This window comes from Pan paniscus, chromosome 1, assembly GCF_029289425.2.
Source record: "Pan paniscus chromosome 1, NHGRI_mPanPan1-v2.0_pri, whole genome shotgun sequence".
Lineage (NCBI taxonomy): Eukaryota > Metazoa > Chordata > Mammalia > Primates > Hominidae > Pan > Pan paniscus.
Genome location: NC_073249.2, coordinates 140,374,726 through 140,501,305, shown reverse-complemented (window position 1 = coordinate 140,501,305; position 126,580 = coordinate 140,374,726). Strand labels below are relative to the sequence as shown.

The 126,580-nt window shown below is 39.1% G+C and overlaps 2 protein-coding genes and 1 pseudogene across 4 annotated transcripts; 2 read left to right on the top strand and 1 right to left on the bottom strand.

Annotated features, from left to right (window-relative positions):
• The first annotated feature begins 10,163 nt into the window (after positions 1-10,163).
• Positions 10,164-41,852, top strand: CLCA1 (chloride channel accessory 1). Its single transcript, XM_003805301.6, has 14 exons — positions 10,164-10,370; positions 14,644-14,784; positions 14,956-15,103; positions 17,675-17,780; positions 23,461-23,638; positions 26,600-26,818; positions 27,777-28,004; positions 30,251-30,425; positions 32,521-32,627; positions 34,643-34,858; positions 35,446-35,707; positions 36,771-36,941; positions 39,812-40,051; positions 40,894-41,852. Exons 1-14 carry the CDS (start codon positions 10,209-10,211, stop codon positions 41,283-41,285), a joined length of 2,745 nt encoding a protein of 914 aa, XP_003805349.4. The 5' UTR covers positions 10,164-10,208; the 3' UTR covers positions 41,286-41,852.
• A 12,873-nt stretch (positions 41,853-54,725) lies between these two features.
• Positions 54,726-121,527, top strand: CLCA4 (chloride channel accessory 4). 3 transcript variants are annotated; one of them, XM_055116521.2, is made up of 15 exons: positions 64,905-64,983; positions 87,908-88,032; positions 100,694-100,834; positions 100,973-101,120; positions 104,423-104,531; positions 106,029-106,206; positions 106,558-106,776; positions 108,177-108,404; positions 111,849-112,026; positions 113,386-113,492; positions 115,325-115,540; positions 116,112-116,379; positions 118,680-118,850; positions 120,133-120,366; positions 120,721-121,516. In XM_055116521.2, exons 3-15 carry the CDS (start codon positions 100,697-100,699, stop codon positions 121,116-121,118), a joined length of 2,592 nt encoding a protein of 863 aa, XP_054972496.2. In that variant the 5' UTR covers positions 64,905-64,983; positions 87,908-88,032; positions 100,694-100,696; the 3' UTR covers positions 121,119-121,516. The 3 variants fall into 3 exon arrangements, with proteins under 3 accessions (XP_054972493.2, XP_054972496.2, XP_003805350.4); XM_055116518.2 differs by lacking the exons at positions 64,905-64,983; positions 87,908-88,032 and adding an exon at positions 54,726-55,124; XM_003805302.6 differs by lacking the exon at positions 64,905-64,983 and having other exon boundaries at positions 87,822-88,032; positions 120,721-121,527.
• Positions 93,282-94,326, bottom strand: LOC112440051 (cell division cycle-associated protein 4-like; annotated as a pseudogene).
• Positions 121,528-126,580: the final 5,053 nt, after the last annotated feature.

Here is a 126,580-nt window from a genome sequence, read left to right as displayed (position 1 = left end):
GTAGATAAGTAGAAGCTAATTTTTGCCAGCAAGAAATACCAAAGAAATTTCTTTAGGCTGAAGGAAAATGATGCCTGATGGAAATATAGATCTATAGCATTGAAGGGTTTTTAGAAATTATACGCTGGGCACGGTGGCTCATGCCTATAATCCTGGCACTTTGGGAGGCCTAGGTGGGTGGATCACCTGAGGTCAGGAGTTCGAGACCAGGCTGGCCAACATGGTGAAAACCTGTTTCTACTAAAAATACAAAAATAGCTGGGCATGGTGGCGGGTGCCTGTAATCCCAGCTACTCAGAAGGCTGAGGTAGAAGAATCACTTGAACCTGGGAGGCGGAGGTTGCAGTGAGCTGAGATAGCACCACTGCACTCTAGCCTGGGAGACAGAGTGAGATTCCATCTCAAAAAAAAAAAAAAAGAAAATAAAGAAATTATAAATAGGTACGTAAGTATCTATGCTGTTGGTTTGCTTTACCCAATTCCTTTAAAAAACAATTAACTATAGCAGAAATAAAAACAATATGTTGTAGTATTAATAACAAGAAGTAAGATATAAGACAATAAGCGCAGAATGAACATAAAGGTGACAAATGGAATTATAATATCGAAGGGTACTCTAATTATACATAAAGTGGTATAATATTAATTCAGAGTAGAGTGGGATAAATTAAGAACACATATTGTAACTCTTTTAGCACCCATTAAAAATAGAGAATTGAGGCCAGGTATGGTGGCTCACACCTATAATCCTAGCACTTTGGGAGGCCTAGGTGGGAGGATTGCTTGAGCCCAGGAATTAGAGGCTTGCTAGGGCAACAAAATGCGATCCCATCTCTACAAAAAATCAAAAAACTTAGACAGGTGTTGTGGCACATGCCTGTAGTCCCAACTACATGGCATGCTGAGGCAGGAGAATCACTTGAGCCTAGCAGGTCAAAGCTGCAGTGAGCTATGCTCGTGCTACTGTACTCAGCCGGCATGACAGAGTGAGACCCTGTCTCAAAAATAATACATAAAATAAAAATATCTAAAATAAAAATACGCTAAACATCCTACAATGCACAGGACAGCCCCTGTTAGCAGCGGTTAATCCACATGGGTCTGCGGCAACTCAATTCTTGCCCCCTTGAAGGAAAGAATTTGACCGAGGGGCATAAGGCAGAGTGAGAGACTGAGGCAAGTTTTTGAGCAGGAGTAAGATTTTATTAAAAAGCTTTAGAGTAGGAACAAAAAGAGGGCCAAGTGGGCAACTTGAGAGATCCAAGTGCCCTGTTTGACCTTCGACTTAGGGTTTTATACATTGGCATGGTTCCGGGGTTTGCATCTCTCCTCCCTTGATTTTTTTTCTTGGGACAGGCTGTCTGCATTCGCAGTGGCCTGCCAGCACTTGGGAGGCGAGCATGCACAGTATGTTTACTAAAGTTGTGTGCATGTTCATTTTAGGCATTTTTTTCCTTACCAGTCGAGTGTTCCTAGAGGAAGGTCATATACCAGTTAAACTCCACCATTTTGCCTCTTAGTGCACATGCTTGAGCCCACCTGACCAATTCCTGAGATCTTACTGGGAAGCTGCTAATCACCAGCTTCAGGTATTTTCCATCTGTTGGGAAACTACCTTCTCCTGTGCTGGCTGCAACCAATTATTATTTTAGAGAGACAGTTTAACAACTGCCTGACCATCACCTGATGGCTGCCTGACATTCCTGGTGGAGGGTGGGGGGTCTGTCTCCACTCCTACTCATGTCTGCCTAGCTACCTACTCTAATACCCCTACAACAAAGAATTATTCAGCCAAAAATGTCAATAATGTTGAGGGTGAGAAACCTTGCTTTCTAAGGAGGAAGAGAAAGAGGCAAGGATATTTGATACATAAAGAAAAGAAAAAGTGGCCTTACTGAAGGGAAAAACGGGACAAGAGTGTGAACCAGATCTAAATAAAGCTGATAAGATGAAAGAGAAGAAAGAATACATTTAAAACAAAATTAAGATGATCTATAATGGAGGATTGGATGTGTAAGACTGGTAGAAAATCCAACTCATGAAAAATAAAGATGGAATGTATATAAAGTTGGGTGGATGCTGCATTATGTGTTAAGATCTGCAAATGCAAAATGCAGGGAAACAGGAAGTAGAGGCAGAGGGAAGTCAGATGAGTAGCAGGCTCTGAAAGAAAGAAAAATCCAATTTCTTGTGTATATCTTATAGGAAGTTTAATGCACAGACCTGGCACAAAAAAGAGAGGTGAAATAAGGTATGAAAGGGACACATCACAGAGTACACAGTGATAGAGAAACACACAAAGACATAGACACACAGGCATGGAGGTGATTAGAGCTTGCTCCCAAAGATCAAAAGCCATGCCTTGGTCCAAACATCCCTCCTGCCCTTAGAATGAGTAGCTCTTATCAGCAAGATAGTTCCTGAAATGGGTGGAGAGTGACCCAGATGGTGGCCACTTTATTTCCCAGTCCCTCTCAGCTACAACCTGCTGAGTCTTATCAAAAAGCTGCTTTCTGACAACTGTTGCCTCAAGGACCCAGGAAGGAGGAAGCTATCCAGTACAGTGGCCAATTACTTTCTATGTCCCTAGCTCTGTGTAGCAAAAGCAATATAAAAGAACAAACATCTAAAAGGAGTGTGTTTTAAATTGGCATGATCTTACTTCACACCAACATAGGAAAGAAGAAGCAAGAAAATGAAGAAGATAAAAGGTGGAGAGGGGACCGTGGAGAGGGACCCCAGAAGAAGATTGCCATTGTTGAAAGCACAGGCTTTTATAAGAAACCAATGAGGGCTGGGTGTCTCATTTGCATAAGGCATGAATTTCTGGTAGCTCCGCTCTGTCCTCCTAGTGTGCATGTGGGCCCTTAGCTTGAGTTACTCCATATTGCTTTGTTCCTCTTACTGCACATGTGTTAGTGGACAGAATTTTCCATTGCAGGCATGTCTGGGTAAGTTACCTGTGTAGTCTTTTTTATCTGTGCGGTTGTGGGCATGTCTTAGACAAGCCCCTCTGTGCAAGCTCCCTTATCTATGTCTGCCGGTTGTTCTTTTGTTTGAAAGGATTCAACCAAAGACCCACTCTAACTGCCTGCTTGACTGGTGTCTTCCTTCTCTCTCAAAACATCCCCATTGCCCTCTGAAGCTTGGCTGAAAAATCAACTCACAAAAGGCAGATTAGTTGGAGAAATGGCATACAAATTTATAATGTGCACATGGAGAGAATCACAGAGTGATTGCCCACCCTCTAACAGAGTTCAGAAGCTTGTCTACCATCCTGGCAAAACAGATTATGAGACAGGGGAAAGAGGAATATAATATATTAGTGTATATATATATATATAATATTTATATTAGTACATATTAATACTACAGGGAAATTAAATTAGAAATCAAAAATAAATCAACTAGAGAATCCCCAAATGTCTGGAAATTAAGCAACATATTTCCACATAACTCATATGTGAAGAAAGAACTCACAATGAAAATTAGAAAACAGTTTGTAATCCCACCACTTTGGGAGGCTGAGGCAGGCAAATCACTTGAGGCAGGTAGTTCAAGACCAGCCTGGCCAACATGGCAAAACCCCATCTCTCCAAAAAATCAAAAATGTATCAGGCGTGGAGGCGTGGGCCTGTAATCTCAGCTACTCAGTAGGTTGAGGCACAAGAATCACTTGAAACCCGGAGGTGGAGGTTGAAGTGAGCAGAGATTGTGTCAGCACACTTCAGCCTGGGTGACAAAGCAAGACACTGTCTCAAAAAAAAAAAAAAAAAGCATATTTATATTCTGTCTGTATACACTCTGAAACTGTTTTTATAAGACTATTTCTTAGTTTCTTAAATTTCCTCCTGACTATTGCTTTAGCTTTGTCATATAAATTTTGATATGCCATATTTTAATTATCATTTAGTTCCAAATATTTTCTAATGTGTGTGTGTGTGTGTGTGTGTGTATTTTGAGACAAGGTCTCACTCTGTCACCCATGCTAGAGTGCAGGTGGTGTGATCTCGGCTCACTGCAACATCCACCTCCCAGTTTCAAGCAATTCTTCTGCCTCAGCCTCCTGAGTAGCTGGGACTACAGGTCTGCACCACCATGTCCAGCTAATTTTAGTATTTTTTTGTAGAGATAGGGTTTCACCATGTTGGCCCGGCAGGTCTTAAACTCTTGACCCCAAGTCATCTGCCTGCCTCAGCCTCCCAAAGTACTGACATTACAGGTGAGAGTCACCACGCCCAGCCTCAGAATATCCTTGATACTGATACTTGGCAAGGACACTACAGGAATGGAAAAGTACACACCAGTCTTATGAACAAATATGCAAAAATCCTAAGCAACATATTAGCAAACTGAAAAGGACACTACATCATGATCAACTAAGACTTACTCTAGGAATGTAAGAGTGATTTAACATTGAAGAATCAATCATTGTAACTCATTACATTATCAGAACAAAGAAGAAAAATTATATACTCATCTTAATAGATATATAAAGAGCATTTGATAAGATTCAACACCTATTCATGATTTAACAACAACAAAAAAACACCTCTCAAAAAACTAGGAATAGAAAAAGACTTTTTTTTGTTGTTTTTTTAAAGACAGGGTCTCACGGTCTCACTCTGTTCAAAGTGAGAGTGAGAGGCAGGATTGCAGGAGTACAGTGGCTCTCCTGGGCTTAAGCAATCCTCCCACCTCAGCCTCCCAAGTAGCTGGGACTACAGGGACATGGCACCACACCTGGCTAATTTTTGTATTTTTTGCAAAGGTGGGATTTCACCATGTTGCCCAGTCTGGTCTCAAACTCAAGCAGTCCTCCTGCCTTGGCCTCTCAAAGTTCTGGGATTGCAGGTGTGAGCTACTGCACCTGGCCCAAAGACACTTTCTTAATCTGATAAAGGTATCTACAAAATATCTCTAGGTAACAGCATACTTAATGGTAAAATATAGAATTCTTTAGAATGTTTTTCTCCCTGAGATTGGGAACAAGAAAAAAGATATCCATTCTTTTCACTATTCAATATTGTACTCAAGGTCCTAGCTAGTCCAATAAGAGAAGGAAACAAAAATATTGGAAAGGAAGAATCAATATGTAATTACTCACAAATGACATAATTATATACATATAAAATCCAGAAGAATCTACAAATACTAGAAATAAGTGAATTAAACAAGTTCACTAAATGTAAGGTCCATACATAAAAATTTATTATATTTTTATATACCAGCAATAAGCAATTAGAAAATGGAATTTTATAAAAATACCATTTACAATAGCACCAAGAAAAACCCCTAAGAATAAATCTAATGAAAGATGCACAAGATCTCTATCCTGAAAACTATAAGCCACAGTTGAGAAAAATTAAATAAAACTTAAAATGAAGAGCCATACCATCTCCATGGTTTGAAATACACAATATAATAAAGATGTCAATTTTTCCAAAATTGATCTATAAACTTAATGCACTCCTATAAAACCCAGATATTTGTATGTGAAATTGACAAGCTGCTTTTAAATTTTATATTGAAATGCACCTAATGTAGCCAAAATAGTCTTGAATAAAAACAAATCTGGACTGTTTACACTACCAGATAATCAAGGTAAGGATAGTCACACAGACCAATGGAACAAGGAACAGAACAGAGAGTTCAGAAGCAGACCTGCACATCTGTAGTCACCTCATGCACAACAAAAGCACAACTGTAATTCAGTAGGGGAAATTATGGTCTTTTCAATAAATACTCTCAACTTACTGGCTATCACAGAGGAAAACAAAACAAAACAAAAACCTTGAACCTTTCCTCACACCATACACAAAAATATTTTGAGATCAATCAGTATACCTAAATGTTAAAGGTCAAGCAGCAAGGCTTCTAGAATAATATATTGTATAATATCTTCATGAATTTGGGAAAGCTGTCTTAAATATGACACAAAAACATTATACATAAAAGATTAAATTGGACTGTATTAAAATTAAAAATCTCTATTCATCTAATGATACTATTAAGGCAAGCTACAAACTAGGAGAAAATATTTTCAATATATCTTTCAATACAAAAGACTCAGTATCCAGAACATATAAAGAACTCCCATAAATCAATAAGAAAAGACAATTTAATTAAAAATTGTGCAAAAAAAAACTTGAAGAGATACTTCACAAAAGACCAATATGTATATAAAAAGGTCTTTAACAACATTAGTCATTAGGGAAAATGCAAATCAAAACCACAGAACAATATGACTACACTCCCAAGAAAATGGATAGTTAGAAAGACTGACAGTACAATGTACTGGTGGAAATGTGGAATAACTTGTACAACCACTTGAAAAGTATTTGGGAGATCAACATAATCTAGTATCAAAGAAAAACTTCATGCAAACACTTGTTAAAGATGGTAAGGGGTGGGAGGCATGGTGATAGGTACAAGGACCATTGCAAGGAGGTCTTGCAGTTGGGGAGAGAAAGTAGATTAACTCCAACTCCAATAAGGACAAGTAGGAATTTATAACCAAGGAGAAGGGTGGGGTCAGTGGATGAAAAATGCCTATGAGGAAACGTCAAGGATAAGGAATGTCTGGCTAAACTGACTTGATAGGGTTATTGCTGAAGGCAGGCCATGGTGGAAAGATGCTGAGAATGGTCAGATACCAAACGTGGGGATTTTCCCTAAACTGACTTAGCAGGATTCTTGCTCAAACTGGATTCTGCAAGGACAGAGAGGGAAGCCCAAGGTCAGACCTAGTCAGAGAAGACTCAGGATCCTGACTTAAGTTTTGATCAAAGGAGGGAGGCTTTGTCACTAGATAGATGTATACCCTGTCACCCAGCAATGTCACTCTTTGTATATTTGCAACTGAAATCAATGCTTACATCTATGGCATCTTCATTCATAATAGTCCCAAACTGGAAATAGTCCAAATGTTCATCAAGAGCAGGTGGTAAGTAAATTGCAGTATTTTTTACAGTGGAATGGAATGGAAAAAGAACATATTACTGCTACATTCAACAACTTGGCTGAATCTCATATAGAAAATGTTATGTCACAATAGCGAAATGCAAGAGTACATACAGCATATTTCTGTTTATATGAAGTTCAAAAACAGGCAAAATTAACCTATGTGGCATAGAAGTCAGAATAGCAATTATCTTTTGGGGGGATTGACTGGAAGGGAATGCAAAGGAAACTTCTAGAATGCTGGAAATATTCTTTGGTGAAAGGTTGTCCCTTAGGGTGCTAACTCCCTGCATCTCTGGTTTCTGTTATTTGGCCCATTTGGGCTGCCTCTGACAAAGCCAGATCCCAGTACCATGGTGCAGTGATTTATCTGAGCCAAAAGCCTCCACACATCCATTCAATCCAGACTTGGGAACGGGAGAGAATGGAGGAGCTGCCCACACAATCTGCAGAGTGAAGGCCATGCTAAACTAGGCCCTCTTCCTGGGGAAAGCTAAGAAGAAACACTGGTATTAGGAGATGTGTGAATTTTAGCAGCAGCCAGGACTCTCCACTGAGCAAGCAGCCAAGACCCAGCTTGCAGGGAATGCCAAGCAAATTTGGAGAGCACTTAAACTGAGTCTGTCACACCAGATGACCTCTGTCATAGGGAAATGCAGCAGCTGCAGCCAACAAGGGCAGGACAACTAAAGACCCCACTCAGGGATGAAGGGTGGGATTACCCCAACAAGAGAACAAACAATACAGATCAGCCAAAATGCTGAGTAAAAGTGAGGGAAATAGGTGATAAAGGAGGGAGATTATAAAAGCCTTGAGACCAGCTGTAACAGCAGGCATTGCAATTTATTTCAATAACCCTCTTGCCTTATGCACTTGAGCAGATTGCAATTGACCACCACTTTGAAGGAGATTCTGTAAATGATTAAACTTGTACCTTCTCTCAGGGGAAAAGTGAGACAGCTAGTGCTTACACACACAGAAACACAAATCCTACATTATAATATTGGAGCTTGATATGATGAAAGTACTAGAGTGAATCTGAGCAGCTCAGAGTGAACTGTATCAGACTCTTCTTATTGAACCTCCTCAGATTTGCTTGGTTCCATCTGTCTACCGGGCACTCAGTCATTTGCTCCACCTCAGTCACTATCCACTCCTTGCAGGTCCAAGCAGTTCCACTGCCTGAGGTCAAGCTGCCACCTCTTGTAACCCCTGGCTCCTCACATACCACAAGGCATGGGGGTCTCTCTTTCTAAGCGACTGCCGAAAGGGCTGGATGACACAGCCAGGAAGTCTGGGGGGAGATGATCACCTGTAGAAGATGAGAAGGAGCCAAACGCTTTTCCTTCCTCTCTCCAAAGGGCTGCTCCAAGGCGTGGTTTCTTTGCACAGCCCCTTAGGAGACAACCCACACAGGAAGGCAAGGGCGCCTGTGGGCTGGCCTGCTGGGTGTCTCCATTGCAGGGCTTAGTAATGCTCCTCCTTTAGTTGCTTCCCAGCCTTCCCTGACTCATTTCCCCATTCCCTCATTCTCACTGCTCTGGGATTAAACTCTCAAACCCTTAGCACATATGCCTGCCTTAGGCTCTGTTTTTTAGGGAACCCAGGCAAAGACACATACATTTGGGGTCTGAGATATCTTGGAATCTACATTTTTAAATTTTGTATGAATAATAAATGTATATGTATTTTGATATAAAAGCATATTTTGGATCATCTGGACAACCACATTAATTGAACATTTCCACTCTATTTCAATGTTTCCCTTTTAACTGCTTAAGATTATGCTAGATATAAAGGGTATTCAATTAGGAAAAGAGGAAGTCAAATTGTCCCTGTTTGCAGATGACATGATTGTATATCTAGAAAACCCCATTGTCTCAGCCCAAAATCTCCTTAAGCTGATAAGCAACTTCAGCAAAGTCTCAGGATACAAAATCAATGTACAAAAATCACAAGCATTCTTATACACCAACAACAGACAAACAGAGAGCCAAATCATGAGTGAACTCCCATTCACAATTGCTTCAAAGAGAATAAAATACTTAGGAATCCAACTTACAAGGGACGTGAAGGACCTCTTCAAGGAGAACTACAAACCACTGCTCAAGGAAATAAAAGAGGATACAAAGAAATGGAAGAACATTCCATGCTCATGGGTAGGAAGAATCAATATCTTGAAAATGGCCATACTGCCCAAGGTAATTTACAGATTCAATGCCATCCCCATCAAGCTACCAATGCCTTTCTTCACAGAATTGGAAAAAACTACTTTAAAGTTCATATGGACAAGATGAAATTGATGCTTACCACCATCTGAAGACCAAATGAATTTATGAACGAAGAGATATTTCAAGTATTTCAATACAAGAAAATGGGGGGCTAATTTGAGGTTCCACCTGAGGTTTGGCAAATTGAAAGAATATATACAGCCACTGACAGCCCATAATTCATGTTCCTAGGGACATTTAGTTTCAGCAAAATAATTTAATGATGTTAATTGGAATTTTATTGACTGGTAGGAGCTATGCAATAGAGAAAGCAGAAATCTGATGAGGAACTTGGAGTATGCTTTGCAAAGTAAGATATACATTTTATCTTTACTCTCCATTATAAAATAGTCAATAATATCTACATCACTTGCTAATGCTTTTGGTACAAATGGATGTGGAATATAATTGAATATTTTCTTGTTTAAGGGGAGCATGAAGAGGTGTTGAGGTTATGTCAAGGTAAACAAAACCACCATTGTGGTAAAGACCACCATGAGGGATAACTGAATATATGGCTTACAAAATGTTTACTGAATATGCAGAACAGTCTGGATTTTCCTGGGCAGGAGGGGGTTGGGGGCTTTGCGTGGGTTGGTGTCCATGGCTTGGTAAACATTTCCAAGAAGTAAACAAACCTATCAGCGGCCAAGCTGCTTGTCACCTGTGAGTGCTTCCAAGGAACCGGATGTGGGCTCCCCCACCCTTACCCCAGCATCTGGCACAGCTGAAGGCAAATGGAAATATTTACAAGTACGCAATTTGAGACTAAGATATTGTTATCATTCTCCTATTGAAGACAAGAGCAATAGTAAAACACATCAGGTCAGGGGGTTAAAGACCTGTGATAAACCACTTCTGATAAGTTGGAAACGTGTGTCTATATTTTCATATCTGTATATATATAATGGTAAAGAAAGACACCCTCGTAACCCGCATTTTCCAAAGAGAGAAATCACAGGGAGATGTACAGCAATGGGGCCATTTAAGAGTTCCGTGTTCATCTTGATTCTTCACCTTCTAGAAGGGGCCCTGAGTAATTCACTCATTCAGCTGAACAACAATGGCTATGAAGGCATTGTCGTTGCAATCGACCCCAGTGTGCCAGAAGATGAAACACTCATTCAACAAATAAAGGTAAGTTCATAGTAATTATCCATACTTTTTAAAAAATAGCATAATGTTGTGATAGAGAGAACATGAGTGCCCTATTCCAGCTGCACGACACTGGCATGTATTTTTATGTCTAAGTCTCAGTTTCTTCATCTGTAAAATGGAAATAATAACAAGTTAACCATTAGGATTCTTGTGTCAGATAAGATAATGAATGCAATGCACATAACTCAGAGTGATACATTGTTGGCAACTGATAAATGATAAATTGATATGTACTGCTGTGGATTATGTCACTGAAAATTATTTAGTTCTATAGTAAGGAAGAGTCAGCTACATTTGACAGATATTGTGAGATGCACAGATCCTTTGCCTGATTTTACCCTTGGCACGAGTCAGACTCTCCTTTTATTCTCCTAATTGGAACCCCCTTCCCTGTGATCCTAAAAGGAGCCCCAGATGCAAATCTCTGATGTAAGAACAACCCTGACCCTCTGATGGGAGAAAACCTTGCATTTTATCAGTCCCAATTCAAGGGATCCTTTCAGAGATTTCTTGCTACCTCTTATGTAGCAGAAGGGAAAGGAAGAAGACTTCCTGTCCTGGCAGGGGTATCTATACCATTGAAGAAGGTCTTGTACAACAACAAACAGCTAAAACTAAGAGGGAAATGCCTTATAAAAGACCGCCCTGGAATCTGGCTGTAACACATCCAGAGGCAGTGCTGTACTAGTAACAGTATTAGTCTGTAAAATGGGAATAATAATAATAAATATCTCCCTTATCAGATTTTGTGAGGATCAAAGTTTAAAATGCATGCATATAAAGGGAAGCTGGGTGGAGTATGTAAGAATACGGTGCAATACTTTGCATGTCTTCTGTTCATCTAAATTTATCTCAGAACTTTAAAAAATAACTTTAAAAATGCATGCCTAGTGCCTGGTACATAGTAAGAGCTCAATAAATGGTGGATATAGTCATTGGCTCTCTCTAGATGGAAAATTAATAGAACAAGGGCCCAGAGGGATTTCCCCAGAGATCCACTGCTCTAAGCAGAGGCAAATATAGAAAGATAATGTTTGGAAAGAAAACCATCTCTACAGTGTGTGGTTAGAGAATTGCAGCAGTAGGGGATAGGGAACAGAGTGGAGGGTGTCACTCACCATAAAGCTTACCTACTCAACCCAAAGAGGATCAGGCTGTCTGCGGTAAAAGGGAGATTCAGACCTCTTGAATCTCTCAATCATCTAAAACGTTGAGTGAGTTTTTGATTGTTTCTAAATTTGGAAGTGGCATCAGCAAACATGTGACCAGTGTGTTTCAGTCTCTGGCTAGACAGTGGGGTTCAGCAATATGCCAGAAGGAGAATGTAGATGCCGTATTCATCTTCAGTGACCGTGGTAATTTGTATCTACAGTATATAGTGACTAGAGCTTTCAAAGTGCTTCCACTTCATTGTCCTTGGAGGTTTTCCTCCCGAGATACGTACTTCTCACTACAATTATTAAATTGTCTTTCCAGTATGGATCCTAAAGTTGGGGGTGAGATAAGTTGGCTTCCATCATTTCCTTCTCTGTAACAAGAACACGTTAGTGAATAGAATGCTCAGAGTCCCTAACTCCTTCCTATTTGATGTTCCAGATCTGCAGAGTTGAGGGACCTCGTTGAGGGCTTGGCCACCTTTCCCAACCATTCCTCCCTCTACTCCAACAACCTTCTTGCTGATGAGAGACTCTCCCCTGGTGCCCCTGTGGGGACAGAAGCCCCTAACTCAGCTTTTAAAATATTTGCTTCAGCAGGACAGTCCCCACATTTCCCCACCTACAAGAGCAGTTAATGGCTCTGCACCACTTCCATCCACTGCATTCTTGCTAATATTAGCAGGGGGAGTACACGTCACAAGATGAGGAAGGGAGAGTCAGAGAGAAACTCTCTCTTCCCCCGTCAAATATACATACACACACACCACACGCACAAGCTTGTGTGCACACACACACGCCCATGCACACACGCAGACATACACGCACACACGCACGTCAGAAGGTACACAGTAGGGTTATTTTGGAGTCTCTGCAATGCTCAGCACCCCAGGCACTGTGCCTGTCTTGGCAGTTCTATACCACTTTGCCATTTACTAAACCCACTTTATTTATCCATTTGTTTGTTTATTCATTCAACAAATATTTACAGAGCATCTAAATTATTTCAGGTACTAGAAGTCCAGTGGTCAATATACTGTCCCTGTCCTGAAGGAATTTCTAGCCCATTCTATAAACTGTCACCCCCAACCTTCTCTCAGCCTAAGAGTCTAAGTGTGTATTAGGATATGAGGTCATTTTCTGAAAATCTGAAACAGATGCCAAAACAAAGATCCCTTATTATTGTTTCTATTACAATGTGGAAGACAGAGCATTTCATGCTATTTATTCTTCCTGGGAGACATTGGATATTCACATTTCACCAGTCAAATGGTAAAATAATACTCTAATATATGAAGTTTTATACCTACTTTTCAAGTTTTTGGTGATCTTGGCTCATTTTTTAATTTTATTTTTTAAAGTGACATAATATTAAACTCTCCTAGTGAGTGTTAAAAATCTGGGAGTTTTAGAAGGAGAAAATGTATATCATTAAGAACACTTAAAAAAATAGAGGCAACCATTATTATCACTATTTGAAAGGGAGAAACTGAGGCTCAGAGAGGTAAGATAAGTTCTTCAAGTTTACCCCTTAGGAAGAGGCACAGCAGGACATACCCGTGCACTAACACCCAAGTGCTGCTTCCCCATAAAATGATGAAGCATTTCTGCTCCTAACACGACCCCCACTAGGCAATGGAGTCTAGTCACTCTGGCCTGTTCCCACAAGGACTTTGCTCCTGCAATGACCCCTTTTTCTTTTACATTTTTGTTTGTTTTTTCATTAGCATAGAAATATTTTATAATAGTTCCCATTAAAACAAAACTGTCTTGTCCTGAAGTCCACTTTCAGCTGCTGCCTATTTCTCCATTCCCCTTTAGTTCACAGAAAAACTTCTGAACCTGTTGTTGTCTGTATTTACTGTCTCCACGGCCTCACCTCCCACTTTCTTGAAACCACTCTTACGGAGCTGCTGTATTTATTCCGTTACTAGGGCTCACCATGCTGCCAAGTCCAGTGATGAGTTCTTAGTCCTCATATGAAGTGATGGCTCAGCAGTGCTTGACACCGATGATCGCGCCCTCCTCCCTGTAGCACTCTCATCCCACAGCTCCTCATTTCCTCTGCAGGCACTGACTGCCCTTCCGAGGCCCCTGTATTGGCTCATCCTCTTTCTACCTCTGAATGCTGGGGTCCCCCACATTCCCTGGGCTCAGTCTTCAGCCTCTTCTTTCCTCTGTCTGTGCTCACTTTCCAAGCAAATGGTTTTCAGTCCTAACAGATACACTGCCCCCTTTCTGTAACAGTATCTTCTATCACTCTCCCAACTCTCTCGTCATAACATATCACAGGGAATCTGCAGACACATTTATAATTTAACGCTGCAGCTATTTCATTTTAGAGAAGTAAAATTAGGTGTAATTTGAAAATATATAATTATGCTATTTTCTTACATCTCTTAGTACCACACTGCACAAAAAATAAATACTTCTATCAGCACTTGGCAAAGTTTAAAAAAAAGAAAAATGAATAAATAAATAAATAATACCACAACACTTAGTATTACATTTAATTTGACTTAGTATATAATCCCAAATTATTACAAGAGTCAGCAGGTGTTAAAATCACATTCACTTTTTCTCTTCATTACTACTTGCTGTGAGACCTTGAGAATTATACTAAGTCTCAGTTTCACCCTCAAAGATCTGTGGATTCTCAAAGAAGCAAGTGAAACGCATAGCTAATATTTTATACTTGCTTGTGCGAAGTAAACACTGTTCCTAGCACATCACATGTTTCACTTTGTTCCTCACCACAACCTTATCAGCCAGTCACTATAATATAATATTCCATTTTGTTAATGGGAAAACTGAGGCTCAGAATTAGAAATTGCCGAATGTCCCACAAAAAGTGGCGCAGCCAGGATTAGAGTCTGTCTCCAGAGTCTGCATTGTTACTGATTACTCGGTGACACAGCATATTTGGTAAATGCTCTCAAAGCTTAGCTATTATTATTAAAAGGTATTTCTATATTTCTTCTTCCCATCTTAACAAATAACAAGTTTTTGAAAATGTGAAATCCAGATGTGAATTTGAATGACTGATAATTTAATTTATTTTCAGTCAATTGTTACGTATGTTTTCTTTTTCTTCCCAGGACATGGTGACCCAGGCATCTCTGTATCTGTTTGAAGCTACAGGAAAACGATTTTATTTCAAAAATGTTGCCATTTTGATTCCTGAAACATGGAAGACAAAGGCTGACTATGTGAGACCAAAACTTGAGACCTACAAAAATGTGAGAATATCAAGTTCTTCTTTAAAATTCCACTTTCTCCTGTAACCAAGATTTTTTAAAATCAAAATATTCTAGAATCAAATGTGATTGTTTGAAACTTACTCCAGTACGAATATGGTTAATTCATTTGCTGAAACTTTGTGATGATAAAAACTTTTTCTTAAATTTCAGGCTGATGTTCTGGTTGCTGAGTCTACTCCTCCAGGTAATCATGAACCCTACACTGAGCAGATGGGCAACTGTGGAGAGAAGGGTGAAAGGATCCACCTCACTCCTGATTTCATTGCAGGAAAAAAGTTAGCTGAATATGGACCACAAGGTATGAAATATTCTACCATACTTCTCATACAATTTAACTATTTTATGTTCAAAGTGTATCAACACTAGCATTATCTTTGTGAGTAAGCATGTGTAAGCCAAACAATTAGAGATAAAACATCATAGCATTTTTCACTTAAAATAGAACATGCATTTCACTTAGAATTTCCAGCATTTCTCAGCTATGAATTTAATTTACTTTAGATACATGTATAAATACGGTATTTTGAATTCTCGTAAATTATTATTATAGCATCATACTATAACTGTAAAAGAATTTAATTTGTATTAAGTTTCTATGGATATGTAAGGAGACAACTGAATTAAATCTTCTACCTGCAATTCATACAATAGCCACCAGATGGCGTATAAGTGCAGTGCTCTCAGACGTGCATTCAAATTATATATGAATCTTGTTAAAATGTGGATTCTCCTTTAGGAGGCCGAGGCGGGTGGATCACGAGGTCAGGAGATCAAGACCATCCTGGCTAACACAGTGAAACCCCTTCTCTACTAAAAATACAAAAAATTAGCCGGGCGTGGTGGCGGACGCCTGTAGTCCCAGCTATTTGGGAGGCTGAGGCAGGAGAATGGCGTGAACCCGGGAGGCGGAGGTTGTAGTGAGCCAAGATCGCGCTACTGCACTCCAGCCTGGGCGACAGAGCGAGACTCCGTATCAAAAAAAAAAAAAGTGGATTCTCATTCATTAGGTGTGGGATGGGACTCAAGAATCTGCATTTTTAACAAGCTCACAGGAGATGTTGATTCTACCGGTCTGTGGATCACAATTTGAGTAGCAGACAGAATACCTTTGCAATTCATCTCTCAAAAACATGTAACTAAAGAAAAAACTCCAATGATAAATAAACTTTATCATTTGTATATGAGGCACATATAACAATTATTGGAGGAAATATTAAACAAGTAATGACATATATATAAAATGTACTTTCCAAGAATCAAATGTGACTCTTTACTAAATAACTAGCATTAGATTTCTTTACCTCAAAAAAGATTTGGATCCCCTAGAACCAGCTTGATTTTTTTTAACATATAAGGCACAGAAAACAAGCAAACAAAAGAACGCTATCCAAGCCCCACCCCCAAACACACTAGAGCACTTAAAGACCTGGTCAAAAGGATGTGTCAAGCGTACCTCTTTGTTGTTCTACAACACATTTCACCTCCATAACAGGAACAGAACATTCTCAATGTATGACTCAACAAATAAGTGTTGAATTGATTGACCTGACTGCCCCATCCCACTCCTGAGCCCACTCCAGCCATCATGATCATATATAAAACCATTCCTTAATAGTGTCTCCTTTCTGTATTGCGACTCCACTCCAACTCTCTCACAATCATCTTTAAAGAGACCACCAATACCTACAGAATAAAGTCCCAATCCTTAGTGTGGGATACTGAGTTTCCACAGAATGCCCCACCTCACATAACCCTCCAAATTCAGCCTTCCTTGGAATTTACATTCCAGAAAAACTGAGCTGTACATAAGTCATTCACTCAAGTTTAACAAATATCACTGAATGCCTGCTAAGTTCTAGACACTATGTGCCCAGATATGACAGTGAAGAAGTCATATTGTCTGTCCTCATGGAGACAATTTTCTACTGTGGGAGACTGGCAAGTAAGTAGCAATGACTGTTTATCATTGTAAGTGCCCAATGGGAGATGGTGAAATGCAAACGCGGAGTACTGGGCCTAGGATGAGGATTTCAGGGCAGGCTTCTAGGCACACAGAAGCTTGATTTTCAAAGAAGAATAAGAGTTATCCAGACAAAGATGGGAAGGAAGTATTCCAAGCTAAGGAAACATAGGTAAAAAAAGACCAGAGTTGAACAAGAGCATGATATGACCTAGGAAAAAAAGGAGTTCAGGAATTCATCCTAATTCTAGAGTTTGGGAAGTGAGTGGAGAACAGCAAGAAATAAGGCTGCAGAGAAGAGCAGGCCTGAGGCATCAGGGACCTTGTACACCATGTTGAGAAGTTGGACTTACCCTGAAGGATGGAGACATGGAGGCCAATCTGGTGACTATTGCAGCAATTCAGGAGTAAGTGGCAATGGGCCTGGAAAGGTTAAAATGAATAAAAAAGACAGAGATGGAGTAAGCAGACCTTGAGGTCTGATGGGATAGGAGCCATGAGGGAGGAGAATTGGTTGAGGATGCTGCCCTGGCTGCTGTAGGAATGCCTGGGCTCCCATAGCCACCTTTGCTGACCTCTGTCATCATACCTGTACCACCAGGCATTTTAGCTTCTAATCACACATGCCCTCCACTACACCGGGAGCTATGTGAGGATAGGGCAGCTGTTTCTCTGTGTCTAAATAACGGCTTGGCACTTACTAGGTGCCTGATTAACGTTTGATAAGCCAAAATAAGTATTTATATTTTAAGAAAATGTACAGTTATATTAGATCTAAAGAAATCAAGTCTTTAATTTAAAAAATTAACACAGCAAAGCATAAATATTCCAAACATTGCTTTCTTCCAGTGTGAGAAGGTAATTTTGCCATTCTTATTGTAATAAGTTTTTTAAAATACTTTCTCACAGGTAGGGCATTTGTCCATGAGTGGGCTCATCTACGATGGGGAGTATTTGACGAGTACAATAACGATGAGAAATTCTACTTATCCAATGGAAGAATCCAAGCAGTAAGGTATGTATATTTTGATTTAACTTGTTCCAAACTATTTTAAATTGCAACCTTTTTTTCTTGAATTGATTACTTTAAAAAATGTGTGTCCTGGCTTATTTTCTAATTCAAATTCATTCTTAGTGCCTTCTTTTTCAGATTTCCACAAAACTACCATTTTGCTTACTTTACAAATGCTTCAGTTAATTGAATTCTTCACTCTGCAGCTAGAAGTCATTTGCCTTCTTTTTTTTTTGTTAACTGTACCAACTATAAAAAATCTACAGTTGCTGTGTTTAGGGTCTCCATCATCCCATACCACCAGCATCAGTGACATAAGCGGAGCTAATGAGGCTCTTCAGTGCCTTCAGGGCAGAATAATAATATCTTCTTTTTTTTTTTTTTTTTTTTGAGAAAGGGTCTTACTCTGTCACCCAGGCTGGAGCGCAGTGATGCAATCACAGCTCACTCCAGCCTCAGCCTCCCGGGCTCAAGCAATCCTCCCACCTCAGCCCCCTGAGTAGCCAGGACTACGGGCACACATTACCACATCAGACTAATTTTTATATTTTCTGTAGAGATGGAGTCTCACCATGTTGCCAGGCTGATCTTAAGTTTTCGTACAGGCAGGGTGTCCTTATGTTGCCCAGGCTGGTGTTGAACTCCTGGACTCAAGAGATCCTCCCACTTCGACCTGTCAAAGTGCTGGGACTACCTCTGACATCCTGGTGGCGTGAGCCACCATGCCCGGCCCAGAATGGTATCTGTGTGGACTCTGTCAGTATGAATGGGCTTGGGAGGGACTGTGAAACTTATCTGAAAAACAATCCGAATATCAAAGCAAAACAGAAACTCCTCCCAGTTTGAATTAAACCTTGCGCGATGTCAGTAGAAATCAAGCACAACACTTGGAAAGAACGCTTGGCTGCCATGAATTTATGGGCTAATTCTTGCAGCCAGCAGTCTCAGTGCACAAAAACTGCTTTAGTGCAAACAGAAGTGATAGGGAACTTCCTAATTTATTTTAAAGAGTTAGTATAACTCAGATACTAACACCTGACAAATGGAATGAAAAAATTCTGTAGCTACAGGCTCTCTAAAAAGATAGAGGCAAATATTTCAAATAAAAGGATAGTAAATTACATCTGGCAAAATTAAGGGAAAAACAAACATATTAAAGCCAAGTAAGAATGTCTTCCAGAAATCCAAAAATGTTGTAATAGTAAGTAATGAATATAGTATATGAAGAAAAGAAGAAAATAAATGATTGTTCCAATAGATTCTCAAAAGAAACTTGATAAAAACGCACACTTATTCCTGCATTTAAAAACAACACCATCTTTTTAAGTAGAAGTTGGTACAACACCCTCTCCATGTCTGCTTCCGGTCTTGCTTGCCTGATGGCCCTTTAAGGAGATGCACTCGGCTTTGATTCCTAACTGTCTTGACCTAGTACAATTTTTTCAAAAGGGGCTCAGAACAGAGTTTTGGCTTCCATTTCTCCCACAGGACAATTACTGCTCTTTACTTTTCTCTTTCTTTATAACAGTCAGACTCTGTACACTTGGCCCATTTCCATTATATTATGCCTCATTGTTGGATCTCTTCAGGCATAAAGAGACATCAAGTGGGCCGGGCATGGTGGCTCACATCTGTAATCCCAGTACTTTGGGAGGCCGAGGCAGGATCACCTGAGGTCAGGAGTTCAAGACCAGCCTGGCCAACATGGAAAACTCCATCTCTACTAAAAATACAAAAAAATTGGCCGTGTGTGATGGCACACACCTATAATCCCAGCTACTCAGGAGGCTGAGGCAGGAGAATTGCTTGAACCCGGGAGGCGGAGGTTGCAGTGAGCCGAGATCACACCACTGCACTCCAGCCTAGGCAACAGAGCAAGACTCCATCCCCCCCGCAAAAAAAGAGAGAGAGAGAGACATCAAGTGCACTGCTGCCTCCTAGAGCCATGCACAGCCTTCCTGATGCCTTCGGCCTGTACACTCTGCACTACATGGACCACAGCACAGAGGGGCTTCTCTGATGCAATCATACGTTGCTTTGACTTTTCAAACCCAGTGGGCACCATTCCAAACCTGATATCTCTTTCCCAGTTCTCTTTCCTAAGCTTCCAGCCAGTTAGACACCATATATTGCCTTGGCAGAAAGGGTGATTAGTAGTATTTCCTTCTAGAGATATTCTAGAAATGAGTACATATATACAACACATTTTTCTTTCCACAGATGAGACATGATCGCCATGTCCTCTTTAAAACTTTTAATTTCAATATATTAATAATATGTATTGCTCATTATCTTCCAAATTTTAAAATTATTTTTAAGGCTTAGAAGCAATCACACAAATAACAGCACTGCCCAGGACAGGAGGTTACTTCATTCATATGATACAGAACATCTGTTCAAAGCCAACAATCTACCTCATATTTAATAGGGAAACACTAGAGACACTGCCAGGACTAAGAATAGCCACTATTATCACAATTATTCAATCTTGCTTAGGAAATTGTGGCCAATGTAATAAAACTGGGGATGTAAAAAGATGGAAAGGATGAGAGAAAATCATTGTTATGCAGATGATCTGTGATCCACTTAGAAAACACAAGGAAATAAATTGAAATTAAAATTGACAAGGGAAGCCAATAAGGTGACCAAATACAAAATAAATATTCAAATTACTTTTCCATATATTAGCAATAACCAGTTCAAAAATATAATAGAACAATACTTCAAGACAGCAATGAAAGGTATAATAAAAGTAGAAACAACGCTAAGAAATGTGGAAGATGTATTTAAAGAAAACTATAAAATCCTTCTCAAGGGGTTAAAAGAAAACGAAGGTAAATTGGGAAACATTCAATTCATGGAAGATATAAACTCAAACAAAATTCATATATAGGGTTTATGAAACGCTAATCAAAAGTACATCAATTTTTACCTCATTAAAAAAATCCAAGAGTTCGTTGAGTAGATAGTAGCTAAGATCATTTTGGGAACAAGAAAGTAATAAAGGGAATTCTTACTTTTCAAATTTTAAATATGCTATAAAACTACATTAATTAAAACAATGTGAGCCAGGGCACAGTGGCTCACGTCTGTAATCCCAGCACTTTAGGAGGCCGAGGCAGGCAGATCACAAGGTCAGGAGATCGAGACCATCCTGGCAAACACAGTGAAACCCTGTCTCTACTAAAAATACAAAAAATTAGCCAGGCATGGTGGCGGGTGCCTGTAGTCCCAGCTACTTGGGAGGCTGAGGCAGGAGAATGGCATGAACCCGGGAGGCGGAGCTTGCAGTGAGCCGAGATCATGCCACTGCACTCCAGCCTGGGTAACAAAGTGAGACTCCATCTCAAAAAACAAACAAACAAACAAACAAACAAACAAACAAACAAACAATGTGGGCAGACATTACACATATGATAATTTAGTTATTATAGGTAGAATTACAAGTCTGTGAAGAAAGATAGGATTTCTTGAGATAGACAATTTCTTAACTGTGTGGGGAAAAAATTAACAGACTCTTTTCCAATTGGATGGACTCTTTAAAGATAAAAAGCAAAATGATAATGAAAACTAGAAGAATGTTAATAAGTATCAAATCCCTAGATAACAAAACTCTTTCAATGCATTCAATCATTGAAAAATATAACTAAGAGAATAATAAATGTGGCTACATATAAATTAAAAATTTTGTTGCACACAAACCAAACATAAACTAAATAAAAAGGAAAAAACAGAAAAAGATATTTGCAAAAACAAAAAAGAAAGCCTTTAGAAGCTTAGTATTGTAGCACATAAAGAGCTTTTGAAAAATCAGTAAAACAGTAACATCCAAATAGAAAAATAGACAAAGGAGAAGAATAGATAATTTACAAAAGAAGAAATTAAAATGCCCAGGAGTTTGAGACCAGCCTGGGCAACATGGTGAAACCCCTTCTCTACAAAAAATACAAAAATTGGCCTGGCATGGTGGCACATGCCTGTGGTCCCAGCTACTTGAGAGGCTGAGGTGGAAGGATCACCTGAGCCTGGGGGTGAGGTTGAAGCTGCAGTGAGCCATGATCACACCACTGCATTCTAGCCTGGGCAACAAGAGTGAGACCCTGTCTCAAGAAAAAGAAAATTAAAGAAATGAAATAAAAATGTCCAATAATAAAAATGTTCATACTTACTAGTAATGAGAGATGTAAATTTGATAGGGATGAGATTCATTTATTGTCTAGTAAGTTATTGTCAGCAGGATGAAAGCTCTCACAGATGGTTGTTAGAGGCATAAATTCATGCAACTTTTCTGGAAAGCAATTTGGGTGACACATATCAAATTTAAAAAAGTCTTGATCCTGTGATTTCATGTTTAAAAATGCATTGTAAGGAAATGATAGAGCAGCTGTATCAACGGGCTTTAAAATGTTCAAACTTTTGGATATAGTAATTACTCAGGGAATCAATCACAGGGCAAACTTGGAAATACAGTCAAAATTGGATATGAAATTTTGTTTATTCATTGATGTTTTATTTTAGTACTGACAAATTGGGAGGGGAAACTAAGTTCAACAAGTTAGTCTGAATACATATGATAGTATTAAAAGATATAAAATTATTAAGATCACATTTTGAATTTTTTTTTCTTTTTTTTTGGAGACAGTCCCAATTGTGTCTCCCAGGCTGGAGTGCAGTGGCACGATCTCAGCTCACTGCAACCTCTGCCTCTCAGTTTCAAGCAATTCTCGTGCCTTAGCTTCCCGTGTAGCTGGGATTACAGGTGCGCAACACCATGCCCAGCTAATTTTCATTGTATTTCTGGTAGAGTTGGGTTTCGCCATGTTGCCCAGGCTGGTCTCAAATTTCTGGCCTCAAGCAATCCACCCGCCTCAGCCTCCCAAAGTGCTGGGATTACAGGTGTGAGTCACCACACACAGCCACATTTTGAAAAATATTAAATAATAATATTAAAAAATTAAATTTGCTAAGTTTTTTTTAAAGCAGGAAACAAAGCTATCTGTGCAGTGAATGTTATGTTGATATATACAAAGTGAAAAATGCTTCAACATGGTAACAGTAGCTCATTTCTGATGGTGAGACATGTTTTTTTCTTTTCTTCATGCTTTTTGCCATTTTCCAAATTTTCTATACCGGTCATGCATGGTTATATACTTAAAAAATACAATTAAACAATAAGATGTAGGGGGAAGCATTCCAACTATAATAGCAACAAAAGTCATAAATACCTAGTACATGGAAACATTTAAAATACCTATGAACATACCAGAACTCTACAAAAACCATGTGAAATAAACTAATCAGAAAACAAACAAACAAGAAATGTCCGCAAATCTTTTGTGGGAAATAAAAGAGGGCTCTTGACCTTCTAGGGATGAAGGGAATAGATTCAAAGGTGCCCGAGGACTTAGTCTGTATTAATGCTAACAACAGCCCTAAGCCAGACTTGGCTTTTCTGCTGCATAGAAATACATTCTGATACCATTTTTGCAATCCCCTCAGATACTTTCTGGCAAACAGAAATGACTCTGATGATGATTTAACAATTTTGCTATGATGGGATGTCCTTGTTTCTTGGATCATGAGAGGAAAATCACAGAAAGGCAATCTGTCAGAAACTGAGCATAGACTCTGACCCTTTGAAATGACAACATCACCTAAACATCTAACCTTCCTATATTTTCAGATGTTCAGCAGGTATTACTGGTACAAATGTAGTAAAGAAGTGTCAGGGAGGCAGCTGTTACACCAAAAGATGCACATTCAATAAAGTAACAGGACTCTATGAAAAAGGATGTGAGTTTGTACTCCAATCCCGCCAGACAGAGAAGGCTTCTATAATGTTTGCACAACATGTTGATTCTGTAAGTACCTTGTTCTCACCCCTTCCCCCAGATTCTTATGAATTTAGTGAAGCTTTTACTCCAAGTGCTCCAAGGGAGAATCAAAGTTTAGAGAAATCATCAGTGAGCAGTGGATTATCTCTGGGACAAGCTGGGTGTGCAAGTCAAGGATAAAGTCCTGTCTTCCTTCCCCTCACCCTCCTCGTGTCCACGCTTTCTTCTCCATCATCTCCCTCCCACTAGTTTTTAGTTCAAGTGCTTAGGATTACTTTAAATACTCACAAAGGCATACAAGCACACACATTCTTACTTAAATAAGGACTTAACCCAGGGGGATTAGGCAGTTCCTTTTATTAGTTAATAAAGACATGATCAGTAGGCTCTTGATTTAACTTTCAGAGAGCTCTTTTCAGACTGCATGTTTGCTTTTGGTTGTTAACTGAAATTTTCTATCTTTTTAAGAGTGTTGGTTACATTAGGGAGTTTACACATAGTTTAAATAGCTTTAAATAGTTTTAAAATTCTTAATTTTTTTAATGAATAACTGGTCATAAAATGAACTTGGCCAGTTATTGATATTACTGCTAAATATATAAATCAGAAATTTTGCGCAAAATGAGATTGAAGGCATCAGTTAACTGACTTCAGTGGGAAGTCTCTCCTATCTTCCGGTCTCATATAAAATTACATTTTCCTTTTGGAATAGAGGGTGCAATAAATTGCAAGAGTCTGTTCAACAGGAATAGAGCATAAGTTTTTAAAATGTGATGCACCATGGCTCACCAGGCCCGTCGTCCTTCAATTTGGCATTGCAGTCCATTCCCAGGCCTATTCAGAAACTTCCAGGAGAAGGCCCAGATTATATATTTTAAATTAGCCACAGAGTTAAATCTGATGCCTAGTCAGGTGTGGAAGCCTCTGCCTGGGGTTTACACAAACGTTTTTCAGGTCTTCTTCCTAAAAAGTATCCATATTGATAATATAAAAACATTACCGAAACACATGACCTGAAAAATGCACATAAAGAGAAAAATGTTGTACAACTAATGATTACTTTCTAAATTAATAGGATCCCAGATATTAGGATTTGTAATTGAATGATAATATTGTAAAGTCACTAGAGGAGGAATCATGTTACTTTTCTTTTGTATACTATGCCTTAAAAAAAAAAAATCCCCCACATGCGAGAGATATAAATACTAGCAAGTGTTATATGACATAAGAAAGGGAAAGGAACCATCATTTATTGGCTGTGTTAGTATTGACCTTAGTGCATATATTCTCATTTATTCCCTGCATAATAACTATCACTATTTTGTAGATTTAATAATTCAGGTGCAGAGAGGTTAAAATTACTCAAAAAATAACAAAGTTATATTGAGTTTTTGTTATATGTCAGGCACTAGGGCTAAATTTTGAGGAAGCAAAATTTAGTAAGCAGGTTTCTGTAATAGATGGTGTATTAATTCATTTTCACACCTCTATAAACTATACCTGAGACTGGATAATTTATAAATGAAAGAGGTTTCATTGACTCACAGTTCCACATGGCTAGGGAGGCCTCAGGAAACTTACCATCATGGTGGAAGGCGAAGGAGAAGCAAGGCACACCTTACGAGGTGGCAGGAGAGAGAGAATGCAGGGGAAATTGCCGCTTACAAAATCATCAGATTACGTAGGAACTCACTCAATATCACAAGAACAGCGTGGAGGAAACCATCTCGATGATCCAATCACCTCCCACCAGATCCCTCCCTCGACAAGTGGGGATTACAAATCAAGATGAGATTTGGGTGGGACACAGAGCCAAACCATATCAGATGGATTTACAGTCCAGTAAGTGCACTGCAATGTTAAAGGGGCCTTACTGAAATTTCTACAAGATACCATGAAGCTATAAAGGGTGGAATGGAAATTCTCAGGAGGAAGAGTAGAAAATGGAGAAACATTTTGGAAGTGACTTTTTGGCTGAACATGAAGGTGGAGTTTACAGCGTAGAAGACAGAGGAGGAGCAATAGAGATGCCAAAGGCTGGCAAGTTTGGGAACTGACAGGCTATAGTGGGGTAAATTAGAGACATGGAATACACAGCCAGAATGAGAATGGAGAATGAAGCAAAGCTCCAAGTCATAGAGTTTGCCATTGGTATATGAAGAGCGGATTGTAATGTATGAACAATTAAAACAAAGGAGTAAGAGGAAAGACTCTCAGGCAGCTGTGAGGTGGACCAAACAGAGAGGAAACAAGATGGAAAAGTCACAAAGGAAACTGCAATCGTCTGAGGGAGGGACTGTGATGGCTTGGGTGATGGATATTTCATTGGAGATGGAGAAAAGATGATGAAATTGAGATATAGTGAAATGTATTGGTCTTGGGTACTTTTTAGGAGGGAAAAGGTAGGAAAACTTCCAGTTTCCTAATTTTGGTGATGGGGTGCATAGTGGTAACATCAAGTTAGGAAATACCTGAGGAGGAGGAGCAGATGGGAGAAAAGTGATAAGGTCAATAATGAACATGTGGAGTTTGAGGAGCATGTGAGACATCCAAGTGGATTTTGGAGAGAGCTGGAACATTGGGAGTTGAAGGTTGGAATATAGTGTGTTGGTAAATGAGTGAGAAGTAAGGAAGTGGAGTTTGGTGGTATAAGGGTGGAGAGATAAGATGGTTCCAAGAGAGGAATGCTGGAGAGGGTGCTATGGAGAGAGTAGTGATGGCTTGAAATGGTAAATTTGAGGAGCAGGAAGGAAACCAAAAAGAGGAGGTAAATGGATTGCTGAGGAGCACTAAGGGTCCAATGAGATTGAAGGCCTGGTTTAAGGTAGGAAATCTGCATTATTACTGTGATTTTCCCCAGCACTGTTCTACAGTGATTGTGCAATTGAGCCAAGGTTATGCATTAGCAGAGCAGACAGGTCTAACAAATTATTAAATATTTTACCACATAGTTTACCATTATCTATATAATTTCATTGACAATTTCAGATAGTTGAATTCTGTACAGAACAAAACCACAACAAAGAAGCTCCAAACAAGCAAAATCAAAAATGCAGTCTCCGAAGCACATGGGAAGTGATCCGTGATTCTGAGGACTTTAAGAAAACCACTCCTATGACAACACAGCCACCAAATCCCACCTTCTCATTGCTGCAGATTGGACAAAGAATTGTGTGTTTAGTCCTTGACAAATCTGGAAGCATGGCGGTATGTTCAATGAGTCTTGGTCTTCTGGATGCTGGTCACAGATATGCATGTTCTGGACCCTGACTCGGAACTAGTTGGGAATAAACATAACCCGAGGGCCAGAATAGTTACAACTGTAACATTGTCTTCAGAAATGCCCACTTCAACTTTGTTCAACAAAGATTCAGCATCAACTATCTCATTTGCCAAATTGAATTAATTTTCAATTTATGAACCAAGATCTGATGAATTATATGAGCTTAACATTTTTAATGTTTCACTGACAATATATAAGTCTATAGGTCCATAGTCTTATGTATTAGTCTGTTCTCATACTGCTATAAAGAAATACCCAAGACTGGGTAATTTATAAAGGAAAGAGGTTTAATCGACTCACAGTTCCACATGGCTTTGGAGGCCTCAGGAAATTTACAATCATGGTGGAAGGGGAAGCAGGCATGTCTTACATGGCAGCAGGAGAGAGAGAGAGAGAGAGAGTGCAAAGTGGGAAGAGCCCCTTAGCCCCTTATAAAACCATCAGATCTCGTCAGAACTCACTCACTATAACGAGAACATCCTGGAAGAAACTGCCCCCATGTTCCTCCCACCTCCCACCAGGTCTCTCCCTCGACATGTGGGGATTATGGGGATTACAATTTGAGATGAGATTTGGTTGAGGACACAGAGCCAAACCGTATCACCTGATACAGAACTTATCTAGAATTATTACTAATGCATTGAACTTTAATGATTATGTAATCTGTTTTCATCTTTTACTATTTAAACACTGGCCCTAAAATTCTACCCAAAGGTGCTGCTAAATATAAATAAGAACTTTTTCCCCATAGGATATGCCTCAAGTAAGCTTATGGTCATTTGCTCTACATTAAGGCAGCCACTTCCAAATTCCCTATGGCCTTTTCTGTTATTAGTCTTTCCATCTAAACGTAACCTGTTTTTCTTTTGCTTCTCCATTTAGACTGGTAACCGCCTCAATCGACTGAATCAAGCAGGCCAGCTTTTCCTGCTGCAGACAGTTGAGCTGGGGTCCTGGGTTGGGATGGTGACATTTGACAGTGCTGCCCATGTACAAAGTGAACTCATACAGATAAACAGTGGCAGTGACAGGGACACACTCGCCAAAAGATTACCTGCAGCAGCTTCAGGAGGGACGTCCATCTGCAGCGGGCTTCGATCGGCATTTACTGTGAGATGTGTTTTTCTATTGTAGTTTGGAATGTTTGCAATTTATGTTGCTTAACAAACTTCCATTTCCAGTGTTTCCATACATGCCTAGGGTCCAACTGGATGAGATAACCAAGGAGCAATATTCCATATTTACTTGGAGACTATTTAGCCACATGAAACAGAATAGGAGGTTGAAAGGGGCTGGCAGGCATAAGGTCTCAGAACCTTGCAGTGTCTTAGGCAGGTTTGCCCTAAGCCTGCTAGTTGGGCACATCACACTCAATAGTGCTGTTCCAGTTTCCCATGTGGCAGCAGGAATATGTAGTTTCCAGCTCACATGGCCTGATGTGGACAATGGGCTTGACCATTTCCTCAAGTGCTTTCTGTCTCTCTGACCATTTTGGTCCACTTTGAAGATCAGTTCCCTGAAAGTGGTTTCTATTGCATACACAGTCAGCTATGAAACACTTCTCCAGATGCCCGCATGCATCTGCGTTTTATTACCCCTGTCACCCACCCAAGCTTTGACTAAGGGAGCAAATAAGGGAGGAAAACAGACAATGAAATCACTGATGTGCTGTACCAAACCCTTGCTGTGCAAGACCCTAGGGGAGATGACTAATGCCAGATGGCGTGGTGGTGAAGAGAGAACCTCTGATTCTGCATCTTCCATTCAGATGAGCGAGAGAGAGAGAGAGTGTGCAGTACACCAGTGGAATTTAGGATGCCCCCTGGAGTGGAGTCTGGGTGTGGGGTGGGAGAAGCTCATGTGGCTTCAGGGTGATGAGGCAAAGGACCTTGGATCTTATACTGTGTTCAAGATCCCTGCTAGTCCCTGCTGCAGGCCCTGGTCAGGTCTGCCCTGGGCTCCTTGCAGTGGTGTCTGCTGTGGCCATACGAGTTTGGCTTGTTCTCTTGGCTTGCTCAGGGCCCAGTAGTCCTCCTCCACTGACTCAGCCCCACCCTGGCTCTCCCTGTTGGAGCAGAGCCCTGAGCACCACCCTATCCTCCATCCAGCCTCTAGCCATACTGTATACTCCTCAGCCTCTGTGGCAGGATTATCCTTCTCTCACCTGCCAACACTCAACTCAGCTGTCTTCTGTCTCCTCTTTAGGATATGTGGAAACATTTGCCTGTTTTCCATGACACACAGCAGTTATGGGGAGTGTGACAAGAAAATCCAAATTGGGCTTCTCTGGCCTGCAGCTTAGTAAGGCCAAGACCGTGATCACAGCTGACAGGCTTCTGGGCTCTGGGCTCTTTGACACAGCAACAGCAACAGTCACTGTTCTGTTCTCTTCTAGGGAGTCAAGTTAGCCTCCTCTAATAGCTGAAACAGTGAGTGAGGCGGAAGCCTCCTCTGCCCTCAGCTTTCCCTTTCACCTTCAGAGGACGCCTTCTTTTCTGAGATTCTAGGCCTTTGGAAGATGCCTTCTTATCTGAGATTCTAGGCCAGAGAGATGCTTAGGCTTGATTTCTTGTTTCCCCTAATTCTGGGTCTCTCCTTCCACTCTGTTTAGGGGAAGAGTGGACTCTTGCTTTCTCTTCTTAAATAGATAGCATTATTCTTTTATCTAATTTTCCTCCCATCCTAATCTTATTCAACATTGGCAGAAGGAGTATCCTCTCTATACCATGTAAAAAAATAAATAAATAATCCAAATATACCAGGAATAGTTGAGACATAGGTGTCACAGAACAACTAGGAACTGAGGATTAACAGAAACGAAATGTTTTGCTTTAATCAGAAAGGCTGTTAAAAATATTGACAACTCATGTGACCTAGGTAATGACCAATCAGAACCAATGCCAGCCATAAATAGCTGGTATTGTCAGACTGGTGAATATCATGCAAGTTAAAGTCTGCCCTGGGTCTAATATCCCCCCAATGTAATCCCCGTTAAGTGAGATGGTTTCTGAAGGCATCTTGGAAGCTCTGAAAGCCTATCAAGGAGAGACCACGCGAAGAAAACTAGGAACACCTTCTTTGCTGTTTCCCCAGTGCTGTCTACCCCTAGAGTTGCCCTGCATCCCACACCATCCCTTTCTGCAGCAGACTAGCCAAGGGGAAAGACAGCGGTCAAGTTCCATGAATGCTGCTGGGTTAAGATTGTATCATTTCAAGACAGACAGATATTTGGTCATTCCCAGACAATTTTGGTTATTCCCTCTAGAATTTCTTTTCTCCTTTCCTGTAAGCAGAATTTTCATAAACACTTTGGCCACCCTAAGTCTGATAACTCATGCCCTAAATTCTGTCCTTAGGTGATTAGGAAGAAATATCCAACCGATGGATCTGAAATTGTGCTGCTGACGGATGGGGAAGACAACACTATAAGTGGGTGCTTTAACGAGGTCAAACAAAGTGGTGCCATCATCCACACAGTCGCCTTGGGGCCCTCTGCAGCTCAAGAACTAGAGGAGCTGTCCAAAATGACAGGTGAGGGATGATTTGCTGAGATCCCCGGTATTGTCTCTCCTACTGGACTGTGAGCTCCAGTGAACTGGGGAGTGGGGGAAAGATGGGATGGAGAGAGATAGGAGAACCTAATTGGCTAACTAGCCACCCTTACCCCTGAATGACTGTTTGAATGGACTCTGCCCATTTATTTTAAAGCTTTGTGTCTAGGACTAAGGCAGCCTGGAGAAGATGGAACTAGCACAGCACTCTAGTGAGGACTCAGGACTTTCTTCCCGGGCCAGGAACCACTCCTTTCCAGTGGCAGCTGGCCAAGAGACCTAGGGGAGACAGATGACAAGCCACTAACTACATAACACCATGGCACAAGTGCTATATTAGCAACAGAAAGTACAATAAAGCACAAATAAGGGAGGCTTTAACTTTACCTGGAGAAGAAGCATTCAAGAAACAGGAGAAGTAGCAGGGAAGGGCAAAGGGCATGTTAAACAAGGCAAAAGATCACTCCCAAAATGGAATACAATGCAGTTCCTCCATAAAACCTTCACGTATTGTGTGTCTAACTCCCATACACAGACAGATGGTTAAAATAGATTCCATATGTCACCAGCTTCTTTAGCAGAGTAGGTGAACACATATTTTTCTTTTTTAACTTAGGGATAATATTGTGGATCTCAATTATTATACTGAGTTGCCTTCTGAGGCCACTAAAATGCCAGAGCTGTTTATTCCTAATACTACCTGTCCTAGGCTGGGTTTCTTAGAAGCAGAGCCTGAGACAGGGATTTGGGTCCATGCAATTTATAGGAGAGAGAGCTCTTAGGAGAAAAGGAAGGAGGAAAGGATAGGGCCAGGGAAGGAGCTAAGCACTGATGCAGACCTAGTCGGAGTCTAGCTGTGCCCACAGGGGACTCTGGAATGGAAAGTACATCACAGACTTGTCTCACCTTGAGGCAGGAGGGTGGCCTTTTGCACCATTGTGTCTATTAGTCTTTGGCTGTGGACTGTCAGAACAGGGCAGAGGAGAGGGGCATGTTATTTCTCTAGGTAGGGTGGCCCCTTTTGGTAAGATAATTCCCTGGAAGAGGAGGCAGCTATAAGCCAATGCCTAGAGCAGCTGGGAAGAGATGCACTTGGCTGGGTAAGGGGATGTGGGTGGGGCATCAACAGCCTTACTGAAATTATTTCCTTAAGTTCAGATGGAATTATAATAGTTAAAAAGTGCTTTCACATCAACTAACTTAGTGACACCTATTCTAAATAGCCCAGGACTGCCTGGCCTGGTGTAAAATCCTGTTTTTACAATATACTATTCCGTAACTGTCCCTTTGTCCACTGTTATTTCTTGCTGCTGTCACATATGTGCCTTTCCTCATTTAGAAGAAAACTCTAAAGCCACGTTTGTTGGAATTATGTTTCAAATAAGAGTAAATCGATAGTCCTGGAGTATGGCTTAATGACTTCTCTCATGTAAAAGTGCAGGACCTTTAATATGTAGATTTTATGACATCAATTTATATCATAAATTAATATCAAATCATATCAGAGATTCATGGCTGCTTTGCAGATAGTTGAAGTAGCCAGGTGACTGAGATGTTGCTGAAGCTATCATTTACTAAGATTTAAAAACTAGTGGCTGGGTGTGGTGGCTCACTCCTGTAATCCCAGAATTTTAGGAGGCCAAGGCAGGTGGATTGATTGAGCCCAGGAGTTCAATACCACCCTGAGCAACATGGCAAAACCCATCTCTAAAAAAAAAAAAAAAAAAAAAAAATACAAAAATTAGACATGTTGGCATATGCCTGTAATCCCAGCTACTTGGAAGCTGAGGTAGGAAGATCGCTTGAGCCTGGAAGGTGGAGGTTGCAGTGAGCCAGGATCACGCCACTGTACTCCACCCTGGGCAACAGAGTGAGAGCCTGTCTTAGAAAAAATAAATAAGTTAAAAAAATAGTATCAAATTCTGAGTTAATGTAGGCACCTATTTGATGTTGATCTATTTATACTTTAATAACACAAAGGGATATTTATATTGTATGCTCTCTAAACAACAGCTAAAATGTTGCAAATAGTTGCTTTCTGGAAAATAATTTCTGAAAATGTAATTGCATTTTAGGAGGTTTACAGACATATGCTTCAGATCAAGTTCAGAACAATGGCCTCATTGATGCTTTTGGGGCCCTTTCATCAGGAAATGGAGCTGTCTCTCAGCGCTCCATCCAGGTTGGAGTTCTTAATCTTTGGTTTTTCATATTTACGCATAATCATAGCCAAGATGGAGAATTTAATGGCTAAAAGTTTTAAGTTTTCCACTCTTCTGGTACTGAATTAAAATGAAAATAGAAGGTCCAGCTTGATATTAAACATTATTCCTAAAATGCAACACTACTCATTTAAACAAGGCAATTAGTGTCTACTTGTTTGGAAGCAATACCAAGTGACTTCCTCACAGAAATCAGCAGATAAAATGTCATAGGTCCAAGAATTCTTTTTTAACATCTCTGAACAAGCAACTAGAGCAATATAATTGGCTCAGAATTTTCTTCAGAGTAGATCATCTCAATTACAAATGTTCTGGGACAAGTGTCCAGGGATTACTTGCTTTATTTTTCCATTACATCAAATTTCTGTTGTTTGCCAAGATTTACATATAATGGACAGAAAGTGCTTTGTACTGTAAAAAGCCAGCGGTGTGAGTCCAGACCCCTGGATCTTGGTCCTGGGTCTGCCATTAACTATGTGACGTAGGCAAAGAACTTCACCTCTGTGGACCTTCATTTCTCCACCAGGTATAGACAGAAAACTTCCAATGGCCCATCTGGTTCTAAAATTTCAAGGAAACCAAATTGCCTTTTAAAAGTCTTGAAACTATTAAGAAAAAAGAAAAAATGTATTTTTTCAATGCTCTTTTTTAGTAATTGCAGAAATTATTCACATTAATTTTTAAACTAGAGAGAGTGAACAATCAGCATTCACACTGGTGTGAATTATAACTTTTATGATGAAAGTTCAGATAAAGGTAAAGGAAAACTGTAATGTCAAAGCCTAATAATGAGAGATTTTGAAACCATAGGCTTTCTGGCTTACCAATGGAACATTTATTCAATCTAGGAAGACAGCAATTATACCCATCTGGGTTATTCTGGTTCAGATTTAGAAAATTAAATGCAAGGGCCTGCTTTGGAAAAGGGAGGAATGTCTCCTAGAAAAGTAATTAAAGTGATAAAAGGACAAGTTCACATTTAGGAAATTTCTGCCTATGATTTTTGTATTTAAGAAACCTAACAGAGAGAGAGAGAGAGATGGAGAAATGAGCAAGACTCATTCACCAGTGTGCCACAAGAACCAGATCTAATAGCCCTTCGCTTTCTCCACATGCCAGCTTGTGATCTACCTGTGAAACTAGGAAATCTGACTCTATGACCAGCCCACTCTGTCTTCTAATAGGTGCTAACTCTGAGACAATAGCTACCTAGGAGATAATCCTCAAAATCACATTTTCTAAAAAAGCCTTGTTAATCCTTCCTTACCTCACTCCCACTCTGCAGCTCCCTCATTCTATTCCAAACAAGCTGGCCTTGGCTTATGTCATTTATCTCCACAGGGCCTGCAATACTACCTGACTTAGCAATTAGGTAATTCAGACAATCCATGCGTGGGTAAAAAATAAGTCACAGTGAGTCCCCTTAAGGGTTCGTAGTCTAATAAATAAGATGAGCTTCATATACCAATAAATATACGGCGAAGCACAATATGATGAATGTCGAAGGATTGATAGAAATAAAATCCTACAGGAGATCAGAGGAAGGGGAGATTTTTTACAACTGGTAAATGAGATGGACAGCAGAGAAACCTTCATGGAGAAAGTAATATTTGAATTTTGAAGGATGGGTAAGGCTTAGACAAACAGAGAAGACTAAGAAGGCTTAGATAAATGGAGAAGTCAAATGTAAAGCCTTCTAGGAAAAGTAAAGAGTATGATAATAAAGTCAAAGAGTCAGGGATTCACAAGGACTTTTTGGGGAGTGGTCTTGTTTGGGTGGAGGAAGGAAAATTGTGGAAGCTAAGGCTAGAAAGGTAACTTAGAACTGCATCATAATTGCTCCTAACACCAAATCAAGGATTCAGGCATCACTGAAGTCTTTTTAATGGGGCACTGGGGAGACAGGGGCAGAAGGGAAAAGAACATGTGATGGGAGCTGTATTCTCCAGAAAGTAAGAGCTGTTTTTCTTAACAGCTTGAGAGTAAGGGATTAACCCTCCAGAACAGCCAGTGGATGAATGGCACAGTGATAGTGGACAGCACCGTGGGAAAGGACACTTTGTTTCTTATCACCTGGACAACGCAGCCTCCCCAAATCCTTCTCTGGGATCCCAGTGGACAGAAGCAAGGTGGCTTTGTAGTGGACAAAAACACCAAAATGGCCTACCTCCAAATCCCAGGCATTGCTAAGGTATGGAGTCAGCTTTTTTTCTTTCTCATAATTCAACAAGATAAAATAAAGTTTTTACAGAATAATTGTAGCATTTTAAATGTTGGTGGTTGCTAAAAGGAGAGTCAGTATTGAATCAAAGAGAGAACGAGGAAAAAAAATCTCCATCCAATGAAAATCACTCAGTATGCCAGCAAGTAAAGACAAAGGAAATAGGTGATATTTTGTCCAGGTACTAAATGGAGAACCTTCAAATTACATAGTAATCAAGATGCAAAATGATCCTCGACATTTTGGGATCATAAAAGTTATTTCCTTTATCTCAGAGACTTGTCTCTCATAAAACCAAGGCAACAATAAGCATATAGCTTTCAGACCTCACCATCCCCCTCCCACCCGCCGTGGAATTTTCTTGACAATGGGAATGATATAGTTAGTTCAAACACACTGAAGCTCCCCGTGGCTGACAGAGTATCAAACATGCACACCTCTTCTTAGATATGCTTCCAACATGCTTGTATCAGAGGCTTTTCCTGTACGTGACATTGAAGTCAGGTCTGTGTCACCTGAAGTTATTCATTGGAAATGTTTACATGTGTTTTGGTCAGGTTGGCACTTGGAAATACAGTCTGCAAGCAAGCTCACAAACCTTGACCCTGACTGTCACGTCCCGTGCGTCCAATGCTACCCTGCCTCCAATTACAGTGACTTCCAAAACGAACAAGGACACCAGCAAATTCCCCAGCCCTCTGATAGTTTATGCAAATATTCGCCAAGGAGCCTCCCCAATTCTCAGGGCCAGTGTCACAGCCCTGATTGAATCAGTGAATGGAAAAACAGTTACCTTGGAACTACTGGATAATGGAGCAGGTAATAACCCAAGAAATTGGAAGATATTTATTTCTTTTTCCAAGAAGCAACCAGGGAATGCCAAGAGCGCATGGTCTGGTGAGGGCAGTTAGACAGGCAAGGCAGCACAGCACTGAGGTCTGGTTGGGAGAGTTCTCCATTTCCCCACAATTCCTAAATTTCAAAATGCTGGAAAACATGACGGCTTCTGCAAGGCCCAAAACACATTAACAGCTCAAGCTCAATAGATTCAGTCTCTGGGGAGTTGCCGTAGGGTATTCCACAACCCCCAAAAAAGGAAAAGAGGAAAATTAATAACCATATTGTGTTAGGTGCTTTGTATATACACATACATACATACACACATATGAGTGTGTGTGTGTGTGTATACACAAATACATATATACAAAGACATATATAACCTTTGTTTTTATAATATCTTCACTGAGGCTTTCACATTTAGAAAGCAGCAGAGATAGATTCAAGCACAGTCCTATATGATTCCTGTATCTATGCAGACTCTATATTAGCTTGCCCCAAAAGTGAAAATTCTGCCCATTATTCTTGTCTTTAAGAAGTCTATCAGGGAGAGAGAGAAAGAGAATTCTACAGTTTAAAAAAAAAAAAAATGTCTGCTTACTGTGAAGCAAGTAACCTTAATAGAATGAATCCTGTGAATGAATTTCCCACCTAAATCTACCCTGGGGAGAAGTCAAGAATTTTATTAAATAATCATACAACATTTTTTTCTTCCACAGTTGCATATAGCAGTTTAATTTAGTTCAACAGATACTTATTGAGTAGTTACCTTGTGCTACATTGGGTGTAACACAGAAACGATACCATCTTAGATTTCAAAAAGAAAGTCAACAATTCAAGAAGACAGAATGTATACATAAAACCACACACAGTGATAAAAGAAGTAAGCCTTACCCTCAACACACCAAAATCTTAAGGTCTCTTGGAGCTAATGCTGAATTTCTTATTGCTTTGAAAACTCATAGCCTACATATGAGTTGGAAATATACAAATACCCTCCCCGTTACCTTTAGGATACTTATTAATCCCTTCATTCTTTATCAAGGTGCTGATGCTACTAAGGATGACGGTGTCTACTCAAGGTATTTCACAACTTATGACACGAATGGTAGATACAGTGTAAAAGTGCGGGCTCTGGGAGGAGTTAACGCAGCCAGACGGAGGGTGATACCCCAGCAGAGTGGAGCACTGTACATACCTGGCTGGATTGAGAATGGTAAGTAATTTGTAATAACATACCTGGCTTGTGCAAAAGCATTGGTTTCAAGAGGAAACAATTAAGCCTGTGGGGCAGAATGGTGCATGATTAAATCAGGGTTTCTCAACCTTGGCACTATTAAGATTTTGAGCCAGACAATCCTTTGTTGTGGAGGGCTATCCTGCACATTGTGGCATGTTTAGCAGCATCCTTAACCTCTATCCATTATTTGTCAATAGCAATTCCCTAGTCATGACAATCAAAAATGTCTCCATATGTGGTCCACTAACCCTTAGGGGGGCAAACTAGCCTCCAGCTGAAAATCACTGGATAGAACATAGCTTTTGACTGCCTTACTTCAAAGCCCAGCCCTCTATCAAATACAGTATTTTGTGTAATCTTTTTGTACTTCACTCTCCTCTGTTGTAAAATAAGGATAATAATGGCAGCTACCTCAGAGGATGGTCACACAGAATAAATAACTAAACACATCTAACAAACTGTTCCTGGTAAATAGTGTTTAATAAAGGTTTTATCATTATTTTAAAAACACTTCTAATGAAGTTCTTTCCATTGAAGCATTTCTAATTTATCCTAATGAATCTGTTCCACAGAATAAAAAAGTAATAATTTAGGGTTTGTTATCTACATCAATATCATTATCCAAGTCCACTGTCTGTCTTTCCTCTTTTCTCCTCCTGCTCAGGCCAGGGAGCATAGTAGAGGAATTTCATGCGGGCCAGCACACTGAGCCCACGTGTAAGCAGGTGGGAAAATTTTGTCCATGAAACAGACAGTCCCATACCACTTTTGGTTACAAGCACTTGCCCTGGACTAGAGAAGGAATTGAGACCAAGTTTGTGTCCCAGTGGGTTCCAGGACTAGTCTTCCATCAATCTCCACCCTGTCCTGGGCAGGCTTTTTCCTGAGGTTGGTGTGCGGGAAGGAGAAGAGCTCCTTTGAGAACCTTCCCACTGTCATCTTTACTTGGGTGTGTGCTTAGTGAAGAGAGGATTCAGAGACACATGGTGTCCCTCATGCAAAGGTGATAATAGAGGGAAATGTTTTAAAAGATGCCACTGCATTTCTTTTTTTTTTTAGACAGTCTTGCTCTGTCACCAGTCTGGAGTGCAGTGGCGCAATCTCAGCTCACTGCAACCTTCACCTCCCGGGTTCAAGTGATTCTCCTGCCTCAGCCTCCCGAGTAGCTGGGACTACAGGCACGTGCCACCATGCCCAGCTAAGTTTTGTATTTTTAGTAGAGACAGGGTTTCACCATGTTGGCCAGGATGGTCTTGATCTCTTGACCTTGTGATCTGCCCGCCTCGGCCTCCCAAAGTGCTGGGATTACAGGCGTGAGCCACCGTGCCCAGCCCATGCCACTGCTTTTTGAGTTAGGGGAAGGAGGCAGAAGGGGACTGGTTTAGTGGCTAAGTCTAGCCTTATCGCAGCATTTTACTTACAGTAATATATTTCATTCTTGTAAGTATCCCTTTTTAAAGATGGGGAAACAGAAGCTAGAGAGCTTATGGGTTCATATAACTAATAGTGTTAGTGCCTGGCATAACAGTAGAAGGCCATGTTCTTCCCTCTATCCCTCGATAAGCCTTAATGGCAGTCTCTACTGGTGCTTTCAACATGAACCCTGAACCTGCTAGAGCATTCACTTCATCTTTGCCAAGACCAGATTAATGGCTATGAAGATTAAATGGTCTTTAACACATAAAAATTCTACAAAGAGGTAGAGTTTATGAGAAAACAAATTCTAAGTAACGCCATGTTAGGATCTCATGAGATATTTTTATTGAAAAGAAAAGAGAACCTGAGAACTCTACAGATTGAACAGACCAGGGTATTTTTTAAATTCCAGGATTACTTTTATACATGTCTTCAACAAGAATGTGAATGAAATTGGGATCACTACAAGAACTAGATTCCCATGCATTCACTGAGAAAATGAGAAGTCTTTCAAAAGCACAAAATTTTGGAACCCTAACATAAAACATTTCATTAAAAACTGAAATTTAATAAGAAAAATGAAATACAAACATCGAGAAAGTGAAAGAAATATGCATAAACAATCAAGGCATTCTTGAAGGTCCAGTTGATTAGTTGCCAAATAAATAGGAAAGATAATGAAACTCACACTATTATTTAGGAGGAATACATTTCTTGAGGCAGTCTGAGGTTTAAAACACTTAGTCTTTAGGCCTGGCACAGTGGCTCACTCCTGTAATCCCAGCACTTTGGGAGGCTGAGGCAGGTGGATCACCTGAGGTTAGGAGTTCAAGACCAGGCTGGCCAACATGGTGAAACACCATCTCTACTAAAAATACAAAAATTAGCTCAGTGTGGTGGCACATGCCTGTAATCCCAGCTACTCAGGAGGCTGAGGCAGGAGAATCACCCGAACCCAAGAGGCAGAGGTTGTAGTGAGCCAAGATTGCGCCACACCAGCCTGGATGACAAGAGCGAAACTCCATCTCAAAAACAAAAACAAAGAAAGGAAGGAAGGAAGGAAGGAAAAAACAGATGTAGTATTTAAACTGACCTTGTGGAAAGACAAGATCAGGATGGGCAAAAAGATGGGAAAATAAGCAATTTCAGGACAAATGTCATGAAAATAAATTCCAAAAGGTTATTCCACTAAATATCCAGGAAATATCTAAGAGATAAAAAAAAAAAAACTGTGATTCTCTGTTTTCTCTTTTCCCTCTGATGAAACCATATTTGTGGTCTTGTCTGCAAATATTTAAAATTAATTCTGTGTGTGGAAGGAAAGAAGCAGAAGTGGGGAACAGGAAGAGGGTGATCTGATAAGAAAACAGACGGAGATGTCACCATTTAGTGGTGTTGCTTACCATATTTTGAGTATTTTTTTAATGCAGATGAAATACAATGGAATCCACCAAGATCTGAAATTAATAAGGATGATGTTCAACACAAGCAAGTGTGTTTCAGCAGAACATCCTCGGGAGGCTCATTTGTGGCTTCTGATGTCCCAAATGCTCCCATACCTGATCTCTTCCCACCTGGCCGAATCACCGACCTGAAGGCGGAAATTCACGGGGGCAGTCTCATTAATCTGACTTGGACAGCTCCTGGGGATGATTATGACCATGGAACAGGTAAGCTGAACCTGGTATGGACCCTGTAAAGGAGTTTACCAGCCAAGTAGAAGAGCAGAAGCGGGTGAGGCAGGCAGCCGTGTTCTGATACTTAGGGGGCAGAAGGCAGGAGGGATCTTGCCGGTCCTTTGAAATGAGGGATAAATGTACTTAAAGAAGAGAGATTTAAAACCTGAAAAACTGGTATACTTTGGGAGTAAGAGGCTTCAGCCAGGAAAGGTAAACCTCACTTTGTTTCTGAAATCTTGCCAAACTGTCCTTTGACAAACTCCATTTTCTGGGTAGCAGTGACTCCTGGGGAAGAACTGGAAATAGAGCATAGATGTCTGCAGAGCAGAGCTCTTTTGGAAGGAAACTCAGGTCCTACCAGACTTTCTCTCTCAAAGTGCGGTCTGTGGACTGCAGCATGTAGATACCATGAACACTTGTTAGAAAGTGTTTTCAGATCTGCATTTTCAGATCCCTGGGTGATTTGTACACACATTACAGTTTGAGAAGCATTGGTGCAAACTGCCTCTATAAATAATAAAACAATAAACAGTTGTTAAACAGTCTCTTCTTTCTGCTGGGCACTATGCCTAGAAATGCTGACCAAGGCTTTACGTCATGCCCAATCCAGTTTTACGCTTATCACTGTGTCATTATATACAAACAAGAATGTAAAAGAGATAGTAACCCTTGTAAACAGGACCATCAGTTCATTTATTTTGGAACCTTATGGGGTGATGATATAATTTCTCATAGACTTTTAAAGCTTTTTCAATATTTTTTAAAGCTCTACTGCTTAAGAAGTTTCTTTAAGATTTCAGAATTAAAGTCACATTCTTCTTTTTTCTTTTTAGCTCACAAGTATATCATTCGAATAAGTACAAGTATTCTTGATCTCAGAGACAAGTTCAATGAATCTCTTCAAGTGAATACTACTGCTGTCATCCCCAAGGAAGCCAACTCTGAGGAAGTCTTTTTGTTTAAACCAGAAAACATTACTTTTGAAAATGGCACAGATCTTTTCATTGCTATTCAGGCTGTTGATAAGGTCGATCTGAAATCAGAAATATCCAACATTGCACGAGTATCTTTGTTTATTCCTCCACAGACTCTGCCAGAGACACCTAGTCCTGATGAAACGTCTGCTCCTTGTCCTAATATTCATATCAACAGCACCATTCCTGGCATTCACATTTTAAAAATTATGTGGAAGTGGATAGGCGAACTGCAGCTGTCAATAGCCTAGGGCTGAATTTTTGTGAGATAAATAAAATAAATCATTCATCCTTTTTTTTGATTATAAAATTTTCTAAAATGTATTTTAGACTTCCTGTAGGGGGCGATATACTAAATGTATATAGTACATTTATACTAAATGTATTCCTGTAGGGGGCGATATACTAAATGTATTTTAGACTTCCTGTAGGGGGCGATAAAATAAAATGCTAAACAACTGGGTATACATGCATAAAAACTATCCATCCAAACCCAAAAATTTAATAATCATTGAGTCTTTTATTAATGAATTTGAATACTAGAAAGAAACAGGGCTTGCATCAATAAATGGAAGTATGTTTTTATTTGTTTTAAGGAGCTTTGCCAGTTAAAAACAACATGCAATTGCATAAATCTAACAGAGTTGCTAAAAGTTGTTTGATTTCTTTTGGTGAAGAAAAGACCAATCTAAAGTATTTAAATATAAAAGACATGGCTTGTTTTATAGGAGTTTTGGACCAGCATCACCAGGAATATGTCTTATTTTCTCTAAATTTGAGCAATGATGGTGCATTTAAGGAAGAGATGGCATTGAAGAAAGAAAGAACAGCACAATGAAAGTTCCCTAGGCACAGAAATGAACGTTATGTGCATGAAATTACAAGAGTTAGTGATGCTTTAAGCCATGGCAGTGGGGATAAGGTGAGAAAGGTAGCTTCAGGCCAGGTGTGAAGGGAAAGTGATTGAGAAATAAACATTTATTGTGTACTTTGTCCAAGGGCCCGACTAATGCCTTATATGCATTAGTTTATTTAATGTAATTCAGTTCTTTCAACAAATGTTCACCAGCTGCTTATTATTTTCCAGGCCAATGCTAGGTTCTAAGGATAGAAAGATGAGTAAGCATTGGCCTTCTTCCTGTATGCTAAAAAGAGCATTTGAGGATTTATTTTTGAAATCAGGAGGCAGATATGCTCAGAGATATGCTTGAGAAGGGGGTCTTTAAGAACCACACGAAGGCCTTAATAAGTGTGAGAAAGACCAGCAGCATGACAAATGAAAGGGGAAGGAGAAGAAGAGGAAAAAGGGTTGCAAGTGTAGGCCTAGCAGTATGGCAGTCCTCGTGAAGGACTAGTCACAGATTCCAGTGCCTGCAGGTGTAGATATTCCTGTGAAAATTGTTTCGAGTTCCCAGTTATTAGTACAATGAGTTCAAGATGTGGGTGGCTCTCTTTATGATTGAAAACAAAATATCTAGCATATCATTTCTGTGTAGACCCAAAATTTCTTTATTTGTAGACCTTTCTTATTTCAAAACCAGATTTGAGCCATCTTAGTGATACATGCAATAAACATAAAAATAAAGAAATAAAATATATAATAAAAACTAGAAGAAGTGCTCAGGTATAAACCTATAAAGAATACATGGGGGAAAAAAAACTAGAGGAAAAAACCACCACATCAAATGCATAATATAATGTTCTGTACAATTGCTACGGCCAAGTCACATATTTCACTTTGTGACAAGTAGGTAGGACAAATGAAGTGTATATAGTAACAAGATTAACAGAGTCTATAGTGAAAAGCAAGCCAGAAGCAGCTCAGGAGAAGCATGGCTGTTCCTAGTCGTGAGACCCACAAGAAGTTTTATCTGTGGATCCTCAGTTTATTAGGGCACTGTGATGTTAAGGGCCGCAGCCAAAGCAGCAACCGTATAGTAATCATAACAACAAGTTTAATATAGGGCTAATTACTTCCTTCACTGTAAGCCAAAGGAGTAACACCACAGCATTGTTCAGGAAAGGCAATTATACAGGGACCCAAAAAATGCGGGCCTAGCAATTAGCTCTTGAGCTTGCCCCAGAGGTAAAATTTGGAGTGAATGGATTGCATGTCCTTCAGGCTGTTTCCTAGGACCCGTATTTCTTACATATAAATTTGTTATAAAAACTGAACAGTAGAGAGTTCCAAGACTAGGAAGACCCTGATGTTCCCAAAGTCAGTACTGTTTATTGAGGGCACAACCAGTTGCTTTGCCAGCCAAATGGGCAGAGGGTTGTTGGGGGTGCATGGCAACAAATTCAAGCTTGTATACAAGGCATTTGAGGCCGGGGCATGGAAAAAGACGGAGGCACTGTGTGTATGTTATTTATGCATGGAAATGTAACTCCTTGACTCTGAAAACAGGACAAGGAGTGGAGTGTGTCATGAGGAACGCTGAAAACAGCCTTCTGAAAATGTGGTTTGAATGCTTTTACAAGGCCACAGGTGTGTCACGACCCGACCTCAAAAGGCCATCTAGTGGATGTTTGTAGTTTAACAAGCCCTTTCAATAAATACTTGGCGGATGGATTCTGGGGTGACACTCTCTCAGAAGAGTGGTCCGCCGCTCCGCTCAGCTGGAATTGTCTGAGAACTCATTCTTGGCGTTCACTGCAAGCTATAAACTCTACAAGTGGTGCGCCCGAAGTGAGCGCCTTGAAGTTGCACGTGAAGGAGGAAAACTCCTTAATTTTGGGGGAATCCCAGTAAGGGACAGTCCTGATTCCCATTAGGAGGACGGGACCCACGCGTAAAATACCAGGGGTTGGGTCATCATGGGTCAGGAAATGACCAAAGAACAGAAAGTATTTTTTAAAACAGTGCAACAGCTACTTAAGGCTATCCAGTGCACTGTAGAGCCTGGAGCTCTACACAAGCTTATGCTTTTAATTCGGCAGGGATGCCCTTGGTTTCCTGATCAAGGAACCTTAGATTTAGAGTTATGGGAGCAGGTAGGTCGCTGCCTGAAAAGAGGATATAAGCAAATGTTACTATTTTGACCACCTGGGCGCGCTGGTACGCTCTGCGTTGTATCCTCTTTATCTGCCAGATTGCGGTGAGTCAGACCGCCCATTATCTCCACCTGAAAGGAATTCAGAAGATTTAAAGGGAGAGATTCCTCTCCCCTCTTCATTCCCTTCTATGGGGAATAAAGAAGAGATTTTTTCCAGTGAGGAAAAACAGGAACCAGAGCAGCAGGGGGGTGCTCCTCTCTCTACTTCATTCCCTTCCGTAGGACATGAGCAGGATATTTTTTCTAGTGAGGATAAGGACGGACCAGAGCCTTTTCCTCCCCCTATAGAAAAGCCATTACCCTCCTTTCCTCCACCCTTAAAGGGACCTGCATTTGTTGGCCAATAGCACCTCCCATCCCCCTTAAGGAGATTGGAGACTGCCCAAGGGACGGTTCTTAGATAAGACCCCCGGTCAGCGAACATCTGTATGATCGGGTGTCCGCTTCTCCTTGACAAACTTCCCTGCTGGAGGGGTGCCTCCAAGAGGGAAGGAAAGTGGCTGAGTATGATTGTCTTCCTAATACGCAAGTTCTCATTTCCTACTTCCAGCATCAGCCTTTCTGGCCTTGTCGGTTTTCTGTTTCCCTGGAGTATAAGGGGAACTTACATGCTGCCTCCTGGGTTTTATCCTAGATAGCTCTGGCTTTCTTGCTGCCCACAGAGGCCTGGGGCAGGAGAGTTGCTAAGATGCCATGGAGTGCCCATTTAGTCACTTGCAGTCTGGGCAGGTTGCCCCTTTCTCGGTTTGTGGTGATGGAGGAGAGGTCAAGAGGTACAGACCGAGTCTCCGGGTGGCTGCAGGCAGCTCCAGCCGGGTCCTGAGGATCCTCCTCACCATGGTCACGTGGCTTAGGAACCGTGCCCGGGAAGTGGCCTGCTGCTTGCTGTGCTGCTGCTTTTCCTACTTCTGCCCTTCCCTGCCACCCCTCGCATGTCTCAGTTGACAAGCAATTCCTTGTCTTCCCTGGCCCCCTAGGGAAAGGGCTAAGAAACAGTCCATGTGCACCCCGACCTTACTAGCCTAAGGTGGGCAAAGTAGTGCGGAGGAGCCTAGAGTACAGAGCCCTGGGGGAGGAGCCCGCTAATAAGGGACGCTCTCCGGTAGCCATATGCTAAATGCTAACTAGGCTGAGGTGGATGAGCTCTGCCAGCTGCTGTCATCGTCAGAAGATAGACGCAGCAGTAAGGAATGTTTGTTTCGCTTTTTTATAAAATGTTTAAAAACACTGGGGCTAAGAAACTTCAAAGCAGACACTGCGCTGCCTGTCTGCTCCTCCCCGAGCCTCTCTGCTTGAGGGTGGTAAAAATAATAAAAAGCGCAGTCTATTTTCAGTACCTTACCTAACAGGGTTGGCTTCAGGCGTAGGTGGCCTAGAAGATAAGCGGAGTGGTTTTCTCCCAGCCGGTTACCTTCTTCCCTCCAGCCTCTGCGCTTACACACGCGCTTTACCACCCGGTCATTCTTTGGCCTCTTACTGCCACTTGTAGTCTTCCTTCCTTTCTTTCAGAGTAAGGGCAGCAACAAGTGGCAAGCTGTTAAAAACAGAAGCTGCCTAAGGAGCCCAGACCGAATAAAAGAAACTGGCCACAGCCCTACTTTCCCAAGCTCACTTCTAAGACATTCCATCTAAAGGCTGATCAGGAAAATGGCCAACACCAAAGGACATTTTAAAAAGTTTTTTGGGGTTTTTTCTTTTCTTTTTTTTTTTACATACTTAAGCTAACTCAATGCAGGTTTATTATCCTGGCGACTTGCAGTCACATTCTAATGACTTTCAAGGGCCAAAATATAGTAAAAATCATTTAAAATATCCATCGCTTCCATGCCTTAGTTTAACAGGTAGGCTTTATCTTTTGCCATCTCTGTATTTTACATCTGTTATGTACCTGTCTCATAATCCCTCTAAACATACAGAAAAGACAACAGATTTAATAGCTTCTCTTCTCATAAAGGGACGCCAACGTTGCGTCCAGCTGTCAGGATATGACCCTGCTACTCTTTCCTACCTTTAAGCAAGGAACGATTTCATACTCTCTTAGCTCGTGATCTTGATTGGCAAGTAGCAATGGCTGACTTTATTCGTAATATCAGCTTCAATTTACCAGCCTCTAAGCTCCTGAACTTTTTACAAACTATGCCTGTGAAATTTGTATCTATTGTTGTCTCTGAGCCTTTACTTCATGCCATCACTCTCTTTACAGATGGTTCAGGAAAAACTGGAAAAGCAGCTGTAGTGTGGCAAGATGCCATGCAAAACTGGCAGTACAGAATCCAGGAGCATTTTAAAAACTACACAACAGGCAGAGTTAGGTGCCTTGATATTGGCCTTACAAATTTTCCTCACCAAGACGTAAATATACTTAGTGATTCCACTTATGCGGTGTATAGTATTACTCATTTAGATCTTGCACATGTGAAGGGCATTACTAATGAACCCCTACTAGCTTTGTCTCTTGCAGCGCAAGACTCCTCCTTGCCAGTCATCACCCTCTTTACATCACACATATTCGCTCTCATTCTGGGCTATCTGGTCCCTTGTCAGAAAGGAATGCTTGAGCTGATGCTCTGGTACGACCACAGATGTGGTTTGCAGATTCTCCTGCTTTTTTGCAAGCTCAAGCTGATCATGCTGTTTTTCATCAGAACGCCCGCAGTCTTAAACAACAGTTTCATTTGGCACTTGCTTAAGCTCACAAGATTATTAAAACTGTCCTGATTGCCAACAGCATTCTCTTTCCCCTTTTTCCTTAGGGCTTGGTGCCAACCTACGAGGTCTGGTGCCTAATACTATCTGGCAAACTGATGTTACTCAGTAACCATCCTTTGGAAGTTTTAAATTTCTCCACGTTACCATGGACACTTACACAGGCCTGATACATGCTACCCCCCAGACTGGAGAAAAAAACTAAAGATGCATTTGCTAATTTGTTTAACTCTATTATGACTCTAAGCTTTCCACACACTATAATAACTGATAATGGACCTTACTATCTTAGTGCTCAATTTGCATATGCATTGCAACTTTGGCACATACAACACAAAACTGGTATTCCTTCTAACTCAGCCAGTCAGGCCATTGTTAAATAAGCTCATCAAACTCTTAAAATATATCTTAATAAACAAAAAAGGGGGAATATGGGGCTCTGTTCTCGAGACTAGGACCTGTCGGAGAATCAACCAATAATGACAATGATGACTCAGAAGTCACCTAACATTACCTGGGGACAGCTAAAGAGATTGGATCAACAGGCATCTATCCTGCTTGCAGCTGTGGAAGCCCATGCAACTGCAGAGAATCGGTTTCTTATGTATCTGTGGCAACTGGGGAAACTTCTGAGAAAGTAAGACAGACATGGATGTTGGGGTGGCTGGTAATTCTTATACTTTGCCAAGTGGGATCAGCTCAAGAACATGTTTATTGGAGTCATGTTCTAAATCCCCATGTTTTTAATGTTATTACATGGTGGGATGCTGACCCGCCTTTGTCATCTAATGACAGTTCTTGGATAGGAGGTCGATGGATGCTCTTGTCTTACCCCTTAACTGAAAATTTGGGATGGATTAAACTTAATTACTCCTTGATTTTATTGTCTAGCAATCCCCCTATTTGTTTTTCCACAATAGCACATGATAAGTGTGTCATTCTCAATCTTCAGGAGTATCTTTACCATCAGTCCAAAAGGGATACTAAGCTTGCAAACTTGACCTTTATTTCTGCTGTTACCACTAATCTTACTGAGGTCTCTAATGAAGCTACACAAGGGCCTGATCTTCCTATGTGCCGTCTGAGTAGAGACTGGCAATATAAGAGTGATGTCGTCCAGTGTTCGCTGCGCAGACAGCCTGCGCCCCATCAAGGGCCTCTGTTTGATAATGGGGTCCCCATGGTAATCTTATGTGTGCCAATCAGACTACTGGATTTGGAGTCCTTCCAATAGTTTTGTCACCTGGTCAGAGTATGGGCTTTCAGGACCAATATTATAACTAACAGGGAAACAGGCTTTAAGCCCTGCTCATACCGAAATTTGGAGACTAGGACTTCCTTTTACTGAATGGGTTCTTTCACATGGTGAGTATATTACTAGTGGTGGCAACTATACCCTCTCTTTGCATAATAATGTTACTGACACAGTCCTGATTTGTACTATGCACCCCTATATACTTTTGTTTGGGCAAGGTGTTCCTAACATAGAGCAGAATCAGTCCTTTTATAGTATTAAAGTCTCTTCCAGTAGTTGGTATGCTACATGCTTGTCTCATCAAAACATTACACAGTTGAATATAACCTATGTCATGATTGTAAAATGGCGTGCAGAATTGTGGCTGCCCATAAATTTAACCAGGAGCTGGGAAGGAGATTCCACTCTGCAGCTATTTAGAAAAGCACTGTCTCATACTCAGAAAAAAAGATTTCTGGCCACTTTAATTGCCTTTTTAGTCTCAGCTATTATTATATTAGCAACTGCCGCTACTGTGGCTGTTTCTCTGACAGAATCTATTCACACAGCCTCAGTGGTGAACCACATTGTATATAATGTAACCCATGAATTTCAAGAACAGGTAAATATTGATAAAACTATTCTGTCTCGCCTGGAGGCTCTTAAAGCCACTGTTCAATAGCTAGGGAATCAGCAGCAGGCATTCATTTCCTGTCAAAATTTACATTGTGATTGGCAATATAATTCTATCTGTGTCACACTTCTGCCGCATAATAGCTCCCAATATGCTTGGGAGAGAGTGAACACACATCTGCAAGGGGCTTATCACGACCATTTGTCTTCTCAAGTTTCTACTCCTAAGTGTGAGTTGAAGAAACAACTTGAAGAATGGTCACAGCAATCACAAACAAGTACCCTTCAGCAATTTCAAGAAGGCTTTCAATGGTTAAACCCAAACACTTGGTTGTCTGGGTTAAACATGCGCATCTGGGTGATGGCCGCTATAGTTATTCTTTCTTGTATCTGTTTGCTAGACATCTTCAGATGGTTCTGTGCTGCTACCCAGCGCATCGACGACCAGGGAAGAACGATAGAAGTTTACCTTGCATTGGATGACCAGCACGCTCTAAGAATTAAAGAAGGGGGAGACGTCGGGGGTGCATGGCAACACATTCAAGCTTGTGTACAAGGCATTTGAGGTAGGGGCATGGAAAAAGACGGAGGCACTGTGTGTATGTTATTTGTGCATGGAAATGTAACTCCTTGACCCTGAAAACAGGACAAGGAGTGGAGTGTGTCATAAGGAAGGCTGAAAACAGCCTCCTGAGAATGTGGTTTGAATGCTTTTACAAGGCCATAAGTGCCTCACGACCCGACCTCAAGAGGCCATCTAGTGGATGTTTGTAGTTTAACAAGCCCTTTCAATAAATACTTGGCGGATGGATTCTGGGGTGACATTCTCTCTCAGAAGAGTGGTCCCCCGCTCCGCTCAGCTAGAATCGTCTGAGAACTCATTCTTGGCGTTCACTGCAAGCTATAAGCTCTGCAAGGGTCAGTTTGGAGTCCTTTTCTGAATGTTACAAAACCAAACCAAGCACTTAGCTGATGAGAAGGCCACTTTGTGGCAAATGAGACTGAGGTCCCAACTTCGTAGAACATGGTTACCATGGATTTCGCCTGGAAATTTTTCAATAAGTCACTCACTGAGATTTTAATTTCCCACTTGGGTGAACTCAGTAAAATGTAGCATGGGATATGGTAGTAAACCAGAGATGCATACCATGTGACTTTGGAGAAGAAGAGGTAAACGTTAACATGTAGATAAGATAGAAAGTAGAGAACAACAAAGAAAAAACATTCTTAGGTACTCTGGGTTATAGGAAAGTTTATTGCGAAATGGATCTGTATTTTCATAGGTGATAAAATAAGCCAAATTTTTGCCTTATGCCATCATTGACCCACAATGGCCTTAGCTTCTGAAAAGTCAATTAAGTGAGTGAGTAAATCTGGTCAATCTGTTCCAGATGTTGGTACTTCTCTTAATATCCAAGTATCCAGCATCAAAAGAGCGTAGGGAGAAATATTCTCCAAGCTCCCCTTTGCAACTTCCAAGCTAGGCTGTTACCCCTATGATCTAATGTGGTTTGTTTAAAGCTTCCATCGTATGTCATTGATCTATGCTGTTTTTTATCCCTTCTCTTCACTGTTATCTACCACCCTCACCCAAGTTAGGCACAACACTCTTCCCCCCTCACCTCTTAAAATCACTCTGAGTGGTCTCAGAATCTATATGAATGAGTCAGTTCATATCTCAGCCTCAAAATTCCTTGATCGTCACCCCACCTCCACTAAAATTGAGCAAACTATTGGTTTGAATAATAAAAGTGTATTTTTATAAGTAAAAAATTCGAATATTGGCAATTGCATATGGTTTGAGCAAGTCTTGCTAAGGCCACATTTTGACCTAGTAATGACCTGAAACAACCGCACCTGTGAAATCTTAAAATCCAGTATCCTATTCTGGACACAACCTCCTAACCCTCTGTGCTGTTCACTTCCTATCCCACTGAACTGACGTTGTAATTTCATGATGACTCCCATCACTCGATTGTTTCTTTTTACCTGGTCCATTATCTTTTTCTTTATATGGCCCCTATATGCCTTGGGATGTCACTTCAAGTCCTCCTTTGACAATTCCTTCAACTTCCACCTCTTAACACACCTGCCCTGAAATCCTTTAGCTTTGCATTAAACATGTTGTCTGTGTGCTTGAGACATTCATTTATCTATTCAGCAAATATTTTTAAAGTACCCACATTGTATCCCAAGTTCCATGTTAGACACTAAGATTACAATGGGTAATGAGCTACATGGTTTCTGCTAACTAAAGTACAATCAAGCGAACAGGCACTTAACAATGCGCAGATCTATAAGGAACTTAAATTTACAAGAGAAAAACAACCCCATTAAAAAGAAGGCAAAGAACATAAACAGACACTTCTCAAAAGAAGACATACATGCAGCCAACAAGCACATGAAAAAATGTCCAACATCACTAATTATTAGAGAAACGTAAATCAAAACCACAATGAGATACCACCTCACACCAGTCAGAATGGCTATTTTTAAAAAGTCAAAAAATAACAGACGCTGGCAAAGTTGCAGAGGAAAGGGACACTTATACACTGTTGGTGGGAGTGTAAATTAGTTCAACCATTGTGGAAAGCAGTATGGTGATTCCTCAAAGAGCTAAAAGCAGAACTACATTTGACCCAGCAAACCAATTACTGGGTATTTACTCAGAGAAATAGAAATCATTCTACCATAGAGACACATGCATATGAATGTTAACCGCATCACTATTCACAATACCAAAGACATGGAATCCACCTAAATTCCCATCAATTATAGATTGGATAAAGAAAATGTGGTGCATATATACCATGGAATACTATGCAGCCATAAAAAAGAACAAGATCCTGTCTTTTGTGGGAACATGGATGGAGTTGGAGGCTATTATCCTTAGCAAACTAATGCAGGAACAGAAAACCAAAGACCACATGTTCTCACTTATAAGTGGGAGCTAAATGATGAGAACTCATGAACATAAAGTAGAGAACAACAAACACTGTGGTCTACTTGAGGATGGAGGGTGGGAGGAGGGAGAGGAGAAGAAAAAATAACTATTGTCCTCTGATCTTTATACCTGGGTGATGAAATAATCTGTACAACAAACCCTCATGACACAAGTTTACCTATGTAACAAACCTTCACATGTACCCCCAAACCTAAAATAAAAGTTAAAAACAAACAAACAAACAAAGCAATGCACAGTATGTAGGGTCTATTTCAGGGGAAGCACATATTATAGGAACTCATGCTTTGCATACCTAATCCACATGTGGTATCTGCCAGAGAAAGTGATCCTTTAACTTTCATGATGTCTGGGTATATGTATAAAATAAGAAGAGAAGAGAAAAGCAAGAGAAAGAAATGAAGCAAAATAACCCTAATCGAACCTCTGTTTCTCCAAATATTACTACATCTCGGAATTAGTCATGCTGGGCAAAATCTACTTCCAGGTATACTCTGGAATTCCTCTAGGGATTGAATTATTTTTTAATTAATTTTTTGTTGGATATTGGCAAGCTATAATTGTATATATTTTATGAGGTACAAAATGATTCATATATATATATATATATGTGCACACAATATGGAATGATTGAATCCAGTTAATTAAGAAATCCATCACCTCAAATTCTTATCATTTATGCCTCCTGTCTGGCTGAAACATTATATACTTTGACCAACATCTCTCCATTCCCCTAACTCTCCAGCCTCTGTTAATCCCCATTCTACTCTCTGCTTCTATGTATTCAATTTTTTTAGCTTCCACATATAAGTGAGAACATATGGCATTTGTCTTTTTTATCTGGCTTATTTCACTTAGAAAAATGTCCTTCTGGTTCATCCATGTCACAACATAATCTATTTTTTTAAGGCTGAATAGTATTCTATTGTGTGAATATATAGATATGTGGGGTGTGTGTGTGTGTGTATATATATATATTATATATATATATTCACCTGTATATGTATGCATATACAGATACACATACATTCATCCAAACAGATGGATAAAGAAAATGTTCTATATATGGACGGACACTAAGATTGATTCCATAACTTGGCTATTGTGACTGATGCTGTAATGAAAATGGAAGTACAAATATTTCTTCAACATAGTGATTTTAAAACTTTTGGATATATACCCAGAAGAGGATTTGTGGATTATATGATAATTTAGTCTTTTGAGAGACCTCTATACTGTTTTCCATAATGGCTGTCTTAGCTTACATTCCCACCAACAGTATACTAGGTTCCCTATTCTCTACATCCTTGCCAACAACTATTTTTTGTCTTTATTATAATTGCCATTCTGATAGGTGTTGTTATATCTCATTGTGGTTTTAATTTGCATTTCCCCAGTAATTAGTGATGTTGAACATTTTTTTCATGTATTATTGACTATTTGTATGTCTTCTGTGTTGCTCCGGCCCATTTATCGAGTGACCCAAAAGACTGCCAGTTTTGAGGGGGGGTCCAGAACAGAAGGCTCTGCAACAAATCCAGGCTGCTGTGCAAGCTGCTCTGCCACTTGGGCCATATGACCCAGCAAATCCAATGGTGCTAGAGGTGTCAGTGGCAGATAGGGATACTGTTTGGAGCCTTTGGCAGGTCCCCATAGGTGAATCACAGCTAGGATTTTGGAGCAAGGCCCTGCCATCTTCTGCAGATAACTACTCTCCTTTTGAGAGACAGCTCTTGGCCTGTTACTGGGCTTTGGTGGAAACTGAATATTTGACTATGGGTCATGAAGTCACCATGCTCCCTTAACTGCCTATCATGACCTGGGTGCTTTCTGATCCATCTAGTTATAAAGTGGGTTGTGCACAGCAGCATTCCATCAGCAAATGGAAGTGGTATATAATGTGATCTGGCTCAAGCAGGTCCTGAAGGCACAAGTAAGTTACATGAGGAAGTGGCTCAAATGCCCATGGTCTCTGCTCCTGCCACCCTGCCTTCTCTTCTTCAGCCTGCACCGATGGTCTCATGGGGAGTTCCCTATGGTCAACTTACAGAGGAAGAGAAGACTAGGGCCTGGTTCACAGATGGTTCTGCACGATACACAGAAACCACCCGAAAGTGGACAGCTGCAGCAATACAGCCCCTCTCTAGGACATCCTTGAAAGACAGCAATGAAGGGAAGTCTTCCCAGTAGGCAGAACTTCCAGCAGTGCACCTGGTTGTGCACTTTGCATGAAATTAGAAATGGCCAGATGTGCAATTATATACTGATTCATGGGCTGTAGCCAATGGTTTGGCTGGATGGTCAGGGACTTGGAAGAAGCATGATTGGAAAATTGGTGACAAAGAAATTTGGGGAAGAGACATGTGGATGGAGCTCTCTGAGTGGTCAAAAACTGTGAAGGTATTTGTATCCCATGTGAGTGCTCACCAACGGGTGACCTCTGCAGAGGAGGATTTTAATAATCGAGTGGACCAGGTGACCCATTCTGTGGACACCACTCAGCCTCTTTCCCCAGCCACCTCTGTCATCGCCCAATGGATCCATGAACAAAGTGGCCATGGTGGCAGGGATGGAGGTTACTCATGGGCTCAGCAACATGGACTTCCATTCACCAAGGCTGACCTGGGTATGGCCACGGCTGAGTGCCCAATTTGCCAGCAGAAGAGACCCACACTGAGCCCTCCATATGGCACCATTCCTTGGGGTGATCAGCCAGCTACCTGGTGGCAGATTGATTATATTGGACCTCTTTTATCATGGAAAGAGCAGAGGTTTTTCCTCACTGGATAGAATAAGTGTCTATCCGGAATAGACACTTACTCTGGATATGAGTTTGCCTATCCTACACGAACTGCTTTTGCCAAGACTACATCCGTGGACTCACAGAATGCCTTATTTACCATCATGGATTCCACACAGCATTGCCTCTGACGAAGGCACTCATTTTATGGCCAAAGAAGTGTGGCAGTGGGCTCATGCTCATGAAATTCACTGGTCTTACCATGTTCCCCAACATTCTGAAGCAGCTGGATTGATAGAATGGTGGAATGGCCTTTTGAAGTCACAATTACAAAGCCAACTAGGTGACAATACTTTGCAGGGCTGAGGCACAGTTCTCCAGAAGGCCATGGATGCTCTGAATCAGCGTCCAGTGTATGGTACTGTTTCTCCCATAGCCAGGATTCATGGGTCCAGGAATCAAGGGGTGGAAGTAGAAGTAGCACCACTCACCATCACCCCTAGTGATTCACTAGCAAAATTTTTGCTTCCTCGTCCCATGACATTATGTTCTGCTTGCCTGGAGGTCTTAGTTCCAGAGGGAGGAATGCTGCCACCAGGAGACACAACGATCCATCATACTGGAAGTTAAGATTGCCACCTGGACACTTTGGGCTTCTCCTCCCTTTAAGTCAACAGGCTAAGAACGGAATTACAGTGTTGGCTGGGGTGATTGACCCGGACTATCAAGATGAAATTAGTCTACTACTCCACAATGGAGGTAAGGAAGAATATGAATGGAATACAGGAGCTCCATTAGGGTGTCTCTTAGTATTACCATGCCCTGTGATTAAGGTAATGGGAAACTACAACAGCCCAATCCAGGCAGGACTACGAATGATCCAGGCCCTTCAGGAATGAAGGGTTGGGTCACTCCAACAGGGAAAAAACATGGCCGCCTGAGGTGCTTGCTGAAGGCAAATGGGATACAAAATGGGTAGTAGAACAAGGTAGTCATTGGTATCAGCAACCATGACAGGACCAGCTGTAGAAACGAGGACTGTAATTGTCATGAGTATTTCCTCCTCCTTTTGTTAAAAACATGTTTGTACATGTACACACTTGTACCAAGAAAATATCTTCATTTTTTTTCCTTTCTCCTTTATCATGTGACATAAGATTTATTGACTTCACATTAACATTTAAGTATCGTTAACTTTATGTATTTGGGTTGGGGATTGGTGCATTTTGGTTGTATGAAGGATAGTTGTATTATGTTAAGCGTAATTATGACCTTATTATTGTCTTTATTTGAAGATTATGTGTGATCTTAGGAGATGTGTATGGCTTCAAGTTGACAAGGGATGGCTAATACTGAGGGTCAACTTGATTCAGTTGAAGGATACAAAGTATTGATCCTGGGTGTGCCCTTGAGGGTGTTGCCAAAGGGAATTAACATTTGAGTCAGTGGGCTGGGAAAGGCAGACCCACCCTTAATCTAGGTGGGCACAATCTAATCAGCTGCCAGTGCAGCTAGAATATAAAGCAGGCAGAAAAATGTAAAAAGAAAGACTGGCCTAGCCTCCCAGCCTACATCTTTCTCCCGTGCTGGGTGCTTCCTGCCCTTGAACATCAGACTCAAAGTTCTTCAGTTTTGGAAATCAGACTGGCTCTCCTTGGTACTCAGCCTGCAGATGGCCTATTGTGGGACCTTGTAATCATGTGAGTTAATACTTAAAAAAATCCCCTTTATATATTCCATTAATTCTGTCCCTCTAGAGAACCCTGACTAATACATCCTCTTTTGAGAAATGTCTGTTTAGGCCCTTTGCTTATTTTTTAATCAGGTCGTTTTCTTGTTATTGAGTTGTTTGAGTTCCTTATATATTTTAGATATTCCCTCTTTATTGGATGTATGGCCTTGCAAATATTTCCTCCCGTTTCACAGGTTGCCTGTTCACTCTGTTATTTGTTTCCTTTGCTGTGCAGGAGTTTTTTTGTTTGATGTAATACCATTTGTCTATTTTTGGTTTTGTTGCCTGAGGTTTGGAGTCGAATCCAAAAAAATCATTGCCCAGAACAATATCAAAAATAAAGAAAATATAAACACTATAATCTTTAAATTATACTTTAAAAATACACCTGACATATGGCCTCAATAGATTTTCATTGCCTCCAACTAATTCTACATGGTTTCAGACTTTTAAAGAAATGCCAAAATCTTTCCCAAAAAAATTTGTTAGAGTGATTCATTAAACTAAGAAACAGAAGACAAATCAACAAAGCAGTGTTCAAGGAGACTTACAGTAAAATTTCACATAGACTGTCAAATCTAACAACCCAGGTAAGAACTAAATAAAGAGGACAAGAAAGTCATTCAATTAAAAAGCCCAAGCAATGCAAAGTTATTGTAATTGAGAAAAATCTATTTAACTCGGTTCCTGAACCCACATGCCAAAAGGAAAACATGTTAAATGGTTCTTCCTAACCTATTTTAGTTTTTCTAGAGATAAAACTTTTCCTAAATTTCAAAGAAGTTCAGAATTCTTAAGGGGGAAGGAGACTAAAAATTAGTAATGACCTGTACAATGGACAGCACAAATCAAACTCCAGAGGGCACACTGAGTTCACCTGTGATTCAGGCAGGCACAGGAATGCACTACTCCTACTGGTAGGGCATGGAAGTGGGACCCTAGACAGCACTTTAAGGATCAAGGCAACCAGTCCATGTAGAGAAAAGTCTCCCTCCTCAGACACTAATCTGAGGTTTGGAAAGCAAAATACTACCACCATCATCACACCAACTCGGGGGGGAAAGTGCAGGGTGAGGGAGAGGCGAGCAAAACTCAGGGCCTTGACAGAGAAAAAAATGGTGTGATATTATTATTATTATCATTAATTACTTTATCTGATAATGATAACAGCTACCGTTTCCTGGGTTTTTTGTTTTGTTTTGTGTTGTTTTACTGAGTGCCAGGCACTAAGTGCTTCACATCTTCACGTCTAGGTCCTCCACTAATATTTGAGTGTCCTGAGGCAAGAGGACAAATGTAGATCCAGATACCATGTGTCTAAATACGTAAACATTATAAATCAGGCCTACAAGCTGTTACAATGTGTTATCTCCGGTCTTGACAAATATAACTTCATAAGGATTTGGAAGTCCAGGTTCAAATTTAAAATTCTTGGAAACCTCTTAGTGTGATGGTGGGACATGACACCTCAGGAACAGATGGGCCATGATTCACCATCTTCCTATCTTTCTCCACTCCACAGTCCAAACCCCAACAGGCCTCATGCATATGTGTGTGGCCTCATCAGCCCATACACCACATCAATAGCTACCCTTTGTCCATCTTTCTAACCTGGAAGTATACATATCTTTGTCTTCCCTAGGAAGAACTCCAAGTCAGTTGTGGCACACACAGACCATGGAAGGAGGATGAGTCATTTGTCAGGGAATTTCATGTTGGGTATGTTATGCATGTTCTAGAAATGTGAGGCTGTGGGAGGACACACACTGGGTGTCACAACCCCTTGGTCCTGTGGACTCTACACTCCATTGGAAGAGGACAGGACACATTACATAATTTTGGGGACCCAGTACAAAATGAAAATGCAGGACCAAGGCCTTATTCAAACATCAGGAAAAAAGTGTAATTAAAGTCACTAAAATATAAAGCTTTTTTCTTTCTTCCATAGTGCATCTCAGCTTGTCACGGTGTTTGTTTGTTTGTTTGTTTTTTGTCATTTAATGTTCTAAGTAAAGAAAAATTATAATTCTAAAGTATTCATATGAATTTCACCACATGAATTTCACCACATAATGCATCTACATTATGTGGTGCCAGTTTTAAACACAAATGTAAGAACTTTTAACTTGTATATTGAATACACAATTTGTATTTTGTAGCTTGTACATGCATACTTACTTTGTTTTGTCAAAACAATGAAAATACTGCATAAAACTGGCTCAAGTGTTTTTATTTCACTTAATATGTTCACATTCTACCAACACCCTCTACCTTCAGCTGACTGATGAATAAGAAAAGACTGAAAGGAAAAGGAACTATGGGCTGCCTCATCTTTCTCCTTCCTTCTATGTCATCATTTTCAGCACAAGTAATTGGCAAATACAGGGAAGTAACACAAATAAAAAAGGATAGGTAGAATCACATGGTCTTTTATGTTTCTTAGAATGTCTTTGCCTTCTTTCTGTGTTTGAAGAAAGTTCTGGTTTGAACTAAAAGTGTGGTCTCAAGATGTCAGGGCACCTGCTTACTCAGTCCTAGAAATGGCATGCTTATCTGGCATTTTGAGTCTCACTGACTTTCCAAGCATTCTAGGTCTACCCAAATTCTTTGTGCATGAGCCATCAGGAACCTGTATGCAAATGGCACAGTAAGGAATGGCAGATACACATAATCACACCTATCTCCACTAGTTACACACGTTCTCTATTGTCCCGTCAGGCTTCCCTTATAAAACACAAGTTCAAAGATAAAATTATTAAGAATTTTAAGACAACTGAAGCAGAGGATTAAACCAAGCACAGGACTCCTTGAGTGCAGGGCCATAAGTGACTACAAAGGTCTCTCATGCCCTTGAAACTCACCCTGGGCCCACTAAGGGGAAGAAATGTCTTATCAAAAGGCTGTGTAGATGGACAACTAAGACTGAGAGCTAAATGATCTGTCTGCAACCTCACTTGGTAAGTGACTTAAGCAGTATGTAAATCACAGTTAGTCTGACTCTGGAAGCCAATCTCTTTCATCAGTTTATTACATTTCCTCTTGAAAGAAGCTTAGTTGCATGAACTGAGCCAACACTGTACAAGCCTCAGATGTTCAACAGCTTTAGTCCCTATAGCCAAGAAGCATTTTCAGGTTAATTCATTGGCAGGCTCACTCCAGAAACACAATCGCAATTATATTAATGCTATTCACAAGAGATTATTTGCTTTACGAAGAAAGAAGTGGAAAACTACTTTCCTTATAGCAGTAACAGAATACTTATTAAAACCAAGAATAATAATAACAAAATTAGAATAACAAAATACTTATTATAGCTTAGTAATAATACTAAGAACTGCTACTATTTACTAAGCACTTTCCATGTGTCAAGCACTACTCTAAGAGCTTCTGCTATATTATCTCATTTTTCTTCACAGAAACCCTAGGTCAATAACATTATTATCCATATTTACAAATCAGGAAGCTGAGGCAAAGAGTGGTTCAACAAGTTGAGTAAGGTCATACTGTGTTAGTGAGCTCTATTTGCAGGCAGGTAGAACTAAAGCAATTGACCCAGACAAGATAAACCGTAAATATTTCTAGAGTAATAGTACAAGTAACTTCAGGAATATTTTAGTTTATCTGATGAACATCTAACATTAGCCATTTTTTTCTTGCATTTTACTTTTCAGAAAGGAATTTTAAATGCTTTCATTATAGATCTAATTTTTTATTGTGTAGTCAAGGTCCCATATGCAGGAAATATTTTGTATTTAATTCAATGTCCTGTGTGCCTTCCTTATCTATATTTCCACTAACCAGGAAATAAGGGGAAATTCCTATGGATTCAGGGAAGAACTATTACAAGGGACTATTCTCAACACCGCTATTGACTTTGGAATTTTTATGACTGTGTGTCCATCAAATTTACTAACTTAAAGTATGTAGTTAAATGGCCTAGCTTGCTTGTCTGTTTTGTTTTTCTGTTTTAACACTGGATAATGTGTGTCAATCAAATTTGCTAATTTAACATAACATAGTTGTCTAGTTAGTTGGAGTTTTTTGTTTTGTTGTTCTATTTTACTGCTGAATAGATTCTTAAATCAGGAGAACTGACATCTTGCTAATCTTTGTCACTGTGGGCTAGATGGTTTGAGAACCTAGTGAGACTTTGAATCAGAATCCCAAAAGTGGCTTTAGATGCTTTAAATTCTTACTACTTTTCTATCTTTTTTTTTTTTTTTTAAATAACAGAGACAGGGATCTTGCTATGTTGCCCCAGGCTGGTCTCAAACTCCTGGCCTCAAGTGATTCTCCCACCTCAGCTTCCCAAAATGCTGTGACTACAAGTGTAAGCCACCTTACCCAGCCCGTTCTCTGTTTGAAAAGAAAAAAAAAAAAATCACCACTTGAAATGATTTAAACCATTAACCACAAAAAAGCTACTATAGAAAAAATATCTATCGTATTTTAATTTAATTCATCAACAATAAGTGACATAAACAATTCTGTGTAAAAAGTCAATATTCTTTGGAACTGTCCTTTAATCCTTTGGGAATATGTTGTAATCAACCTTCGTTTTGACTAATAGCAAAGACATAATCTGATTTTTTAAAGCTCTGATATGCAGAGAAGATAAAAAGAATGGTTGATTCTTGAAAATGTTTTTTGCTCCACTCAACCAAAGAACAAATTCTTTACTGTCAAAAAGCATTTTCTAGACTTCACCTGGAATAAGCTAGAAAAAAGGATTGGTAAATTTAAGAAACCTGTTACTAACTTTATTTCATTTTTTATTTATTTATTTCCTTTTTTTTTTTTTTTTTTTGAGACGGAGTCTCTATATCATGTGGAGAAAACGTAATTAGTGTGAGGCCCAAAGAGGAAATAAGTCACTGGTATGGAAATAGGTATTTCCAGGTGCCAGTATTTAGTCTCTGGGGTGAATTTGTTTAAAAAAAAATAGATAAAATTTATTATAGAAATGATGGGAGAGTAAAGTAAGTTTGAATGTCTATTTCTTTGCATATATGACAAACTATTCCAGAGAAAAATAGTGAATATTTCTCTGTAAAATTTCTACCAAAAGAAAATTCCAAAACTTTTCAAGATACTGTTGTATTCTGTTTTAAACACAAGATTATCTCGCAAACATTTCCTTGAAACACCTCTTGCTACAACTTAAAACCAGTACTAATTTTCCCAGTCTCAGAAAAAATAGAGAACTGTCATTCCTGGTTAATGTGTTCTATGCCTTTTAAACTTGAGTGTGTACATGAATCATTGGGAGCTAGTTAAAATGCAGATTTTGGTTCAGTAAGTTCAGGAGCCCAAGATTCTTTATGTCTAATAAGCTCCAGATGATGCTGGAGGACCTCATTTCGCATGTCAAGAATTGAGACTGCTCCACTTCTCATACCTTTGGCTATCTGCCTCTTCCCTCCAAGCTATCACCGATTCACCCTGGGTGGGTAACTGACTCAGAAGACGTATCAGAGCTCTTCTCCAAGACTTATTCAACAGGAACCAGTGAAGAAGATCAATGTCTCTGACAAAAAAACTATGTGTTGTAAGGCTCGGGGCTCCTCTCTGCCCATTTTTCCCACTGAAAGAGGGAAGCTGATATAAGAGGTGAGGCCAGTAGACCAAGAGACAGTCAGAACGCTGGCTACATTCATGTCCCCAGTTTTCCCGGTTCCCTTTGAACCTGAGCTGTAGGGGCAGCCTCACCTTTACAATGCTATTTGAGACAAGCCCAATATTTTTTACATATACCGTACATTTAACTAACTTATTTGAGTTGGTTTTCTTTCACATGCCACCATCAAAGTGCTGCCTAAGTATAATACTCATACAGTACAATTAAATTTCAGAAAATAACTTGTTTATATTAATTTCCTTTTTGAGCTAACTAAATCATTTATTGTAACCTTTGTATGCAGAACCTATTTCCTAAATTTTTGTTTCTTACCTCTTGGTCTGAGTCTAACACTGTCTAGCACCTGAGACATAGTATTTGTTGTCTCAGATTCATCTATTCATGGAGAACAATCTGTACCACATGGCAGGCACTGTGCTGGAGGCTGGGACCACGTGATCCCTGTTTTCCAGTAGTTTACAATTTAGTAGGGGATACGGATAAAGCAACAAAGTAATGTAATGTGATGTAATATAATGTCATATAAATATAGGAGTATAAAGGAGATAGTATCATGGAGAGGGTGGTACCTCCTCAAAGTCTTGATGGATAAACAAGGAAGAAGGAAATTCCAGCCAGAAAGATCCAAATAGGCAAAGGTACATAAATGAGAACTACAGTGCTTTATTTAGAGAAGTGCATATGTTTCATCCCAAAGCATGAAGAGGAGATAACAGGAGGGTCAAGGGTACAGAGGTAATAGGGAAGTAGCCAACATAAATCAAAAAGGCTTTGAAAAACATGACAGTGATCTTGGACTTCTATCCTATAGGCAATAGATAACGATTGTGAAAAGCAGCAAAAGGTGTGAATCATGTTTTTACTTAGACTGTGTTGCAGGACATATTGAGAGCAATCAAGATAGAGACAAAGAGTTCTGTAGAACAGAGTTGGCAATCTTTGAGCTAGTGAACTATTGAGCAAAGTTATAATGAGACAGAATAAAATATTCTAGGGTCAACTGTTTTTTTCTTTTTCTTTACCTGTTACAAATATCCTAACTTTCATACATTTTCTTTTACACGTAGGTAATTTGGGAATTGTTACATTATCATTTTAAGTATTTCTCTATGAACCTTATACTATTGCATCATTTAAAAATCTATACTGGGTCTCTCTCTTACTAAAAGTGAGTTTAATTCACAAACGTTTATTATTTATTTCTTGCATTTATCTCTTCCATTTTCTGTATTTCCTTTTTGTTTCTTCTGTTTCCCTCCTTTCCTAACATCTATTGGATAGACTGAGTTTTACTCTGCTGGTTTGAAAATTACACATGATTTTAGTCTTCTGGTATTTTTCTCAACTTCTGTTCTTATCTTTAGTATTCACTGATTTATTTCCTACAGTAATAGAATTCTAAAGCTTGTCAGTAGCTATATTTTCCTTATCCCCTTCACTTTCAACAGAAATGCCTTAGTAAGCTCTTTGGTCTCTCTGGACTACAACACCAACCTGACTCATGTTGTTGTTTTCTAAGTTTAAACATTGATAGACTTTTGTTGTCATTAATTACTTGTTTAGACAAAAAATTTTACTAAATTATTCACTGATATTTATTTCCTATATCTTATTTGCTTCTAACCGGATAATTTCCTCCAACAGTGCTCTTAACATGTGTGTTAGGTGGTCTGAGTCTTAGTATCCACTTCATGCAAATATGTAAGTGATAATTAAAAACACTGTTTACATTAAACACTTTGAAAATATATTCTACCACTTCTTGCACCTAGTGCTGCTATTCAGAAGTCTGAGCTGGATGTGTAGTTGGTCATCGTCAGCATACAGAGGATAACTGAAGCCACGTGTGGGAGGGAAGATCACCAACTGGGACACAGATAGGGGAAGAGAAGGGAGCCAAGAATGAACTCTGAGAAAAGCCAACATTTAAGGAGTGGATACGAGAAAAGGCATTGTGAGCTAGACTGAAAAGGAATGGCCAGAGTTTTGCAAATGTAATCAGAAATGCATCATGAAAACCAACAAAGGGAGCAGTTTCAACAAATAGGGATGATCAGCAACAACCTAAAATATTACAGAGAGATCTAGCAATACAAGTATTTCAAATTGTTCTTCAGATGTAACAATATATCCAAGTTACTGCATTTTCTTTAACCTTCTAAGAAAGGTTTGTATCATTTTTCTATGTTGGTGGGTGGTGAGGGCCAGGGAGAGGAGTAGGAAACCAGTAGAAAAGAGGACATAAAAAAGAGAGGAGACAAATAGAACATCAGGGTATTTAGAGAGAATGGAAGATAAAGAGCACAAGTGCACAGACATTACCCTTTACAAACGTAATGAGCAGTGTTCCCTGCTGATTAAAGAAATAGTCATGAAGGCAAGCATTTGATGGAGTTCATGTCTAGGAGCTTCTATGTTCTTTGTGAAGTAGGAATCAAGGCCTTTTGCTGATAGATAAGGAGTGCAGTGAGTCAGCAGCGCCAGTAGTATTGCAACTATTAATGATACCAGTAAATAGTACCAGTAGTACTGGTCTACTTGTTATGAGGTATCTCTTTGTATCTGGAATTGGGGGGTTCTTGGTCTTACTGACTTCAAGAATGAAGGCCCGGACCCTAGCAGTAAGTGTTAACAGTTCTTAAAGATGGCATGTCCAGAGTTTCTTCCCACTGTGATCTCGCTGACTTTAGGAGTGAACCTGCAGACCTTCACAGTGAGTGTTACAGCTCTTACAGGCAACGCATCTGCAGTTGCTCGTCCCTCCCGGCGGGTTCCTCGCTGGCCACAAGAGTGAAGCTACAAACTTTCGTGGTGAGTGTTACAGCTCATAAAAGCTGTGCAAACCCCAAGAGTGAGCACCAGCAAAATTCAGCACAAAGAGGAAAAGAACAACACTTACACACCACAAAAAGAAACCCCAACGTGTTGCAGCTGCTGGCTCCGGCAGCCTGCTTTTATTCCCTTATTTGACCCCACCCACATCCTACTGATTGGTCCATTTTACAGAGAGCTGATTGGTCCATTTTACAGAGAGCTGATTGGTCTGTTTTGACAGGGTGCTGATTGGTGTGTTTACAAACCTTGAGCTATACACAGGGTGCTGATTGGTGCATTTACAATCCTCCAGCTAGACATAAATGTTCTCCAAGAGCCCACCCAACTCAGGAACCCAGCTGGCTTCCCTAGGGGATCCCGGCGCTGGGGCCATGGGTGGAGCTGCTTGCCTGTCCTGTGCTGCGCCTGCACAGGTTAGCCCTTGGGCGGTTGATGGGACCGGGGGCTGTGGAGCAGGGGGCAGTGCCTGTCAGGGAGGCTCAGGCTGCGTGAGAGCCCACAGGGTTGGGGGCTCGGGCATCGCGAGCTGCAGGTCCCCAGCGATGCCCCATGGGGAGGTGGCCCAGGCCCGGTGAGAATTCAAGTGCGGGGCAGATGGGCAGGCAGTGCTGGGCGACCTGGCGCACCCTCAGCAGCTGCTGGCCCAGGTGCTAAGCCCCTCACTGCCCGGGCCTGTGGCGCTGGCCCGCCGCTCCAAGTGCGGCCCACCGAGCCGACACCACCCAGAACTGGTGCTGGCCTGCAAATGCCAGGTGCATCCCTGGTTCCCGGGTGCATCCCCGGTTCCCGTGCCTCTCCCTCCACACCTCCCCGCAAGCCGAGGGAGCTCCTGTCCTCAACCAGCCCAGAGAGGGACTCCCACAGTGCAGCTGCCGGCTGAAGGGCTCAAGTGTAGCCAGAGCGGACGCCGAGGCTGAGGAGGCATTGAGAGCAAAGGAGGGCTGCTAACACGTTGTCACCTCTCATCTTCTAATTAGACCAAAGAACAAAAACATTTGCCTGGAGTAAATAATTAGATTTCCCCCATTGATTCCCCATAATCAAAAACCAAAATAAACCTAAGAGAAAGTGTTGCTTCTATGTCCTTGAAAAGTTGTGAAAAGGAACCATAGTGCTTTAATTGCATGTTTAAGAATCATGCAATCATGGAAGTTGTTTGATGAGTCTCTGGTTCTTTGGGGACAATTGTGGTTCCAACCTAGATTTTTGTAATTCTAAACTCTATAATTAAGGCAAAGACTCAGTTAACAGAATTTTACAGTTAAAGAATGACCAGGGAGCAAAATTTTGGTCCCTGTATAGTTTCCTAGGGTGGCTATAACAAAATGCCACAAACATGGCAGAATTTTATTGTGTCATAGTTGTGGAAAATAGGAGTCCAAGATTAAGGTGTTGGCAGGTTGATTCCTTCCGAGTTTTTGAGGGCTGTGAGACAGAATTCGTTCCATTCCTTTTCCCCCCGAGCTTTTGGTAGTTTGCTGCAATCTTTGGCATTCTTTGGTTTCTAGACACATCACCTGATCCCTTGCCTTCATGTGTATGTGGTGTTGTCTCTATTTGAGGGTCTATGTCTAAATTTCACCATTTTATAAGTACACTAGTTATACTGAAATAGGAGCTTCACCAGTATAATCTCTTAATTAATTAACATCTTTTATGGCCTTATTTTCAAATAAAGTTATATTCTGAAGTACTAGGGGTCCAGACTTCAACATATGAATTTTTGGGGTAACAAGATTCAACCCGTAATAGCCCTCTTCCAAACTTCCAAAAACCCTTTCCAAACAGTCCGTTTCAAAGCTTTTGGGGTCGTGAAAGTGACCTAGGGTATTTCAAACTCTCAGTCTATGATTATTACCTTTGTTTTAGTTTTTATTTTTTCCCAGTTTTTCTGCTTATGAGAAGAAAAGCAAAGGTGAAAAGGAGGAAGCCATGTATGTGAACAACCTAGGAGAAAGGTACTGGCAGCCTAAAGAAACAGATGTGAGTGGAATTCTGTTCAATATAAGAAGTCTGACTGCCATTTAAAAATTCAGGATTTTAAAAAATAAGTTTGTTTAAACAACAGGGTCAAAAATACCAGCTAATCAATAATTGAAAAGAGTTAAGATTTAGTGAATGCCAAATCACTAAATGCACAAACTATGCACAAACTATGCATCTGACAAATGCACAAACTATGCATCTGACAAAGGTCAAATATCCACAATGTATAAGAAACTTAATTCAACAAGCCAAAAACAACCCCATTAAAAAGCGAGCAATCACGCCTGGAATCCCAGCACTTTGGGAGGACGAGGCAGGTGGATCACGAAGTCAGGAGTTCGAGACCAGCCTGACCAACATGGTGAAACCTCTCTCTACTAAAAATACAAAAATTAGCAGGGTGTGGTGATGCGCACCTGTAATGCCAGCTACTCAGGAGGCTGAGGCAGGAGAATCGCTTGAACCTGGGAGGTGGAGTTTGCAGTGAGCCGATATCATGCCACCACACTCCAGCCTGGAGTCAACAGAGTGAGACTCCGTCTCAAAAAAAAAGTGGGCAAAAGACATGAACAGATGCTTCTCAAAAGAAGACATATAAGCGGCCAACAAACATATGAAAAAAATGCTCAGCATCACCAGTAGTCAGAAAACTGCAAATCAAAACCGTAATGAGATACCATCTCACACCAGTCAAAAGTCAAAAAACAATAGATGTTGGCAAGGCTGCAGAGAAAAGGGAACACATATATTGTCAGTAAAACGTAAATTTGTTCAGCCACTGCAGAAAGCAATTTGGAGATTCCTCAAGGAAGTAAAAATAGCATTCAATCCAGCAACCCCATTAGTGGGTATATAGCAAAAGGAAAGAAATGATTCTACCAAAAGGACACATGCACTCATGAGTTCATCACCATGCTATTTACAATAGCGAAGACATGGAATCAACCTAGGTGACCGTCAATGGTAGATCAAATAAAGAAAATGTGGAATATATACACCATGGAATACAATGAAGCCATAAAAAGGTACAAAATCATGCCTTTTGCAGAAATATGGATGAGTCTGGAGGCCATAACCTTAAGCAAATTAATGCAGGAACAGAAAACCAAACACTATATGTTCTCACAGTTAAGTGTGAGCTAAACATTGAGCACACGTGGATATAAACATGGGAAAAATAGACACTAGGGAGGAAGAGAGGGGTGCATGAGTTAAAAAATACCTATTGTGTACTATGCCCACTACCTGGGTGATGGGATCATTCGTACCCCAAAACTCAGCATCATGCAATATACCCATGTAGCAAACATGCACATGTACCCGTGAATCTAAAATAAGTCAAAATTATTTTTTAAAAATTAGTGAATGTAATCCTGATAAAATTAATAGAATTTTAGAGTTGAAAAGAATCTTAGGAATTATCTATTTTAATATCTTAATTTGCCATATCATATTATAGAAGGTCAGAGAGGTGGCAAAGTTAGACCCAGAAACCATTTCTCCAGATTTCTAATACAGTGGTTCTTCTTCTGTCTCTTATGACACCCAGTGTGTTCTACATGACAATAAATCAATCAGTAAATACCTGCTAAAAATCCTTAATTATGAAAGAAGGCAAAATATAAGGCATGACTGACACTTCAAAGAAGCTTACAATTTTGTTAGAGAAATAAGACAACTACACTATATAAAGATGATAGTAGGTAATTTTAGGTTATTGTCTTTCTGGCTGAGAACTGCCTCCTGCATCCAGATCTCCAGGACTTTAGAACTTTTTTCCCATATGACCCCCATATTCTGGCCACAGGTGATTGGTTTAGAGATTGGCATGTGACCCATGATGGGCCAATTATAGTATCTCATCCCCCTCCCACTCTGGTAATTGACCAAGGGATGGGTATCTAATCCAAGCCAGGCCAAAGTATTTGCCTAAGAAACTGAATGAATCCATTCCTTTCCGGTGAGAGAAGCTTTAAAACATAAAACTCAGTTTCTGTTCTTGGCTCTGTTTCTTGTCATACGGACAAAGGTCAGCCTTCATAATAGAGAATGGAAGTGACTAAAGGAAGTAGAAACAAAGGAGAGAGAGAGAATGTGTAAGTTCCTGGTTTCGACCGCTCTTGAAATTAGCTGTACCTTGACCTTCCCACACTTTCAGTCTTTATTGGGATCTAATAAGTATTTACCACATGTTAAGCGCTAATCTAAGCATTTCACAGTAAGAACCCATTTAATCCTCACAACAATCCTGTGAGGTAAGAATCATTACTACTCTGATTTTACAGAAACTAAAAAACAGATTTAGTAATTTGCTTAAGATCGCACTACTGGTAAAAGTAATCAAGCCTGGATTCAAATTCAGGCAGTGTGTACCAGAACCTGCTCTTTCAACCAGAATGTCATATATATTTCTGTTATACGTTGCATTGCACTAAGTTGCAGTCATTTATCTCCATGTCTGTCTTCCATGCTAATCTGTGACCTCACTAAAGTCAAGGGCTATATTTAACTTCTTTTGGTATCTTTAAGGCCTACTACAGCACCTGGTTAATAGTCAGTAGGGCACTCAGCAAATGCTTGTTGGACTATTGGTAACCCGAGAAAACTGAGGTTACCAGTACCTGACACCAACATACCTAATAAAGCTACCTAATAAAGGCAATAACACTGTGGTAAGTGTTTAACTCATTAACTTAAACGTGAGATAATAAAAAATGTTAAACCTTCATCCTCTTAAGTTTCTAAATTTTTCCTTATGGCAAAATATATATAAAATAAAATTTACCTTTTTAACCACTTTTAAGTACACAATTCAGTGGCACTAAATACATTCACACTTTTGTGCAACCATCACCCCCATCCATCTCTAGAACATTTTCATCTTCCCAAACTGAAACTCTACCCATTAAAAATAACTTCCCATTCTCACCTCTCCCCAGTTCCTGGCAACCACCATTCTACTTTCTGTCTCTATGAATCTGACTCCTATGGGTACCTCATAAAAATTGACCCATACAATATTTGTGTCCTTTTGTGGCTGGCTTGTTCCACATAGTATAATGTCTTCAAGGTTCATCCACGTTGTAGCATGTGTCAAAATTTCCTTCCTTCCTCTTTAAGGCTGAATAATATTCAATTGCACATATATATCACTTTTCTTATTCATTCATCCATCAATGAACACTTTGGTTGTTAACTGTAAATAATGCTGCTATGAACATGGGTGTACAAATATATGTTCAAGTTCCTATTTTCAATTCTTTTGGGTACATACCTAGAAGTGAAATCGCTGAATTATGTGGTAATTCTGTGTTTAAATTTTTGAAGAATCACCGTACTATTTTTCAAGATTGCTGCATCATTTTACATTCCCACCAGCAATGCAGGAGTGTCCCAATTTCTCCACATCCTTGCCAACACTTGTTATTTTATGTTTTTTGTTTTGTTCGTTTGATGATAATAGCTTCCTAGCAAGTGTGAAGCAGTGTCTCATTGTGAAGTTTCTAACATTTTTGACCAGTGTTTATCTTTCTGGCAACTCTGCATATTCTAAATTTCATACTACTCTTGAATCCTACACTGAAAGAAAACTTCTTTGAAATCATAGAAATGAGAACACTTCCCAAAGGATAGTATTCATTCGATTTTATGCATACTGGTATGGAGGTGCTGAAATACTCTACATTTTGTGCTTAGTATCACAAAATTCACACTTTTTTCCTAGTTAACCCTATGTTAGTCTTTGTCCTGTCTTTAATTGAGCAGTTCATTTAGACCCAATTGACCTTTATTCTGTTTATATCAGCTTTCCAATTTTTCAGTCATTCAAACTTTTTATCCAGTTCTTCAGGTAAGAGTCATCAACAAGTGAATGAAGAAGCACGTTATTTATTAACTGCATTTTCTAAAATCTAGAGGCACATTTTAAAACACTGTATGCTCTTTATATTATATATTAATTATTTATTTAAACTTGTATATTTATATTATTTTATATTACTTTATGAAGTATATTATTTATGAAGTATATTATTACCTTATGAAGTTTTCTCCCTTAAAAACATATTGTCTTAAATAACCATCAAAAGAATTTACTTACAAAAAAAACAGAGCAAACTTTTTATTGACTTGTGTGGCAGGTACTTTGTCTAAAAGAAAATTAAAATTGATTTGCTCTGTGACAATCTTCTGAATAAAATATCTCAAAGTTTACAGAAACATTAAATTTCTATCTAGAGGGAAAACCCATTACATAAACACTGTATTTCACTAAATAAGGAGCTCAATAATAACTTTCAACCTGCTTACTTTGAAGCACACATATGTAGAAAGAAGAAAAACAAGCAGCCCAAGCAATAATTAGTTGGGCAAGTATTTCACTGAAAGAGGGACCTTTCCTTCCAACCATCCCTCCCCCAGGTGTCAAGAGAATTGTCTGAGCAGGTTTTACAAGAATAATTCAAAAGCTGAAATAAGATATGAATGGCACAGCTGACTCTGTACCAAGAATGAAGGCCATGCCTGGTAGAGAAATGCAAAGATGTGAATGCCTAGTAAAGAAAGTAGATCAAACGAAGGATTATGTGGGTGGCAGTGCTGCCACCATAAGCCTATTTGACCATAGCAGAGAAATGATTTATGATAATGCATTTACATCCAAGTCAAACAAATAAAGGCATAGTCTGGTCATTATAGTCAATATGGTGAACATCAGTGCTTCTCAAAATTTAATGTGCATATGAATCATCTGAGAATCTGTTAAAATGCAGATTCTGATTCAGTAGGTCTGGGATAATGCCTGAAACTCTGCATCTCTGACAAGCTCCCGCTGATGACAATGCAGCAATGCAGCTGGTCCATAGACCACACTTTTTTTTTTTTTTTTTTTTTGAGACAAAGTCTTGCTCTGTCTCCCAGGCTGAAGTGCAGTGGTGCAATATCTTGGCTCACTGCAACCTCTTTCTCCCAGGCTCAAGCTATTCTCTTGCCTTAGCCTCCCAAGTAGCTGGGATTACAGGCATGCGCCAACCACACTAGGCTAATTTCTGTAATTTTAGTAGAAATGGGGTTTCACCATGTTGACCAGGCTGGTCTCGAACTCCTGACTTCAAGTGATCCACCCACCTCAGCCTCCCAAAGTGCTGGGATTACAGGTGTGAGCCACTGTGCCCAGACCATAGACCACACTTTTAATAGCATGACGTACAGAATCAGAAGATATAGCAAAACAGTGGAAATTGAAATTTTCTGAGGCTCTTGGTGGCGTGTGCCTGTAATCCCAGCTACTCAGGAGGCTGAGGCAGGAGAATCGCTTGAACCCGGGAGGCGGAGGTTGCAGTGAGCAGAGATCATGCCACTGCACTCCAGTCCTCCAGCCTGGGCGACAGAACAAGACTCCGTCTCAAAAAAAAAAAAAATTTTTTTGCTATTCTGATAAAAGAGCAGACATTGTTGGGGCCACCACAATCCTCTGTAGCTGCTGTAGCCATCTTATGGTGAGTAAAAAGCCACCAATCCAAGGTTGGTGAAGAAGAAATATAGAAAGAACCTGTGCCCTTATTGCCATCATTAAGCTACTATACCAGCCCTAGGCTGCCTTATAAAGAAAATAAATCCATATTTGGTTCAGCCACTATTTATCAGGTGTTACAACTGGAAACACTCCTAATAAATAGATATAGGCTATAAGTACCAATGTGTCAAGTGTGGACAAACAAGCTAGCAGGACAGGGAGAGAGAGGAGGAGTAAAAGACCTGGGTAATCTGTCCGGGCGCGGTGGCTCATGCCTGTAATCTCAGCACTTTGGGAGGCCAAGGCAGGCGGATCATGAGGTCAAGATACCAAGACCATCCTGGCCAACATGGTGAAACTCCCGTCTCTACTAAAAATACAAAAATTATTCAGGTGTGGTGGCACATGCCTGTAGTCCCAGCTACTCATGAGGCTGAGGCAGGGGAATCGCTTGAACCCAGGAGGCGGAGGTTGCAGTGAGCTGAGATCGTGCCACTGCACTCCAGCCTGGGTAACAGAGCGAGACTCCGTCTCAAAAAAAAAAAAAAGACCTGGGTAATCCAAACTGAGATAAGCTTCTGTGAATAAGCAAGAGTCCACTGTGGACTAGAAACCCCCAGTTTTTTATAGACTTCATTTTTTTGAAGCAATTTTAGGTTCACAGCAAAATTCAGAAAAAGGTACAGAGATTTCCCATATATCCCAGTTTCCTACACATGCATAGCCTTCCCCGTTATCAACATCCCTACCAAATATAGTGATATATTTGTTATAATTGATAAACCTACATTGACACTACATATAGTTTACATTAGGGTTCACTCTTGGTGTTGTACATTCTATGTGTTTTGACAAATGTATAATGACTTGTCCACCATTATAGTATCATACAAAGTAAAAATTTGCGCTTTGACTTTTTATCCTCACCCTCCCCTACTCAATCTCTAGCAATCACTCACCTTTTTACTATCTCCAAAGTTTTGTCTTTTCCAGAATGCCAGAATGTCAAATAGTTGGAATTCTACAGTTTGCAGCCTTTTTCAAATTGGCTTCTTTCATTTAGTAATATTTATTTAAGATTCCTCCATGTCTTTTCATGGCTTGGTAACATTTCTTTTTAGTGGTAAATAATATTTCATTGTCTGGATGTACCACAGTTTAATTATCCACTCATCTACTGAAGGATATCTTGACTGCTTCCAAGTTTTGGCAATTATGAATAAAGCTGCTATAATCATCCATGTGCAGGTTTTTGTGTAGACATGTCTTCAACTCTTTTGAATAGATACCAAGGAATATAATTGCTGAATCATATAGTAAGAGTATGTTTAGCTTTGTAAGAAACTGTCTCCCAAAATGGCTATGCCATTTTGTATTCCTGCCAGTGAGAGTTCTTGTTGCTCCAGTATTGCTATCATTTGATCTTGTCAGTATTCTGGATTTTGGCCAAATAGGTGTGCAGTGGTATTTCATTGTGGTTTTAATTTGCATTTCCCTGAAGACCTGTGATGTGGAGCATCTTTTCATATACTTATTTTCCGTCTGCATATCTTCTTTGGTGAGTTGTCTGTTAAGGTCCTTAGCCCATTTTTTAATTAGGTTGGTTTTCTTATTGTTGAATTTCAGAATCCTTCATACATTTTGAATAACTGTCCCTTCTCAGATGTGTCTTTTGCAAATATTTTCTCCCAATCTCTGGCTTATCTTCTTATTCACTAGACATTGTCTTTTGCAGAGCAGAAGTTTTAAATGCTGATGAAATCCAGCCTATCAATGATTTATTTCATGAATTGTGCCTTTGTACTGTATTTAATAAGTCATCACCATATACAGGTCATTTAAGTTTTCTCCTATGTTATCTTCAAGGAGTTTTATAGTTTTGCATTTCACATTTAGGTCTATGATCCATTTTGGGTTAACTTTTTTGTGAAGGGTGTCAGGTTTGCGACTAAATTCTCTTTTGTTTTGCATGTGGGTGTCCAGTTGTTCTAGCACCAAACTATCTTTACTTAATTGTATTTCCTTTGCTCCCTTGTCGTCAGTTATGATCAGTTAAGCATATTTGTTGGTCTATTTCTGGGCTATCTATTCTGTGTCCTTGATCTATTTACCTATTCTTTTGCCAGTATCACACTGTCTGAATTACTATAGCTTTGTAGTAAGTCCTGAAGTCAGGTAGTGTCAATAATCCAATTTTGTTCTTCTCCTTCAATATTATATTGACTATTCAGGGTATTGGCTTTCCGTATAAACATTAAAACGAGTTTGTTGATATCCACAGAATAACTTGCTTGGATTTAGATTGGGGTTGCATTGAATCTATACATCAAGTTGGGAAGAACTGACATCTTGACAATATTGAATCTTCTTATCCATGAACATGAAATATCTTCCCATTATAGTTCTTCTTCGATTTCTTTCATCAGAGTTTTGTAGCTTTCCACATATAGATCATATAAATATTTTGGTAGACTATATCTATTTCTTTTTTTCAGTTCTAATGTAAATGATATTGTGTTTTTAATTTCAAATTCCTTTTGGTCATTGCTGGTGTATAGGAAAGTGATTAACCTTTGTATATTAACTTTGGATCCTGCAACTTTACTATAATTATTTATTAGTTCCCGGAATTTTTTGTCAACTTTTTCAAATTTTCTACATAGACACTCAAGTCATCTGTGAACAATGGCAATTTTATTTCTTCCTTCCCAATATGTATATCTTTTATTTCTCCCTCCCGCACCCTCCCCCCACCCACTTTTTTTCTTATTGCATTAACTAGAATTACCAGTATGTTGTTGAGGAGTGGTGAGAGGGACACTTTTGCCTTGTTTCTGATTTTGGAGGAAAAACTCTGATTTCTCGCTATTAAGGAAAATGTTAGCTGTGGGTTTTTTTGTAGATATTCTTTGTCAAGTTCAGGAAATGCTCCTCTATCCCTGGTTTACTGAGAATTTTTATCATGAATGGGTGTTTGGTTTGTCAAATGCTTTTTTTGCATCTATTGATATGATCATGTGATTCTCCCATTTTATCCTATTGATGTGATGATTAGATTAATTCATTTTCCAGTGTTGAATCAACCTTGTATAAAGGGATAAAAACCTAGGGTAAATCCTATTTGGTCATGGTGTGTAATTCTTTTTATACATTTTTTGATCCACTTTACTAATATTTTGTTGAGGACTTTTGCATGAGAGATATTGGTCTGTAATTGTCTTTTTCTTATAATGTCTTTGTCTGGTGTTGGTTTTAGAATAACATTTGCCTCATAGAATGAGTTGGACCCCTCTGCTTCTATCCTCTGAAAGAGATTGTCAAGAATTGGTTTAATTTCTTTCTTAAATGTTGGGTATAAATCACCAGTGAACCCATCTGGACTTGTTGCTTTCTGTAGGAAGTTATTAATTATTGATTCAATTTCCTTAACAGATACAGGCCTATTCCAATGGTCCATTTGTGCCTGTGTGAGTCTTGGCTGATTGTGACTTTCAAGGAATTGGTCCATTTCATCTAGTTATCAAATTGTGGGCATAAAGCTGTTCATAGTATTTCCTTATTATCCTTCTAATGTCCATGGGATCTGTAGTAATATCCTTTATTTAATTTCTGATGTTAGCAATTTATGTCCTCTCTCTTTTTTCTTAGCCTGGCTACAGACTTATCAGTTTTATTGTTCTTTTCAAAGAACCAGATTTTGGTTTCATTGATTTTCTCTATTAATGTCCTGTTTAAAATGTTATTTTTGTGTTCTACTTATTTCTTTTATTCTGCACAGTTTAGATTAAATTTTCCCTTTTTTTCTAGTTTCCTAAGTTTTTTCTATCCTTTTACTTTTAAACTTACGTGTCTTTATATTTAAAGGGAGTTTCTTGTAAACAATATCTAGATGGATCTTGTTTTTTGATTCACTCTGACAATCTCTGTCTTTTAATTGGTACATTTAGACCATTGATGTTCAAAGTGATTACTGATGTAGTTGGATTACTGTCTACCATATTTGTTACTACTTTTCTATTTGTTTTCCTTGCTATTTTTCTATTTGTTTTCTTTTGTTGCTATTTTTGTCTTCCTCTCTTTTCCTGCCTTTCGTGGTTTTAACTGAGGATTTTATATGATCTATTTTCTCTTCTTTCTTAGCATTATACATTATGATTCTTTTATTTTTTTAGTGGTTGCTCTAGAATTTGTAATATACACTTACAACTAACCCAACTCCATTTTCAAATAACACTACATCACTTCACAGGTAGTGTGAGTACCTTATAATACAAAATAATTATAATTCCTCTGCCCCATTTTTTGTATCATTGCTGTCATTCATTTCATTAAAATATAAGCACATATAAGCACATATATATGATATGTAAAAAGATATATGTTATATCTACATATGTAGATAGATATAGCATACATCTATCTATATAAATGATATATAATATATACCCATAAGCATACATAATCTAATCTATTGTTACTATTACTTTTGAACAACTGAAAATAAGATAAATAAAAGTTTTTATCTTCACTTATTCCTCCTTTAGTGCTCTTCTTTTCTTTATAAAGATCTGAGTTTCTGACCTATATTATTTCCTCTTCTCTAAAGAACTTTTTAAAACATTTTTTGCAAGGCAGGACTGCTGGCAATAAATTTCCTTAATTTTTGTTTGAGAAACTCTTGATTACTCCCTCATTTTTGAAGAATAATTTCACAGGGTACAGAACTCTGAGTTGATGGGGTTTTTTTTTTTTTGTCTCAACCCTTTAAATATTTTATTTCACTCTCTTCTTGATTACATGGCTTCTGAGGAAAGTCAAATGTAATTTTTTGTTTATAGGTAAAATCCTCACTGAGAATTTTTTTAATCTTTAATTTTTTGTAGTTTAAAAATGATAAACCTAGGTGTAATTTTTTTTAACATTTATCCCACTTGGTGTTCTCTGAGCTTCCTGGATCCATACATTAATTTGCGAAAATTCTCAGTCTTTATTGTGTCAAATATGACTTCTATTCCTTTCTCTCTTTCTTCTCCTGGTATTCCCATCATGCCTATGTTACACCTATTGTAGTTGTCTTGCAATCCTTGGACATTCTTTTCTATTTGTTTTCATTGTTTGTTCTCTTTGCTTTTCAGTTTTGGAGGTTTGTACTGATATAGCCACAACCTTAGTGATTGTTTCATAAATTGTGTCCAGTCTACTAGTAGGCACACCAGAGTATCCTTCATTTCTATTACAATGTTTTTTTATCTCTAGCATTTTTTTCATTCTTTCTTAGGATTTCCACCTCTCTGCTTACATTGCCCATCTGGTTTTGCATGCTATTTCCTTTGTCCATTAGTATATTAATCATTTTTGTTTATAATTTCTGGCCTGATTCCAATATCCTTGCCATGTCTGATGCTTCCAATATCCCTGCCGTGTCTGGTTCTGATCCTTCCTCTCTTTCTTCAAATTGTAGTTGTTTTGCTTTTTAGTATGCCTTGTAATTTTTTCTTGGTAGCTGAACATGATGTACTGAGTAAAAGGAACTGCCACAAGTAGACCTGTAAAAATGTGGTGGTAAGGTCGGGGGTGGGGGCAGAGCGAAAATGTCCTATCATCCTATGATTAGTCTTTCGGTGAGCCTATGCCTCTGGACTGGAAAATGTTACAAATGTGTCTCAGGTTTTTCTCCCTCCTTAGATGGAACAGGATGGCTACAGTTGGCTGGAGCTGGGTATTTCCCTTCCTTCAAGTCAGTTAGGCTCTGAAGAAACCCCAGCAGGTTAGGCTCTGGTTAAATAGCTTTTCCTGAGAGCAGGCCTTGTTAAGAACAGAGTGCTCTGACATATTTTTAAATAGTTTTTCCCCCTCCTGCTACTGGAAGCATAAAGTTTTTGTTTGTTTGTTTCTAGTATTTACTATGAGAACCTGGTCAGGCTTCTGGAGGTAAAACTTACATAAATGTTGCACCTGCCCTGCCCCGCGCCCATGGCTGGCTCACCCTGGAGTTTTTAACTCTCAGACTTGTCCACACTGAGCTTCCAGCAAGTAGTCAATTACAGTTCAGATTTCCTGCCTTGGCACTGGTTCTCATGGTGGTTTCCACTCCTAAGTCTGTACACCAGTAAGCTAAGACCATACACCAGTAAGCTAAGACCCTGTATTCACCTGTCTGCTCCTATTTTGGGGGCAGCAGTTTGCCCTGTGCCCTGTGTCCTCACCTCTCTTAGATATCCAAGAATAGTTGTTGATTTTTCAGTGTGTTCAACATTTTACTTGTTAGAATGGAGTAGAAACTTCAAAGCTCCTTACCTGTGAAATGGGAAATGAGAAGTTGATCCCCAGCTTTTTCATAAATAATGTAGTATTTTTTTAACATTAAAAGAATGTCAGGAATCTACTTCCCCAATTCACATACATAATAATAACAGCCTCTATTTGTTGAACACTTACTATGTGTCAGGCAGTGTTCTAAGTGTCTCATATATATATATATATATAAAATACATATTTTTTAATTCTTCGTGTTGGAAGTTTAATTACAAGTAGAAATATAGGACATTTTCTACCTCTGTGATTTTGACCTCGCTTTTGAACACAATTCTGGTATGTGTTCTTCCTTCATAAAATATAGAATACAATAGTAAAATAAAATAAAAATAACAGAGTAAAATAAAATATTAAAATTCTACCAATTCTTTAAGACCTAGCTGAAATATCATCATTTTCTAACTCCATCACTAGCCCTGACTCACCCAGGGAATCCCTAGGGTCATGATTTCTTGTTCTTTCCTCCTTGCTATCATATAATTTTATTATGGCACTTATGAGATTATATCATAGGTCTTCACTGGGACATTGCCTTCACGAGATTATGGATTCCTTAAGGGCAACAACTTTTTATTTTCTCAGCTTATCACAAAGGAAATACACCATAAACATGTAAGGAATTAGTATAATCACTATATTACCTGCTAAATTTGTTTTTCCCAGACAAGATTTCTATTGCTCCCCAGTAACAAAAGTTAAAAGCTTCTGCATTAGAAAAAAGAAAATTGTAAAATTTGTCAGAATCTGGTTTTTGCACGGGCATTTTAATCATTTATTTTAATATTCTTATTCAAATAGAGGGGCTGACTGATCATAAGTTGGTCTCCTTACCAGGGAAAATGGCGTATCTTCAAGGAATGCAGCATAGGGGTTATAAGTGTGACTTGGAGACAGACCAGTGTTTTGCTTTAGTTCTAACACCCAATGGCTATGTGACTTTCAGCAAGCTATTAAAGCTGAGTTTTCTCATTTGTAAAATGAGAAATAGTGTCTGCTCTTGAGGTTGTTGTGAGGATTAAATAAGTTAATACATATAAATAATGTAACATAGTGCTTAGCATACATACAATAAGTGCTTAATAAATATTATTTGTAAGACATGACACCCTATCTTAGGCAGATTTTCCTGAAGTAGGTCCTGAGACAAGGATTTATGTACAAGTAATTCGCCAAATAAGTTCTCAGGAAAGAAAAAAAAGGGTACGGGAGGAAGTGGACAAGAGAAGAATCCAAGCAGGGATATGAGTACAGGCAAAGTCCCACGGGGGCAGCATCAAGCTTGTCCACAGGGATCTCTACTGTGTACGTTACACCTCAGAACTGGTCCCAACCCAAAGTGAAGGCATTCAGATTTCATATCGCTGAACTGTCAGTCACTGGCTATGTACCACTTCAGAGGATGTAAAGTACCTTCTGGCTCTCTATGTAAGTGGGTAAAATAGCTCTCATAGTCTGAAGGCTGTCCTCCAAAGAAAAGTTGCAGGTATGGGCCTTTGCAAGCAAATGCATGTTATGCAGAAAGAAGAAGCACACAGGAACACTCAAAGAGATATGAGGGGATTTGGGCAGTGCACCATACTCCAAGGTATAACCAACCAGGCGAAACATAACTACCCATTGCATGGCATAAAGACAAATACACATAGGTTCAAATCCCATCTCCTCCCTTTTCCTGGCTATACAAACTTTGACAATTTACTTAATATCTCTGAGTATCTATTTCGCCATTTATAGAAAGGGGATGATAATACCTATCTCAAAGACTGATTATGAAAATTAAATAAGTTCATGTAAAGTAACTATCAAAATATCTGAGAGTTACCAGGTAACTCTCAGAATATAGTTATAAGAATATCAGACATAGTTATATAGTTATCAGAATATCAGACATACTCAGTATGCTCTGTAAATATTAATTCTCCCCAATCTTTGTAGGATTTCTTATATATAAAAAAGAATGGATTGTAGACTATGAATTGATAAATCTATAAGTACTTTCTCCTGGCATAACATTCTTTGGACAAACTCTCTTCAAAGCAATTTTGTTCAAAGGCTATTTCTCCTTGGGGCTTTTTCAATTCTTCTGATTATACAAAGAGAAATATTTAAATGTAAGAGCCATATGTTAGAATATTTCTGTAGCATCCGCTAAGCTTACAGCTTCTAAGAAGAAAGGGATGCCTTAAGCTCAGGGTACAGCTGGTGTACAAATAGCAGCAGCAGAAGCAGCAGCTCGAGAGAGTAAGGAGAGGTTGGCGCAGCGCTGGTGAGCAGGAAGCCACGAGAAGAGATCACATGGAGTCAAATGTCTCCAGTTTAAGTTTTGCCATTAAGTCAGTTACCTTCCTTGGACATCATTGTTCTCATCTGTAACATCAGTGGTTGAATTAGATGGTCTCTAAGGTATTTTCCAGCAAGAAAATTCTCTCATATGGATATTCAAAATCTCAACTCCTAAATCCTGGATCTAGATTTCCTGTTATGGTAAAAAGGGTACAAAAGTTCAGAGAAGTGAAATGACTGGCTGAATTGCTCAGGGGAGTCTTCATAAAGAAGTAGAAGTTAAGCTGGATAGAATTAGAAAAATGAGTATGGTCAAGGGGATAATAGTGGAAAGTAAAAATAATTTTCCACAAATTTTGACTAGAGAAAAAGATTTATCATAGATAATATTGGGAGATAAAACTGGAAATTATAATTTGGAACTACATTATGATGAATTCTGAATAGCAAGTAAAGGATTGTGCCAACCTAAAGGTAACGATGAACTCCTGAAGAACTTGAGAAAGAAAAGTTAGTATTATACATTAGATAATTTGATGTTGTACAAGATTGGACTGGAAGATATTGCTAAGAAATCTTTAAGAAGGCTGCCAGATTGTCCAGTTATGAGATGAAATGAGGGTTTTATACCATTTTGTTAATCTGCAGAGAGGTTAAACAGAGCACAGTCCTCTAACTGTGGAATGGAATAATCTCCAACAGTTTATCTATACATAAATAACCTGTAAATTTCCCTTTGTTCATGTAAGACCATATTGCTCTTTATACATATTATCACCTCTCCTTGATGGGTTTGAATGTGCAAGTTTGGGAGTAGGAGCAGGAAGGAGCTGAAGCACTACTTTGTAGAACAGAGAGAAAGTATTTGGAGTTCCAGAAATTTAATAATCCTAGAAGGAAGGGGTAAAAATCAGAGAATGAGGGAAGGCGAGGGGAAAACTGGACACTAAGTAGCAAGAAAGGAAGGCCAATGAGAAATCCTTAATGGTGGGATTCCCAAGAATGTACAAAGATATGTGACTTCACATTGTTTCCTCTTTAGTGTATTTAGTATATTGAAATGGTAAAAACAGGGCCAGGCATGGTGGCTCATCCCTGTAATCCCAGCACTTTGGAAGGCCGAGGCAGGCGGATCACTTGAGGTCAGGAGTTCGAGACCAGCCTGGCCAACATGGTGAAACCATATCTCTAGTAAAAATACAAAAATTAGCCAGGTGTGGTGGCAGATGCTTGTAATCCCAGCTACTTGGGAGACTGAGGTAGGAGGATCGCTTGAACCCAGGAGGCAGAGGTTGCTGTGAGCCGAGATCGTGCCACTGTACTCCAGCCTGGGCAACAGAGCAAGACTCTGTCTCAAAATAAATAAATAAATGAATAAATAAAATGGCAAAAACAAAAATGAAACACAGCAAACCCTGCCATTTTCCTTTTCAGAGTTTGGAACTGATTTGGAAATTGACATAGGAGTCAGACAGATTATAAAAATATTAGCTCCATATATGCTGAAGCTAAATTAATAAGTATGGCTTGACCTCAAGTCACAATTGGGATTTCTAATGCTTCTCTCCAAGCGTAGAGCTCATAGAGACACTCCCTCTTTCACCGATACCTGCATCTGACTAGGTGCAAAGGGAATCCCAACCTCACGTAAGTTGGCACTGGGAATAGGAAAGAGAGACTGGTTTCTGGATCTGCCTCTAGAAGGCAAGACATGACCCTGAACCACATGTGCTTAGCACAAGGAATCCAGAGCACAAGGAATATACACACTACAGATAGAGAGATCCAAAAGGAAAGAGGAAGAAACTAAGCCTCACATAATAAATTCCAACTTATTTATATCTCAGGTTCTGTGTTGATAGTGTATAGCTTATAATAATTAAAATCCAATGTTGCCTTCAGAAAATTGTATAAGGATAAGTAACTCAGTTTTTCAGTTCAAAAAGAGGCTCTTTTCATTTTTTTAAATAAAAAGTTTACACATATTATTTCTTCCAGAAATAAAAAATGAAATCATCGACCACACATCTACCTCAGTAAGAATCCAAATTTTCTCATAAAGAAAATGACTATTACTCTCTTAGCATGTAATTGACTCATGATTTAAAAGTCCAGTGACAGGAGACCTCTCTGTTGCCATGGAAATCAGAAGTCCTGACTCTCTCTGGAGAATTCATTGTTAATGGAGCTAGAGAGTAGAATGATGATTACCAGAAGGTGGGAACATGGGAGGAGGAAGAGAGGTTGGTTAATGGGTACAAACATACAGTTAGGTAGAAGGAATAAGTTCTAATGTTCAATAGCAGCATAGTAGGGTTACTACAGTTAACGATAATTTATTGTATATTTCAAAAGAGCTAGAGGCCTGGTGCAGTGGCTCACACTTGTAATCCCAGCACTTTGGGAGGCCAAGGCAGATGGATCACCTGAGGTCAGGAGTTTGAGACCAGTATGGCCAACATGGTGAAACCTTGTCTTTACTAAATATACAAAATTAGCCGGCATGGTGCACACCTATAATCCCAGCTACTTGGGAGGCTGAGGCTAGGGGAAAAAAAGCTTTAAAATGTTTCCAACACACACAAAAAAAGATAAATATTTGAGGTGATGGATATTCTAATTACCCTGATTTGATCATCGTTATGCATGTACCAGAATATCACATGAAGCTCATAAATATGTACAATTACTATTTCTCAATAAAAAAGAGAGAAAAACAAATATGGTGTTACTCTGATAGTAGTATCTGTGAAAACACAAGCTTGTTATGTTGGATACATTTTTCTATTACACACTAAACAAATACATAACAACTGATTTTTTTATAACTCTTTTTTGACCCAGTGACAGACAAGGAAACTCATACTTTTTGAGTGACTCAAGTGAGCCGGTTTGCCTGAGTTGAACTGAATCTAGGTTTGACTCACTTAGCACAATCTTTTCTGATTTATGACAAGCCAGCTTCTGCTGGAATGTCTACCTGAGGTTGGGTTGATGGAGGCAGTGGCCCTTATAGCTGGACCAGCTGACCTGGAAACTGTATTATGTCGACTAGTAATGGAAGGGGGTGTCTCTGAGGCCACCAGAGCAGCTTCCCACTTTCCTCTTTTAGAAGAGTATTAGAAACTCAACCAGGGGGATAGATGGAAAACAAGACAAGGATATACATTTGTCTCCAATGTCGAGGTTCCTGTGACACCAGGAAAAAGTAGGGAGAGACTGTTATAAATAGTCACCTTTTTTCACCAGGCTGCATGTGCTCATTGCCTGAGGGGAGCTTCTTCTAACTGCTTTGGCAAAGAGGAATTCTCTCCCAAATGTATAACTCAGAGTTTCCTGAGTTTTTTAAGGTTATAATAGCACCTCCTCAAAATAAATACTCCCACAAACAATAGCGGGGATCTAAGTCCATCAGGCTTCTTCAACATTTCAAAGGCCTTGGACAAGCTTCTGTTTAGGCATTGTGATAAGCTGTTATTTTGGTTAAAATGATAATCATTCATTTATTCATTTAGTCAACGAGTCAGAAGGGATTTCCTGAACACAAGTTCTATGGGATGGGATCATGCTTGGTTTTCTTGGAGCCACCAAAGCTGGAGTTCAGGGAGAAGCAGGGAGCAGGAGGAAGGGAGGGTCAGTGAGGGCAAGACTGCATAGGATGTATTTGTTAATACCCAGTCTATTCACTCCAGATAATCACAGTTTCCCAGAGCTGCTCCTTTTTATAAAAACTTACTACATTACTTGCCTAGCAAAACAGCATTGCCTTGTGATGGAGAGATTAAATCCATGGGCTCTGGGATAAGAATGCTGGGTTCAGATCCTGACTTTACCAGTTACTAGCCATGTGATATTGACAAGTTACTTAAATCGGTGTGCCTCAGTTCCTCCATACATAAAATGAAGGTAATATGCATACTTGCCTTACAGAGTTGCAGTGAGGGTTAAGTGAGACAATCTGTGCTCTGGTAAGAACTGAATAAATGTAAACTATTAATGTGATTCACTCTGCCTCAATAGTAACCAGCAAACTACCAGATACAGTTTTTGATGTGCTTGTATGGAAATAAATTTTATTATTTCTTTATTGGACAGTATTTTTAGGTAAATAATTTGATTGCTAAATTTATCAAAGTCTTTAAAATCTTTAATTTGGACCTCAAACCCATCTTAACTAATTTGCTGTTATTTACATTTAACTATCTTATCTCTTCCATTATTTATACCATTGTAATGCTGATAAATTGCTTTGTAAAAATAGAAGACATTGGTATTACTGTATCTGTTCATTTTATTATGGATTTTTATTAATTTTCACATTCTACTCTACAGAAAATATAAAGTATATGTCTATGTTTAGGAAATTCATCAAAATTAGAAAGTATAGAAAATGTGTCCCCAACATACTTAAGGTAATAAAAGCCATCTATGACAAACCCACAGCCAACATTATACTGAACAGGGAAAAGTTGAAAACATTCCCCTTGAGAACTAGAACAAGACAAGGATGCCCACTTTCACCACTTCTATTCAACATAATACTGGAAGTCTTAGCCAGAGCAACAAGACAAGAAAAATAAAGGGCATCCAAATTGGTAAAGAGGAAGTCAAACTGTCACTGTTTGCTGATGACATGATCATATATCTAGAAAACCCTAAAGACTCATCTAAAAAGCTCCTAGAACTGGTCAATGAATTCATCAGAGTTTTGGGATACGAAATTAACGTACACAAATCAGTAGCTCTCCTATATACCAACAGTGACCAAGCTGAGAATCAAATCAAGAAGTCAACCCATTTTACAATAGTGCAAAAAAATTAAAATACTTAGGAATATACTTAACCCAGGAGGTGACAGACTTCTGCAAGGAAAACTACAAAACACTGCTGAATAAATCATACATGACACAAACAAATGAAAACACATCCCATGCTCATGGATGGATAGAATCAATATTATGAAAATGATCATACTGCCAAACACAATCTACAAATCCAATGCAATTCCTATCAAAAACCACCATCATTCTTCACAGAACTAGGAAAACAATCCTAAAATTCATATGGAACCCAAAAGAAGCCTGCATAGCCAAAGCAAGACTAGGCAAAAAGAAAAAACCTGGAGGCATTACATTACCTGACTTCAGACTCTACTACAAGGCCATAGTTACCACCACAGCATGGTACTAGTGTGAAAGCAGGCATATAGACCAATGGAACAGAATATAGAACCTAGAAATAAACCAAAATACTTAAAGTCAACTGATCATCAACAAAGCAAACAAAAACAAAGTGGGGAAAGGACACCCTATTCAACAAATGGTGCTGGCATAATTGGCAAGCCACATCGTGAAGAATGAAACTGGGTTCTCATCTTTTACCTTATACAAAAATCAATTCAAGATAGATCAAAGACTTAAATCTAAAACCTGAAACCATAAAAATTCTAGAAGATAACTTCAGAAGAACCCTCCTAGACATTGGCTTTGGCAAAGACTTCATGACCAAAAACCCAAAAGCAAATGCAACAAATACAAAGATAAATTGTTGGGACTTAGTTAAACTAAAAACCTTCTGTGCAGCTAAAGAAATAATCAGCAGAGTAAACAGACAACCCACAGAATGGGAGAAAATCTTTGCAATCTATACAGCTGACAAAGGACTAATATCCAGAATCTACAACAAACTCAAACAAATCAACAAGAAAAAAACAAACAGTCCCATCAAAAAGTGGGCTAAGGAAATGAATAGACAATTCTCAAAAGAAGGTATACAAACAGCCAACAAACATATGAAAAAATGCTCAACATCACTAATGATCAGAAAAATGCAAATCAAAACTACAATGCAATACCTCCCTACTCTTGCAAGAATGGCCATAATCAAAAAATCAAAAAATAATAGATGTTGGCATGGATGTGGTGAAAAGGGAACACTTTTACACTGCTGCTGGGAATGTAAACTAGTACAACCACTATGGAAAACAGTATGGAGATTCCTTAAAGAACTAAAAGTGGGCTGGGTGTGGTGGCTCACACCTGTAATCCCAGCACTTTGGGAGGCCAAGGTTGGTGGATCACGAGGTCAGGAGTTCAAGACCAGCCTGACCAACATGGTGAAACCCTATCTCTACTAAAAAACAAACAAACAAACAAATATACAAAAATTAGCTGGGCATGGTGGCACACGCCTGTAATCCCAGCTACTGAGGAGGCTGAGGCAGAAGAATCCCTTGAACCCTGGAGGCGGAGGTTGCAGTGAGCCGAGATCGCGCCACTGCACTCCAGCCTGGACAACAGAGTGAGAGTCCATCTCAAAAAAAAAAAAAAAAAAAAAAAAGAACTAAAAGTGGAGCTACCATTTGATCCAGCAATCCTAGCAATACCACTCCTGGGTATCTATCCAGAGGAAAAGAAGTCATATATGAAGAAGATACTTGCACACACGTTTATAGCAGCACAATTTGCAATTGCAAAATATGAAACTAGCCCAAATGCTCATCAATCAACCAGTGGATAAAGAAAATGTGATATATATATACACATATACCTACATACATACACACACACCATGGAATATTACTTAGCCATAAAAAGAAATGAAATAATGGCATTTGCAGCAGCCAATTTCAGAAATGGAAAACCAAACATCATATGTTCTCACTCATGAGTGGGAGCTAAGCCATGAGGATGCAAAGGCATAAGAACGACACAATGGACTTTGGGGACTGGGGGAAAAGGATAGGAGGGGGAGGTGAGGGATAAAAGACTACACATCGGGTACAGTGTACACTGCTCGGGTGGTTAGGTGCACCAAAATCTCAGAAATTATAATTAAAGAACTTATTCATGTAACCAAACCCCACCTGTTACCCAAAAACCTATTGAAAAAAAAAAATCCCTGTTGTCAAGGAGCCCTTAGAATATCAACAATGACAACAATAAAGAAAACGTGTTCCAACAGGAAAATGTGCAATGCATTTTATAAAATGATCTGATTTATTCTGACTCTTAGTCACTTTTATGTGACATATAATTAAGCAATCAGGTGAATTAGTCATGTATTTTCTCATGTAATGTACCTTTATACAGTCAACATCCCATAATCAGCCAATACTGGTAAGTTTTAGGAACGTATATAAAGAGAAAGAAAAGAAAAGCCTCTTGAACAAACCAACATTTGAGCCAGGAATAACTAGAGAGGAACAATGGGGTTATTCAGAGGTTTTGTTTTCCTCTTAGTTCTGTGCCTGCTGCACCAGTCAAATACTTCCTTCATTAAGCTGAATAATAATGGCTTTGAAGATATTGTCATTGTTATAGATCCTAGTGTGCCAGAAGATGAAAAAATAATTGAACAAATAGAGGTAAGAACAAAATGGAATATCTTTCATTAATTTTTAGTTTTTTACTATTATTTTTAATTGACATATAATTGTACATATTTATGGCATACAAAGTAATATTTCTATACATGTATACAATTTGTAAAGATCAAATCAGGGTAATTAGCATATTCAGCAACTCAAACATTTATCTTTGCATTGTGTTGGGAACATTATAATTATTCTCTTCTAGCTACTTTGAAATACACAACAGATTATCAGTAACTTTAATTTTCCTGTTGTACTATCAAATACTAGAACTTATTCTGTCTACATAACTGTGCTTTTGTACACATTGACAAACTTCTCTTCATTTCCTTTCTCTCCCCTATCCTTTGCAGCCTCTAATAAGTATCATTCTACTCTCTATCTCCATAAGATACCCTGGTTTAGTTCCTACATATGCATAAGAATATGTGGTATTTATCTCTCTGTGCCTGGCTTATTTCATTTAACATAATGTCCTCCATGCTCATCCATGCTGCCACAAATGAAGCAATTTCATTTTTTTCAGTGACTAAGTAGTATTCATTTGTGTTTATATACCACACTTTATCCATTCATCTCTTGATGGACACTTAGGTTGCCTTCACATCTTGGCCATCATGAATAGTGCTACAATAAACATGGAAGTGCAGACTGATGTCTTTTCCCTTGGATATATACCCACTAGTGGAATTGCTGAATCATGTGGTCATTCTATTTTTAGATTTTTGAAGAACCTCCATACTGTTTTCCATAATGGCTGTATCAATTTACATTTCCACCAATGGTATATAATAGGTCTCTTTCTCCACATCCTTGTCAGCACTTTTTTTGTCTTTTTAGTAATAACCATTCCAACTGGGCTGAGATGGTGTCTCATTCTGGTTTTGATTTGCATTTCCCTGATGATTAGTGATGTTGACCACTTTTTCATATACTTGTTGGACATTTGTTTGTCTTCTTTTGAGAAATGTCTATTCAGATCATTTGCCCATTTTAAAATATTATTATTATTATTACTTTGTCTTTGAGGTTTTTGAGTTTCTTGTATATTCTGGATAATAATCCATTGTTGGATGAACAGTTTGCAAATATTTTTCCCAAGAATTGGGACGTCAGCCAGGCCCGGTGGCTCTCATGCCTGTAATCTGAACACTTTGGGAGGCCGAGGAGGGCAGATCATGAGGTCAGGATTTCGAGACCAGGCTGGCCAACATGTTGAAACTCCGCCTTCACTAAAAATACAAAAAATTAGCTGGGCGTGGTGGCACATGCCTGTAATCCCAGCTACTCAGGAGGCTGAGGCAGGAGAATTGCTTGAACCCGGGAGGCAGAGGTTGCAGTGAGCCGAGATCACGCCATTGCACTCCAGCCTGGGCAACAGAGCAAGACTCCCTCTCTGGAAAAAAAAAAAAAAAAAAGAATTGGGATGTCTTCTGTTTGAATTATGGAGAAGAAAACAAAGTTAATAGTTAATAATTATTATGGAAACTTCTGAGTCCTTCAGGAAGTTAAAAGCAGTGTGGTGCAGTGAGGACAATATGGTAATGGGCAGAGGGAGATGAAGGTTTTAGACAGGGTTCTACACTGTGTCACCACAAGACAGAAGACAAGGCACAGGGCTCCCTGACACTGTGTTTCTTGATCTGTAAGTTAGCAGTTGGACTCATTTGTTCTTTAAAGAATTCTTTATTGAATGTTTATGACATGCTAAAGAGCAGTAAAAATTTTTTAAAGCCTCTGGCACCATGCAGTGTATCTTCTTTTCAGAGATATAGTTAATAAGTAAATGGATCACAGGTTAGATGGTGGTAGTAGGTTGCTGTGCAGTAAAACAAATCAGGAAGGGGGATATGGAGTGTTAGGTGGGGCTGGATTGGGGGAGAATGTGGGTTGCTATTTCATGTAGGGAAGTCAGGGAAGGCCTCACTGATGATGTGTCAGCACAGACCTGAGATGAGCGAGAGAAGAGCCCATTGAAAACTAGGGGAGAAAAACAGCATGGAGGTGAGAATTCGTTTGATGTAACCAAGGAAACAGCTATGAATGAGCAGGAGGAAGCATAGGGTGAGCTGAAGTTAGAGAGGTGGCAAGGCCTAGACCACTGGAAAGACTTTGACTTTGACTCTGTGATGAAAATCCATAGGAGGATTCTGAGCAGAGAAGGGCGTGTTCTCATGCATGTTCAAGAATCACTCTGACTGCAATATTGAGGACTGTAAAGAATTTCCACTTGTCACCCATCCTCTATAAACTCTGTGGCAGCTTACTGGTGTAGAAGGACCCCAGGTAGGAAACTCTTGCAGGTGGGCAGTGATGGTGACTAGGAACAGGGAGGCTGTGGTAAAGATTGTTAAAGTGATATGGTGGTTAAGATGTATAGGGGATAGGTGAGGGTAGGAAGGAAATATAATAAGAGTCAAGGAAGAATTCAAGAGTTTTGCTTGAACACTTGGATTGAGAAGGGGAAGACTGTAAGTGGAGAAAATTTGGCATTTGGAAAATCAAGAGTTAGTTGGTTGGGGCTTTTGGAATTTATGTTACTTCTGAAAACATCCATGTAGATGGAGGCAGGAATCTGAATTCATGATGAAGAATGAAAATTTGGGTGTAGATAACTAGGCAAGTACAGATGGAGAAGAGAAAGGCTCCAGGACTAAACCAAGGACACTGATTACTGTTTCTTTCAAATATAACATTCTATGTAATATACAGTTTGGTGGTGTAGCCACGTAAATTATTTTTCCCTCTCCCTGATATCAACATATACTAATTCTTTATATTTAATTTCTCCACTACTGTGTTCTGCTGCTTATGGTTGGACCCTTCTGCATGTTTTAATTACCCAGCAGAAGGTGATAGGCATGAACTAAGTTGTAATCAAGTGATTTTGTGGCTGCCATTTGTCATTCACTTGCTATAAACTCTGTTACATCACAAAGATATTTGCTTATAGGTACCTTTTAAATTTCATGAGAAGATAAAAATTCATTTTACTAAAGATGTTTAAAGAGCAGTTACTGCAGCTAATTCTGAATGATAGGTTTTTAGTGTCCAGAGGACAGTAAATCAGTATCAAACTTTTCTTTACTCAGACATCACTATTTGAAAGAATTACTTGGATGGGCAAAAATTTTGTAAACATGGTCCTCTATAAGTACAAGCAGAAATTCAATTGTTTACAGGCATGCCCAGATTTTACAATGTTTCCTGACATTTCTCCCAGCCCTTCACAAAATCTTCGCGTTTAATATCTTCAAGAAACCCTATGAAATACTATAATCCACATTTTACAGAAGAAAAAACTAGGGGTCCGAAAAAAAAATGATTTTTCTAAGATCATAGTAAGTATCACAGTCAGAGGTAAGAATCGCTTCAACCAAGGAGGCAGAGGTTGCAGTGAGCTGAGATCATGCCACTGCATTCCAGCCTGGGTGACAGAGCAAGACTCTGTCTCAAAAAAATAAAAATAAAAATAAAATTTAAAAAAAGTGCCTCTCATCCTTATATTTCCTCATGAGATAATAAGGTCTAGGGAGGGATTATTTCTTTTTTTTCTTTTTTTTTTTTTGAGACAGAATCTCGATCTGTCCCCCAGGCTGGAGTGCAGTGGTGCGATCTTGGCTCACTGCAAGCTCCGCCTCCCACGTTCACGCCATTCTCCTGTCTCAGCCTCCCGACGGGCTGGGATTACAGGCGCCTGCCACCACGCCCCGCTAATTTTTTGTATTTTTAGTAGAGACGGGGTTTCACCGTGTTAGCCAGGATGGTCTCAATCACCTGACCTCGTGATCCGCCCGCCTCGGCCTCCCAAAGTGCTGGGATTACCGTCGTGAGCCACCGCACCCAGCCTCTTTTTTTAATGTTTAAGAAAATGCAGTTTTTATCCAAAATGAGTTTGTGTACCAAATATTAATAGTTTAGCTAATCATTGTTATATTCGTTCATTATGTTATTTTTATTTCAATTCTTGCTTTTAAAAAACCCAAAACTTTAAAAATCCTTATGCCTTGTCTATTTTCTTTACCTTTGTTTTGTTTTGTTTTGCTGGATAATTTTTTAATAAAGTGAGGTTTACATCACTGATATTTAAGAATGGCTGTATCCACAAAAGAAAACAAACCTTTTTGGCTAAGGGGTGAGGAAGTTAGAAAAAGCATGAGAAACAGGAAACACAAGAGGGGTGAGGCGGGGCAGGAGAGGAAGGTTGCAGGCACCTCCAGCTCACTCCCTGCGGCAGCACCTATGACCCTACAGATCAAGGGGCCATGACTGACAGGGATTCGGATTTCTTTCATTCTAGACTTCAGCCTTAACTTTTTGTTCCAGCACCAATCTAACAGAGCAGCACAGGCATTTCTAATCCAGTAGCAGTGCTATTTCCTCAGCCAGGGCAGGTGCCTGGGCTGACGGGAGGCCTTCAGGAACACCGCCTGTCAGAAGGCACAACGGAGGGTCTCTGAGGTCCTGAAGACCAACTGGTGCCCGTGATCTCCAAACAGACAAATATTTGACCTTTGCCTTCAATGACATTTACACATAGACATAAATAAAACCCTCCATAATTTATGCTCAATTCTAGGAAGATGTGGCTCCCACAGTAGATTTTCTAATGACAAAAAAAAGTGTAGTAGCTGTGTGCGGTTTTTGAGTTTCACCCAGGTCTCACGGTAGCACAGAACATAATGGAGAAGTATTGCACGCACATTTAAAGTAAAACATGATACACTCACACTGTTGACAAGGACCGTAGTGATGTCCACTGCAAAAAAAATCCCTTATTTAAACCTGAAAAAAATGAAACACACCAACTACAATTGTTCAGGCTATAAAAGTTCTAATGTCTCAGCAAAGGATATTTATAGAAAAAATATACTTTTAAGAAAATAGCTGAAAAAATCTAAAGACATAAGGTATAAAAAGTTTAAAAATATGTATCTTAAGACAAAATATTGCCCAAAACACTTAAAACTGAATTGTAAAAAAATCACCTGTCTGAATGTAGAGGAGGTTGATGCAGCTGTGGTTCGCCGTCCTCTACAGTGGGGGACACAAAGAGAGACGAAGGGCCCAAGGCTGTAAGGACGTCAAGACCGGTCCAGAGACGAGAAGTCTTCCAGGAGAACAGCCATCTCTGCCTGGCCCTCCACAGCGGGGAAAGTGAGTGGGACGGGCCTGGGGTTGCAGACCCTGCTGATGATGGTCTGTTCTGGGATTTCTCAGAATCAGCAGACAGGGCAGCACGGCTGGGCCGCTGGCGGCAGGCGCACCCTCTACGGGAGCCAGTGCTCACGTGCCCACGCGTCAGACACAGCTGCGAGCGCTCAGGGCTCTGGTTCAGGTCAACACCAGGATCTCCACCATGTGGTCCAGCTCGCCCAGATCGGACTTGCAGATGGAGCTGGGGCACGGGGTGACCGGAGCCAAGCCCTCGAGCCCTTCACAGGGGCCCGGCCCGGCACCCCCATCATGCCTGTCAGTACTGTGTCCAGGTTGTAGTAGGGGCTGTCCACGCCTGAAAACAGCTCTTCCATGTAGCGGGGGATTTTAGTCTCCAGCGTTTCATATATCTGATCGAGTGATTTGCGAAAGCTTCCTCTGTTTTCTTGAGGGCCACCCATCTCCCAGACGCTCCTCCCTCTGCGGGTGCCTCGGCGTCTGTGCTGAGGTCTGGGCAAAGGTCAGAAACTGGGCCCTGTGCGTGGCCGTCTCCCAAGCCAGAGGCAGGACGTGCCCCCTCCTGCTCCCACGCCGCGCGGCACAGAATCTCCATGAAGACCAAGCGGTCCAGCGGCGCCCGCCCTGCAGCCTGGGGTGTGCGCCGTATCCCATCCTGCGTCATCTCCTCTTGGATCTGCCGGACCATGTGGCAATGAGGATTGAGCGGCACAGGCTGGGCTCCACAAGCATGTGGCAAAGCTGCAGCTTCACCAGGGACATGTCCAGGAGGGACTGCCGCTGCAAGCTGTACGAGGACACGGTCTTCAAGCCGGCCAGGGCTCCCTCCACGTCTTCCTGGTGGCCAACACGTTTCCCCTTCAGTCCTCGTGCAAACATTGTGTCTTTGAGAGAACGGTTATCTGGGTCCTGCCGTCTCGTGCATCCCACACGAAGGCCACAGAAGAGGCGAGGCAGCAGAGATCCTCTATTCCAGCAAGCTGTCGAAGCCTTTGTCACGAGGATCCTGTCTGACCCGCGAGGCTGCCCGCTGGGTCCTCTGCTCAGCCGACGCCACCGCCGCTGCCGCCTGCTTCCCGCCGCTGAGGGAGGAGCACCCGCCAGCGCGGGGCCTTTACCCTTTTAAAACAATCAACTCTGCTTAGGAAACTAGCCATAGTTTTACTTCCCATAAAAAGTTTATGTGTCGGCTCGGGCGTGGTGACTCACGTCTGTAATCCCAGCACTTTGGGAGGCTGAGGCGGGTGGATCACCTGAGGTCAGGAGTTCGAGACCAGCCTGGCCAACATTGCGAAACCCTCTCTCTACTAAAAAATACAAAAATTAGCTGGGCCCAGTGGCAGGCGCCTGTAATTCCAGCTACTCGAGAGGTGGAGGCAGGAGAATCGCTTGAACCCGGGAGGCAGAGGTTGCAGTAAGCCGAGATTGAGCCATTGAACTCCAGCCTGGGAGACAGAGCAAGACTCTGTCAAAAAAAAAAAAAGTTTGTGTGTCAATGTATGACCCATAGTGTCTTCTTTTCTTTTCTTTTTTAACTTTTATTTTGGGTTCAGGGGTATATGTGAAGGTTTGTTGCATAGGTAAACTCATGCCATGGGGGTTTGTTGTACAGATTACTTCATCACCAGGTATTAAGCCTAGTACCCAATATTATCTTTCTGTTCCTCTCCTTCCTCCCAACCTCCACCCCCACTCTCAAGTAGACCCCAGTGTCTCTTGTTCTCTTCTTTGTGTTCATGAGTTCTCATCATTTACCTCCCATTATAAGTGAGAACATGTAGTATTTGGGTTTCTATTCCTGTGTTAGTTTGCTAAGGATAATAGCCTACAGCTCCACCCATGTTCCCGCAAAAGACATGATCTCATTCTTTTTTATGGCTGTGTAGTATTCCATGGTGTATATGTACCACAGTTTTTGTTTGTTTGTTTGTTTATTTGTTTGTTTTGAGACAGAGTCTCCCTCTGTCACCATGCCCAGCTAATTTTTGTATTTTTAGTAGAGATGGGGTTTCACCATGTTGCACAGGCTGGTCTCGAACTCCTGACCCGAAGTGATCTGCCCACTGCGGCCTCCCAAGGTGCTGGGATTACAGGTGTGAGCCACCATGCTCGGCCCTGTACCACAATTTTTAATCCAATCTGTTATTGATGGGCATTTAGGTTGATTCCATGTCTTTGCTATTGTGAATAGTGCTGCTACAAACATTCAAGTGCATGTGTGTCTTTCTGGTAGAATGATTTATATTCCTCTGAGTGTATATCCAGTAATGGGATTGCTGGGTTGAATGGTAGTTCTGCTTTTAGCTCTTTGAGGAATCACCATATTGCTTTCCATAGTGGTTGAACTAATTTACACTCCCATCAACAATGTATAAGTGTTCCCTTTTCTCCTCAACCTCGCAAGCATCTGTTTTGTTTTGTTTTTTACTTTTTAATAATAGCCATTCTAACTGGTATGAGATGATATCTCATGGTGGGTTTTTTTGTGTGTGTGTTTCTTTAATGATCAGTGATACTGAGCTTTTTTTCACTTGCTTGTTGGCCACATGTCTATCTTTTTTTGAAATGCATCTGTTCATGTCCTTTGCCCACTTTTTAATGCAGTTGTTTGTTTTTCTCTTGTAAATTTGTTTACATTCCTTTTAAATGCTGGATATTAGACCTGTGTTGGACGCATAATTTGCAAATATTTTCTTCTATTCTGTAGGTTGTCTATTTACTCTGTTGATAGTTTCTTTTGCTGTGCACAAGCTCTTAAGTTTAATTAGATTCCACTTGTCAATTTTTGCTTTTGTTGCAATTGTTTTAGGCATCTTTGTTATAAAATCTTTGCCTATGTCCAGGATGTATTGCCTAGGCTGTCTTCTAGGGTTTTTATAGTTTTCAGTTTTACATTTAAGTCTTTAATCTTAATCTTGAGTTGATTTTTATACATGGTGTAAGGAAGGGATCCAGCTTCAATCTTCTGCATATGGCTAGCCAGTTATCCCAGCACCATTGATTTAATAGGGAATCTTTTCCCCATTGCTTGTTTTTGTCAGCTTTGTTGAAGATTAGATGGTGGTGGATGTGCAGCCTTATTTCTTGGCTCTCTGTTGTGTTCTGTTGGTCTAGGCCTGTTTTTATACCAGTACCATGCTCTTTGGGTTACTGCATCCCTGCAGTGTAGTTTGAAATCAGGTAACATGATGCCTCCAGTTTTGTTCTTTTTGCTTAAGATTGCCTTGGCTGTTCAGACTCTTTTTTATTCCATATGAATTTTAAAATAGTTTTTTTCTAGTGCTGTGAAAAATGTTGTTGCTAGTTTGATAGGAATAGCAATGAATCTATAAATTGCTTTGGGCAATATAACCATTTTAGTGATACTGATTCTTCCTATCGATGAGCATGGGATGTTTTCCATTAGTTTGTGTCTTCTCTGACACAATTTCTTTGAGCAGTGTTTTGTAATTCTCATTGTAGGAATGTTTCACCTCACTGGTTAGCTGTATTCCTAGGTATTTTATTCTTTTTGTGGCAATTGTGAATGGTATTGCCTATTTGATTCAGCTCTGGACTTGGCTGTCATTGGTGTATAGGAAGGCTAGTGATTTTTGTACATTGATTTTGTACCCTGAAACTTTGCTGAAGCTATTTATCAGCTGAGGGAGCTTTTGGGCTGAGACTATGGGGTTTTCTAGATATAGAATTATGTCATAATCAAAGAGGGATAGTTTGACTCCCTCTCTTCCTATTTGGATGCCCTTTATTTATTTCTCTTGCCTGATTGCTCTGGCCAGGACTTCCAATATTAAGTTGAATAGGAGTGGTGAGAGACAGCATCCTTGCCTTGTGCCAGTTTTCAAAGAGAATGCTTCCAGCTTTTGCCCATTCAGTATAATGTTGGCTATGGGTTTGTCATAGATGGCTCTCATTATTTTGAGGTATTTTCCTTCAATACCTACTTTATTGTGGTGTTGAATTATATTGAAAACCTTTTCTCCATCTCCTGAGATAATCATGTGGTTTTTGTCTTTAGTCCGTTTATGTGATGAATCACTTTTATTGATTTGTGTATGTTGAATCAATCTTGCGTCCTGGAGATGATTCTTACTTGATCACGGTGGATTTGCTTTTTGGTGAGCTGCTGGATTCGGTTTGCCAGTATTTTGTTGAGAATTTTTGCATCAATGTTCATAAAGGATATTGGCCTGAAGTTTTCTTTTTTTGTTGGGTCTCTGTCAGGTTTTCATATCAGGTTGATACTGGCCTCATAGAATGAGTTGGAGAGGATCCCTCCTCCTCAAATTTTTGGAATAGTTTCAGTAGGAATGGTACAAGCTCTTCTTTGTACATCTGGTAGAATTTGGCTGTGAATCCATAAGATCCTGGGCTTTGTTTGTTTGTTTGTTGTTTGTAGGCTCTTTATTACTAATTCAGTTTGGGAACTTGTTATTGGTCTGTTCAGGGAATCAATTTCTTCCTGGTTCAGTCTTGGGAGATGTATGGGTCCAGGAATTTATCCATCTCTTCTAGGTTTTCTAGTTTGTGTCTTTAGAGGTGTTCATAGTAGTTTCTGATGGTTATTGTTATTTCTGAGGGGTCAGCATTAACATTCCCTTCATTATTTCCAATCTTGTTTATTTGGACCTTCTCTCTTTTCTTATTTATTAGTCTAGCTGGTAGCTAGTGGCATATATGGCTTATAAATTTTTTCAAAAATTAGATCCTGGATTTGTTGATCTTTTGAGTGGTTTTTTGTGTCTCAATTTCCTTCAGTTCAGCTCTGATTTTGATTATTTCTGGTCTTCTGCTAGCTTTGGGGTTGATTTGTTCTTGCTCCTCTAATTCCTTCAGTTGTAATGTTAGGTTGTTAATTTCAGATCTTTCTAACTTTTTGATGTGGGTATTTAATGCTATAAATTTCCCTCTTAAAACTGTCTTAGCTGTGTCCCAGGGATTCTGGTATGTTTTATATTTGTTCTTATTAGTTTCGAAGAACATCTTGATTTCTGCTTTAATTTTATTATTTACCAAAACAAAAGTCATTCAGGAGCATGTTGTTTAATTTCCATGTAATTGCATAGTTTTTAGTGATGTTCTTACTCTTGAATTCTATTTTTATTGTGCTGTGGTTTGTGAATGTGTTTAGTATGATTTCGGTTCTTTTGCATTTGCTGAGAATTGTTTTATGTCCAATTATGTGGTTGAGTTTAGAGTATGTGCCATGTGGTGATGAGAAGAATGTATATTCTGTTGTTATGGGGTGGAGAGTTCTGTATAGGTCTATCAGATCCATTTGGTCCAATGTTGAGTTCAGGTCCTGAATATCTTTGTTAATTTTCTGCCTCAATGAAGTTTCCCACTATTATTGAGTGGGAGTCTATGTCTCTTTTTACGTCTCTAAGAACTTGCTTTATGAATTTGGGTGCTCCTTTGTTGGGCATATATATATTTAGATTAGTTAGAGCTTCTTGTTAAAATGAACCCTTTACCATTACGTAATGCCCTTCTTTGTCTTTTTTTTTTTTAATCTTTGTTGGTTTGAAGTCTGTTTTGTCTGAAATTAGGATTACAACCCCTGCTTTTTTCTGCTTTGCATTTGCTTGGTAGGTTTTCTCCATCTTTTTATTTTGAGCCTATGGGTGTCATTATGCCTTTATAAGATGATTCTCTTGAAGATAACATACCATTGGGTCTTGCTTTTTTATTCAGCTTGCCACTCTGTGCCTTTTAAGTGGGGCATTTGGCCCATTTACATTGAAAGTTAATATAGATATGTGTGGATTTGATCTTGTCATTGTTTTGTTGGCTAGATATTATGTTGACTTGTTTGAGTGACACTGGTCTGTGTGTCTGGCTTTATAGTGACACTGGTCTGTGTGTCTAAGTCTGTTTTTGTATTAGCTGGTAGCAGTCTTTCTATATTTAGTGCTTCTTTCAAGATCTCTTGTCAGGCAGGTCTGGTGGTAATGAATTTCCTTTGACAAGGAAACTTAGTTTGGCTGGATATGAAATACTTGGTTGAAGATTATTTTATTTAAGAATGCTGAATAAAGGCCCCAGTATTAGTCCATTCTTATGCTGTTAATAAAGACTTGCCTGAGACTGGATAATTTATAAAGGAAAAGATTTCATTAACTCACAGTTCAGCATGGCAGGGAGGCCTCAGGAAACTTACAATCATGGCAGAAGAGGAAGCAAACATGTCCTTCTTCACATGGCAGCAGGAAGGAGAAGTATGAGAGCTGAGCTAAGGGGGAAGCCCCTTATGAAACCATCAGATCTCATGAGAACTTACATCATGAGAACAGGATGGGGAAAACCACCCCCATGATTCAATTATCTCCACCTGGTCCCTTCCACAACACGTGGGGATTATGGGAACTGCAATTCAAGATGAGATTTGGATGGGGACACAGCAAAACCATATCAGCTTCCAATCTCTTCTGGCTTGTAAGGTTTCAGCTGAGAGGTCCACTGTTAGCCTGATGGGGTTCCCTTTGTAAGTGATCTGCCCTTTCCTCTCTAGCTGCCTTTAACACTCTTTTTTTTTTTTTCATTTCAACCTTGGAAAATCTGATGATTGTGTCTTGGGGATGATCTTCTTGTGTAAAGTCTTGCAGGAGTTCTCTGTATTTCCTAAATTTGACTGTTGGCCTCCTAGCAGGTTTGGGGAAGTTTTCATAGATGATATGCTGAAATATGTTTTCCAAGTAGTTTGCTTTCTTCTGGGAGGAACTATTTTTCTTATTTGTCCTTGTATGTGAGTTTATAGTTCTGAATATAAGGTGATATTATTTTCATATAGGTGGTACAGCAACAGTTCCGTAATCAAAGTTTTATCTCTACTATGGGTTTTTTTTTCATCACACCTCCCACCCACACAGTCTCCCAACCTAGCTGTTTCTCCTAAGGTTGGGATGAGAAACCTCTTCAATGACCCATTTCTGTAGAGTGTCCTCCTCAGTTTGCATCAACTAAGCCTATTTTCTACTAAGATTTCTTATAAATAGTAATGATATCAAACAATTTTAAGATTGCCTGTTTGTAGAGGACTTTATATCTGATTCCATCTCTATGCCAACCATACTGATAGATAGTAATAGTCCATTGAAGGATGAGGAAACTGAGATTCGGAGCATTGCATAAATCAACCAAGATCTGTCATCCAGAATATACTAACATTAGTATTAGAATCACGTAAATGACTCCAAAGTCCATGTACATATTCCTATTAATCAATTCCTCTTAATGCCAAATACAAGCATTTGCCTTTTAAGGCAGGATTATAGAAGACTGAGGAGGCTTTCAACGTGCAGGAATAAGTGATGGTTTGGGGTTGACAGGTGGCAGAGTTAGAATAATGAGACAGAGACCCTACTCATCAGTCTGTTGCTTTTCTGTCCACTCTTAAGTTGGGAAATGCCTGTCACAAAACCCTGCTAATTTAGTTCACTCTAACTTCACCATCCTCACATATTTTTTCCTTTAATGACAGGATATGGTGACTACAGCTTCTACGTACCTGTTTGAAGCCACAGAAAAAAGATTTTTTTTCAAAAATGTATCTATATTAATTCCTGAGAATTGGAAGGAAAATCCTCAGTACAAAAGGCCAAAACATGAAAACTATAAACATGTAAGTGTCAAAATATTCTCTTAAAAAATTATATTTTCTGATATTACCCATTTTTGCCACAAATTATTTAAGAGTCTTTCTAACTGAATATTATCTTTTTTATTTTTGATGTTTGACAATCTTTTTCAACATTCTCAGGCTGATGTTATAGTTGCACCACCTACGCTCCCAGGTAGAGATGAACCATACACCAAGCAGTTCACAGAATGTGGAGAGAAAGGCGAATACATTCACTTCACCCCTGACCTTCTACTTGGAAAAAAACAAAATGAATATGGACCACCAGGTAGAAATTTTGGTTAAAAAATAATTTTGCAGTGATTGCAGCATACAACTTTTTATGCAGGTTAAGTGTGTAGGCCATGGGGCCAAAGTCCCTAGAATCAAATCCTGGCTCCCCTACTTACTAGCTGTATGTGACCTTAAACAAGTGACCTACTGTCTCTGTGGTTATTCCCTACAAAATGGCAAAGAGAGGAGTTTCTACCTTGTAAAATATTTGTTCTACATTAAACTAGAGAATCCAGATAAATATACTCAGTACAGTGTCTACAAAAATATAAACAGAGAAAAGCAATAATAAATGTTTTTCTTAAGGCATGCTTTTTAGATTTTAATTTTTCCACTTCTCCATAGCTGGATATTAACAAATCACCAGTAAGTTACAAGAAAGCCAGATGTATAGTAAGCTGGAAAGAGTCATGTTGCCAGTTACTGGTCAAGAGAAAACACTCCTAGGCTATCAGTTGCTGATAATATCAATCTATTTCATTGAAACAGACGACATTGTCAGTAATTGATCATTTTGACCTATAAAAATGGCAATGTCATCTAGTTCAATCTAGATGCTAAAATAATTTGTCAAAACAACAAAAGTGCACTTTACAGACAAAAATGCAAATCATTGTTAAAGGAGGGCTCTACACATGTATCACTATTAAATGGGAACCTTTCTGAATCCGCATACCCCAGAATCACCCTCTTCTATTCCTGTTCATTGAACACTCGTTAAGTCTCTTGTCTCTGCCAAACATTCAGCTAGATCTGGTCCTATTCATTACCCAGGCCAGTTCCCCTCTCCAGTCTTGAAAGTTCCATCATCTCCTCATGTCCCAATCTTACCTCTTCCCTGTAATTAACCTGACCACGTTTGTTTCCCTTGGCACCTCTAATCCTTTGTGCCCTTTTAGTTATACTTTCTTTTCACCTGGCATGTCCAGCAAAGTCAGTCATTTCAACTACAAGTATAAATAGCTCAATTCTCTCACCACTCTTATCCTTATGTTTCATTCAATTTACTGAATCTTCTGAATTTTCCATCTTCTTTATTCTTGGCTCCTGTTATGTTTTGAAGAATGTTGAAGAAAATTATAAAACTAAGTGACATGATTATAACAACACACCTTCCAAGCTCAGTGAAGCACTCAAAGCTACTCAACAATATTTTTACTCAGCTCTTCTCAACTCTCTTTCTCAATTCCTATAGCAGCTGTTCTAAAATGTCTACCATTTTTCTCAAGATCTCCAGGCACTCTTCTCAATCCCATCAATTAATGTCCTGATTGATAAAACAGAGGTCTCTACATTCTTCCTCTCTATTTCCAGACTTATTACCACCTACACCTTCTCTACCTGCACCTTTCTTAGAACAGAAAGGCTTCTCCAATTTGTAAGCTCAATGTCCCCATATCAGTTATTGATTTTTCCCGTATCCCACACCTCAACCCTATTCTATTACTGACAGGTCACCCCTTCTTCTTAGACAGATCTTTCTTCCTTTTCACAAATGCATAATGTGATATATGCATTTGTGTAAAAAACTCACATTCCTCAAGGTCCTAAAAAACAGTAAGGTTTTTGGATAAATAAGATTAGTAAGAATCTTATGCAATTTTGTAATAATCATGATAACACCACCAACAATCACAATAGATCATTTAGATCACCTAGGCAAGCAATGCAGTATGGCCAGAGGCTGCCATAGCACATATTAAAAGTACACACACACACACGACACACACACACACGGTGCGAGGAGGGGGAGAGAGAAATGTTACTAGAAATAGGAACAGAGATAGCTGGAAATGAGACAATGATGTAGATAGGAATGGAATTCTAAGTCAAAAGGGCTGCTTTTAAGGTGGGCATGGGAGGCAGGGAAACCTGAGAACGAATCAAGTCTGAGTAGACTCTTAAATTTTTCTTAACACGCACCAAATTTCTACTGCAGTAGCTGATATGAGGGCTTTTTCCTTTCCTACTGAACGTACTAATTCTGCTCCCACAAACCTGGTTCCATTTGCCTAGGAAACCTGAAACCAGTGTTTTTAAAGTGCATTATGTAGAAGAGTAACTTAGGGACCTTGTTAATATGCAGCTTCTGACTCTGTAAGCAAAGGGTGGCCTGAAGATTCTGCATTTGTAACTACCTCCCAGGTGATGCTGATGGATGTTGTCCAGAACCACAGTTTGAATAGCAAAGACTTAAAAAAGAAACATGACGGCTGGGCAAGGTGGCTGATGCCTGTAATCCCAGCACTTTGGGACGCTGAGGCGGGCAGATCACGAGGTCAGGAGTTCGACACTAGCCTGGCCAACGTGGCGAAACCCCATCTCTACTAAAAATACAAAAAATTAGCCGAGCATAGTGGCAGGTGCCTGTAATCTCAGCTACTCGGGAGGCTGAGGCAAGAGAATCACTTGAACCCAGGATGCGGAGGTTGCAGTGAGCTGAGATCGCGCCATTGCACTCCAGCCCAGGCGACAGTGCGAGACTCCATCTTAAAAAAAAAAAAAAAAAGAAGAAGAAAGAAAAAGAAAAGAAACATGACTTCTTCATACTGTGGTGTATTTTCCTCCCATTTTCAGATTCATATGAGGTCGTTTGAGCTACAGAAACACACATTGTAGCAGAAGAGACTTTATTTACAATCTTTCCTTCTCCATCTGTTTCCTCTGAAATTTTTCCCAACATTGCTAAAATGAAAGTTCTACTTTCCTTCTTTCAGCATCTCAAGCTGTGGATTTACTTTTATTCCTCCATTTATTGTGAAATTCTTATTAAAAAAATTTTTTATTTGAACTCCCTCTCTCAAAACTTCCCCAAGTGAAGGACTAAATCTCACACATCTTTATATTTTTTAATACCTAGTATTGCATTGAATATATATATATAATTAAAAATTGTTTCATATAATTAATGCTTATGTGTCTTAAGTACCATAAATGAATTCCTTCATTTTAACATCCCCATGGTTATAATTTGGAGAACCATAAACCATTGTACTAAGACTTTTTACCACCAAGAACCAAAACACAAATCCCAGTCCACTCGGCCCATAGCATATCCTCCCTTATTGTTTCATTGATTTAACATGTTGTGGAATAAGAAGATAATATATTACATAATATAGCATAATATAATGTAATTTAATGCAATAGGCTTTTTTATACACTGAAATATAATGTTGATAGTTGTTGAAAACCGAAATCTAAATATATTTTATAATTGAAAGAGAAGCTTCTTAAAATATGATACAAAATGTGTCACTTGGATTATGATCATGTATTTGAAATGCTTTCCCACAGGCAAACTGTTTGTCCATGAGTGGGCTCACCTCCGGTGGGGAGTGTTTGATGAGTACAATGAAGATCAGCCTTTCTACCGTGCTAAGTCAAAAAAAATCGAAGCAACAAGGCATGGCTATTTAAATTTTCTAAACTGACTTCAGGCTTTTATCCATTCTTATTTTCCTACTTTGATTTCTTCCAAAATCATTCTTAATGCAGACAATATGTCACAAAACAATGCTTTTATTTTTTTTTAGAAAGTGTATCTTTAAGTAGTTGATTGCTATTTAAAACATACATAATTTCAATGGCAAGCATTCAGTTGACAATTTAACATATTTTATACCTCTCTACCATAGCCTCCAGAACTCACTTGCATTGAAGTTGGGCATGTAAATGGATATACAATATGCTGGGATAAGATCAAAGTTATTTACATTACACAAGAATGCACAAACATGGTTAAGTAGTGCTAAATGTGGACTGAGTAAGAAATCAAGCAGCTTCAAGGAGCCAAGCAGGAACTTCTTGGAGATTTATAAAGGTTATTTTATAATGCAATCTAGCATCACAGTTAATTATAGACTCCTTTTGATTCTGTGATCAAAAGAGCAAAATAGTTGGGAAGAATCAATTTAAAATTAAAATTGGTGCTATCACCGGGTAGATGTCCTGCTGGGGCTTGGGACTTGACACTAATGTGAGAACTGAAAGGTATATGATTTCAATCAAGGTCCTTCCTCTGCCCCATTGCACCAATTTGCAGGCACATCTTTTAGAGAGTATTACATTTATTGCATTTGTTTATGTCATATTCCCCTTAGATGTATAACTGCTGCTGCAGAATATTCAGCATGATTTTCCACATAGATAGTTTCATCATGTCCACCTAGTTTGGGAGCAATAGAAGCATCGACGTATTTATAAGACTCTCTAAATAGCTGAATAGAAACTATTCATCATTTCCTGAATTTGAACTGAAAGTCTATTGAAAAGACAAAATATGTTCACATCTCAGTGTATTTGTTGTAATCACTGCCACCTGTGGTCAATTACATGCCATAAAACATATGTCTAAAATGTCTCCATCATTTTTTATTCTACCATGGGATTCTTGGCAGCACCTCATCTTCGCTTCCAATCACATTTCCCTTTGGATAAAAATGCTCTTCGAGTAATAAGAACATTTGTGTTTATCCCATGTACTATTTTTTGGGAATATCTTCTTTGGGAGGAAATCTACAAAGAACTTCAAGCTAAAGTGGTACTCAGAGTAAATTGTCTCAAAAATTCTCTTATCCAGGTCCCTATAGCATATTTACCACCAAAAGTCCAGCGGGAGAGATGTCTAAGCTTTAATACAAGGAGAGAACTCATCAGAGGAGAGAACTCGACCATTGTGTTTATCTGGAGGCCCCACTTAAAATTTCCCTCTAGAATTTCTTAAAAAATAGATAATTATTTTGATTGGAACCCTTAAACTCTATAGCCAGGATAGGAAGTACATGGTACCATAGAAGAATAAACATCTTGATATAAAGTTCATCATGAATAGAACCACTTAAGATTTCTGTAAGTGCTAATGATTCAGTTGCCTCAAAGATTAACTGTCATATATTTTCAGGTGTTCCGCAGGTATCTCTGGTAGAAGTAGAGTTTATAAGTGTCAAGGAGGCAGCTGTCTTAGTAGAGCATGCAGAATTGATTCTACAACAAAACTATATGAAAAAGATTGTCAATTCTTTCCTGATAAAGTACAAACAGAAAAAGCATCCATAATGTTTATGCAAAGTATTGATTCTGTAAGTATGCTGATAATTGCTTCCAGAATTTATAATCAAATGACATATTGTCATGTTTTTAAAGTATCTGTTCAGGTGACCTGAGGATTACGTATATTGATATAGAGTTCTTTGAACACTGGCTAACACATAGTATATGCTGAACTAGTGCTATCTAGTGTTATCTATTATTACTGTTACCATAATTCTTATTATGGTAAATCTGCCTTATTGTAATATTGATGCTCAGTAAATGATATTTCATTCAACAAACAACATATCTGCAGAAGACTTTTAAATTTTTCAGGTTTGTAGTTTGATTTTTAAATGCATGGTATATTAAAATTATTTTTTATTTTATTAACCTTTTAGGTTGTTGAATTTTGTAACGAAAAAACCCATAATCAAGAAGCTCCAAGCCTACAAAACATAAAGTGCAATTTTAGAAGTACATGGGAGGTGATTAGCAATTCTGAGGATTTTAAAAACACCATACCCATGGTGACACCACCTCCTCCACCTGTCTTCTCATTGCTGAAGATCAGTCAAAGAATTGTGTGCTTAGTTCTTGATAAGTCTGGAAGCATGGAGGTAAGTTCACTTTTTCTGGATATAGGGATGTAGGATATTTGAAGATCCGAGAACACACTGAACTCTGTCTGCACCTAGATTGTTCTAAATTGCATGGTGGCATAAAGTACCATCACTGCCCATGATCATGACTTCAAGATACTGCAGCAAAATACCATAGTAAAAGAAAGATGCCAGTATAATTAAAAATACCTAATCCAAGGGTCACTTCCTCCTTGGATTCCTCCAGAAAATGGACTGGGCTTCTAGGCTGGTTAAAGCCCTTCTACTGTTTCCCAACAATGTCCTGCGCATACCTCTGTTACTGTATATCATATTTATGTTACACATTTCTCTTCCACTAGCCTAGGAGATCCTCTAGGACTTGGAATCATGTCTTATTCATCTTTATCCCCATTTCCTAGAATAAAATTAATCACATAGGAGTAATCAATAAATAATTGTTGAAATGAATGCACAGCAAACAAGTGGGTGCAATGTGATAAGAAACCAGAAGGATGGCACATTTAAGGCATAGCGAAGCATGCTGAAGAACAGGAATAAGGTCTTCAGCAAATGAGGGAGGTATTAGAAAGGGCAGAGAATGATAGAACTGAAGGAATTGAGCCACAACAATGCAGGTAGTGGAGACAGCATGTAAAATGAAGATGTAGAAGTTTCTCATTGTGATTTGGTTCAGGGAGTTCAGAAGGAAATTTGGGCATAAATTGGCGGGGAGTAACACAGATCAGTATGGTGATAAGGACTGGAGAAGACAAATGCATGAAGAAGCTTACACCTTAGACAATCCCCTCCGAAAGAGGGCTGGGTCCTGAGGGTTACCAAAGAGCCAATTCAATTAACCCGTTAGTGGAAAGGGGGCAGCGAGAGGTTAGGAACAGAAGGAGAAAGTGGGAAGATAGGGCCTTGGCCTCTCCAAACTTAAAATGAAGCTTGGGTAAGTATTACCTTTTGGGCAGTCTAGTTTCCAGTGGATGGAGGGATTCCAGTCTCTGGTTGGAGTCTGCAACAGTCTGGTTTGATTTATAGGCTTGGAGGTATGGTTTTATCTGAAGACAACAAGCACAGGAGCTCCCAAGAGTAATTAGACAGTCTCTAAGATGTGTCTCCTCACCCCAATTTCAATGCAATCCCCACCCTACCTTCCACCTCTTACTTGGATACTCAGCGGTCAAGAATCAATTGTAAATAAAAACCTGCGCTCCTTACTATACATGTCCCATAATACACACCACCATTTTTTTAATTTTATCAATTAAAAATTTGATAATTGCTTCCTTTAACATCAATTACCATTCATAGAAAATGTTACCAATAAATTCTGTCCATTCATTTTATGTGATCTTCTATTATTTTCCAGTCAAAATCACTTGTTTGTTTTTCTTGTCTTTTTAATCTAGGGTAAGGACCGCCTAAATCGAATGAATCAAGCAGCAAAACATTTCCTGCTGCAGACTGTTGAAAATGGATCCTGGGTGGGGATGGTTCACTTTGATAGTACTGCCACTGTTGTAAATAAGCTAATCCAAATAAAAAGCAGTGATGAAAGAAACACACTCATGGCAGGATTACCTACATATCCTCGGGGAGGAACTTCCATCTGCTCTGGAATTAAATATGCATTTCAGGTGAAAATCGTACTGCAAATATATTTTGGTTTTTGTTTCTTTTCAGGACATTTTCATGTTAAGTGGTACTGCACATACTTGCTGCCTAATTTTAACATAATTAATCCTAAGAAGCACAGGACTAAGCATATAGAAAAAAGTTCTCTTGATGTTTTAATGGATCAGTGAATCAATGAACAACCCATGGGTGAATAAATGACTATCAATTTACCACTCACTTACAAGCCCAAGGAAGTCATGGACTTTGCTGTCTTGTTACCACGCAGTAGTCAGTGCTCGATAAATGTTAGTTAAATAAGTGTGCTTGGATGCAAAAGCCATTAACATTTGGGGCAATGACACAGGTGATATAGTATGATTCTACTTCAAGCTAGTTCTCATTTGAGTTTCTGTAACATTCAGCTAGGGCAAACTATTTATTATACCTCTTAAAGCAGATGTAGCAAGACTGTGAGTCATATTTAGGGTAAGCCATAGAAGTTAGAGCATGAACTTTGACATCAGAGTACTGTATGTGCTACTTACTAACCATGTAATCTTAGGCTAACCTTTCAGTCTCTTTGGACTCTTAGTGACTTACCTATACAATATAGGAAATAGGAATGCCTACCTCATAGAGTAATTATGAGGATTACATGAAATGATACCTTTACATACTTAGAACAATATTTACTATATTATATAGTAAATATCTACTTCATATACTATATATACTAAGTATATAATAATTTATTATAAGTGTATATTTATAATAATTAGTAAATATATGTATAATTATTATGAACATTATTTTTAGCCAAATGGTCATCTTGAGCCCACAATTAATATAAATTATGTCATTTTACTGTTTAGAAATCTTTACTGTCTCTTCAGTCTACAAAATTGTCTCAATTTCTCAGTCTGATATTACTAAAAAGTCTCCCCTGCTCAGTAAAATTGCCCTCACTTATCTTTCCTGCCTTATTTACTCCATTCTCCCCTCTTGATGCTCTGTCCTCCAAACAACTTACTACACACATTGTTCTCCAAGTCCACTGTGCACTAACAGCCTCCAAACCTTTGCACATGCAAGTTCCTCTACTTAAAATGCTTCCTTTTCTCCCATCTCTGCATGTTAAAATTCTACTAACCCTTCAAAATCCTTTCTCCTTCATGTAGCTTCCCATTTACTCCCAACCCAATTGCATCTATCTCTTCCATGGATTGCATGACATTTTAGTTTAGGTTTGTAACATGAAGTCCTGCATTCAAATTGCGATTGTCACTTATCAGGTTTGTGACCCTAAACATGATTCTTATCCTCTCTAGTCCTCAATTACCTCATCAGTAAAATAGGATAATTAAAGCTAGCACATAGGGTTGCTCATGTTTTAATTTATTCAAAATATGAACATGCTTTAATCTATTCACCAAGCAAAGCTTTTTCACTCTTATGGTACATGTATATAAGCGGGGAACAGATAATAAATAGATAGATAAATACAAGAATTGCAGATTATGTAGATAGTGTTGTGAATAAACGAAACAGGGTGATGTGACAGAGTAACAGGGAAAGGAGAATCACTTTGGGTAGAGAGGCCAATGAGCCTTCTCTAAAAAGTAACATTTAAGCTCTGATTTGAAGGATGAGAAGAAGCCAGTGGTTCAGATAGAAAAGAAATGCAAAAGTTCCTTAAGGAAAAAGGTGAGAAAAAACTAGATTATTCTAAGAAATTATAGAAGCTAGTAGCAGTGGAGTTTGGCAAATGAGGGGATATGAAATGTGGTTGGAGAGGTAGACAATGACTAGATCTTAAAAAACTTCAAAAAATATGAGGCTTATATTTTGTTTCAAGCACAACAAAAAGCTCTTGAAGGGTTTAAAGTATCGGAGTTTGATAATCAATTTATGTTCCAGGAAGATGATTCCAATTGCCCTGAATAAAATAAATTGTAGGCAGTAAAAGTGGTAATAGGAAGACATTTTGGGAGCTTGGAGATGGATTAAATTATACAATGTATAAAACACAGTTAATACATAGCGAATGTTCAGTAAACTGTAACACTACACTGTTATTTCTCTTGAACTATAGAATATTCTGTAGTAAATACATATTAGTTTTGTCTTCCTTGTTCATCTCTAGATCTCCTCAGTCTCTGACACAAAGCTCCATAAACATTGTAAAATTGAACCCAATTATTTATTAATATATGAATGTAGGAATGTAGTTCCTACTGAATCCCCAGCACGGTGACTGGCACATTGTAAATGCTTGGTAAATAAACTCATGCAAGAAAAGGAGAGGTGAAAGAGAGAACTCTGCTTCATCTTTGGATCTTCATTTTGTACTTAAATGCATGGGAGAAGTGTGATGGAGATGCTACAAATGCCATAAATGTATAAAAGCATTTTCCTCTCTTTCCGTTCGGTTTCAAGGCATGTCAGAGAATATTTCCCATATATTGCAATATATATATTAGTCACTCTTTGCTTCAAAACATGCAAAAATTGTAATAAGCGTGGTCAATTTGTTCCCTGATACCAGCTTTCTTAGGGATTTCTACATTCCAAACCCTCTTCTGCAAATCTACACACACACCTTCACTCCATGCCAAAGAAAGTCACTGACAATCTGTCATTTTTCACCTCTTGGCCTGGAATCAAGGTCTCAAAATGGTGCTCCAAGATGCCACCACCAATTAAAACTGTCAAAGAAAATGAAATATGTTGTCATCCTGGGCTAAGTTCTCTCTATCCTCTTTTACAGGCACCTAGTTTCAAAACTTTGAGTTTCAAACTGTTTGGCATTTAGGAAAAGGATACAAGCTACAAATTGAACTTAATAAGTATAATTTTAATATATTCTTTAAGCATCACCAATATGCTTACTTCTGTGCCAGTTATTATTAGAAGTAAATGAAAGTTGCATAACAAAGTTCCTAACCACATGCTTAGAACTTTCCATATTTTTTCTTTATAAGCATACTGAGGGTTTACTAATTTGTAATCACTGACTTTTTCAAATGTTGAAGTGGATTCTTAATGTATCTAGCTTTAAATGCAAGAGACTTTATAAACTGAAGGCTTGTCTGTCAGAAGGTAGTCCAGTCAAAGAAAACATAACACTATTTAATGTCACATACTGTGATTATACCTTTGGTATCTGGTTGACCTGAGTTTCCCAGGTTGATATGTTATTGTCATTTAGTCTAGACAGGATTTTCCAAAGCCTGGTCCCAGGGAATTCCTTTAAATAAATACTACCTGCAGCTGGGAGTTAAAAAAATTCATGTTTAACTTTCCCCAAGGATTGTTGATTGAAAATTCTTTATTTTAAAATAGAGGTTCTCTCTTCTATTCTGCATAACTTTGTTTATTTTCTCTGTAAATTTTTTCTCATTTCCCATTTGTCTATTTGTTCTAGGAACGTCTGTTGGTAACTGTGCTCTGAATTATGTTTGCAGGTGATTGGAGAGCTACATTCCCAACTCGATGGATCCGAAGTACTGCTGCTGACTGATGGGGAGGATAACACTGCAAGTTCTTGTATTGATGAAGTGAAACAAAGTGGGGCCATTGTTCATTTTATTGCTTTGGGAAGAGATGCTGATGAAGCAGTAATAGAGATGAGCAAGATAACAGGTAAAACACGATCCATTTATTCCAGGCCTTCAATAGTAATGCATAAATGTAAAGGCTGACAGTTCAACAACGTCTCTTGAGTTTCTGCCTTGGAGGCACTGAAGCTGGGGACCAGACCCAATCTCTGTTCTTGTGGCACTTGGAGTCCAGTTGGCTGGAGAGACAAATAAAACTGTTGATGAAATAACATAACCAGATAGCATTCCTACATAACAGGAGGAATATAGAAAAATAAAGTTCTATGTGAGCAGAGGAAGCCATTAGTTTTACTAGAGTTGTATAGAGCCAGGGAAAGGAAGCATGCGAAACTAGCTGAATTCTGAGCTGGGCTTTGAACAGGTGGTGAATTTCTCTGGGAAGAAAAAGGGGGTAAGAAAAGATGATCAAGTCATGAGCAAAAAACATCATGTTGGGGTGACAATGCAAGGCGCATGGAGGGAATGGTGAAAACTCCATGAGACCAGAGCATAAGTTGTGGGGTGGGTGTATGTGATTAACAGAAGCTCAGACTGAAAAGATCTAAATAACAATGAAGTTTTTATATAAACATTAACTATGGTAGCTGTTATTTCAGACACACAGATGTGATGAAAATGGATTACGTGTTTCCAATACCTTCTTAAACATAGTAGAGAATGTATAATTTATGACATGAGTATAAATTATGTTGAATTGGCTTCTAATGGTACTAAATATATGCTTGCTTTTTAATGCTTAGTTATACAAAATCACATCATTTCAAAGTCCTTTCATGGCCATTGTAAAATTTATTTCTATTCCAAGTAGCTCCTTAAAAGTAGTACTTTTTTGGATTTATCTCTCTTGCTTTCCAATTTTCTATCTGCTCATTGCCAGTTATTGTGAGAATACCTAAATATAGCAGCTCTTTCATCTTTCTAATTTTCTGATTTTGGTCTATGCTGGCTGAAATATCTGAAAGTCAACTTTGTTAGAACTAAAACAAAAGATTAATAATCTTTTAACAAAAGATTTCACAAATCTACACTGGCTGAAATATCTGAAAGTCAATTTTGTTAGAAATAAAAGTTTCTCTAAAAGGGCTGTGTAAAGTTTGTGAGCTTTAATACATGGAATTGTAACATCTTTCATATTCTATAATTATCATGCATTTTAGCTAGCTAAGATTTTGATAATGAGGTATTATGGTAGCTTTCATTCCCTAGTTATGACATTTTAAAATGAGCATTTCAGAATTAACCTGTACAACTATGTGATTTTGGTCTATTTTAATAACACATACTGAAACTATGATTTTGTTTTAACTATTAGCTTAATAATCACTAAAATATATGTACTTATTTTCCAGAAAGCAGTCTAATTAATGCATTTACATTTTAGGAGGAAGTCATTTTTATGTTTCAGATGAAGCCCAGAACAATGGCCTCATTGATGCTTTTGGGGCTCTTACATCAGGAAATACTGATCTCTCCCAGAAGTCCCTTCAGGTCAGAGTTCTCATTCCTTGGGTTTTCATGTTCACTTTTGCCATAACAAGAAAAAACCATTTGGTGGTTATAAGTTTTGAGTTCCATATTTTTCTCAAAGTAAATTTTTAATTAAAATCTAAACTTTAATCTTAAATAGAAATTACCCTTAGCAATAGCCAAATTAGTTGGTGAAATAAGAGTAAAATAAATGGTGAAACAGCAGACATACTGTTTCTTTTCCTATTGCCATGGGTTTGGTTAAGAAATGACATTACAATGTTATAATGTCAAATTTTTCACCAAAAATGGACCTTTTCCAAAATAAAGCACCCATTTTTCAATGAATGCATTTTAAAAGCTCATGCTTCCAAGCTTTCCCCATGCTTAACTTCTATGAAATAGATTTAGAAACATGAACTCAATAACCTGGCTGGGAAATGGAAGGAGTGTATCTTGGAAATAAATTAAGCAGGAGAAAGACGGGGTGAATAATCATTGTCTATCTACAAACATAGGGCTTCTGTCATCTCTTCAACCACTTTTTTCGGTGGCTTTTTTTTTATTCACCTGTCTTCCGAACTTAACACTTTTGTTCGTCTGGGTCTTGATAGCACCACCATTTTCTGTTACTTAGATTCAAAAACTTTGAGTAAACTTTGATTCTTCTTTCTTCATGTCCCATGTGAACATAGCCAGTTTCTCTCAAAATATATTTTACAAAAATATTTCTCTTCTTTTCATTCCTACATGTCTATGTCATGTCACTTTATGCCAAGATTTCTGTCTGGTGTTTTCCAGCTCATCAGCTCACTGCCTATATTAAAACTTGCCATGATCCCTAAACAAATCTATTTTCCTCTACTTCTCAACAATGAAAAGAACAGAAGTTATGGGATGTGAGCTTAGAGTATGTACAGATTTGTTTGGACATCTTGTCTGCAGACATACCCTGCAAACAAGTTAAAAATTAGTGTGAGATATAGACTGCTAGTGTTTGGAGAATAAGCTGAAGGATAATAAAGGTCATTTCTGAGGTTGCCATCATCGTTGACTGAGAACATGATGATTATAGTGACTGAAATTGAGAAGTAAGGAGAGAGAACTGATTCTGAAGATACTATTTTGTGTTCTGTTTATTTTAAATGGATGGTAGGAACACCAAGAAACCCGCTATACAATATAGCAACTGTAGTTAACAACAATGTATTGTATATTTGAAAATCACTAAGTGGATTTTATGCATTCTCACCACAAAAATAAGTATGTGAGGTAATGCCTATGTTAATCCACTTGATTTAGCCATTCCACAATATGTGCATATTTCTTTGTCACTTTAAAAAATGAGTAACTAAACAAAAATGGTTGGCTCTTCTGGACTAACAGCTATCAACAAAAAGTTGAAATACTTTCTTTAAAGCTCTTCTCAAAGAAAGCCTCTACATTTCCTCTCTTCTCAGGATCCCAACCTTTATGTATCAGTTTGCCCTCTTGTTGAATATATTTACTGTCCAGTGCTACTCCCTCTATCTGTGTGAAAAAATTATTTCAAATTTCCACATCAGGAAAACATCCATGAATGCTTGCCAACACAACCGGGAAAAAAACAGTAAGGTCATATTCATGACTGTAAAACCCTTGTTTCTGCTCTACATGTTTCTGCTCTAAGTCTCTTACTTCCTCACTTTTTAATTGATAACTGTCATATCATCACCAGCTTGCAGAGAGATCACAAGTCTAAGGTGGTTTGCCATTTATAAGCTTGTTCTCAGGCCAGAAATTAAAAACCATCTTGAAAAAAGAATAAAATTACTGTCTTCTGCAGTCATTAATTTTGAAATCTATTTAAACAGCTTGAAAGTAAGGGATTAACACTGAATAGTAATCCCTGGATGAACGACACTGTCATAATTGATAGTACAGTGGGAAAGGACACGTTCTTTCTCATCACATGGAACAGTCTGCCTCCCAGTATTTCTCTCTGGGATCCCAGTGGAACAATAATGGAAAATTTCACAGTGGATGCAACTTCCAAAATGGCCTATCTCAGTATTCCAGGAACTGCAAAGGTAAGCAATCAGCTTTTAGACTTCCTGTCAACATTTTTAAAAAACTGAACATAAATTGTTTAATGTCATAAATGTCAGTACCAAAGGCTGTATCAACTTTAAAATTAAGATAAAATAGTATGTACTTTCCATGCCTGTGTCCTTAAAACTATGATGGTAGGAAAAAAGAACTTATATATCAAGAAGAAGGAAGAAAAGGTAGTCAAGACTGTCTGAGAAGAACTTTAAGAAGGAAATGTAGGAAGAGTCTATGCAAATTGGTGGGTAGAGAGCTACAGGGTCCTTCCTTATTCACCCTACCAGGATTGATGAATCTGTGGACTCTAAGGCCAAAACCAAGGCAAACCTTCTAAAACTTATTTTTTCCAATTGAGATGTAGCGAAGTGTACACATCATGAATGGTACCACTTGGCATGCCCTGTCTGAACTGCCTCAGCCCTTACCCATTTATCCTCAACATCCTTAAAACCTCTTTATTCTCTCCCCATTATATATTTTAGAATTACGTAATGGAAATATAGAAAGTAGCTTGACTTTGGATACTTACTATATTTCTGTTGAAACTTTTAGGTGGGCACTTGGGCATACAATCTTCAAGCCAAAGCAAACCCAGAAACATTAACTATTACAGTAACTTCTCGAGCAGCAAATTCTTCTGTGCCTCCAATCACAGTGAATGCTAAAATGGATAAGGACATAAACAGTTTCCCCAGCCCAATGATTGTTTACGCAGAAATTCTACAAGGATATGTACCTGTTCTTGGAGCCAATGTGACTGCTTTCATTGAATCACAGAATGGACATACAGAAGTTTTGGAACTTTTGGATAATGGTGCAGGTAATTCACAGGTTTTTATGAATAAGCCAATATTTTCCTAATTCAGCATGTTGTGAGTCCCTGTGGCATTGTGGAGCAGTAAGACAGGCAACAGAATTGATGCAGATTAAGGAGGAACAGCAGGAACAGCAGGAAATTTTATCTAGGTAAAACCTACAGAGTGCTTAGCAAATGTCTTGCATGTGGTAAGCACTCAATCAATGTTTTTGGGCTGGGCGCTGTGGCTCACTTATGTAATCCTAGCACTTCGGGAGGCCAAGGTGGGCAGATCACTTGAGGTCAGGAGTTCAAGACCAGCCTGGCAAACATGGTGAAACCCCTTTTCTACTAAAAGTACAAAAAATTAGCCAGGTGTGGTGGCACACACTTGTAATCCCAGCCACTTGGGAGGATGAGGACAGAGGATCACTTGAACCTGGGAGGTGGAGGTTGCAGTGAGCCAAGATCATAACACCACATTCCAGCCTGGGCAACAGAGAAAGACTCCGTCTCAACGACAACAAAAATACCCAATAAATAAATAAAAATAAAAACGTTTTTGGTTGTTGAATTTTTTTGTTTTTTTTTTGTTTTTTTGAGATGAGGTCTCACTCTGTTGCACAGGCTGGATGGAGTTCAGTAGCACCATTTCAGCTCACTGATGCCTCTGCTTCCCAGGCTCAAGCAGTCCTCCTATCTCAGCATCCCAAGTAGCTGGGATACAGGTGTGTGCCACCATGCTCAGCTAATCTTTAAATTTTTTTTGTAGAGAAAAGGTCAACAAAAGAGAAAAGGTCTCACTATATTGCCCCAGCCGGTCTCAAACTCCTAGGCTTAAGCCACCCTCCCACCCCAGCCTCCCAAAGTGCTGGAATTACAGGAGTGAGCCACCATGCCTGGCCATACATGTAATTTTTTGTCATCATTATTGTTTATCATCCAGGCAACCAATGTCTGTCACCAATTAGAAAGGTCTCATTCAGGAGGCTGAGGACAGCATCAAGAAAGTCTGGCTAGAGAGAGGGTGAAGCACAAGCAAACTAAATGTGATTAAGTGATAGAACTTGGGTCTCGGGCAGGAAAAGAAAGCAGGAGTAATCCTCGACAGCTGGAACAAAGTATAAATATAGTCCTGAGAACTGGGGCCCAGAGGCAGCTAGCACTGCCACAAAAGAGGAAGATTCATCACTGGGGCATCAGATACCAGGTCTGGCTGGTAGGAATCAAGATGCAACGTTGGCCATTCTCTGTCTCCCTGGTCTGCACAGATGGGTGATGCCTAAAGACCCTTTCCCTAGATTCTGGATTGTTCTAGGAACAGAAGCTTCTGTTAAGAGGTTAATGAGCAAGGAAATAACTATATTGATAGGCACCCGAATTAACAAAATTTTCTATCAGTATATTTTGCAATGTAACTTATTCAATCATTTTATAATCATATCTTCAACTAGAGTTGCCCCTGAGAAAAACTGAGAAGGTGAAATTGTTCTTTTGTGTACCTCAATGCCTTCTTCAGATATATCAATATTTCCACAACTATCCCTTGCCTCTTTTTTCCCTTTCTGCAAATCTATACTACATTAAAACTTATATGCACCATGTTTCCCTTCTCAACATTTTGCTAGATGACCATTTAGGTAATTGGGGAAATTTGCTAATTTGGAATGCCTTTACCTGAGATGGTATTAGTGATTAACAATGACATAGAGCAGACATTCTTTAGTCTGCAAATGTCTTTAGTCTGCAGACAAACTTTAGTGTGCAAAGGAATCATCTCAAGGGCTTGTAAGAACACAGAATGCTGGGACCTTTCCCTAGGAAGTCTGGGAAATGTGTATCTCTAAAAATCTCCAGATTTAGTAATTTTAGTTGACTGTTGTGAGAATTAAATCCTACACAAAGAAAGGATTTTTCCTTAGTAGGGACCCTTTTGATTTAAACAGAGAGATGACATAGTGTGTTTAGAGAAAGCAAGCTGAAAGCAACCCAGTGGTGGAGAAATTGTAAGAGTACTATGTGTAATATTCTGTATATGAATTAATAAGGACAGAAAGGTGAAGTATTTAGGCATTTATTATGCATACATAAATATCAGTGTGTGTGTATGTATGTTATATAGAAATAATAGATATCGAAATAGCTCAAGGGTGTCAATTCTACAATGTATTGTTTTGGCAGAATATAATGGAAATATTCTCCAAAGGGTCAATCTAAAAATATTAAGCCTAATCTAGAGGATATGCTTGTAGAGGCCAATTGCTTGTCTTAGAAAACGCAAAATTTCTCTTTACAAGACTTTATTCCTTCATTTCTATAACAAGGCGCTGATTCTTTCAAGAATGATGGAGTCTACTCCAGGTATTTTACAGCATATACAGAAAATGGCAGATACAGCTTAAAAGTATGGGCTCATGGAGGAGCAAACACTGCCAGGCTAAGATTACGGCCTCCACTGAATAGAGCCGCGTACATACCAGGCTGGGTAGTGAACGGTGAGTAACTCATGATATTTATAATCCAGTGATAGTCTGAATAATATTGGTGATTTGATATAATTAAGGCTTCAAACAGGTTGATTAAAACGCAAAATATAGCTTTTCCCATTTATGGAATAAAATTCTCAGTCATACTAGGATTTGCCTCTAAATTAATCTAAGCTTTGGTACAATGTCTGGCACCTAGTAAGCACTCAAGCACTCAAAAAAGGTCAATTATTCTTATTTTTTTTAACTTTCAGTTTAGGTTTGAGGGTACATGTGCAGGTTTGTTATATAGGTAAACTCGTGTCATGGTGGTTTGTTGTACAGATTATTTCATTATGCAGGTACTAAACCTAGTACCCAATAGTTATTTTTTCTGCTCCTCTCCCTCCTCCCAAACTCCACCCTCAAGTAGGCCCTAGTGCCTATTGTTACCCTCTTTGTGTCCATGAATTCTCATCATTTAGCTCCCACTTATAAGTGAGAACACGCAGTATTTTGGTTTTCTGTTCCTGCATTAGTTTGCTGAGGATAATGGCCTCCAGCTCCATCCATGTTCCTGCAAAAGACATGATCTCACTCAAAAACATCAGTTATTATTATGTTAGTTTGAACATCTTATGTATATCAACAATAATATGCCCAACTTTCAGCTCAAGATGAAGGAAACAGGCCAATTTATGAACCTAAGCACAAGCCTGTGCAGAATTTATCTTTCAGATTACATATGCTGTAGAGTAAACACTTATTTGGAATTTTAATAAGTCAAAAAGAAAAACAGTGTGTGCAGTAAAGTGATGTAAGAATTAAGAATGCATTCTTTGCTAGCTTTCTTTCATCTGGTCCCTTGTGACTTTTAGGGGCTTTATACTAGCAATTGGAATGCAATCAGAAGAATTATTCCTTAGCACTTGCAGCATGGAGGGAGGGACCTAGCGCAAGTGGGTGGAGGAGAACTGGCAATGATTTCCCCAGGTATACTCCCAGAGTGCAGATAATTCAAGAGGTAAAGCAATTCCTTTTTTAAAAAGGCACATATTGAATTATATAATATTTCTGTCACCCAGTGTAGGCTTAATTCTAAAGCAATTTGTTTTCTGATTCTGTCCTACAATATCCTACCAAAGAAAGAATTCTCTCACCAGTTGGGCGCTTATGATTGTCACAAAACTTAGTAAAAATGTGACTGTATATACTTTTTTAAAAGGAAAAGACAAGTGAAGAAGGTGATTCACTGAATTATAATAAATACCAGTAGTTTTGCCCATTATAAACCAGGAAATGTTTAATGCAGGGGAAATTGAAGCAAACCCGCCAAGACCTGAAATTGATGAGGATACTCAGACCATCTTGGAGGATTTCAGCCGAACAGCATCCGGAGGTGCATTTGTGGTATCACAAGTCCCAAGCCTTCCCTTGCCTGACCAATACCCACCAAGTCAAATCACAGACCTTGATGCCACAGTTCATGAGGATAAGATTATTCTTACATGGACAGCACCAGGAGATAATTTTGATGTTGGAAAAGGTAAGGATGAAGTGTCATGTGATTTTGACTTAAGTAAAAGGTGCTAATTGCAAAAACAGGGGTGTAAGGGTGGGTGAGGGGAGAATGGTTTTATATTGACAGCCTAGCAAAGTGTTAATTTTATAATCTGATATTTTTTAATCAATCAAATGACACATTTTAACGTGGTCCTACTTTTCATACAAAGAAGGTAGCAATTTGCAGAGCTTAAGACCAGAATTCAGCTTTTATTAAAAAATGAGTAAGGCTTTTGATCTATCTGCTTTGCATAACTAGACATTTTTGAGAATAAATAAAAAGGAATGAATATGCTATGCTCCAGTCTCTAAACTACATGTAACTTTTTTTTCTCAGTTCAACGTTATATCATAAGAATAAGTGGAAGTATTCTTGATCTAAGAGACAGTTTTGATGATGCTCTTCAAGTAAATACTACTGATCTGTCACCAAAGGAGGCCAACTCCAAGGAAAGCTTTGCATTTAAACCAGAAAATATCTCAGAAGAAAATGCAACCCACATATTTATTGCCATTAAAAGTATAGATAAAAGCAATTTGACATCAAAAGTATCCAACATTGCACAAGTAACTTTGTTTATCCCTCAAGCAAATCCTGATGACATTGATCCTACACCTACTCCTACTCCTACTCCTGATAAAAGTCATAATTCTGGAGTTAATATTTCTACGCTGGTATTGTCTGTGATTGGGTCTATTGTAATTGTTAACTTTATTTTAAGTACCACCATTTGAACCTTAACGAAGAAAAAAATCTTCAAGTAGACCTAGAAGAGAGTTTTAAAAAACAAAACAATGTAAGTAAAGGATATTTCTGAATCTTAAAATTCATCCCATGTGTGATCATAAACTCATAAAAATAATTTTAAGATGTCGGAAAAGGATACTTTGATTAAATAAAAACACTCATGGATATGTAAAAACTGTCAAGATTAAAATTTAATAGTTTCACTTATTTGTTATTTTATTTGTAAGAAATAGTGATGAACAAAGATCCTTTTTCATACTGATACCTGGTTGCATATTATTTGATGCAACAGTTTTCTGAAATGATATTTCAAATTGCATCAAGAAATTAAAATCATCTATCTGAGTAGTCAAAATACAAGTAAAGGAGAGCAAATAAACAACACTTGGAAAAAAATGAATTTGGTGTTGGTATTATTAAGTATAAATTGATGATCTCATATTCATCCAAAGCCTCCAACTGTACCCTACAATTGCCAAGGTTATGTTTACTACAGTTCATGGATATGGAGAAAACTAGAAAAAAAATCTAAATCAATTACCACCTGTCAAACTATAATTTTTCCTGATTTTATTTCGATATAAACATATATCTATCTCTTTTCATTTAAAAAGCCATACCTATCTGCATACTTTTTGTTTTATCATAGGAAAGAATTACTGAAACTACTATCTATTGCCCTTGTTTTCAGATAAAGAAAGCTAAATATTTTTAAAACAATATTTTCATTCATCTCTCAGGGTCACAACCGTATTGACTAATGAGATCACTTAAGGAGAAAATGTGGGTTGAAAGGAGTAGTTTTATATGGCAGACCATAGCCAGGTCAGCCAGAGGTCCTAATGATGTAAACAAAATGGAACACAGAGCATGTAACAATGGTGTAAGATGGTGCAGAAGGAACTTCCCCTCATAGGAGTAGGTAGACTTTGAGTCCAAGTTTACAAGCATACGGTTTCCTTGTACTTCCAACGGGTGGTTTTCTCATGTTTCACAGGAATTTTTATTACTATAACTCAGCATCCTGAGGAACTAGAGAGGACCTGAAGAACAGCATCCACTCATTTGCATTCTTATCTCAGGTAGCATTGTCAGGAATTCTTTGCTCTTTGGAAGTAAATGAAAATGAAAGCCATATAAGCTGAGTCCAGGGGTCACCTTTAACAATCTTCAAACATAGATCTTGACCTGGCACAAAGAATTTGGTGTGATTAGCAGGGCTGACAAAAAAGGCCTTGTAGTTTAAGTTGGAAGTAGTAAAGGAGCAAAGGAAGAGGAAGTAAGTGGGAGACTCCTGACTCTAGGAAGATTTGACTTCCTCTCAAAGCATGCAGAAGAAAATGTGCAGAGGAAAATGAGCTGCACACTAGGGCATTTGGAGACTAAGCTGTTGAGGCAATAGGTCTATTGGCACTATTAACTCCTCTAGCAGACTGGTACCTGTTTGGCCAGTTGCTAATGGCTAAGGATGTACAAGAGAAAATGCAGGAAAAACATTAATTGTAGAGCACCTGGCCTTTACCAAGAGGGGAATGAAGGCCTGAAATTCTATGTTGGCACCAGAAATATCATATATCAGTCAGATTTTCTTTATGTCCTTTCCACCCATTCACCCTATTACTCTGGAGGCAAAGCCTCCCAGCCTGGTTACTTCCCTCTCTGAGGTTCTAGTGCAATAGCTAGGCTCATGTGGGTCCCAGTAGTGGGCTCTCTCCTCCCAGGTCAAGCTCTGATTTCATTCTATTCCCAGGTCTGCATCAAGTAGTTATTTGTGAATTCTTAAGAATCAGAAAGATAACTAAATCATTACCACTGTTGTAGTCAATACAGGCTACATAATTTATGCTGCTCACTGAAAAATGAAAATAAGAGGCCTTTGCTTTAAAATTAGTAAGAATTTCAAGACACCAACAGCTAAACATTAAACCAAGTTCAGGGCCCTTCTAAGCGGAGCTCCAAGCAACTGCACAGATGGTATGTCCACAAAACCAGCCCTGGCTGTAGTCCAGGATAAACTAGCGATTGTACCTACAGTATGAAGTCTCTGTGTGGGTTGTCCATTACAACCACCTAGCAGCATTCATGGTCTAGTAGTTGATTTAGTTAATCATGAAAAAACTACCACATTTAGGAAGGTAAGTTTAGGCTCATTGCCTCTTGCAGGGAATCTGGCAACAGATAATACATCTAAGATATTCCATTAAGGAAGAGAGGCAGCCCTGTATGGGAGAGGACTAACCCTCTACGGACCTCAGAGACTCGAATGTCTACAGGGTTCCTGAATAGAAAAAAACCTGTATCACTAGCTATCCAAGTCAGTGTTACTCCTTGGGGTGGGAAGTCTACAGTGTCACAAGCTAGGTCTGCCCAAGCTCTAGCACACAGAGATGGTATGCATTCATAGTCACAGCTGCTCAGCTAGGACTGAGAGAACTACCTTTCCATGCTTCTATTCATGCCACTGAGATGGCTGCTGTCACAGGCCAGAGTGCCCCAGTACAGCATGTGTAAGTGTGGGGACCCAAACCACAGTGCCTGATGAACATTCACACCAGCATAAAATAGGACTAAAAGGAGTTCAACTCAAAGCAACACTGAAGTGATCCAGGCCTATTGCAGCCAAACAGAAAAGTATGGTAGCTAATCCCCAAAAATGTTTCCAAAGATCCACAATTCCAATTATTTGTAGCCTTATGTAGTTCTTTCTCACATTGGATCTCAGCTGGGTGAATGATGTGCCTTAATTAACATAATACAGAAAAATGATAGATGTTTCCATTTTAGTGTTCTTGGGAACCCTGACCTACCATGTTAAAATACAGCTATGCTAATGGAGAGACCACTGGAGAGGTTCCAGGAATACATGCAGAATAAAAAGAGGACTAATTAACTCTCGCTGTTTCCCAGCCTCTAGATGACTCCATTTGCAGTCACCAGACTCTAAGCCTAACCAGCAAAAGAACCTCCCATTTAAGCCCAGACAACCAATAGAATCATAGAAAAAAAAATGATTGATGTTTTGAGCCACTAAGTTTTGGGATGGTTTGGTCCACAGTGCTAGATTACCCAAATAACCAATAACTGTACTGGTCAGTGTTCCATCAGGGAAACAGACCACCATGAGTATTACAGAGTAGGGAATTTATTTATTATAAGAATTAGGATGAGGAAGTAAAGCACTGAAGAAAGGAAATGGGAGATCAGAAAAAAAATCTAACAAGCCTATCTGAAGTGCTGAAGTTTGTGTTGGGTGTTTAATGTCAGTATCCAGGCATGTCCAGGAACTGGAATGGGATCATGAAGGGGGCCACTGTAGAAGTCTGTGGAAGACTGTTAACTGTGCATAAAAAAACCTCTGTGGGTTTGTTGCCAAGAGTCTTGTGGTGGACCTAGGATCACTATCAGTCAGCAATGTCAGCATTCAGAAAGAAGAGTCAGAAATGGAGTAGAGAGGAGCAAGGATGCCGGCCCATCTGCACCTGTTTCCCACCGCCTTTTATCACTTCTCCTGCAAGCAGTTATGGCTGCTGTTTTACTTCTGCCTTCCACATTTCATGAAAATTATTTTTGACCAACTCTAACCCAGAATCATATGGTTTCTGAGAGATGTAGTTCCAATTTATCCAACTTGCCTCAGCAAAGCCACTATTATATTAAGTGAAATAAGCCAGACACAAAAAGACAAATACCATATGTTCTCATTTATATGTGAAATCTAAAAACATTGTATGCATAGAAGCAGAGAGTAGAATGGTGGTTACCAGAGGCTGGGGTGGGAGGAAAAAATAAGTTTGAGAGACCTACTGTACATCATGGTGATTATAGTTAATAACAATATGCTCTACAATTGAAACTCACAAAAAGAATAGATTTTAACTGATCTAACCAAAAAAAAAATTTATGAGCTAATGCATTAATTAAATAGCTTGAGTTATCCATTCCACAATGTATACATATACAGACATACCATGTTTTACTGGATTTCACTTTATTGTGCTTCACAGATACTGTGATTTTTACAAATTGACAATGACGATGCTAATGGAATTGGCCTCTGATGTTAGTAATTGCTACCCAGCGAAATAGAGGACACACAGTTTGTTACGGCGACTCAAAAAATTGTTTTTTCATGTTTATATCCTAGTGAATTGAGACTGTTCAATAAACTGCTTTCACAGCAGTTATACTCAATATCATCACTGCAAAAACTTCGTAAGTTTTTGAAAAACAAAAAACAGTGACAAACCCACTGCTATACAGACCTACTCTCTAGGCACCAAATTCCTAATTTGTCTTTCCACTTCCTTCCCTCTTATAGAGAACACTTTTGTTCACCTTACCATCATTCATTCTCCCTCCTTCCAGCAAATGTCTAGTCATTTGCTATGCTGAACTTCTTGGCAAGTCCTTGTCTTCCTCTCCAATCCTGTTCCTCTTACCATCGCCCTCTACTTTTCTGGTGCCCAGCATTGCTTGATCACTGGTGCCTTAGATAAGCCTGATTTCCCTAAAGTTCTGTCTTTTCCCTTCACATGACCATGAATACTATCTAGGGCTACCATATTACAGAACTCTAAAGGGATCCTTGCAAATCATACCTTGTATGAATGGTGCCCCTGGAGTTTCACAAAGCACAGTCTCTGCATCCTCATATGGTAGTCCTGCTCTTAGAGCTGACACATGAAAAAATAAGTATTCTTCATAAATGATTCTATATTGTTCCATGAAACAGCAAGTTATTTTAAAGCCTTAGCATCTGTAATAGCATTTTAGTAAATATACCTGTTCAGAACATATTTGTTGCTAATTAATTATTTGATTTATCATCTCAATGCCCTGTTTTCTTTAATAATCTATGTGATGATCAGCAAATTAGTTCCTGATGCATTTGACCCCATGAGGAATGTAAGCAAAGCCCTACATATTTTATGTCCTGCTGTCTGTCATCATGTGATGTTTAGGAAATAGGAAGGTGTTTTAGAGGCATGTGGAAAAGATTGAACAGTAGGAGTTTGGTGACATGAAAGTAGAACCATCACTTACTTTATCATTTGAAGTTCTATCTGGGCTTGGAACTAAAAACAATCAAAACCTTTTGCTTATCTGCAAACATGCATCTATGTACAGCCTCTCAGATGTATTTAGAACCTTAATCAGGCTTCCTTTGTAGAGCAAACCAGAACTCTCCAGACCCCAGAGAGCTCAGTGTCAGGAGATAATGCTATCTGAGGAAAGGAAGAAAGCCCACAATTGAGTATCTGTTGCTCCTTCAACTTCTGCTCCACCACCATGAACCTTCTCTCTCTCTCTCTTTCTCTGTCTCTCTCTTTCTCTGTCTGTCTCTGTCTCTCTCTCTCTCTCTCTCTCACACACACACACACACACACACACACACACACACACACACACACACACACACAGAGTTTGAGCCAAGCAGGGAAATGTAGGT

What these genes read in the sequence shown, in the direction of transcription:
- CLCA1 (XM_003805301.6), top strand. Translation starts at nt 10,209, where the DNA reads ATGGGGCCATTTAAGAGTTCCGTGTTCATCTTGATTCTTCACCTTCTA. An exon ending in AGCTGAATATGGACCACAAG is followed by an intron (nt 15,104 to 17,674) that starts GTATGAAATATT and finishes ACTTTCTCACAG; the next exon opens with GTAGGGCATTTGTCCATGAG. An exon ending in TGATTATGACCATGGAACAG is followed by an intron (nt 40,052 to 40,893) that starts GTAAGCTGAACC and finishes TTTTCTTTTTAG; the next exon opens with CTCACAAGTATATCATTCGA.
- CLCA4 (XM_003805302.6), top strand. Translation starts at nt 87,874, where the DNA reads ATGGGGTTATTCAGAGGTTTTGTTTTCCTCTTAGTTCTGTGCCTGCTG. An exon ending in AAATGAATATGGACCACCAG is followed by an intron (nt 101,121 to 104,422) that starts GTAGAAATTTTG and finishes GCTTTCCCACAG; the next exon opens with GCAAACTGTTTGTCCATGAG. An exon ending in TCTCCCAGAAGTCCCTTCAG is followed by an intron (nt 113,493 to 115,324) that starts GTCAGAGTTCTC and finishes CTATTTAAACAG; the next exon opens with CTTGAAAGTAAGGGATTAAC.